This window comes from Pholis gunnellus (assembly GCF_910591455.1).
Source record: "Pholis gunnellus genome assembly, chromosome: 14".
Lineage (NCBI taxonomy): Eukaryota > Metazoa > Chordata > Actinopteri > Perciformes > Pholidae > Pholis > Pholis gunnellus.
This window is the reverse complement of record NC_136541.1, coordinates 7,450,089-7,569,400: the sequence shown is the minus strand read 5'-3', so window position 1 is coordinate 7,569,400 and position 119,312 is coordinate 7,450,089. Positions and strand designations below refer to the sequence as shown.

The window sequence follows — 119,312 nt, the reverse complement described above, 5'->3', positions numbered from 1 at the left end:
CCCACGGATGAGGCAAGGGGGTTACAAGCCACAAGACACAAAGAAACTACATCTGGTTTTGTGATAGGCGAACATATGCTGAAGATGAATCTTGCAACTGAAATGACGAGAGAAAGACGGATAATGAGAAATGTGCCTTCAGTTAAGTCCACAGACTGGTGGTGGCTGACAGGAGTAACGGGTAATGATCTCATACCACATACACATGTGGACAGATCCAATAAAAAACCTCAATAAATCAGCGGAGAAGCAGAACGATTGCAGATGCTCTACAAGTGGCTTTTTCATGGCATGTTTTGGGGAAGGTTCATTACAAATCCATACAAAGTCATTCTGATATGAGTGATCATCTTGATCCTGTGAAGAACTATATTTCACCTGCAGGGAGTGCTTTCTTCCAAGAAGACAACGTCCTCATCCTCAGGGTACAGAGCGCAGGATTCTGTGCTGAGTTGAGTTTTTGTTTTTCTTGTCTGAAATCAAAAGGAATTTGTCTGAGACGAGCACATCTTGGCAAAATGTAGTCGTCTGTTCAAACCCTCAACACAGTTAATACAGAACCAGTTTGTTCATTCAGTGCCAGCTGATAAAATAAAGGTTTTTCTTATTTTTAGTGCACCTCTAGCCCAGAACGAAAAGCATTCATGTTTACTTCCAGGTGAGCATTCATTTCTACATGCACTCTAAACTCACCTGGAGGGAAACAGGAATGCTTTTAGTCTTGTTTAGAACATGGGGTAGATTTGCATTTTTTATGTATTAAAGGATGCAAAGCCTGTTGTGTTCAAAGTAATAATAATAATAATGAATCCTAACTTACTTACATAGCAATTATTTACATTAATATAAATACGTAATAATATAGATTGATCGAAGGTTCACCCCTGACCGTAGAGCCGTTCCCTCTGCAGAACATTTGACCCATTGTTGATAAGAAAATGTTGTTGTTTACACCTGTGTTAAAGCAAAGGATATTTATTTAACATAGTTACGGTTGTTTTCATAACTTTTTGCAGTATGGTAACACATGCACAGATAAAAAAAGAATGTAGCAGATAAACATCAAATGAATTATCAATAAATACATTTGGATTCAAATATGTGAAAGAAAAATGACAGCTGCACTCACCAACAGTTTCAAAAAAATCCCGAATCATTTTTACACTTTGATTTGGATGGATGGCCTTATGACACATTTACAGCCGTTACAATTCAAAGCACGTTGTTCTTGATCATCAGCACCCGTTTCTCCAGTTACTCCGGTGTTGCTCCCTTCACATAAATGAACCAACCGTTCCACAATCAAAGCGGATCTTTCCTTCACAACACAATGTGCCACTCCTCCTCAAAACATGCTCTGCCTTCTGAAAATCCTCAGCTTAGCCACGAATGTAAAGTAGATAAAAGTCAGGCTCACCAGCACATTTTTCAAAGGGTACAACACAGGAGTCACATAACCGAACACAACAATCAGAGACACTCGCGCGACGAAGAAAGGAAGGTCCTGCAGAGCAACTCCAGCAGAAGACAATAACGGGTTGTGGGGAGTGATGACCATGCGGAGAGTGGACGTGAAGGCGAGGATGTAGACGGGGAACACCCAGGCTGAGTAGAAGACCGACGGCTCTCCTGCCACTCTCACCATCTCCGCAGTGTCGAGCCAGAACAGGAAGCTCTCCACAAACACCTGTGACCTCCCGTCCCTCCTCCACAGGAAGCCCAGAGGACCGGAGTAGGATCGCCGGCGTGAAGATGAGGAGTACAGGTAGGCAGCGGTGGGCACTCGTGAGCCGAGTGTCAAGCGGCCGGGTGAGCCGGCGAGGTCCTGCCATCTGCCTGAGGTGCCGCCATTGCTGGCCTCTGGGGGGCCTCGGGTCGAACCGTTCTGGCCTTCGTCAGCATGCAGCTGGCCCGTCACAGTGGTCACCTGTTCCAGTTGGGTGAGGACGGGGCCCGGCGTGTCAAAGTCAGAATCCAAGCTGTCAGCTGAAAATGACAAGAGCACACACACACACAACATCAGCTGTTATACTACATACTGCATAAAATGGGAGGTAATGTTATGCTCCAGCTGATGTCAAGATCATTGGTTCCTGTCTTCTTTTGGTTTTTTTCGTCATGCGTTTCTGTTATTTAGTCGACCCTCCTTGATATAAATAGGGTGGATAAAATAATAGAAACGCCTGTCTGTATAGCACAGTGCAGTTTAACAACACCATAAACTAAATGCCCAAAATGGCCATTGAGTTGACTCAACAGCTGTCTGAAACAGTTATATTCTATAATCCTTATTCTTTGGCCTGAACTCGGGCACTTCCGCATTGCGTCATTGTTTTCTAAATTCTGTTTTAGAAGGTATAGCACGATTACTTTGGTTAGCGTAGCCAGCTGTATCATCCTTTACTCTACAAAGTTATTAAGTTTGAGGCGATAAAGTAACATTTCGATTGCCAATATGTGATGAGTTTTTCCAAATAACACCTATTTGGAGTAGCTAGCTGCAGTGTGGACCTTTATTTACCTCGTCTGGCAGATCGGCTCAGTCGACACACAGCCAGCAGCTCCTCACAGCTCCAAGAACGTTGAGGTAAATTTCCAAAGAGGCATTATTTGAATAAACTGATCCCATATTGGCAATCTAAATGGTTACTTTCTCTCCTAAAAACCTATAAAAACTGAATAACAGCTTTTCGAAAAGCTTCAAAACTTATTTTGGGCGAGTAAAGGCTGATAAAACCTGTTAAGCTAAGCAAAGAAATCCAAAAACGAAAGTGAGCACACACCATGGGACAATGTAGAACAATAGTAAAAGTAGCAGGTTTTGGACAAATTGAGAATCAACAATTGAAAAGTTTAGTGTTTTAGGGTTTTTTTTGGGGCTGATTTTCAAAGTGGTTGTTTTGTAACGGTGCTGTGGGATTGTATCGGAGAGGCACATACAGGCATATCCTGGCAGATTGGACTAGCACCTGCTAACGGGCCCCATACCAAAACGTATTGGACACACGTCCTGGGGACCCCTGAGGGTCTGAGGGTCTGATGTAGACTTACTGAGTAGTGAATAATAAGAAAAGCTGCTCAGTTCAGCTCACGTGTACTTGTACATGAAGTGTACACCTTTAGTGATTCACACCTTTTTCACTGCAGACATTTTGACTCAACATACTAGAAAAATCACAGTTGTTACTGCTGTAATAACATTAATAACGTTCTACTCAAGTGACCCAGTAAGTCTTGACCATGTGACAGTGAACCAGCATGCACAATACCCGGACCCTGAAACTGAAGCAGCTAAATGGAACCCTTAGCCTTTGATCTTACATATAAAACAATCTAAAACATAAAACAGTGAAAATGCAGGGCATGTACACTTTACATTCTTTTTATAATAACAAAAACTTCAAGACTTACATTGTCCGATGAGCCTGCAGGGGCGAATTCTCTCTATGATATCCACACAGATGAGGGAGACAAGCACCAAGGAAACGGGCAACTCGGCAAAATGGTCGAGTCGGAGTCCTCTGTCCACCTGCACCTGCATTACAACCGACAACAACGTAAATAAACGGGACTTCAATAGAAAGAACCAATCTGCAACTTAGAAATCACGAGGGATGAAGCAGGAAGAAACTGAATCGAAGCTCTTTATTATGGTATTTGGCTGGACTGAGAACAAGGAGCCAAGTTTTATGAAGCTATCCGGTTTTATCGCCTCATCATTGTGGACATCATTGTGGACTGCTGAATGAACTTAAAACACGATTATGAAATAGTAGATGTAAGAATATGTCTGACGAGTCTTTGTGTGGCCGGATGTTTCTATTTATGTCCTTGCTTGTGGAGTAATAAAAGACACTTTGTCACATATCTGTTTGTTGTTTTGTTGAGTGGTGGATGGTATTAAAGTTTGGGTTAATGACCAACCAGTTATGTTCCTTATGGGTTACTGAATACCTCAGACACAGAGTAGTCATGAGACAGTGGACACGTTTCTACGCTCTTTTTCTCATAATTGCGATGGTGCCAAAGTCCCTCTCAGTACACGGTGAGAAAATATACGGATGCTTCTGGAAGCAAAATCTCAAGAGACTGAAGAAATGGTGACAAGCAATCTTCATCTTTCTCTGTGGTGTCACTCATTGAATAATAATAGTGCTCTAAACATATTCTCTCACACACGGGGGTGATAAAAACGAGCTTGTTCCACAAAGGGACTGTTTACAGCAAATGTGCCAGTTCAAGGACCCCGTCGGAGCGTGAAAGAAGAAAAACACCAACAGGTGCTTCTCTGTGACGACAACGATCAGTCACATCGGCAGAAGATGAGCCATGATGTTTCAGATATGTGCTGGCAGGGCCGTGTAAGTAAGATAGACGGAGAAACGCCAGAAGAATTACAGCACTTGATTGGATTTGCCTTTCTCTCAGTGAAATGAAGAATATCTACTAATTGGAAGGCGAGGAAACCAAATTGTTTTATATGGAAGCCCATTTCACGCCACTGTGGTGACAAGAAGTCAATATAATGAGAAACTATCTAAAACATCTCAATACTTTGACTTCGTATCTCATTATTTAAGATACTAAGTCCTTATTTTGAGATACTAGGTCAGAATATTGACAAAATGTCTTATTATTTTGAGATATTAAGTCAAAATATTGAGAAAGTTTCTCATTATTTTGATCTTTTTATCAGGACAGGATACCTGCCCTTTCAGTGTTTCTGTGTATTGTTTTTATTTATTTCATAAATCTAGAACATAAAATGCGTTACCTTGGAGCTGGCTATTAAAATAGCAAAACACGGTAATGTACACAGGATGAGATACGCCAGCGCTGTTGGTCTCCTGAAAAACAAATGAATACAATTGTTAGATACTTGAGTATTCATATTTTATGCTACTAAATAATTGTATTACACTACGTTGCACTTTTCACCCATGACATTTATCTGGTTACTTTGTGGATTAAAGGGAAACCTTTTGCTGAACAAAGGCAAAGATACAATAACGGGATGATGTAAAAAGGCTAGTGCAACTCACTCAGTGATGTCAGTTCCAACATAAAGCAATATCTAGATAAGAGCTGGCTAACATTAGCCACCATAAGCTACTGGTCATACCAGACCAAGTCATACCTGCAGCATTATGGGCACTTATTCTAAAAAAAACACTTTGACTTGTTAGTTTCATTTGTGGTTACATCCTTTATCTACATGTAGATACTTCATCACTGACATTGGTTACCGGCTCTACTCACCACTGTGTGATCTCTGAGATAAACCTCTGCCGCTTCAGGATCAGGTACTTCAGAGGAACCCACACCAGCAGGGCCACAGAGGTCACATAGGCGAGAGACGCCGCCACCACCAGCCAATAGGCCGTTAGGTCCCGTCCTCTCACGTCACGTACGAGGCCGGCGAACCTCTCCATAACCACAAAGATGGGTACAATGAGGGCCGCAAACTGTAGCACCTCATACAGGATGAGCTTGACCGTCTTCCCCGACGGCATGGTCCCTGAACACCAGCTGCTGGTCTGAAGTCGGAGCGAAATACTTTGACAATCATCTCCCACGAAACGAGCCAGAGGAGCCGATGGACTCTGCACACTGACATTGCTTACACTGCACTCACTGGAGACTGTATTCTTTTATTGCTGAGGTAATGAGGTGGTCATGCTCGCCTTTTTATGGGCTCACAAAGAAGAGCGCTCCCATCCCATAATAAATTAAGGAGAATAATCACACTCAGCCGACCGCTGAACTGTACATAAGGTCAACAATACAAACTTTCTGTAGGACTGCAACTTAACAAAAATGTAATGTGAAATTAAACGATTTTTAATAGTTCCTCTTTGATAATCACGTGATATTGATCTTTGGCTGCTAAGAAAAAACTGACCTGCCTTCCTCTGTTGAAAATGTACAGATGTGTCCCATTTCACCTGGTCGGGTCTCAAATATACACACATCTCCATCTAGTGGCAAGGCAGAGGACACTTTTATTTTTTAAATCTCCTGAAAAACTGTATTTCTTCTAAGTATTTCTTTACACCTTTCTAAAACAGTTTCAACAAAAGCTGAGCATTATAACCTTCACAAATATAGAATACAATGCAGGACTGTTGTGTTAGACTGCATTAGTTTCAGATACATGTAGCTAATATTGCAACTGAGTGTTTAAGTATATGTACTGTTATGCATGCAGGATCAGAATTTGGTGCAGCAAAGTTCAGATAGCTACTCACTAGTACTTTCTCTCCAAAAGAAGTTACCTGCATTCCGGTGCTGTGCTGGTGTGAGTGTGCAGTGGTCGGCTTCGTCTCGTTTTTCCGACTTTATCTCTACTATCGTCCTGTAATCAAAATAATTGTCAGCCTCAACATCTCATTCATTCCACAAAAAAGCAGAAAGATCAAATAGGAGACTATAACTTACTTACATAACAATGGGACTGACAGGATGGGATGGCGACAGAAACATGTTGGTCAACTTAACAACACAATCCCTCTGCTCATTCCCCTCTTTTATTCTTGTTGGTGGATTTGTCTGTCTTAGTTTGAGACCGCTAAAGAATTCTACATTTCATTTTATAGTTTTTTTTTTATGTGCCTTTCGAGGACCATTTTTCACAATGGTGAGTAGGTGATAAGACGTTTCACTGTTTATGGAACACTATGAAGATTTGGACTTAAGTGAACAATGTTTATTTAAAATGTTATATCATATGAATAGCATGTAACCCTATGTAAACATATTGACATCCTCCCCGATTTATAAGGGAATGTGTGAATGACGTGTGCAAAATGCATAAACATTTGCATTTAGGTTCAATTTGACGTTCTCAAACACTATCATTTATCTGCACTGCTGTTTACTGTACTTGAGAGAGTGCATGTGAGAGTACATGAGAGAGTACATGAGAGAGTACATGAGAGAGTGCATGAAAGAGTGCATGAGAGAGTGCATGACAGAGTACATGAGAGAGTACATGAAAGAGTGCATGAGAGAGTGCATGAGAGAGTACATGAGAAAGTACATGAGAGAGTGCATGAGAGAGCGCATGAGAGTACATGAGAGAGTGCATGAGAGAGTACATGAGAGAGTACATGAGAGAGTGCATGAGAGAGTACATGAGAGAGTACATGAAAGAGTGCATGAGAGAGTGCATGAGAGAGTACATGAGAAAGTACATGAGAGAGTGCATGAGAGAGCGCATGAGAGAGTGCACTTTTCAGTCATTCCTGTCAGAATTCCAATACGACTCAACTCTAGAAAATGAGTTAATGTTATCGGGATGACTAGATTTAGCAACAGCATTCAGACTTACAGCATTGTGGTTGTGATCAGTAATGATCACTCACTCATAGTACTTAACCAATACAATGCTGGCAATTTTAATTAAATGATAATAATAAAAGACATGCAGCTGTGATCTATTTGATGTCGCAGAGCAGGGCAACCGCACGCAAGATCCAGTGATCTGGTGGCTGTGACGGCATGGTAGGCAGCACCACTGCTGTGATGTAGTTCAGGTCTGTTCGACTTGGTTTCTTGTAGATGGGGCATTCATAAAGCTTCGGATCCATGGGGGCAGTGGAGTTGATGGCAAACATGTGGACGACAGGCAAGGGTGTGAACAGCACTTTGGGTGAGGACTCAATGAGATGGGTGTTCTTCTTGTCCCAGCCGGCGCCCTCCAGGTACAGACCATGAACATAAACTCCCTCCTGTTGAGGGGAGGCACAGTCAGTGACAGAATAATGCATGTTGCCTTAAAGAATAAACATCAACTGTTCACTCGTCTCACAATCAAAATGAGCAGATAAATACTGTCATTCTTATTGCAATGTCCCTCCAAGTTCATCATAAATGGAAGTGTAAGCTGTATTTGAGATCTAGTATTATTATTGTTTTTAGTTGGTGTATTGCCAGTATCTCCATGCTCTTTGACTCACTGTAGGTGAGGCTGTGATCTCCTCCTGTGCATGCTTCAGCACATTGTTGTGCAGAGTGACTGTGTCCAGAGCCCAGCCTTTGTTTGCCCTCGTTACTTCTTGTCTCATAGCTGTTAGGAACCCTGCAAACATGCCCCAGAGAAGCCATTAGCACAAAACTGATATCAATTCAACCCCAGCTGATGGTGTCTGTTGCTGGAGGTCTTCATTTAGCAAAGGTTAACACCGTAAACGTATTAATACAACAATTCTAGATTATGATTTTAGTGTTTTATTTAACTTATTGGCGTGAGACAACTCTAATGCCTTTCTGTACAAAAACGTGTTTCTCACCTTGAGGGTTGAAGAAGCCTGTCATCCAAAAGGTTCTGGGTCTTCCTTCAAACACCCAGTTTTTGAACTGTTTGTTTCTCTCCAGAAGCTCTGTGAACCAGAAGCCCAGTGTGGATGACTCCCAGGAGATTTTCCTAAACAGGTTTGGCACACGGGCATCGAAAATATTGTCCAGGGCATCACGGAGGTTCTAAAAGCAACAAATCAAAAGTACAAATCAGTAGTTTCACAGCATTTTACACCCTCATAATAACGAAAGATTATTTTATTATCAGGAATAAAAATTACTTTACTTCAAAATAACATGTTTCAGTATTATAACATGTTTCAGCATTACAATATGAATATATTCAGTAAATAACTATTGTGGAACTGAAGTTAGTATTTTAAGAAACAAACAGTGAAGCACTGGTGTTTTAGAGTGAGCAATGAAAAGAATTTGTGATCTGACCTCGCTCATTATGATAGTACCATCAATGGCCAGTTTCAGGTCAGTCAGACTAATGCGAACCAAACTGATGATTCTTTGCATTCGATCCACCTCCTGACGCAGGAAGATGTTCATCGGGTTCAGAGCTCCCATCTTCAACAGCTTGGCTTTGACCTTAGTCCATGAAAATTGCAGAATTTAGATTTCAGTTGGTGCAAAAAAGCGGTGACTAAAACCTTAACGATCGAACAAACTCACCTCATGTGGCACATAATTAGAGGGTAGTTTCTCCAACATGTCCTCTGCCATTTTGTAAACAATTGTCTCCCGAGTCAATCCTGATCCCCCGCCGCTTTCCTTGGGCTGGATATTCGTGATCGTGTCCAGCACCTCAGCAGAGGTGTTTGTCTCATACCTGGTCAACATTGAACACAAAGCATAAAAGCAATGTTAGCAATAACGTTACACTTTATATATACATAAAATAACAGTATCTTTGTCCTTAATAGTGTTAGGATAATGTTGTCTTACGTGATATCAGCATTGGGATGCAGCCCCAGCGCCTGGGGTGAATCCCTAATGGGCAAGCTCTGAATACATTCTATGTACTCCTCTACTGTCTTGCACACGGGAATTTTGTAGCCCGTGTAAAAGCAAAAAGATGGGTCAAACATCTTTTTACTGAACCACACCTGCCATGAAAAACACCCATTGTCATGTATAGTAATACATCAATAAAAAAACAAATTGTTGATCAAGGATAATGAACACAAATAGTAGGATTATTACACGAGCAAAACACTTGAGTAGGCGTTTGTCATAGTCATCTGTAACCCTTCCTCCATATTGCACTTCAGCCAGCATGTATCGCACGGTGACCCAGGACACATCCTGTCGGAAAGCACAAAATCACAAGTGAGGGAAGATGATCAAAATAATCTTTATAGTCAGACTGCTGTTGCCAAATTCTCACCTTCCTGGGGCCGCAATCATCCAAGTGTCTCTCAACAAATTCAACGCTTGCAGTGAAATCAGCAGAGTTGAATTCATACGGTATGTTCCAGCCCAATGGTCCAAATTTACGTCGTTCCTCAGAAAGAAAACAGTAAAACACACGATAATGCATAATATAAAGTGAATGAGCATCAATTAATACTAAAGAAAAAATGTGATTATGAAGAACATTTTCCAATGCATTATAAACATCATTGAAATGCGTTACAATCTGCTTATAGCATTGTATAATTATAGTTAAAGGCACTCGTGAATATTTATAATGCTGTATAATCATACCACATGCTTCACATTAAGTGTAAAAATAAGACAGCTTTGAATATAAAACTACACCTAATTGTTGACCAGTAATTTCATTCAGTACACATTATATTGCAACAGCATTTAGTGAGGTCACATTATTACATATAACACCATGATTTACAATGGAATAGCAATATATAAATACATACATTTCTCTTTCCAAAATAACAATGAAAAGATAAGAATGATCATATTACATAGGACTATGTGAAGATTCCCTTTAGATTTCACTTCACTACATATTTCCTTATCGGCTCCTCTGTCTAATTCCTGACGAATGCACAGTACCTGCACAGCGGTGTGGAGAAAGGCCACACTGTACAGCAGAGGCTTCCACATGGGCAGGTTACTGACTTCCAACTGGTTTTGTGAAATTCCAGCAAATGTTCGTTTCAAGCCGGCACGCACTCCCTGGGGTGGATCGTTGGTAAACTTGATCGAGGACTAGAGGTAAAGGGGTGAGAGAACAACTTGCTCTAAGTATGTACAAGTACTGCATAATGCACACAGTATTTGTAAAGGTTATCTCGGGCTATAAAGTAATACATGAGGCAAGAATTTCACAACACCGTACATAGCTTTGTGAAGTGTCACCTGTAGGAGTGTGATGGAGAATCGATCGTGTGGTTCTGTGGTGATCCACACCCTGACAGTATCATGCATGGTCTCTGCAGTTGAGATAGTTTCGAGCAACTCATCCATAAACTCCAGACCCAGGTGGCAATTTTGCAGAAGGACCCAGCCTCCCTTAACATATCCAGACACAGTGTACAGATCAGGTTAAACGGTCAGCCATCACTTTAAAAGTACTCATCCTTACAACATAATGGTTCATTAACTTTTACACACCTCTATTATTGATGTCTGAAGAAGCTTCCTTGCATGCACCTCCTGCCCTTGCCCCATGGATATAGCTCCGCATTCTATAAGACACAACCCAATGTAGTGAGATCACTACATGTAGCACAATTCATGACATGCAGCATGATTCTCAAGAGTTAAGAGGAGAAGCTTGTAAAAGTGTTAAGTGTTATAGAGCAGTAAAGCTCACCAAGATTAAGTTTCTTAGCAAGTGCTTCAATTTGGTCCGTGGGATCTGAACCCATAGAAAGGAAGCAAATTAGAGGGGTGCGAGGATCACTCTCCTCCCATGTGCCGTGGAGGCTCAAGATGACCGGCTCAGCAAACATCTCGCCCAAGGATTCTCCTACATACTTTCTGGCCTGAGACAAGGTACGGTCAGGGCACCAAGACCTATGAAGGAATTAGCCTGTAAGAATAGTGTACTAAACATCATATTGTCTATTTGAACACATAAGCAACATGACTAGCAGCAGGATCCAACCTTATAAACAAAAGTTTAAGGAAGACATCGAGGGAGTTGTATCCATCTGGGATGACACCTTCCTCTGGTGCATCAAGATTGAGCCATGCTTTCCAGAGTTTGCCATTTTCCGATACCTACAAAATATGTAATTTGCAGCTCTGTGAGGACACTTTTAGAGGGGACTCAGATGTATGATCAATGGAACTTAAGCTCACCTTGGCTAGGATGTTGGTGAACTGTGGCAATTTGCTGAGTTCCACCAAATTTAGCCACACCATATCCAGGATCCAACTGAAAGGTTTTGCGGGGCAGGTCTTTAGGTCAAGAGCAGCGCCACCTATTTGTATATTCAAAGGAGTTATAATGTCATAAGGTGCCATAACACAAAGGTGCATTCAGTTTTCCCGGCAGTGATGATTATCTTACCTCTAATAAGTATTTGAAACTTCTCATGCTCTATTTTGTTATTCTGCAAGTCAATCTTGAGAGCCAGCAAGAGTGTGAACATGAACTTGTGGTTTTCATATAAGCCTCTCACTGTGTATCTGAACACCTCATAGGTCAGAGATTGAATGATGTTTGCAATTCGCTTTTGAGTTTTAGGCGACTTCTCAGCCCTGCAAAAGAATATTCATGAGAGTAACAACAGTAAACCGGAGAGACAGAGAGTGTGCAACAAGTTGTCTCTATATGACAAAATGTTATTTTCTACACCTTGAAGTTCATTACAGCACCTACAGCCTGGCCGCTTACCACCTTTTTTAAATTGACTCTTTTTTTCTCTTGTTCGTTAGAGTAATACATGGCTGGGTTTACCGCTGAGTTATTTGCAACAGTGTGAAATATAAGGTGCATGGGGCTCAAAACAAGTGCCAAGATTGTTCAGACATACTTCTTAAAAAGGTTTTGGTGAAACCATACCTTTCCAGTGACAGGTCGAAGACTTTGAGGAACTGACCGAGGGAGGTCTGGTACATGACATTGACCATGCTCATCTCTGTGATGAGGAAGTAAAGGGTGCTGCCTCGGGAGGCAACAGGACGATATTCGGCTTGAGCTAGATTGATCTTCAACTCTGCATCTGCTGCAACACTGAGCTTCATACTAACTTCAGCTGCAGTTTGCTTAGTTGTGCTCAGGATGTCGATCATGGAGTCATCATCAACCAAGGAACCTTTAATCACACAAACAAAGACATTTTTTTATTTTTAGAAATACCAAATTACATTACCACTATGGCTTTAAAGAAACTAGCATTAACCGACACCAGTAACTGTTGTACCTTTTGTGCTGCTGAGTTTGTACAGCAGGTTGTCTTCCAACTCCTTCATTCTTCTCTTATTGGCAGTTACATCCTCAATTAGTTTCAATCTTTCTGCCTCTAGTTCCTGTTAAAAGATGGTTAATGATCACATCTTATTAGTGCAAGTAAAAATAACGAGTGAACCAACACATGATCAATATTAAATGCTCAGAAATGTAGTAACAACGCAATATAAGCTAAAACATTGATTCAGCTAGCCTTACACAACTGCCCCATCATGCCCCTAAAAAACCTTCTGCTGGATCATTGCCTGAAGTTCTTACTACTGTTTTATTAATTAGCACTAATAAAAAATACTCAAAGGAAGGAAAACATGTTTTGTACAACATAGAAAATGAATACTGACATATTTCTCTCTGAGGATGACACGACCAAGCAGCTGGTTCTCCAGGCCCTTCATGTTTACTGTGAAATCAATGATGGATGTCTTGGCACTGACTTCTGGGGTGTACGCTGGATTAGGCAGTTTGGTGGTTATATAGAGCTGGAAGCCCTCCATCACGTTTATCTCTTTGTCTCCCACTTTAACCTACACAAGACACATCCAAGATTTAGAAGAGGACACATTGTAGTTGTATTGCTAATTTCCAGTGGGAATGGCAGCTATATACATTACCTTGAAACTGGTCCCAGATTTAATAAAGTTCTTCTCAAGGACATTGTCCAGGGCAGGGTCTAGTTCCTCACATACGTCTTCAATAAGCAGTGGGCATCCCAAAGAAAGAGAGTCTTCCAAATGAGAGCGAAAGAACTTGTGGTTGAGTGATGTCACCTGAAAGAAAGATCACTGATTAGTTCCGTACCATGTACAACCAAAACAACTCATTTGTGTTGTACTGCACTTGTACTATGTACTTGGAGATCATTAGCCTTTTCTTTTTCCTTAATCCAAGCCTTTCCCTGAGTCTGGGGATCGATGAGGAGGGGATATCTTGTTGCTTTTGTGACAATGATGCCATTCTGCACAGACAAATCATCTCCTGGGAGTCCTTGAAGGTTCCACTCGCTTACCTTAAACAAAAACAGGAGTGTGTTTCATCACACGTATAACTCTTTGTGCAGCTAGTAATGATGTAAAATAAAAACAACTTTATGTTATGTTACAGTGGGAGGGTCCGCGAGGTCAGAAATGAGGTTGAGATTTTCTGTAAAAGGGATTTTATGCTTCCTGAGCTCCTTCTCCCAGATGTCCTTCAACAACATGACCCGGTAATTCTGGTTGAATGGCCCACAGTAAGACAAGAAGCCAGTAAGCTGGAGCACATCCCCCACAAGTCTGCCAAGAAGAACAGAAAAAAAACGACCTCATTTAAAGTCTCTTATGATCAATAAATAGCAAATATCACTTGAAAAAAACAGCCCTAATTGTAATAATACTACATGTCCCCCCTGTCCATTGAGAATATAATTTTTCAATATTAAATTAGGTTTTCTTTGTAACCTACCTGTTGATCTGTGATTTAAATTGTTTGCTTTGCTCTATCCAGCGAACTTTCTCTTCACTAAGTCCATCAATAAGTGCAGATGCAGCCTGCATTTTATTCCTGCACGCCTCAGCATCATTCAACAAGTCCTGAAAAAGGCAATATTTTAAGTGATCCACAATTTCAATTTTTAGCTTGAATAAATACAATATTAAAACTGTTTTATAAGGTTAAACCACACCTGTTTCTCTTTCATGGCAGCATCACATTTGGCCTTGACTTTGTCAAACTCTGCTTGCTTTTCAGCCAGCTGAGCCTCAGCTGCGCCTAGCTCATTATTAGCCCCTATTAGCCGTCTTCCCTGAATAAGCAGCTTAGCCTGCACACAGAAAAAGGACATTAAAGTTCACAAAACCAAAATCAAAGAAGTATCATTATTATAATAAGTCATTAGTCAATTACGTCAGACCTGCATTGCATAAAATGGTGAGCTGCCATGATGAAGATCAACTTTACCTTGAGTGGCAGCACTTCTTTGTTGATGCCAAAGAATGTGGCCATAGCCTGGGTCCATGCTGCCAGACCAGCAACATTACCGCATACTTTCTTGGCATTTTCAAATGTGTAATCCTCCATGTCAAAGTAAGGCTGCAGCAGTTCTACGTGTTCCTCATTAATGTTGTCTTTTTGGAACTGCTGGAGGGACGCTAAAAAACCAGTGCCACTGATGAGCTAAAGAGTAGACAAGGGAAATTAGACAAAACAGAGACATAAGTAACTTCACAATATTGATTACTTTTTGTAAGTTGTTATTTTTATCAACACTACAGAACATACTGGAACTTAAATTCCACAGTCATCTCTCTTAATGAGTTTACAGAAAGTGCTTACAATGTGCAGGTTACGAGTAACTAGAGCACCGTTAGCACTAATAAAATTAAAATAAAGAACTGAATCTGAAATAGAAATATTTTGTACTACCTTCAGAGCTTCTCCCCATGACGGCTTAATACAATTTCGTTCTGGATCCATAGAGACAGGGTCCAACCTCCTCTGGAACAACAGCAGGCAGCAGTCCATAATCCTCATAATCAGATGTGGAGGCTTGGCTAATTTCCTCACGGTGGCAATGTCAGCAGGCTTGATTGTCTGTAACATTTTGTAATTATATTATGTAGTGCACACTATTTATGGTGTAAATACATTATTATGCTCAGAAAAGTCACACAAATCTCACATTTAGTGCAGCTAAAGCGTCTTCTATAGCTGGCCTGGCAGCCTCAAGCTTTTCCTCGGCAACAGCTTTCTCTGTCTCAATTCCGTCAACAATTTTCTGGGCTTTATCCTTCACAACCTGGACCTCGTTCTTTACTATGGTAGCTGCTTCAGCAGTGACTGTCACCTCTGCCACCACCTATGGGAATGCAACAAGAAATGTATGGCATTAATAAATTTGATCCCATAAATACCAAAGGCTGTTGACCTTTCAGTCAGTTTTCAAAACCCGGGGTAGATATTCATTCTACAATGACAAATAACTGTATAACTTCCTTTGACTGATTCATTTACATAATCGATTGTGTAAATTTCCCCTCCCATGACCAATGTGTGTCATACTTGCTCCAACCTTTTATGCTTGCTTTTATGTCATTTAGTAGATTCAAGAAAAGTTACACATTACTTTCAACTTATCCATCCATCCAACTCTTGAGATGTATTATTTACTGTACCGTGTCAGCTTTGATTGATGCTATTGCAAGTTCTCTTTCTTTGATTACAAGATCTTTGGATAGTTGCGCCACAGACGTACTAGCCTCCATCAGTTTGTCCAACCCTAGAAATTGGTACGATCTTTTAAAATCCAAATTCTGAGTAGGCCTTACAAAGTTTTCCATACATGTCATCTTTATAGCATCTTTATCTGAATCTTTCTTACCAATATTCATGCGCTCTGCTAGTGTGTTGATAAAGTTGTGCTTTTCAGAGTACAGTGTTTTGTATCCATTTACAAAAGAGAGGTAGGATTTAGGGGTGACAAAGGTTCTTCTTCGAAACCTGAAAGATAAACAGCGTACAATTTTCAGTTCATGTAAAGTATGTCTCTGCACTAAAATCTTGAGAATATCTGGATATTAATCATAAAAATGTAACGGTGTGTGCCTAGATATGATTGTGTGTTTTACCTTTCGAAGTAGCTTTCACAGGTATTAGATACTTTGTCATGATATGTACCCATGGAGGTCACCACAGAAGCCTTCACTTCTGCGGTGCAAACCATTGGAAACTCCGACAGGAAATAGTTGGACACAGCCACCAGAGCCTCATTGGGCCAAGGGGTGAACCAATCCATGGTGCAGCCAGAAATTAACCCCGGAAACTTCAAGGATCTGGAACGAAACTTCTGCCCCGCCTGTCAAGGAGAGCAGATAATGTAATTCAAATGTGAATATTCACTCATGCTGGGGCAACCTAGTAAGTTCATGTTTAATGCAACAATTGGCATGCATGAAACAGAACAAATACAGAGCAATATAAAGTAAATAAAGTATCTTCAGGTTACTGCTTTTGTGTAACAGATGTACACAGTTTCAACCTACCGGTGAGAAACAAAGAACTACATGCAGATTCTTTCTGGACCGGGATATGAAGTAGTCATAAAGATTGTCAAAGGTTGGTGGAACACGAGGAAACTCCTTTTTCATTACAGCGATCAGGTTCTGGGTGATCTCTTGCATCTCCTCTTTAGCAAAAAGGTTGGACACCTGCACACAGATGATTGACAGTGAAGTAATTAGGACCAGTAAAAGCTTTCCTTTGAGAACTATTTTGTGTGATGTAGGAATGATTTACTGTATCAATGAGAATAAATAGTAAACTTTACAACTCTCTATATAGTATGACAACTGTAAAGTAAGGAATCTCTGTCTGTCTGTATGTGGGTGTATCCTTCGCATATCTCAAGAACCGTTCATCCGATCTTCTTAACATTGTCTTACATTGTATTGCTGTGTTGTCGAATTTGGTCACGCAATACGTACAATACTTATAAACTTTGAATTAAAAAGTGAGCAGCACCCTGCATGTTATCCAGCATGTTGTCAGCAGCAGGTAGACAGCAGCTCATTGAATTTACGTCACTTAACAAACCAAGTAGCAACACGACAGGCCAAGCAATGGTTCCATTCTGAACAGGCACGTTTTGAACGGGCACTGCACTAGTAATGTCTAAGGTTTCACTGTTGAAGTCCTCACCTCTCCGGAAGAAAGAACATTGTTGATGTACTCAAGAAAGGCTTCTTCTTTTATTTCATTGTCTGTAAAGATGAAGGTGATGCCTTTTCCCTCAGCGCCAGCTATCTTGTACAACAGTTTCAGGTCATCCATGAAATTACTTACGTTGTATGATCTGATGAAGAAACAAAGTATGTCCGGTATTTCCTCCTGTAGGTGTTAATGTGTAAAAACTGAAAGGTGCACAATTCTGGACACCTGGATACCAACCGGACATCGTGAGATACTTTTCTAGTGCTTTTAACAAAGAAGGTCTCGTGCCATCTTAAAATCTTCCTGTTTCTAATAAAAATGGTCTTGCCATGAACAAAAATGTAAATAACATTAGCTCTGGTCCAAAATATCACATACCAAAACAATCATGAATAATATGTGTTAAAGGGTTGCATTTATTGGACAATGTAGGCCTGAAGTGATGAATGAATGTGTTCATTGCTACCAAGTGGAATTTTCCAATTCATTCAACTTTAAAAAAAGTAATTCAAATTACAAAAGTAACAGTCATTTGGTTAATAACATGTCGCTTAGTAACATTTTACAATATATAAATAAACATGTGAAGATAGGGGTCAAGGGGAATTATGTGGTATAGTAAAAACAATGTTTTGTAGTGTAATTAAAATGGTAAGAACAATTTTCTCCAGATTAACATAAATTATCTGAATGCTTTATTTTACCAATGGAATTGTATAAATGAATTAAAATTGTTAATTATAATTGAGATATAATATTTCATTACGGGTAGCCTTTATACAAACATAGAAATATTAAAAACTACATAGAGACTTTTTACCTTATTTACCCCCTTATCCTGTTGCTTCATGGCTATCTTCTTCCAAATTGCTTAACAAATGCTGACAGTTTTCTTTCTCCCTTTTTTACCTTGTCAATGTGATCTGGAAGATGCTGTATCCAGCTATGTATGAGGCCAGGCGAGTCAAGCTCTGTTTCCCTGATCCTCCCACTCCCACAAGCAGGGCATTGCCATTGTCAGTTCGAATGATTCTTGAGATCTATACAAAGGCAAATCTCAAATAAATAATGTACGGCGTACGTTACAGGATATTCATCGGTTAGATTGGCTTCTAGTCTGACCTTGACAAGATGAGTCATGGCATCTGTGAAGAAAACCAGATCTAGAGTGGAGCCTCTTATGAACTCATTGTGCTGGGTCTGATACATTAACAGCTTTTCTGATAAGAACTCCAAATTTGGCACCTGGAGGAACATCAGTTTGCTTAGATTTTGGTGACAGTTTTTTTTACATCAATAGTACAGATATCATATAATGGTCTAAATACCAAGTTCCTACCAGTTCATAAATTTTGGGAGCATCAAAACAGGCATCATCGTCTTCTTCTCCAGTGGGCTCGGGAGCATCGCGCAGGAAGTCCACAAAGTATGGCTCAGGATGAAGTTCTGGGATGAGGCTGGGGTCAACATGCTCTTTAATCACACGGGTTACAGCCTTCTCAAACCACTCTCTGTCCTCAGAGCATACACACCTATAGATAAACATTGCTTCAGTATGCTTTTTGCTGTGCCATTTTGTTGTACTTAAAAGGGGATTCACTGTATGTAAGCACTGCACCTGTCAGCAATCACCCTTGTACATTCACTTTTGAAAAGTGCCAAGAGAGTAGGAATGTCATTACACTCGTTGGCCTTAATGTTTAACATTCCTTGCCAGATCCTCGACAAGTCTCTCAAATTGAAGATGTAGTGGAACTTGGATGGTGTAGGAAGCATTTTTATCTTTAATGAGAAATCATCAAATCAGGTCATGTCTTCATTAATAAATGAATACCTATAATCAATGTCGCATAATCTTTTAAGTGATTACCTTTGTCCACTGCCATACAATCCTCCCAGCAGACACAAGACACTTCACCATATCTGAAATATCAAGCTTGAAATTCCTGCATGCATGGAAATATCCACAGCCGATTACCCCTGCAGAGAAAGAGCATGAAAAAATTATTGAAATGTTTCGTATATCCTAAAGTAAGGCGAAAAATGAATCATTTTCGAGACAGTTACCAAAGATCTTATCAATGGATGTGTTGGCTGGCAGAGTACAGTTTAGGACTGTAAACTGTCTCTTCAGTCTTTGTGGGATGTCGTTTCTGCCACCACCAGGATGAATCATGGCAGCCAGAATCTGTACGTCCATTATTGTGCTAAAGTCTCCTGGTTTGTCCAGGTTGTACATGCCTTTCATTTCCATCATCTGGCGTACGATCTCATTCGTAATCTAGTTGGATAGTCACATACAATAGTTACTCAGACTGAACATGAATTAGTGAATATATATACATAAAAAAAACCAGCTGTATAAACACCTGATCTCCCCATTCATTGACAATGGGCATGTTGATATCATCAATGAAGACTGTCAAATTGCGTCCCCCTGGGGGTCCATAGGTGCTGCCAATCCTCTTCTCAATGTAGCTTTCCACTGTTCGCTGTAATGAAAAATTTAAAAAAAGCTTTCGGAAACCAAAAAAGATTGAGAACTGTACAAAGCCATGCAAAGAGAACATAATAAATATTCTACCTGAAACATCAGGGGTTCCGTTGCAGATGAGAAGTTTAGGGACTTCGACAGGTCCGTCTCGGGATCGTATTTTTTTGTGTAGCCTTTTATCATCACAGTCTTAGCTGTCCCTTGTTCACCAATAAGCAGTACGGCCTATACAATTGCAATATTCATCTTTCAGACATACCTTAAAGCAAAAACAGTAAATACATTTTATAAGTAAAAATACTTCTGTTAGTTTAAAAGAGACTAGATCACCTTGCGTTGTTTGGCAATAGTCTCCAGCAAGAAAGAGGTTCTTGTGTTATCCACGTTTGGCACAAGAATGGAGGCGTAGTCTGGCACAAGATCAGTAGGATAGACATACTCCCCCACATGGTTATTCCAATGACACCATTCACCTGAAACAGAAGTTGTCAAAGTCGTAGACCCAGGATAAAACAGTCCTTCAAACACTCATTGTGAGGCTAGATCAAGACAGCAAAGAGGTGGCATTTATTGTATAATATGACTGTACCGTTTGGGTTGACCATGTACTCAAATATAGTCTCTCCTGGCTGTGATTCAGGCACATCAATGCGACTCTTATGAGCTCTGATGTACTCCTGTAATTTGTCTCTATCCTCCAACTCCAAAAGGGCTCCCAGGCTCCACAACAGACAGAAGACAAAGAGGCGTTCAAGGTGTTTGCTACCGGTTAAGCCTCCTGCCTCCTTGGTTGGGATAAGGCCCTCCATCAGATTCACTGACTGAGGGTGGATCATATTCGGATAATTCAGTGTTTCATGAAACAAGGTTAGAGCCATCATCTAATTTCTGTTTGTCTTCAGCATTTTTCTGCATACATACCTGCATTATGTAGTTGCATTCCAGAAGCTCCATTTTGGGTTTAAGATTCTGCTTCATATACAAGTAAGCATCCTCAAATATCTTTTTGTATAAACCTATAATGCTTTCCGCCTCGATTGCACTGCGCTTGTGAGCCCATCCCTACAACACAAAGTCCATGTTCTACCGAAGCACTTCATTGTGAAGTTTATTTTCTGCAAAAACTGAATTCTTTGATTATTTCATAAAACTGTACCTGAAGTATGGGTTGCCAGCTAAGAGCCGAGGAGCTCATGAAGACCATACCCACCCGAGACACAGTAGCAGGGGAGGCATTATCCATGTTGTGCACCTCAAACACCAGCTTGCAGGTTGGAGACATGGTGATGCGGTCACCATTAGCCAGGGTCAGTGTTTTGTTATCATCAAGCACAGAGTTGAGGTTCTCAATCCATATGGCGTCCACAGGGCCATCAAGCACAATCCATATGAACTCCCCTGAAATGGAAAAACTCTTAAAACCATCATAATTCAAACCTTAAATTCTCAAACTATCTCTTCCACATTTTCATTTACTCATTCTGTAGTTCTGTCTCAAGGACAGACCATGTTTAGGTGGTGTGACCAACATTTTCATGTGTGCTGCTAAAGCAAAACCACTAAATTGTATTAATCTTACTTTGTGATCTTCTACAATATTGTGTTTTGTGTGGTGCAATATTCTTTTTTTATATAAGGGCAATTTGTGACATACATTGAGAAGTATCAGTTTGAATGTGCACTTAACTTTGTGTTACAAACCTTTCTTGGCTTTAAGTGTCCTCCTCCACAGAGTGGAGAAGATCCCATCAGTCCAATCATTGGTGGCTGCATCAAGACGACCGAACATCTGTGGTGCAGTGATTGCTTTGGGGTTCATTCGCATCTCCCTGTGTGGGGCTCCACATTCACTCATAGCTCGCATGAGCAGGTTGATGACTGTGGTCTTCCCAGCTCCACTCGGGCCCAAAGTCATCAGGCCATGGCGCACTCTTGAAGTCTCATAAAGCTGATAGTGAAAGTAACATTATCATATCAGCGACGTATAATCCAAACAATAACTTTATAACACACAAAACACAAAAGGAGTTTAAAGTTATTGTGAGGAACTTTTAACGTGTTTTAAATCAGTCTCAATTAAATACCGATGCCTCTATATGGACAACATAAGTAAACGGGATATTTAGCGAGAAGACTGTCTTCTATACAGTTATTCTCAATACTTGTCATCAGTGCCACCGAGTCAGATTCCGTGATAAATCAGACGAAATCATGCAGGTTCACCAGAAACTCAGTTCAGACTCCAGCTTTACCCCGCTGGGAGAACCAGAACAAAGGTCTGCGCCTAGCAGACTGTCAGACGCCTGCTGCAATAAAATGAGAAGTTTTCTAAATCTGGTTCTCGGAAACTCGACCATTTTCGTCCACTGGGACCGCCAAAACCAAATCAAAAGGAAAGTTCCTTGTAGTGACATTAACATCCAGACAAGGAGGTTTTGAGGTACCTGAACCAGTTTGAGGTTCCATGGTGGGTGGTTGACAATACCAGCTAGCTCAACTTGATTGGCCACAGCAGCTTGAAGTTCAACATATGTGCTCCCATCCAGCTGGATACCAGGGAATAGGTCATTGATTAGGCTGAGGAATAGGGGCTCATCCTCATCCACCTGAAAGACACAGAAAGATTCACATATACAGTCACTACTGACACAGTACTATGCCTCCAAAATATATTAAATTATGCATGGTAGAGAACATACTAATTTAGAAAGATTCATGTCTCGCAGCACTCTCATGACAGTGCTCGACTCTGAGTCATCAGGCCGTGCTCTCTTATTGGCCCCAAGTGTTCTTAACACGGACAGAATGTTCCTCAGGCCAAAGTCATAGTGAACCTGACAAAAAGCAGAGGCTTTGTGTCAGTAGGTCAATACAATAATCATACAAAAATAGTAATTAAGCACAGGCCAAATGCTTCTCACCTGTTTTGTAAGTTGTTCTTCACACAATTTATAGAGGACGAAGAATTTCTGGGCTAACATGACATTGTCATTGAATCCACAACTGGCTAGTTTGACTCTCATGATGATCTGCCAAAGAAAACACCGGAGAAGTGAACGTGTGTCAAGACTAGGAAAAATATTGCTTTCTAGCTTAAGTAGCCGTTACCCACCTGCCGGTCAGGCACCATCATTGAAACTGTCCTGAATTGCACTTTTAGGTTCTCAGGAAGTTCCTGACGACCTGCATATCCAGGGTTCTAAACATGGAAAGACGACAAGTTACTGATTGTCAGCATTTGTGCATATACAGTGTATATTTACTGTTTCTTATGAGCTTTCTGTGCATTTGTGTATCCTACCATAGTGATAAATATGCCGAACTCTGGATTCAGATTCACACAGTCTCCATCAGTAAAGATAAAAGAGCTTTTGTGTTTTTTGCGTGCAATCAGAACAATGGAGATCTGCTGAGCAGCAACAGAAAGCACTGGCAGGTCGATTCTGTTGAACTCATCAAAGCAGCCCCAGGACCCTGACTGAGCAAGGCCTGAAAACGAATGCATCATGAGAAAACTGAAGTTATACATCACACTGCTTGATGTTTTGCCCTGAATACCTTTGTATATCCTGCCAAGTCCTCTGAAGTCCATCTGATCCGAGCAGTTGAACACCACCACATACTTGCCGAGGCAACGACCCATGTCTTTAGTGGTTTCAGTCTTCCCAGTGCCGGCTGGCCCTGCAGGGGCTCCTCCCATGCTCATACCCAGAGCCTGGGCCAGTGTGATGTAACACCTGTTGATAAAACGCAGTTCTCCGATTTAACTTTGAAACAAAACACGATTTGAAAAGTTAATTCGATGATTAAATAACCCAATCAAATTCATCTTCTCTTGCCTGTCAGTGAGAGGAGTGATGACCAGGCGGTCGGTGCAGCCTAGGAACTCATTCTGATAAATGAAGTTCACATTAGTAATTGACACAATGACCTTATCCAGGTCATCTTTGTAGTAAAATCTGCTCTGCTTCAGCCATTCAAAGTCACTGATAGATTTGATACGCTTTTTTACCTGAGGACAAAGAAAGATATTAATCTAAATGTGTTACATAAATGACAATAACAGCCAGTTAATAATATAATAGGATCCATGACAAGTACGATTTTTTAGAGAACCTACTAGGTCATTAAATATATCACTCTGGTGCACATGGATTGTGACGAGCGTCTCATATTTGACTCTGTCAAATTTACTCAGGTCATGGGTGGTTTGTTTAATGAGTGCCTTGAGGAGATTCAGGAATTTCTTTTTGACAAGAGGCATGATCTCCCGGTCATCTTCAGCATTTCTTAGTGCCTCTTCTGCATCTCTTGTCCAAAGCATCTGGATCCCCAGCAAGCCAATCTAAAAGATTAAAAGCAAAGGACGCAGGAAAAAATATATACATTAGATGCGGTGCCATCCTGTACTTGAAAACAACTAAATAACTACCGATGTCGCCAGTCTTTCTTTATACCTCTCAACACCACATGAGTATTCATGTTTGTTATTTTTACAAACTTTTCACACAAAGTAAATCCAAGAATACAAAAAAATGGACCCTTGCTATCATTTGTTAGGCTAAGATTTTAGGTGATCACCATGTAGTAGTTACGAAGAATACGAATGAGCTTTTCCTAAAATGTGTATTGAGGATTTTCTAGTCACACCTTAGTGAGTACAGTGTTTAAATCTTCTGTTGTGGAAGCATCTACGAGAAGCTACGGTCAGAAGGTAAAGAGTTCTTGTCATGATTCTAATTTGTTGTGTTGACCTGTTATCTAATACAAAGGTATTTGTGTGCCACTAGCATGACAACTGTAATGTATTCAACATTTCCACAGCTGCCTTCTGACCTGTGCTTGGAACTTGTCGAGGAAAAGGAGAAGATCGAACTCTTCATCGTTGATCTCCAGATCTGAAGCTTTGATAACAGAGTGCAATGAAGCCTGCTGTTGTGACAACAGCTTCCCGAGCCAGAGCTCCACTGCTCCCTGTGCCATGACAGGACTGTCCAGCTGAAACCACAAACACACAACAAAGTGCATTTACTCAAGTACAATTTTAAGGTACTTTAGTCCCCCCCCCCCCCCCCCCCCATATTTTCTCTCCTACACTGCATTACAAGTTATTTTATAGCTTCATATTTCACAAACAAAACACATGACACATGTACACACGATGCTATATGACACAACAAAGTGCTTTACATTAAGAGTAACATTACATACCAGTAGTTTCTCTCCCTCTTGTGAAATAACAGCCAACATCTTGTCGTAGTCAGTTGCATGAAACTCCACCTCGTTAATATTGTCAAACACTCCGAGAAGATGTGACTGAAAAAATGATTGCAGCTCAAATTAGTCTTACCATATTTTTTACCACACAAGTTTGAGAAATCATGAGTATATGAGTGGGACCAAAAACACAACCTCCTTGGCAGAGGTATTTTTCCACATATTTTTTAAAGTGACAATCAATGTTCTAACCTGAATTGTGTGAGAATCACTGGCTTGTCCAAGGATTTCCAAAAGGGCCGGATCAGACACAAAGAAAAGCCGTGGGAAGAGGAGCCTCTTTTTCTCAAGGTACCTGTCAGATCACATCATCTCCAGTTAACACATCGCCTCTATCAACTGTAGCAAAGCATTTGCAAGACTTGAGGATAACCAACAAGTTAGCAATACATAGAAGGGTTTTCAGTCAAATGTTTTTAACCCCGCTGATGTTTCTAACAAAAAGTAAGGAACTCCAAAAAGTTTTACCCTGCAAGAGATTTTTGACAAAATTCCAGCTGTTTCTGAAGATCTGGTAGGAGCTGTGTCAGAGTTGAATCGCCCACACAACACTCCACCACGTTTGGGACTTTTTGGGCTCGCTGCATGATCGTAATCCAGGACATGTCAATGTTCTGAAAACGCTTTGATTCCTACATTGGGAAATATTAAGTATTTTACAAAGGAAGAGCTCACCTTTGTAATTTTCGATCTATATAGATACGACATATTTACTATACCTGTGGCAGGTCTTTTGCTATGTCACCCCCAACAAACACAGCCTCCAAATAGATCCACAGGTTTTGCACAACAATCCACTGTTCAATGACATCAGATGATGTTGAAAGGTTTGACAACCAGTCCTGGATCTCTGCTTTGTAGAAGGCACTGTACCTATAAAAGACAGACACGGACAGGAGTTTCTTACAACAGCACAAGACATTGTATAGACACTATAACTGAAAGGATACCTTGAATAAATAGAACCAAATGTATATGCATCAATTCTTTATTTCCCTTTCTGAATCATCAGTTTTAGTCTTTTCTTTTCATGGCCTCAATCTTTTTCCTACTTGGTGTTAAATACTGATTTTGGTCAAGATGTTGAAATCTTATTTCGAGTCAGAGTTTGCTCTGTTGTACCTGTTGCTGAACAGTGATCCCAGCACCATCAGACTATCCTCCAGGATGGTTAGGATCTCTGTTGTGTCTGCCCCTTTCAGCATCAGTTCACCTCTGTCCTTGAATGTCATCAAGCTCAGGTTCTGGCTGGACCACACTTCTTTCACTTGTGACAACTTGGCCTCAATATCCTTCTCCTTCACAGCTGAAATGCAGATGTCCTACAAATGCAAAAAGCCAATCTTAGGAGGGTGAAGAACATAATAAACTACAAATATTGCAATTTGAGATTAGGGCAGGTTGCAACCACAGTATCCAAACTGCCAACAAACCTCGATATCGTCCTTGTACTTCAACAGAGGTGCTTCCATGACATTCTGCAGTTTAAAGTTATTGGACTCCACTTCAAATGGGTGCCCAGTCAGGTCTGTGACCCTGTCCCAGTGTCTCTTCATCACAGACTTGTTTGCCATCAACTCCATCAGAGGGCATGACTCACTGAAATCATCAATCGTCTTCTTCAGGTCTTCGAAGGCCTGCCAGTTCTTCAGTCCTTTGGGTAGCTTTCGGCACCTAGACATAGGGATAATCATTGATGTACATGTCTGAAGAAATAAACAAACAAAGCTTTCGTTTCCACTACGTATATTTAAACACTTTCATCTATTTACAGCAATTAAAGATACACTACTTGTATTATTCTGGGCAAGATGATTGTATTATGTACTATGAAGTTTTCATAATGGCACATGCCTACCTAAAAGAAAAGATGTTCTCCAACATATAAAAAATAAAGAAATGACAGTGCATTGTAAATTGGTTGTATATTTCAGGTTTAACATAAATACTTGGATTACCTGTTCTGAAATTCCAAAAGTTCTCCATTGATTTTCTCAATATCCACATCTGTCCATAGAATGCCATAGTACCCACTGATCTTACTCATAACTGCATCATATAGGCTGTAGAGTTTCAGTAGCAGGTCGAGCTCTTTTCTAAGGTAATCAGAGGAAATTGTATATCTATTAGTCTAAATACATTATAAAATACCACAAAGATTATCACTACAACCAAGAATTGTCATTGTTCTGGTAATGTAGGGTAAGCCTTTGTAGAGTGGTAACCCACTTTTTCTTGTGTAGACAGTCATAATCTGTGATTGGCAAGCCAAGAAGCTGCTCCCCAATAGTATATGTGGTGAAATTTCTCCACAGTTCTTCAAATTGAACCTGAAAAAGATTTCAAAAATAGTTGAATACAATTTTAATCTTGGAAAACCAGGATGCTGATATAGTTTTGTATTTTATTTAGCAGAATAAACCCTTAAAACAAACAATACAATTAACCAAAATGAATGCATTGTAATGCCCTTCTCACTTATCACCTCTGATACTTTAGCATTGAAGTCCTTGGTTTGGGGTCTTATGAGTTGATACACTGAACTTCATAAAGTTCAAAGACAACACTTCATCCACTGTATCAGACAAGCTAAGTTATAAATACTCTTTCAAAGTGGCTGCCCTTGGAGGTGGGGTACAGCACGTAGCTGGTAGAAAGAGTAAGTAAGTAGTCTTTGGTACAAAAGACTGCTATTTGTAGCCCTTATGGGTGCTTTCTCTATCTCACTTGTTAAATCTCTCTATCTCATGTTAAATTAGACATTTGTCTTTTTCACATCTAAGTGACTTGGTCTTAAACATTGAAGTCTGTTTTAAAGTGGAGGATCTAAAGACATTACACAGATTTTACTATTTCAATCAATCTTAACCTCGATTGAAAAGTCTTTTCCATTTGTTTAAATGCTTTTCATGCATCATTGACCAGTATATAGAATGGTATAAAACAATTTGATGGTGTTACTTGACAGGTCTGGAGTCTGAGGCTGGCTTCTTGGGGAGCTATTCCATCAGCCATGGGGCCTTCCTAAAAACAAGACCGTATAAACTGAGTAATTGAAATTAATCGATAAAAAACGTACTAATACTGACAAGACTTAAAGTTTCACAGATTACTTACTGAATCATATTGTTCCATAAAAGTGCCAACATCATTTTGGAAAATGGCAACACACTTCAGAAGGTTTCCTTTGAACTCGGGCTGCATACGAACAAGCTCATCTTGCACTGATTTCTGGGAAAGTCAGGAATAAAAAACAAAATCTTTAAAGTTAGAGAAGAACACATTCTAAAATACCAAAGTATGAATGAAGTGATTATACTTACAGCTTTAGACTGAAGCTTTGTGAAGAAATGTCTCAGATTGTGTCTCTCCTCTGCTTCTTTTTTGGTCACCGTTGCTTCATATCTATTCAAAATGTCATACGCTTCCTGTAAAATATAACATCAACACATGAATCCAAACTGCAAGGCTAACCTATGAAGGAAAAATTATGTATGACTTAAAATAGATAATGACAGATAGTATGACCACACAAATTCAAGATTGAGCACGAGAACCATACATTTGATGGTGATGGAAATCACAATCTCCACAAATAGTCTCTGATACTTTTCACTGATAATGCCTCATAGATGTACTCAGTTCATTGTGTATTTCTTGTCTTACAGAGTGCCAGTTACCCTTGTCATTACCTTTCTTTCTTTCTTAACACAAGTTTTCACCAAGTTTTGCCTGTAATCCAAGTCTGGAAACTTTACAAAAGTTAAATTTCTTTCTGTGGATGCCATTTAGTTAAAAAAAAAGTACGAAAACAAAGTGCCGTTTGGCAAAAGAACTTTCCAGAGTTGTATCAGAAACTGCTGTGTGGAGTTTTGGTGTCTGGTAAGTCTTAAAAATAATAGTTCTTTTACTTGACTTCCTGGATCACATTTCATCCTCTCACAAGTACCTGTAGCCAGACAACCTAAACAATGCAGCCCTTAATTAAGCGTTTGTTTTGGGCTTTTTGGAGCAGTTCTATTTTTGTCTGTCAAAGGTCATATAAGCATTGAAGTAATGTAATGTAATGTATATCCCTAAAAAAAAATATTGCTATTTATACCTCAATGGAAATCAATGTCATGTCAGTTTGTATTTCAGTATCCCGAAGTTTGGACAGGGCTGCCATGGCGCGACGCACATCTTCCAGATTAGCCACAGGATGAGATAGTTGTGCAAAATATTTGCGAGTATTTATGCTGGTGTCGATCATTTTCTTCCTGTACTTCTCCCTCAGGTATTTGCACAACAGTTTCTTCCAGGCTTTGGTCTCATCTTTCAAGGACGTCTTTAATGGCTCTGTATACAGGAAACACAATTTACAGCGCATTATTTGCATTCCTCCCCTGTAACACACACAATTCTAAAAAAGTGATGACATAACCAATTAAAAGGTTTTGCTATAAAATCAAATGTTTCCTATAACAAAGAGGGTGCTGCTTCTTGGGTCAGAAAGTTTCTTGTTGGTCATTTTTTTTGTGGCAGTGTTGGTCAGTTGGTCCACCACTTTCATTCAGAAAGAAATATCATGACAAAAAATTGGATAGATAGCCCTGAAATATAGAATGGACATTTCTGGTTCCCAAAGGGTCCATTCTGTCACTTTTGTCCCTCCTAGTGCGACCACTAGATACACTTTTTTGGTTTTGAGGGACATGTCTAATTATTGGATTGGATGACATTTAGTGACAGCTTCAGCTCCTTTTTCTGTCTGTGTGCTGTAAAGCTTTAACTATCTCTCTCCATTCTGTAGTGGAATTTGACCCAGCAGCACACTTTGTAAAAAATGTAGTGTAGAGGCCAGAAAAATGTGAGTTCATCTGGTTGCTGTCTAGAACATATTACTGTTACCTTACCTGTTGACAATTCAATAGAGCCCAAAACAATGATGGGTTTGACATCATCAATTTCTTGTTCAATTGAGTCATAGTGCTGGATTTCAGATTTGATCTGGATCAAGGATGGATTGCTGTCCATGAATTCCTTTTAAAAAATATGATACACATGATGGTATTATTAGCATTATGGTATTATTGTCGGAAAACATACACTATATTTTCTGTCAAAGGTGAAAACAAGAATGTTATGTTCTAAGAAAAACAAACCTCGACTTTGCGGTTCCTCTCTTGATCCCAGACCACACTGAATTTTTCGAACTGATTTAGAGCTATAGATGCTTGTTCTTTCTGGGAGCTGATTGCTAATTTCAGAACGATCGCAATCTTTTTGATGTCCTTTTGTTCAACAACTCTGTGATAGAAATTCTCTTTTTCCGCGCCTGTGAGATCACAAACATCAAATTCAAAAGGGTTGTACACAACAATGTTAATTTTGTTAAGGAATACTTCGACAAAATATGTTCGTTAACAACCTTTTTTTATTATGACTAAGAGGAGACGCTGACGATGTCATTAAACACTGAGGTGACATTATCAGACATGCAATATCTTTGATGAAAAAAGATCAGACTAAATCGTAGTTTAAAAAATAAAAACATTATTTTATATTTTCATCACCTTTCACCTTCTTCCCTCTCTCTGTCTTAAACACAAACACACACATATAAACACACACACACACATTGTGCTGCATCATCGCGCTCAGTCTATCTCTGTCCTTCTTATCTTAGCCCTCAGACAATTGTGCTACAATAATGCATAAAGTTGCAATTTGCAGGTCGGGTTTGTGTGGTTGAATGGCATATTTTCTAATTGCTGGGCAGTTTGATTGGCTCTCATAATGGGCCGAGTGGGTGCGACAGAACCGAGCATCACAAAAGAGCAGAGTCAGAACAGTTCAGAGTAACTGCAAAGCTGCATTCTTAATCACGAATCATCATCTGTGTTTTTCATCACATAATGATAAAGATAAACTCTTTTATGAAATAAGTTTGACTAAAATGACAAAATGATTGGTTTGATTGGACTAGATAAACTGAAATATTCTGATGACTTAAAAAAAAAGGAAATTTGGACAGGACACAGGTCTAAGACTAAATCTAAAATAGCTGCCACAATGAACACTGGTACACAACTTTGATTGATAATGGCCCTGTCAGAAAACTGATCTATTATTCACTGAACTGTCAGATTTAAAAAAAGATTCAATTATATATTTTACCTATTTATAAAACAAAGAAATCTACAAATTAAAAATGTATTTCCCTTAAACTACCTTCATAGACGTTGTCTTACATTTGAGAGGTTGATTTGTTATTTATTTAAGATCCACATATTTTCATTATATTTCTGATTTAACAGTTTGTCATTTCTGCCTACTTGTCTTTCATCTATGTGCATGCTGATAACGGCTTACCTTTGTTCTTTGCATCATCGGGACTGAAGTCCTGCTGCCATGTGATGCCCTTGCTGATTTCCAACACCAAGTCAATTAGTCGATTTATGGCCTGTTGGATCTCATCTACAGTGGGAATCATGACCTGATGACAACAAATATCAGACAGAGAAACAATATTTTCTGTTTAACAATATTGGCAAGGGATTGTAGATTATCTATCGCTCTTAAAAGATAACTAGTATGAAGTGGAATCAGTAACCAGTAGAAACTCACCACTTTGGGTATAACCAGGTGGACTCCGCATGTTACTAGCGAGACCATGTTATTGTCAGACATTGAGTTCTGGTAAGTACTAAATGTCCCACTTATTGATGACGATCTGAAAAGGGATAATATAGTTTATCTTCGATATTGGCCTATTTTTACATACTGAATAACGCGGACATACTTACATAGTGCCACAAATTCTCCTTTTCAGGGTCTCCAGAGATAGCTTTGTTGTTTTCACCAGTGCGTCTAATAACCTTTCACTGATGTATTCATAAAGCTTCTTAAACTCCTAAAATTAAAATTTTTAGTTGAAGTATTAACATATTTGTTGGTATACTGTATAAAAGAGCAATATTCAAAAATGAAATGTGAAAGAAATACCTTCTCAAATTTGATAGATTTATCTCTGTCTGGACCTTCTGAAGTCATTCCCTCATCCTCATTCGGGGGCTTCTGGCTCTCTCCTGGGAATGTCCTCCATCCTAAAATGTTCAAAGGGAGGAATACAAAATATACACGTATGCACATATATTTGAATTTGAAGCTACTGTATGACTGTTACTTAAAAATACGTGTATATTATATCCACTTGTGTGCAACACTTAAAACTGAGTTAAGAGCACCTGAAAATAGTTTCTCTGCAGCCTTCTTGGTGCCGTCTGATTCATGAATGGGATTTAACACGTCATACAGCTCCTTTACTGCTTCTTTTACATGACTACATTTGGAGTCCAATGTCGTTGCCCACTTCTTACATTGGTCCTAAAAAAAAGATGTAATGAGTTGGTGATTGGTGAACCAGACATATTTTATCATTTCTATGAAAAAACAACTACTCCTTCCTTTTACACCACTTGGGGGCAGCAGAAATAACACAACATCAATATATCATCACCTTCTAAAATAATATGGCTAACTTGATAGCAAACACATTTCCTATTTACACATACAGTAGTTACATAGCACCATTGACATTCATTTGGAGTTGTATTCCTAGCACTCTGATGAAGGTAAGAACATTATTCACTCTCCTGTTTTGGTCTGCATCAACGTCTGAGGGAAATATCTGGATCTTTTTTTATTGGTTAATGCTCCACTATGTTCCCAAGCTAGTTGCTAACTGTGTCTACATTGTTAGAGCTTATTCAGCTGAACACTGATGGTGGGAGTAAAGCAAAACAGAGAAGTTGAACATCTTTGAGTTGTGGACAGAACAAGACACTGAACTCCATTCTTCATTTCATAGACCAAACAACTCATCGATCGATCGAGAAGATGATCGCGAGAATATGAAAATAATTGTAGTTCGAGCCCTCGTACATACCTCATTGCAATCAATCAATTGCTGCACTGAAGACGCATGACTTTCAGGGAGCTCCATCAGCACAGTCTGTGAGATGTCTGTCAGGACATCGTCAATGTGTATCTCACAGATATCCTGCACCTGAAAATAAATACAGAAAAAAGTATCTTTATATGTATGGATGTTAGTGTGTGTGATTATATATACATACACACATTGCATTATAAAACAGCAATATCCATATCAGAAAAGGAGAGAATATTTCTATTCAGTAACATACCTTCTTTACAAGATGTTTAAGCTCAGACAAAGCTGTGTCAACATTTTGGAAGAACGTGTCCAGGAGGAAGGATGACCATGTGAGCAGCACTGCCCCGGGGCGAAGCACAGATTCCACCTTTTAATTGACCAAAAACATAAGATCAAAACAGGACAATACAGAAACTCTGAAAGCATTGATAAATTAAGCAATAGTAACTCCTTAGGACACAAAAGCCATAGCAATACAATTGTGAAAAAGCTAGTTCCACACCTAGTATTCACCCTTTATGTAGCAAGCTTCATGTTTGTGGGTTTATACCTTTTCCCACAGAAAGCGCAAGTGTTTTTGTGGGTTAACAAACGTAAAAGGTTTGTTTACTCATATCATGAGTTGATTCATTTGTTTGTATTCATGAGAACATGATATAAGCTACATTTCATCAATGTGGTCTTTTTTTATATAATTAAATGTTCTAATTTTAAAAGGACTGTGTTTACAAACTGCTTACATTTTTTATCTTTGAAGCCATCAGGCCGGTGAAGTCCGCTGGAATGTTCTCACACGTAGACTCATAATCTGCCAAAATGGTCTACAAAAACAAAAAAGGCATAAAAGTCGTTTTATATTAAGGTAACCATCCATCTGTGAAAAGGTGTTATAGTTTACCTGTAGTCGAAAGTGGTTGGCTTTTATTTCGCTTTCCAACTTGACGAGACGCAAAGCCTGCTTTGGGACCTCCAGGCCCATCTTCAACAAACACTTAGCGTCCCGAATGACCTCAGTTACTTTAGGATCAAAGTTGACCACTAGTTTACCGGTCCTAGGGTGGCGAACCAGCAGCGTAATATGCAAGACTGTTAGGAAGCAGAATGGTAGAGAAAGCAATTTAAATGAATATTACTAATGAGGAGCATTGTGTGCATCTACGGTGCAAACATATTAAGTCAGAGCTAGAGAACCAACCATATTCAAGTTTTGACACTTCAGCCATCCATGCGCTGTGGTAAACAAACTCATACTCTACAAACGCAGCTGCAGTTTTGTTGTACATTTTGACCACAACCTGTCCTTCAGGGCTGCACAGGGCATCAGAGTTTTTCTGTGAATGAGAACAGATACATTCAACGTGAAAACATTTCAGTTCATAATAATAAAAGTACTTGAAGTTGTTTTGGTGGGAGACATGTAGCCTTACTTTGATGTGTGTGATGGGTTCCTCTATTTTCCTGTGGAGAATCCTGACCCAACCAATCCTTCCGGCCACTAGAGGCATGTTTCTCACTAACGGGGGGTCGTCTTTCTGTTTATCAAAGAGCTGCAGAGAAAATGTACAAAAGCAGATCAGCTCATTTCATCAAAAACATCAAAGTCCATATTTGACAATACATTTTGTAATATTTTATTATCAATATCTACTTAAACATGAAAATAGGATACCTTTTTCACAAACTCTACTTCTGAGGCATAATGCTGAACAATAAGACTCAGAAGGTTGGGAATTTCTGTGTCAAGACAAGTTAAATTCAGCCTCTGAAAACTGCAAGAAAGGAACTCATGAGACTTGTGTTAGATTGTTTTTGTTGTATTGCCAAATCATCCACAACTTAAATAATGACAGGACAATGTTATACTATATTATACTGACCGCTGTATTAGGAACAGAGATTGCTGAGATGAGATGATATTTGAGAAGCAAGAACTCATAAATGCCTGCAGCTGTTTCTGTAGATAAGAACAGCCAAAATGTTAATATGACCATCGATATTTGAAACTATGCTGATTGTATAAGAGACAGGGACAGAATAGAAGCTACCTACACCACAGATTATAAACAGAAGAAAACGGTACATACCTCAATGTTGCCGATTTGACTCATAAACTTGGTAAAATCGGTTTCAAATTCTGTCCTTGGAGCCAACATATCATACTGCGACCTTTTTATTTTCATGGAGACAGTACGGAATTGTCTGGCCAGACTCTCAATGCCCTCAATATTTGATTTTTCAAGAGGTTTCATTCTCTTGAACACTGTAAGTATTTGTGTGATCTACAATAGATATTGCATATTGTTACTCGGCAAGGCCTTATGGTAAAACTGCAATTCAAATAGAAATTGAAAAATAGTGTGGGGCTGCACCTTTTCAAGTTGCTTGCAGAAGTTCTCAAACTTGGAGAAAATCTGAATCTCTGAAACCTCAAAGGACCTCGTTCCAGGTTTTTCCATTATTTGTTTCTTTGCCTTCTGGAAGCAAGACTGATATTCCTCATATAAGCAGAGACAGTCCTGCCAAAGACAAAAGATGAATGCATTTGAAAACAGTTACATGCTGATGTCATTATGTGTTTTAATGAGCGTCATCATCACCTGCATTTTCTTGACGATTTCTTCAGCATCTTGGTCCCATATTAGACATGTGCCATTGTCAGTAATATGTGATCTGCATGCTGTAACCATCTGATTTGTGACCTGGAGTTGTTTTTCAGGAACACAATTAGACTTTCTGAACAACAACATGTGTTATTCTGAGACTGAACACAGTACACTTACTTTTATGAACAGTGCGGATATCTTTTCACTGGTGTGGTAGTATAGTGAAACACTGTAAATCATTCGAATAGCATTGATGATGTTCTGCACGCTTTTCATCATGGTGACCTGAAATCACACATCCATGTTTATTGCTAATGTTCTCATGAACAATTACTTTACAAAATGTAACAAACTGGCATTAATACATGATGTTCTTAAAGTCCCATCTTGCAAAATGTTTCACATTACCGATACATTTCTTGACTCTTAGTAATGTGGAGGGGTCACTAGTAATATATCCTAATAGGATAAAAAACATGCAATTTTTTGGTAACTTTTTTTTCTGTTTTTTGGTGAGGAAATTCTCTAGTTTCATTATAATTGAATACCTCCTTCTGCTACAACAAAAAAACTCTGGATGCTTTTCTTTTATATTGCACAAAAATAATGAACAAAAAATAAATAAATATGTGCCGTTAATGTCATAAAAAAACCAGAAACATCCAGTTTGTCATACTGCTGTAGACACATTGGTGACCGTGCATTAAATACATTTTATACAGCTTTATGTAATTATTTAAGTCTATTATATGTTTGTTTTTTATCTTTACTGTAGAAAGTCAACATCACTTTAAAATAACACACATTTCTAAAATTTGATGGAAAATGCATTTACACACTAGGCCCTCAACAACATTTAGGGCATTCTCTTTTTTTATCATTATTATTATTATCTTTTTTTAGCACACATTTACAGTAATTATTATCCAACATATTAGTGTATAAATCCATCATATCAAATGATTGACTATACATACCGGGTCACTGGTGTAGAGAGGTTGACAGACTTTCTCCAGTGTTTCGAGGAATTTGACATTGTCTTTTGCCTCATTGGCCCGATCTGTTATCCTGTCATCCAGCACCCGCCACTTCTACATGGGTACATGGTACATAGTACATGAGTTACAAATTTGGAAAATAAAATTGCATTCTCCATCCACCTGGAACGATCATCTTTACACTGTGGACTACTGGATTCTTGATAATTACTATAGCTCATGCAACGATAACATTTTACCACAGAATTTGCACAGAAATGTATCTTGTGATTTTACACAGCATCAATGCTTCATATACACACATCAAACCATAGTCAGATCAGATCAATCAAAAACCTGGTAAAACTGCTGTATAACTTCTTTAGGGTATTACTGTGTAGAAGTTTGACACTCAAGCCTCCGTACCTTCATAATCTTCGAACGGCTGATATGGAGCACCATCACCACTGCCTTAAACTCTGGGCCTTTGATGTGATTGATGATGGAGTTGAATCTTAAATAATTTTTTTTCCAGTGTTCTAACTCACTCAGTGGCCCTGCAGAATCAACCTCTTTCCTCACCAGATCACTTTCTATCAGCACCTGGTGATTACGGACACAGAGAATACTTACAAGTTCCCTTTCCAGGGCAGCAATTCAATCAACGCATCTACAGTAAGATTCATTTAGGAAGTGATATGCTTTAACACTTCAACATATAGATTGATTCACTATGGAAAATGTTCCATGTCCAACGTTATTAACGGTTTACATTTATATTTTGTACTTATGGTTGATACTGGGAGAAACCGGGTTTCTGTCCACATAAATGTGACCGTCTGTTAGTGTAATAACAATAAAATCATAATTTTACCAACCTTCTCAATTTGCTTATACCATTGCATCAGAATTTCTTCCAGTCGATGCACCATGTCCATATTAGCAGCGGCAACTTTCATGTCGTCAAGGGAGGCCAACGTAGAGAAGTCAATATCTGTGACTATGTTCAGATGAACAACACTCTCATTGCTCTTCTGGATGTCTGGGGCACAAACAACCAAGATAAAGATCATGTCATTTACTTAAATGCCACCATTTGTTCACAACAATATCATTGTTAACAGTTAACAATTGACAATTTCAAAGCAATAAAGTGTGACTTGCCAAACAAAATGGTTCAGACATGGTACTGCTTTAATGTCTTCTAAACATCAAAACAACAAAAGACAACTTACTGACAACAATAAAAGAATGACTTACCATCTAAGGAGCTAATACAACGTTTTATGGTGTACTTGAAATTATTTTTTACATTTTCTCCATGTCTGGATTTATTTAAGACACCCCAGTTTTGAGCTGCGTCAAGAACTGGTAGCACAAAGTTGAAGGAATTCCTTATTCCTTTCAGGAGGCCATCTCTGGCATCGACCATTGAGAAGAAGATTTCCTACAAAGCATCAAGACAATATCATCCATCGAGTCACCAAATCAAAAGGCAAAAAAGCTAAATCTAGCTTAGTACTAGTTACATGGCCTTCAGCAGTAATCATCTACCTAACTAATGCAAGTTAGTTGCAATAGTTGCCAATGTTTCAAAATGAATACAGGAAATGCAGATTAGCTTAATGAGTGGAGTTAGCTCCATCGTTAAATAGGATTAAAAGCTGTTGCCTCCTCAGACATGATAGCATCAACTTCAGCAATCTTACAAGCACTCCGGCAACATGATGCATTTAAATGGCCTTAACTCAGTTGTCATGGGACTGATGGACTTGACATGTTTCACAATGTATCCTTCCATAAAGCCCCAATATTCCCAAGATTTGAATTTGCATGATCTCGATCAATCAATGATCTATAAAGGTGTTTTTTCAAAGTGTAGATCCATATTTATGATAAAAACTTCAACACTTTTTCTATTAGGAAGATTAATATAGAGTTGTTTAGCCTTGGCAGATTTATGTGCTCTCAGGTAGCCTTCTGTTTTAAAAATATTTTTTAAAGGCATGACAACATACTGTAAATTCATGTTTAACTGTTAGATATGACTCATTTAGCACACAAAGATCAAATATGATTAGATAATCCTCTAAAAAGGGAGAGGTGCATTCGACTTATGTAATAGTCACAGCACTGGGGGTGCTAAACTCACTAAATAATGAATGTATCTTTTACAGGCAAGCAACAACATTTTAGCACATAAATAATAATTCTGTCATGCCCATTCAACAGTGATTTTGTTTGGCTATTAAAATACAATAATTCAATGTTAAAATGTGTCCATCACACAAAGCAATGAACATATTACGATTACAAAGACACACTACTATATACAGACATGACTGTCTTACCTCATGTATGTTTTCTGGATTCACAGGAGCGTCCACTCTACTTCGTCTGAAAGTGCAGCAAATGCCTGTAAGGCATGTCTGAGACAGATCGGCTAAAAACAGCCTCAGTATTTTTTCCCCGTTGGTGGTCCCACGACATGAGCGTCCACACTCTGAAATGATATTAAATACAAATTGTTTTTAATGAGATGATGCGGATTCTGTGTACTTAAGATTGAATATTCACCATTACGGGGACAAATACAATCAATCATGTAATGCAATTACGCCTACCTATTCCTGGGATTTCAGCCTCTTGATACACAAAGGAAATTGTTTTACAACCTCCTTTGGCGAAGAATTTATCAAAAGCATCCAGCTATTGAGCAAGAAAACAGAAAATAAATGTTTTTTTACTGTTTTTAACAGTAATGGGTTACTTAGTCGTACGAGTAACTAAAAGACCCACTAGCAGACTGAAATGCACCAATATGATGTGTTGATGTGTATTGGTTGAAATGTTGCTGCTTTTAGTATAATAATACCCACAGCCATGTGTAGGCAATTTGCAACAATGCTAGAATCATAAACCATTCAACCGACCATGCTATCATATGATGTTCTGACAGAAGCCAAAACATGTGGACTTGATCTAGCCGATCTATCTGGAAAGTAAAATGAGAAGGTACAACTGAACCAGATTTCTGCCAGATGAAAAAATTATCCCTTATCAACGTTGGGTCTTGGCTTTCTCATTTATTTTGTTCAGACCAGATTGTGACTGCTGGGATGATTAATTACCTCTCTTATACCCTTTTCCCACCAGATTTAGTGTCTATATGCAAGTATTGAACACATGGGAAAACACACTCAAATGAAAATGTTACAGTCGTTACTTCTTTTGTTTTATTCTGTTACTTATTCAGTCCCTCTTTTAATCTCTCACCAGAGTTGGGATTGTTGGAACACTGAAGAGAATAACAAGACATTTTTTACGAGTCTTATTTTGTTTCTGTCGAGTTTGAATAAAGTGCGTTTTACGATGATCAGAGAGGGACAATGACTGTTCTCTGACTGACGTCTGATGGCTTTGAGGAGAGAGTATTAATTGAATGTTTTGTACATGAATAAATTATAATAACAGTCCAAACCTCTGTTGATTTGATCTATTAATCACTTCAACAAGCGACACATAGCAGTAACTAATGTGTCCACCAGGGTGTCATGTTTCCATCACTGCCAATCAGAGCTGGAGCCGATAAACACCTATGACTACGGCAGAGTAATTTGTCTCAGGAATAAATGCCGATTGTAACCTTTCCCACTGGAGAAAAGGCCCCGTTAGTGGGTTTCTTGTCCAGTGGGAAAGGGGCTTTATAGGATACTCATGGGAAAACTCACAGATGAAGAATCCAAAATAAATTCCTCTGCTTCTGTTGGCGTCAAGAACAGCTTGGCAGCCAGGATGTCAATCATGTACTGGTGTGCAGGGGTGAGGAGCATCTTCCGCTCTTCTCTTGCCTGCTTGTATTTGGCCTGAGGAAGACAAGGGTTGTAAACAATATAAATGGTACTGCTGTACCATACTTCATACGTTAAAGGGATTTGTTTACTTGTATTCTGAAAACCAATTATCCAATAAATGTGTTAAATCAACTTACCTGACCACGCTTGTTTGCTTTTAGATCATCCATCATGAAGCGCTCAGGCAATGTCATCCCGTCGGCTGTTGAAAAACTCAGTTATTCTGCTTATTCTTTCTAGATTACATTTATAAAAATAAAGTAATTAGTCGCTCACTAGTGCTGGAACCTCATGAAATTGTTTCATATAGCCTAGTTAGCCTATGATGAAGCCACAAAGAGATGTTACATTAGTGTATTTTCACTAAAATTGGGTAAGTTTTACATCAAGCTGACATTTATGATGTTGGAGGGGTTTACTTACATTAAACGGACTAACAGTTACCGTTTATTAACGTACATATTCGTGGATATGAGGCACCCCACCCACAAGCCAAACACAGTAGAGTACTTGCTGGTGTTTCTTGTTTTTTGACCGCTGACAATCATCATTCATCCAAATCCAACTGTTATCAGCTGAACTAACGTTAGCGTTATTACCCTTGCGTTAACCGTGGAGATGCCTCGCGCTCTAGCCGTTAGCGCCAGAGAATAAGCGGTGAAATATACCAGTAGTTTAACGTTAACTAATGAAAGCATAACCTGCTCTAAGCTGAATAACATTAAAGCTAACATTAGTTACTTTAGTGTCGTGTAATGTAACGTTAACGTTAGTTGTTAAATTAGTTTCGGTTACTAGATGACCGTTAACTAACATTAGTTGGATTAACCTGATGCTAGTGATAGCTTAACTACATTAGAGCTAGCGTTACCGTTAGCAAACGTGAACATTACAATTACCGTTACAAAAATAACGGTTTCTCGGAGTGAGACAGTTTGCCGTTAGCTAGTAGCTAATAGTTAATATTTTAAGTAAAGTTTTTTTTACTTTTGCTAACATTATTGTAACATATTTTCTGCCCTTACCAAAACTCAGTTGACCACATTTTCTCGAAGTGCTGTTTTCCCAAAACTCGCTGGTGTTTCTTGTTTTTTGATCGCTGACAATCAAGTTGTCATCCACATCCAACCCTTATCAGCTGAACTAACGTTGTGACCGTTGGCGTTACCGTTTGAGATGCCACGCGCTCTAGCCGTTAGCGCCATAGACGAGGCGTGACATAGCTATACCAGTTTAACTCAACGTTCCTCGCCATATTTCAGTTTGCTTGTGGCCTCAGTTTTTGAGTGCTTGTCAGATATTAGATTATTCTCATTGTCCATACATTTCTCTCAGTTGTAGCCCTATTCATTTAGTTGACTCTGTTACGTTAAGTCGTCTAACTCAGCTTAACGTCACAATTGTTAGAGACACATCATCAGGTGACTAGCGTTAGTTAGTGGATTTTAATAGAATTAGTTTGTCTTTATTTTTGGTCATATTACCTTATCACAAGTTAAGTTCCATTTCCTCTAAAGTATTTTCCAATTCAAAATTAGGATTTCATAACTGTGACAAAAGTGGAGAGATCGCCATCGAGATTTGTTACACTCCAAACTCCATTTAAAAAGGTTTTCACATGTCATGTTGACCCAAACAACATACATTGCTATGTGACAAATCTGGAATAGTAACTGATGGTAACTTGATATAGTTAATTTTGCAGACGGAATACCGAAACCCCTGATAAAGTGCTATGTCTGTCCAATAGTATAGTTAAGCTTATAAGTGTAAACAATTAGGAAATAGTACCACTTCTGAAATATAATGGTTTCTTTGCTGTTTCTCTGGGCCGGACTTCTCCTCTAAGGGGCCCTGGAGCAAAATGTAGATGTGACCCACATATTCCTCGACCTGTATATGTGTTGTGTTGCCTCAAAGCAAACAGCAGATGGCAAGTATATCATATTTTGCCAAGAGCCACAGAAACCAACCAGTACTCCTGCTGCTGAAACACTCCCAACTCCAGGTTTACCACATGAGTTTATTTGTGGAAATGTGATTAAACACAACTCAACAGAATAATATATTACAATATCACAATTTGAATTGGACACATGGACTCTGGACAAGGCAGGGCCTCACTATTTGGTAAATTTGCTGTTTGTATTATGATACAGGGGTGCATATTCCTACACAAAATTGCAATATTAGTCACCACACACAGTGGACCGTAGGCTGTATATATCCTCTTTGTTCAATACAAAACAAAAACCTGTTATGAAAGGCCAAGGCATTATGGGATGGGCGATAGAAGTGTACTACCTTTAAATCTATCTTTTCAACTTTGTTTGGTCACATGGTGTGTTTTTTCCACCCGGGCTGTGAGTTTATGAAAGGGACGATCTGCTGTATTTAACACAGTAAATCTGCTTCATCAGGCTGGCAACTGGGCCTGTTATTGGCCAATTAAATTCTTAGTCAACGAACACCCATACGATTATGTGTTGACGAATCAATTAGTTGTTTTAACTGACAGATCTGTGAGATTCTCCACGAAGAATCACAAAGGCACCACTTTAAATATTGTATTTTCCAAAGATGTGCTCATAAGTCTCTTGGTAATAAATCAGTGAGGATTAAAAATAACATTAAAAAAAGACTTACGGACTCAAGAAATCGTACTACTACTTTAAACCGGTGAGAGAAGCAGACAAAAACAAACTAGGAAATCTCTCACGTGAAATAATCAAAGCTGTTCTGACTTCAAAAGAAAAAGAGTGCTCATGTCGGACCCGCTCACTCACGGGGAAAGCATGTTGAGAAAATGTTTTCAGGGTCTTTGAAATCTCCTGAAAAAGCCTCTCCTCAGTGAAACTCTTTGCAGTTAAATATAACGAAACCAAACCACTAAATGTATTTCATGTACCCACAGAGAGCTCTAAAAACAAGAAAAACAAGGCCTTTCATATTATTATGTACATTTGGCCTGGTTTTATTGTGAATACCAATTAATAAGTATGGTTAAAAGAATACATACAAACAGCAGGATACAAGCTTAGACAGAACCTTTACAATAATGATGTTTAAAACATAAAAACAGGCAGCATCTCAATCCTGTGCAATAAAGTTACATCGGGGCTGCAGTCCAGCGCTGTGGTGCAACATTTGGATGATGTGTGACGATTAAGTGGCTCGAGGTCCAAGAATAGCTGCTACTTTTTATACATTTGATATTTTCAGCCCTCATTGATCAAACAAATTAACACTACTTCACTCTTGCATTTAGTTGAAGGCAGCAAAACAAAGATTTCTCGTCTTTGAAATCAACTATATTAATGCTAAAAAATCAAGTTCTGGGAGAAAAAAAGAAATGGCCTCTTGTTTGCAAAGTCCCACGTTCCAAAGCTTTAAACGGAGTTGTTTTAAATGGTTACGGTGGCAAGGAGCAGCACAACTAGTATCTCAAGTATCAGATCAATACACCAATGAGTTCATCGTATTTAAGACTGCTTCATAATTCCTTCATGTAGCATCATTCAATATCAAACAACAGATAAATAATGTTTCTAGTTTTGCAATCCAGTCAGTATTCATAGACACCAACTCTTTCCCAAAGATGTTGAACACGTAGAAGCCATAGAAGAGTATGGGAAGTTATGGTATGAGCGGCAGATTTATACAATATTTGATATTAAAGTGACTTTGTAACGGATAGCTTATGGAAACCTAGAAAAAGAGCTGCTTATAAATACTGACTGTGCTTTCCAGAATCATAACACCTCCTTTCAGTCCTGCTTCAGGTAGAATTTGTTTTAGTGTAAGACAGCTCTGAGAAAGGACAGGATTGAAATGCTTCGGGAGGATCGATCAGTTTTTCACATTACCATTTGACCCTACAGTACAACAAGCAAGTATAAAACACTGAGTAATGTCCATGTCCTCATGTGAGCAATTTAAATATACAACTAAGTCAGGCAGAATATCACATATTCTGCTTTTCTCTGAATACATACATCCTGCACTGCTTCTCCATTTAAAATATCATAACAATAATCATAACATAAATTAAAATGCACTACAAAAACAAAACGTCAACACTGACTAAAGAGATGCTTTTAAAGACACTGAGGCGGTTCAGAGTTCGCCCCTCAGTAGCCGAGTCTGTCGTGTGTTAGTACAGCCCCTGAATGGAGACCGAGCAAACACTGAATCCACCAACGAGGATCTAGAGCTGCTCGTTTTGAAAAGGAAAACTCTGCAGCATGAAGTTCAGAGTCAACCATGTTAAGAAAAGAATAAAAAAGGAAAAGAAATCTTCTTTTCTGGCGTGTTTTTTTTCCCGCTTTCTTCTCTTTGGCTTTTACACCTTTAGTTCAGCAGGGACATCATGACTGCAGAGTTCACCTTCGAGGCTGAGAGAAACACCCGGAGCTGTGCTAACATCCACCCATGAGGTCGCCACGTGGCTTCACTACTAGTTCAGTACAGTATATACAGGAGTCATGTGCATGCTTAAATTCTTCTGGTTTCTTTTTTTCCCCCTCACGAAAAAACAAACAAAGTGGCTTCAGTTTTCAGTACTTCTAAAAGTTGCCGACATATACAGAATGTAGTAATCTAAAGTTTTTAGCATCGCTAAAAGTCCTTTTTCTGAATAATAATAATAATAATAATAATAATAAAAAAAGTATGTTGCCACTTTTCAGTGACTCGATTAGCAATGCAGTTGCTTTAAGTGTGTGAGAAGGCTGCGGCGTATAAGTGTGTGAGTGAAGGTAAAGTATTAAACACTGATGAGGATGTGTGTCCGCTACTGTACACCTGTAGTGTGTTGTGTGTAGCTCCAGTGTGCATGTTGAGGGGTGGTGAGAAGGAATGTGTTTCACACTTGATCAAATAGTAATTGCACACATATATATATATATATATATATGTGTGTATATATATATGTGTGTGTGTGTATATATATATATATATATACACACACACACACACACACACACACACACACACACACACACACACACACACACACACATTGTGGCAAGATCGAAGTGGCTATAGTTACTCTGTTTTTTTTGTTTTTTTAAAAGCAATTTTGTTTGTTTTATTTTACAGGTCCATAGTTTTTTTTTGGAATTTCCTAGTTAGTTTTACAGGAAAGAACTATCAAATTTGATACTAATTGTAGGTGAACTACTGCAGATTAACAGTTTAAGTCACTTCCAATAACTTATTTCAAATGAATTGATAGTATAACCTAAAAAGTCTCAAGTCAGCACACAGTAGGTCAGCTCAGCATTCAAAAATATACATAGTATGAAGAATAAAATATCAAATAATAAATGACGAATAAATTAATATTCGCTTCGAACTGAAAGAACTTGGTCTCATTTCCTCTATAATTGGTACCACTTGATGTAGCTAGGACTCATAAAATAAAACATAAACCTAATTTCTCAATAGTCCTATGATAACTTAAGAAGCAATAAATGTCAGGTCCCGTACATAAAACTGGACAATGCATATATTTCTATTAGACTTAGATTTGGAAGTGATCAGGCTTGAATAATGACCAAAACTTAACTGAAGCAATTGAAGATAAAAGTGAACTGAAAGCTCCTCTGTGTCTTCACTTCTGATTCAAAGGAATTTGAGAAGAAGAGTGAAAATGCAGAAACACAATTCATTGAAAGAACACTGAGTGTTTCTGTTTTCTTGGTGTGAGCTCTTCAAATCAAAGCCTCATGATCACTTCTAAACCTGGAGTGAGAAATGCAACTGTGTATTTATCTGACAGATAAAACGACACAAAGCATGCCACATGTCAAGTTTAGTCTACTCTATTTGAATGTTTTCACCCATCTGGTGTCCCACACAAATCAAAACGCATAATAAAAGAAATGATGTACCACCACTGTTTGATCAGGTCTGGTGCATGTGTATGCGTGAGGATAACAGTGAGCCCCTATAGCAAGGCTTTCTCTGAGTAGGGGGCCTGCGAGGCGTCTGATGAAGGTGCTATGCTCGGGCCAGAGGGGGCGCTGTAGTTTGGCATCTGCGTCAGGCCCGGCCCGCTGGCTGGGTTCTGGTAGGACTGCAAGTCTGCTGGGCCCATGCTGCCTGGAGCTGCGGTGTAGACTGGAGGCTGGCCCATGTACATATGGACGTCACTACGAAAAAGAATGAAGCAACATTAATAACACCACAAACAGCAAGGTGGAATCATTAAATAGCAGGGGAAAGGTAGAATTCATACTTTGGCTTTTGCTTTTTTTGATGCACTCTGGCACATAATTCACATTAAAAAGGACAATATCCACCAACCAGTCATGTTACAGCTTACTGTACATCCATGGGTGTCCAAAATATCACGCCTTCATCATTCTAACTTGTTAGACCTTTGTGTGAAATTATCATATTTAGCATATCAATTCTTGGATTATGGACAAAAATGTCTTTTGTGAGATCGCAGTGACCTTTGACCACCAAATTCTAGTCAGTTGAACATTGACGAGAGGACGTTTGTGACAAATTTGAATGAATTTGCTTAAGATGTTCTTGACAGCACTCATAAATAGTGAATGGACAGAATAAACAGCGTTTCAGTCAGCAGAGTGTTGAGTACGACATGACTCCGTTGGTGTAGTAAGAAATAAGGACTTAGTGTTTAGGTACCACTGACTTTATCTCAACAACAGGTAAACATGGAAGAAGCTTTTAGATTGCATTCACAGCAGAAAGCAGAAGCAGATCAGAAAACATGGCGGCTTCATTCTGAAATATAATTCTATAACAGGTGCAGTTAGGAAGGAAAGGCCACCTCTTATGGTTCTACTGGTTCTACTACTTGAGAATTCACAGTAAAAATTAAAAATAAACAAGCCACTCTAGATGAGAGGTATTATGTTGCTGTTTTTCTTCCTTGATAAGATGGTACATTAAAGCGAGAGATAGTAAATAATGGAAACGATTAACACTATTGTACTCTTTACACTGGAGAAATGGGGATGAGGTGCAGCAAAGTTTGTTATTTGTGACTAACTTGTAATGTGCGTAGTGAACCAGAAGAAGAAGCCGCTGGGGTTTGTGAAACTCACCTGGGAGCTGGCTGACCAGGTATGGGGGTTCCAGCTGGAAGCTGCTCCATGGGGACGGTGTAACCCTGCACCGCGGCATACGGACCTGATGCAGGCTGACCAGGGTAGACCTGAGGTCACAATCACGAACAGTGAGTGTTACTGACGGAGGAAAGTCTACGATCGAAAAGCAATTAGATTTGGGAATCGAGAAGCAGTTCCAGTTAAGGACTGGTTTCCAAATGGCCCAATCAATCGGAATCTTATGCTTCCGAAGGTTCGTGATTTCTTTTATCGATGTCGACAAATCTTCATGACAGTAAACGTATGCGTCATGACGTCTAACTCTGCGCTGCTAGAAACTTGTTACAAGGAGGAGTCATAGCGGATAAGAAGAAACATTCCAAAGCGTAGAATCATTTCACAAAAAAAGAATACATAAAATGTTACTTAAAATATAAAATATTAAAAAAAATTGTTTTCTTCATCTGGAGTACAACTGGATTCAATCGAGATATATCTGGTATAATTTATGAGGTTTGGAGATACCGACTGAGGGACCAATTCAAAGACCTCGTTTGCAAAGCAAAGGAAAACTTGTAACTGCCCCTTTAAGACTTCCAGAATTTTGCTCATGCTCAAAACCCCGTTGGGATGGTAGACAGTTTAGACTGTTATGCCTTTAAATATTTCCGAAGTGTACGTGACTGTACCTGTTGTGCTGCGTTGGCAGGTTGCTGCATGTAGTACTGTTGGCTCTGTAGCTTGGCGTACATGGCGTAAACTGGATCTTCATTCATTATCTTGGCATACAAAGACAGAGCTTCCATCACCTTCACATTCAGCTCCGACAGCTCCGAGTGCTTCCTGATGATACAAACCAGAAGACTACATTTAGATTTTCTTAACTTAATATTTACTTAAATTATGTAGGTTGAAATACTTAAAACATTCTGCGGGCAAAACGTGTCACGTCAGCACAATGTACCTGTCTATATCCTCCAACTTCTGGTCAATGAGCGGCCCCATTTGATTACAGGCACCTGATGTAAATACAACAAATAGTTATCGAATATATCTGTAGTCAACAATAATCCACCTTTTCAAAATAAAATATCGGATTAGCTTCTGCATACTGACATTAACTTTGATCTCACTTCATACATACATCACACAGTCACTTCATACAGCATCAACCCGGAGTTCTGTTTACCTTCCAACTGTAGCAACTCGACGCTGTCCGACTGGTTGTCTGTGGGATCTGCACTCTGGATCATCTGCAGCAGCTGGTCCATTTTGTCCTGAAGGATTTCAATAATCATGTGATGACACTTTCCAGATACTTGTGATCTTCTAGATACATACTCGATAGATACATCGAGATCTCAATGAGGCAGGAAAAAGCATCGTGAACACGAGGGAACTTACTTCGTCTATATATACAGGCTCTTGTTCGGGCTCTATTGTCTCCACCTGGATGTCCTCACTGAACTGTACCGTCTTCTTCTCCGTCTTCACTGTAGATTTCCAAGTAACAGCGAATGCGGCAGCAGCAAAACAACGTAACAGTATAAATCAGTAACACAGATTTAGGTCGGATACTGGCGCAAAAGACTGATTCAAAAGTTACAATCTGATACGAGCTATTGACAAAATGTTTTGACGTTCATGGTTGTATGTTGGAACACACAACCCAATAACGCTCATGAGATGTCCTCATCATGTTTGATTATTGGAGGTGTTTTTACATGAACGGAGGAAAGAAAGCAAAGATAGCAGAACGCACACGTGCAGTACGAGTGTTCTGAGGGATGACACACCTGCAGAAGCATCGTGCCAAAGAATATGATGAATAAGCAACGAGCGATAAAATGAAAAATGTGGCAAAGCAATACACATGTAGAGGACCTACCCAATTCTGTGGGGTTTTGAAAATTCATATGTTAATACAATATAACAACACAACAGACCTACATTTAAACTGTTGACACTTGTGTGTACCACCAAGTACGTGAATTGTGAACAAGTGAAGGAGATGTTAGATGCATGGTGTATTAAAAAGAGCATGAGGAACACTACGAGACTTAGATGTAGCATATGAATGTCTTACAAAAGAAAAGAAGATTCTTTATAAATACAGCAGACACTGACAATTGTTAAAAGCAGTGTAAGAAATGGAAAGAGTTTTATAAAGAAGAGGAAATGTGTCCAAAATGCAATCGGAGAATTTCTCCTATGCCTTCCCAGAAGTACCGGCATTGTTGCAGTTCACTGCATATGATAACCCGCTGATCACTTTCTGTTGATGTCTTGTTGTTCTTTGCATTGTTTGACCAGCTGTGTGCAAATGATGAAGCATTTCCCACTCTAGGATCAATAAAGCAATATTGCTAATGGTCTGAATGGCCTATCAAAGAACTGAAGATGAAATGTACTCACTCATCTCAGGCTCTGCAGTGAGGTCAGCTGTGACAAAGTTGGAGGGGAACAACCCCACTCCCTGGTATGTTTCCCCTTTCCACCAGTTGGGGTCACTGAAATAAAAAAGTAAACCCACAGAAATGATCAAACAACAGATTTACACTGTTGTCTTCTCAGTGCTGCATTAAGATCTCATTGGCTTAGTTTGCGGCTTCAAGATTATTTTAAACATCAGGATATTTTCACAGAGCTCAGAATATCACCTCAAGCTCAATCCGCTCAAGTCCTGTGACAAATCCTTGCATGACATTTTTTCCCTACTCACAATTTGTGTGTGTAAAAATTCACCTATCGTCCAGGATGGTGATGATTTCCCCCGACTTGAAGGTGAGCTCGTTGTCCTCAGCGGCCTCAAAGTCGTAGATGGCGCGGACTTTCCTGCCGTCGGACTTGTGCGAGGAGAGCAGGCCGGAGGTATTCGGGTAAAGGCCCGACAGGGAGGTCTGCGGCTGCTGACGTTGCTCTTTCAGAGACAGCTCGATAGCTGCACACAAAAGAGACGCACACATTTCTCCATTGACGTCCGAGCATTGAGGAACCTTTTCTCCCAGTGTCCAGAACTAGGCTGAAAACCCTAAATAACCATTTCAGTGTGCAGTCTAATTGTGTGATCATCTGCTAGTGTCCTCACCTTTGGCCAAATCGTCTTGTTCTTTCTTGTTTGTTGAGGTGGAGGGATCCTTTGCCACTAAAGCAGGGCTTGCTTTTGCTTGCTCTGCAGCCTGTGAAAAGAAAAAACGATAATCACATGCTCATGTGAATCAACTAGAAGAATAAAAAGATAAGTGTGGGTCTCAATGTTTAAGCAAAACAACCTCAAATGATCCAATTAAATAAAACCCTTTTTTGTTAGATCCTTTTCTGGCATTTTGCCTGTATTAGGCAATGAAATATGGGAAGCAAGAGAGGAGTACGACATGCAACACAAAGACGGAATTTAAATGAGGGTGTTGCAGTTGTATGGCCTGGATCTGACTCACCACTAGTCGGCCATAAATAAAGCAATCTAAAAATGTACCTTTCACATAGAGTATGCTAAAATTCCACTCGACACACCTACCTGGGACCCAACAGCTGGGAAAGTAACACCCTGCTCGCGTAGATTCTTGATCATTGCTGAGATCAGACTGAGTTGGGGATCGTTGCGGAAGTCCTCTGCCCACTCCACCATCAGGGCTTTCAGCTTCTCACACACCTTGGGGTGGCCCTGGGGAGAAATCATACAAAGGCACATCATAAGAACAAGAGACATGGATGCAGCATGATCTAATTTAAAGTAATCAAACATAATTAATGTGGACAACACACTGAAATCAAAAGTTACATCACAAACCTTGTTTAGGACGTTACTGACTTCACTGGCAAACTCTCTGGAGCACACCTCCAAGTGGAATATCTTCCCACAGTTTGAGACACAAGCACCAAGGAGCTGTGAGGACATTGGTGCAAACAGTTCATCAGACTCATTATTCAATCCATGGCGACAAACATGTAGCACTTATTAGGATATCATTTATCACAGAGGAAAGGCGGTTACTCCACCAGCTCACATCTCAGTGAAACGTTAATTATAGATGAGAAGAAGACTACATGATGCCCCCAAGAACCAAACAATTACTGTACACTTATACCAAACATTGGTTGTTAACAATCTGCTTACAGTCAATGCCTGCATGGCCACATGAGGATCCTTATGGTTCACTCTTCTCATTATAGAGCGAAGACATTCTTTAGGCCTGCAACACAAGTGTAGAAATCAAAAGGTTGTGGAGATTAACTGCTTGGTAAGGACCAAAAAAACAATCCAGCTAGGTTGAATAGATACGTCACTATATATGTTTTTTATAGACATGAAGGTATCAATATTTATCTTAAATTTCTCCATGTGCACCTGGACCCTGAGCTCTATCTCCAACCCTGTGTGTTTTACGACTGAAAAACCTTAAAGGAAACTTAATGCAATGTCTGATAAATGTGTGTGTGTGTGTCAGGTTTATATATATATATATAAATAAGACAGTTAACTTACCCAGTGCGTGACTGCCCTATCTTATCACAAATATCCAGAATGAGGCCCCAGTCCTCTGCTGTGTTCATCTCACTGGTTGCTTTCTCTGCAGGAAAGAAGCAAAACAACCAACATAAGCGGAAAAGATCAAGATTGCAAAAGCACTTTTCATGATTTATTATATTTAGAGGCAGAGAGGAGACGATCCTCCTAGGATCAGAAATAATAAAGCTTCTTGAACCAAAAATTGTAGTTGCAAGCTGTGTGTGCGTGTGTGTGTGTGTGTGTGAGTGAGTGAGTGAGTGAGTGAGTGAGTAAGTGAGTGAGTGAGAGAGAGAGAGAGAGAGATCCTTTCCTTTTGTGTTAATCATACAAATGAGCATAAACAGACAAAATAACAGAAGGCCCTAACAATACAACAGCTCTGCAGTAAATACCAATCTGAAGCTCATGTTTAGTTTTTGTGATGAAACTATCGGCCGTATCGATTTCAAGTTTATTTGAGACTGTAGCTTGTGCTATTAGGAATATACCGTATGCCATTCAGTGGTGGTGAGCATTTCTCTTCTCTACTGCACTCCTCCGGTCTTTGGCATAAGTCATCACCATTTTTTGGGACTTCTACTCATGCCAAATTACACAATTGTGTCCTTGACTTATCTTGCAAGTTACCTCATGTTTTCATAGAAATTCACAAATAAAAGTGGTGAAAGTAAGACCTCATATAAATCTGACACATATTGTTATCCAGCCATATGTCCTATTTGTCCAGCTATTTTTAATCATGGAGTACATTTATGCTAAACACTGAAAAAATGCACTGGCAAACAGAAAACGTAGTCACAAGTAGGGGTGGGCGAGATGATATTATATACCATGTGAAGATAGTAAGATGCTATACCATTTATACTGTTCCATTGGATATTTATATAATTCTAACAATGTGATGAAGTCAATTGATTTTTAAGGTATTTCATTTGCTGAATAAGACCCCCCCCCCAAAAAAAACTGGATTTGTGTCAGGTTATTTATTCATTAACAGGTTCTCAATTGTTTTACAGAAAACATACCATATTAAGATTATTTGTTATAGGTTGTCTCTCTATCCTGTTGCATCACAACCCAGTGCAGAGATCTGGGTATTATCTTTTGAAACAAACTGCAACTTCTTTTGTTATCTGCTAAGAATCTAGTAACGGTCATGGTCCATGTTTTCATTATATCCTCTTGGATTCCTGTCGTACTTGAACTAGTTAAAAATGCAGCAGCCTCGCAAGTTATTATTGTTGTTATATATACACATACTGCAATATTGGATAACAAATATCATAATAGGATGATTTTATTTACATCCTCAACCCCTGCTTGCAAGTAGAGGATCACCAACACAGAGATATTAACAGCTAATTTATACACAAACAGAACAAAGAGCCTGAAAATAACCAGTCGAGCTGAAATAACACCCGAGAGTCCAAACAAACCCATCATAAGCTTTACTAAGTTGGCATGTACTGCTAGTTTAGAGGGCCATAGTTTAGTACATAGACTGTCTACTGTTTTATACGGCGCTGCATAATTAGTTGGGCGTGTGTGTACTTCGTCCACCCCCTGCACACTGTAACGTGCTACTGACGTGTTGAAGAGACGAAGAGATGTGAGAGTCATCATATTGGGTCGCTAACATACGATGGGATACAGTGAGATGATGAGGAGGCAGATGGCTAGCTAGACAACATCTCTGTCCCATGTCTATTAACAATTAACCTGACCAAAGAAAATATCATGTTTACAAATAATATAACTTGAAACAAACAAACACATATTGCAAGTAAAATTAACTCTTCAAATAAACTCTGTGAATGTTACCAAACTGTAAGTTGCTGCTAGCTAACAGCTAAATCTCCACATATAATATAAGGGTGCAAGCTAGTTAGCCTTAACTGGGCTCCTTTGGCTAACAGAGCGAATCACAACAAACAAAACAGACATTAATAAACATGGACTACAGCGTGTCAGTGAATGTAGATTGTAATATGTACTACGAGACAGCAGTATAGCATTAGTACCAAAGCTCTTGAGGGTATTATTTAAAGTGCATACAGCTGAAGAACACATACAAAGATGTATTATCGAAGCTACTTCAGCTAGCCTGCTACAAAAAGCCTCCAGTTGTGATTACTCACCAACATCTTGGTCAAATGGGTTTGTCGCGAAGAGAGGCATTGCTGGTGTGTTGACAACAGATTTCGCCTTCCTCCTGTTATTCGCGTTCCCTTTATTATGTTATTTCATACAATAAACACGCATAGTAACGACAACTTCATGAATGTCAAATGCAGCTGACTGGTTCTATTCTACACAGTCACTCCTTCGCCAGACGGCAACAAGCGAGGCATTCTGGGTAATGGAAGCCGACAGTCCGTGTTAAATCGACTGCTTTCGCCAACTGTAATTCATAAAAACACTCACACAGCTGTTAACGTGTCTGAACTGACTGCACACTCGAGGAAATCAACCATAAGCTACAAATTGCCCTAAAAAACCAAACATGTCATCGTCAGGTGATGGTGGTCATGTGACGTTAGCTCATCGCGTTGACCCTGCGCTGACCACGAAATCTTCTTAACCAAATGTACTCTTCAAGTCAGTTTAATCTTTTCCCTAACAGTTACGTTACAACTAATACATGTGTGTGAGTATATGCATTCCACCTGGAATTCATTTAAAAATAATTTGTTTATCAGTCAGTAGTTAATGAAATACCCATAGCATTATAATAATTAACAGGTATAACAAGTCACTGATTGAAAGAAAATAAAGAAAAATATTACAGAGCAGTTCCACTCAGAATGTATTTTACTGTACATTTATTTTGGGTTTGTTCTAAAATATAAATACCCCGAATACTGTATATAGACATCTAAACGTGGATATACTGTACATAACCCCACTACATCCCTTTAATGTTTATTTCTATCTGTATGTTGTTGGGAATTTTTGCTCATATATTTATTTATACACATATATTATTTAACATATATATGTATATACTGCATATATACATATATATGCATGTGCATATTTGTCCAAGTGTAAATCACACACTCCTTCTCCCCCCGTTTGTGTGTTTGTAACTAAGCACATTTACTTTACTTTACTTGAATGTACAATTCAGAAGAACAACTAAATTATTCTATTTAGGTGAAACTCTCTTGATCCCAGAAGGAAATTGACAAGCTACCCACTACATAAAGTCTAATAAAAATGTATTCTGTTTTTTAAATAAAGTGCTCTTTATACGTAATTCCAATTTTACGTATATTAGTTTATTTTAAGTAAAAGTACTTATTCCATCACTGATTAAGAGCTTTATGTTTATGTACTGCTATTTCACAACTTTCACAAATCTAAAGATTTAATCTTGTAAAGTTAATTATATTAGCAAATTACTATTTACATATAAATTTACATTTAATCTAAAAGATCTCATCCTAAAGTTAAGGCAGTAACAATGACTATATATATACTGTATCTTGGTGTTTGAAATATATGGAAGCTGTACTGCCATTTTTAATCTTGTTCTGACATAATTCCCCTCCGTCTGATTGTTGTACATTGGTTTTGCTAAACAAAAGACATATTATAAAAAGCTACAAATAAATAAAAGGATGCAGATATGCATGAGTCTGATAGAAGTGATGTATCAATTAGGAGTTGACTTTCTTCTTTAGTTTTTATAAACATTTATTAAACAAATAAATGGCATTTATTACCATATTTAATCGGACAAAAAGCACTGAGTCCACACAGTTTCTTTACCATTTTATTGTGATCCATAGGAACTTGGTAATTTCATTAAGGCATAATGGGCCTTGAGCAGATTACAAAATGCTACTCAGTCCTTAAGCATTATATGAATTGGAAAAGGTCGATCATACAACAATAACAACTGATTATGCAAATTATAAACATGTAACATATTTCACATATTGTATTTGGCATAATGACTATATCAGCATATGATGGCTACATTACAAAAAAAATGTACATATTGTTAATGTGTGTATACAAATCATACTGGCAGTCTAAAGTCTAAGAAATACTGTCCTTCATAAAACAGCAGCACTGCTCACACTGAGCATCTATTCTCAAAAAGAAAATTAAGACATTTGTAGAAAGGTGAAATTAATTTCTCTATTTCTATTTATTATCTGAGTTTGCAGTCATTTGCTGATAGTGAGTAATTCCTCATCATTTTCCACGGAGCTTATTTCTAATCACAGTTGTGAGGTTTTTGACAGTATAAAAATAGTTCCACTTTATTAACAACATAATCCTCTGATATGGATTTTTTGAAAGAGTAAAGAATGAGAAGGCAGCCAAGAAATACAACGATATGAAATTCAATCCCAACCAACAATGTATCTTTTGTGAAATATTATTTACAGATACACCTGTACAACGGCGGTTGACTTAGTAGAGCCTAAATAAATGTATCCTTCAGTACAAATACCAAATCAATACAATAGTGGGCTGGGTCTGCGCATGTCTTTTGCAGCATACTTGTAAAGTGCCTTTAAGACAAAGACCAGTCCAAGTCTGAGTGATGCTTGACAGAGTCCTCTAGTCATCTAGAGCTCCTCCTCATGTCCTTCATTATCCTCGCATCTTCAACCTCAACTTCCGCCTCTTCACCATTCTCCCAGAGACAGCTCACACTGCCTTCGATGGATGCTATAAAACGGGAACTTCCACTGTGAAGAGAACACATAAGGTACATTTTAACATCTTTATGATGTGCTTACAGGCTAATATATTAAAACTAAATATGGTAATCTGCAAACTCATTATAATGATGAAGTACACGCAGATGAAAATGTTGCACCATAGATTGATGCAGACAAACTTCAGGCCTAAGAGGCTCCGAATCATGGAAAGTTTCATCCTTTACATTTCCAGGGCAACTGAGTAAACTCCACTGATGAGGACCATGCAATGCGGTCAAAAGCTCCAGACCTTTAGCTAGATTGTTTTGTCACTGGGCTCTGAGGTTTGTTTAGAGTAAATCCCATTTACACCATCCTGGTGATCAATACCTACACTCACTATTAATGCAGTGTTTCTCAATTGGGGGTACTTGTACCCCTGGAGGTACTTTAGAGTACCACAGTTTCAGTAACATTTGCTAAGAACTACAGCGCTCAGCTGGTTTCAGGAGATTCCAATTATTATATTCAGAGTACTGAGAATCAAACTTTGTTGAGTGTTGTCTTTAAATGGGATTTGTCGGCGGTAGGAACAATTTAGAATATTGCCACCGCTATACTTTAACGCACAAATACACAGAAGAAGAATCATTTAAAAAGGTCTCATATACAGAAGGTACTGACAGTCAGAGGCACGTTCACAGATGAAACCGATGCGGTCTGTGCAGTAGAAATCATTCCAGTTGGCATTATGGACAAGGCCAGCACAGTCCTCGCCATCTTCGTGGCCATGGGTCCAGTTATCCGGCTGGCCAGGTCTCCACTTCCTAAGCGCAACAACATGAACATTATGTATTAAAGCTGAAGCATCATACAAGGTGTTTGTTAGTTGGCCTGTTGTTTTGGAACAGAATGAAGCCAGGAATCAAGTCAGAAATCACTCAAACATAGTAATTATATCTGCTTGATTACAGATTCATAATTATTTGTTAAACCAATTTTGCAGGTTTACTCACTTGAAAACTGGTAAAGTTCCATCCACCCATCTCCAGACATTTTCCTCCTGCCTGTCAGTAAGACCCAGCCAGAAATAGCCTTTTCCTGCAATTGCATCTTTCACAAATTGCTGTGGATAGAGGAGCAAAAGATGTTTGAGAGGAAAATCAGTTCAGAAAGTCATTGAATGTTTTAAAGTAACTATCAGGCTCATATCTCGCTTATACCTGTTCCTCAACGTCGTTGATAATGACCATTAGAGATGACATGTTAGTACAAAACTGGTTGGACTCGTCAAAGTTGAGCCTCTGAGGACCAGAGGAGAAGTAATAGCAGCTGTCTCCAAACCTTCTGAACTCAGCTGGGCAACCTGGAATTAATTATTTACCGAATATTACAAATTAAAAGTAAAATCATACGTCAAATGTTATTAGAATTTGTAAAAATGTACTTAGAATGGGCCACCTTAATTTAAACATTTAACTCACCAGGTGCTGGAGCAGTGGTGACAGGGGGTTGGATCTGATGGGACACGGAGTCTTGTGGTTCCTCTGCTGGTTTGGAGGGTTGAGGTGGTTTGGAGGGTTGAGGCGGTTTGGAGGGTTGGGGCGGTTTTGGGGCTTGAGGTGGTTTGGGGGTTTCAGGGAGCATAGCAGGCCTCGTTGGTTGAGGCGGCTTTAAAAATGGAGATGCAGGCGCAGGTATCCCTGGTAGCCCTGGAGGACCAGGAGGGCCGATGGGTCCAACAGGCCCACGAGTCCCATCGTGCCCTGCAGATCCTGCTGCTCCTCTGGGCCCTGGAGGCCCCATTAGTCCTATCAACCCTGACAGTCCATCCCTACCAGGAATCCCCGGAGCCCCAGGGTCACCTTTTTCACCAGAGTTTCCAGGTCGACCTCCAGACCCTCTCGATCCTTTAGCCGCTGGAAGACCCCGAGCCCCGATTGGACCCTTTGGACCTGTCGCACCTGGTGGTCCAGCAGCACCTTTCTCTCCTTTAGATCCCATCAACCCAGGCATCCCTTTGTCTCCCTTATCGCCCTTTTGTCCTGGCTGGCCCACTGTTCCCTGTGGACCCTTATCCCCCCTGAGGCCCCTTGGACCTGGTGGACCTGAAACATAGTAACAGCAGATGTTTCAAAAAGATCTACTTTGGTATTTTTACTTTAGTTTACATTATTTTGCTGATAGTATTAGTGTACTAGAGACCGGACATAGGTGTTATCCAGAACTTATTGTGGTTCTTCAAGATCTAAATCCTTTCATTGCGTAGAGCCAACACTTGGAGCAGTTTACCAAATGAGGGGAGATACTCTGAATTTAATAGTTTTTAAAAACAGCTGTAAAACATTTTTATTAAAGGAAATGGAAGGACTAGATATTTGTAAATGTATTTGTTATTTTAGTACATTTGGAGAATACATAATAAATACAAATAAAACATACTATCATTTGAAACATCTTTCACTATTTCCATGATGCATCATGTGTGTCTTGTGTTCTTACCCTGCAGGATGGTGAAGTTGGTGATGAGCTGTGAGTGCTTGCTGTCCACCAGCTTCATCTCCTCCATCACCACAGAGAGGTTGCTGACCTCTTTGTCCACCCTGGCTGCCAACTCATCTTGCTCTGCGCGCTGCTCTTTGCTATCTGTCATGACCTCCGTCACACTAACATTCAGCCCCAGTAACAGGTCTGAATGTCGCATCACCGTCTCGGCGCACGACCTCAGGCCATTCAGGTCGGAGCTGATCGCACCTAGGAGCTGTGAGGCGAAGCTCATGTTTCCAGTAACACGGTCCATGTCATACTCATGTCTGTCTAGTCGTGATTCCATCTCATCAAACTTAGATGAGGTGGCGTTATCGTGGTCTCTCTGGTGGTCCAGCAGCTCATGCACGCTCTGGCCATGCTCCTCATTGAGAACGGAGGTGTTCTGGATCTGGCTGGCTAGCGTGCTGAGCTGAGCCCCCAAGTCATCCAGAGCTTCTCCATTGGAACGGGCCAGGGCTGAGTTATTGGCTGCCAAAACCTGGAGGTTCTGGACCTTTTCCTTAAGCCACTCTGTGTCAGCCCGGGTCTGTCTGGCCGTCTGCTGCAGACCCTGATAGTCATTTTTCAGTTTCTGCACCGCCTGGCCTGCGCCTTCGACTGTCTTCTGCAGCGTGCCAAGCAGATTCCGCTGCTGGGATTGGGTGATGTTAAGTGCACTGATACTAACCTGGCTCTGGCTCTGCACTTTGACCTGGCCCTGTATCTCTGACTGGAGCCGTGCAGTGTCTGTCTGGAGGTCGTCAATCATGCCACTGTAGGAGGCCAAGGTCTGGTTGACCCCACGCAATGAGGCCTCGCTGCCTTGCATGAAACTCTGCAGGGAGACGTGACCGTTCTGCATGTCATCTCCTGTGATCTGAAGCCCGTCCAGCAAATCCCTGTTCCTGGTTGCCCTGAGGGCGATATCGTTCAGTTGGTTCTGTAAGGCCTCCAGATCTGACTTGAAGGTCTTGATGTTACTTGTGGCATTTCCTGACTTCTCTCCTGTCTGATCATCTGAAAAGGTGACACAAACAAAAATATGTTACTGTAAAGAAAACAAAAATATGGTAAAATGTCAAAGTCAAAAAGCACCTCCTTGCATTTCAAATGTTGTTCCCAGCTATCGTTGGTTAAAAAAAAAGAATGCATATTTGATCTCCAATCTTATATGTTTATGAGACTTACCTAGTTTCTTTAAGTCTGTCTCCACAGCATTGATCTTGCCTCCATAATTTTGCATGCCCTCTGTGACATTGTCCATTCTCTGGACCACTGACAAAAGAGAAGGTATAAATAGATATTTAGACAGACAGACAGATAGATAGATAGTGACAATCCAATACATTATGAATTGACACTGCTTAATTTTTAAATTTTAATGAGTACTTTTACTTCTAGAAGAATGATTTTATATGGTATTGCTACCTTTAGTTTGGCAATTTGAATACTTCTTCCTCCACTTTTACATAAATATCACACCTAACATGAAAAAGCAGAATTTCCATAGCTAAACTGATTGTGAACAGCAGAGGGTGCTGCTGTATTCATTTCTCTCCAGTAAATAACTGGAAACTCAAACAGCAATTTTGAAAGCAGGATGTTGAACCGCGTGGAGTTTCCTAAGTTTTTTGTAACCGGGCAATCTGTTGATCAATCCAAACAAAGATTACATTCACAAATCAATGTCAAACACATGATTAATGCCACGCTAGTATACTCTGACTCTGGTTCCACTTTCTCTGTCCACCGCACATCTGCAACAAGAGTCCAGCTCCTCTCCTCCAACGTTTGTTTTTCTCTCAGTATGTGGTCGCCTAAAAACTGCACTGGAAAACATCCCTGGCTTTCACTGTTATCATTCCAGAAGTGACAAAAACACGAAACAATAACATGCACTTGGGACAAAAAACAACAAAAACAAAGTCAGTTTTAAAGAGTTGTTGGTCTCTTCCTCTAAAATGCTCATTTCTTTATCTTTTTCAGTAGTGACAAATACCGTATTTGTTGCCCATACATTCACTACTTACAACCGGCCCCTAAAAAAAATGACGTATGTCTACCGCGCAGTCCTGTATTGGAAAAGCATTATCGAGTTATATAAGGTTGCTAATTTGAGCAAGGCTTATTGGCTGCCTATTGTGAGGTTATGAGCCATAATTAGGCAGTTACCCAACATGAGGCCCATGCAGATTAATGCTGATCAATGCTGCAGGAGCACAAACTCAGTGACGCAGCAGTGAAGATGTTGATCAGTGCAGAAAGCTATATTTATGTTTGCTGGTAAACTACTGCATGTGCTGTTTAAAGAGTGCAGACGGGAAACAACACAACACACAGAAAACAGCCTTCACTGGTTTTCTTGCAAAACGATTTTGGACACTTGTTGCCATTTGTGAGTCAACCTGTGGTTCATGAGACAACAAATTGCAACCAAGCCATAAAATCTCCTCTGGGTTGTTAAGCCAGGGCAGTCGCTGCATGGTCATCTGGTAGACATTAGAGCCAAACCACCAAAATCACATGGGCTTCACGCAAACACAGACCCAACGCTGGAAACCCCAAACAATCCTGACAGCACTCACGGGGCACGATTCAGATTTAGATCTTAATTTGTCGACCATAGTTTGATGAAAATCCTTCCTCGCTGGATGAATACCTCGTGTTGTCTGTCCAGGTCAGGGCGCCTGTGGAACAGGTAGAACTCAAGGATATTTTGAGGTTTTCTATGATAGATTGGGGCCACAAGTGTGTGAGACTGAATAATACACAAAGTGCATTCCATATTGATGGCGCCTGAGATATGTGGAATTCATTTCTGTTTCTATTCAACATCAATGCCCTGCTTCAAACAGGGAGAAATGGCAAAAAAGGGTTGCAGTCAGGACAACGTTGCAAAACAACTGTGTTTCCAATCTGGAGCTCTCCAAAAGATATCAATTCAGGTGAAAGTAAACCATGTGTTCTGTCTCTTCAAGCGGTAAATCTTAGGCTGGACGCTGGATTCAGTTTTACATTCTGTTGCAGAGATACAACCCTTTGACAAAGATAGAGAAATAATGCACACGGGGGGTGGGGTGGGGTGGGGGGGGGGGGGGGGGGGGGGGGGGTAAAGGAGAAGTATATATATTTACATTGTGAGAATTCATTTTCCCAATATTGGTATAAAATAAGATATCTTATCCCTCATTGATGTCTTAATTGTCCACAATTTAAGACTTTTTTACTTTTATTAAAGAACTTTTGGACATGAGTAGATTTTAAAGAAATGGAATTGTGAAGATGAATCGACTGTGACTCATTTATTGTCTTATTTTTCTGTGTTGAACGTCAAATTATTGAATTGTTATTAAGTCAAGTGTTGTAGCAGAAACATGAAAAACACAGTTCCGTTTAGTTTAGACTTACCTTTGTATCCGAGGACGGCCACTGCTATGGTGAGCAGCGCACAGAGCACATAGAGCAGTGCAATAGCCGCCCTCAGCGCCCAGTCATTTTTGCACTTGGTGCACTCCGTTCCCTCCTGAATTCCTGCAACATACAACAGAATTTGAGTCACAAACTGGTGTATAGTATTCAGTAGGCCTGAGCAGTAGTAACTCAAATGTTGTGTTAATAAAAATAAGGTTTTCATTCAAAAATGGGATATTGTTTTTCATTTCATAACTAAGTTTAGTTCTGCGTGTCTAAAGTGGGACACGCTGTGCCTTTCTTCAGCCAAGTCTCAATTGAAAACATTTGCCCTCACGAATAAATGACTCAATAAGAAACTCTAAAAAACGCTGCACATGTGTTCGCCATACGACCCAGAAACCGAGACAAAACAGTACCATTACACTTTCTGTGTCATTCCTCGTTGCCATCCAACCTAAAATCACAGTGCAGTGAAATCTTTGGGCATTCATGTCACAGATGTTCACTAGTCTTAACCCTTTGTCCTGAAAACAACCAACACCATGTGATACAATGCTAAACATTATACTATAGGCAGGATGTTTACTTGACTTCATTAGAACTGACCATGTAGCCTCTGGCGAGCAGAGCGAGAGGGCAGCCGGTGCTTCACAACGGGCAACAAAGATCTTTGTGCAGATGGAACAAAACTTAAATCAGATTATAGAGGAAGAGAGAATTTCTGGAAACATGTCACACTTTATCAGACAGGAAGGTTGTGAAACAAATAGACTGAGCAAAAACAACGGTTTATCGTACACTTTTAATGTTGTATGGACAAACTTGTCTAAAAGGGACAGTGTGTAGGATTTGGTGGCATCCTGCGGTGTGGGTGCAGATTGCAACCAACTGAATACTCCTCCGCTCACCCCTCCCTTTTCCAAATCTGCGTAACGTGAGCCGCCGAGTGCAAAACCATGGTAACGCTGTTCACCTCGCTCCGAGGCCATCCTTACCAAAATTATTTCGGTAAGGATGGCCTTGGAGCGAAATAACACTACCTTAGGCGCAGCGGATGTTGTTGTTTTTCGGCTAATCTGGCGGTTTGATTACAACCTGTGTGATCACTTGACTGCTTGTGCACCATGTTGCATTGATTTCAAATACAAAACATGGCCCTTGGCAGTTTGGGTAAGTCAATTGTTGACATCTTCACATGACTTCAGAGTATCAGAGGCCTGTCTCTGTCCCTTTAAGTCATGTCACCCGTGATGGGACTGAATGTGTAGCCACAAGAGGCTCCATCCTTCCCAGCAGTGGGCCCGGACCACCAGAGGGGTACTGGACCCACACATCTGTGCAAACATCACATCTGACCACCTCAAAGGGGCCCAGCTTTGGACCCAGACATAGATATGCAGGCCGCTGTTGTCCTTATGTATGCCGAGCACCTCATGATGGGAGCCAGTGTGGCGAGCTCCATCAGAGAACCCCCCCCCCCCCCACTAGTCCTGACCACACGCTGGTTAAAGGACAACATCACACCATGTAAACAAGCAGCCGACCTTTCGCAGGTTCTGGGTCAAGAGCAAAGCGGGGGGGGTGGTATTTCTGTGTTCATTAGAGTTTGAACATGGCGGCAGTATCATATGTGTGTATCTCGTGCTTTCAGGTTCACTGACTTTCAAATACTTTCTCACAGTCAAAACTCTTTCACCAAGACTTATTGCCCTTCTACATGCTTCAATAATTAACTTTTCTACAAACCCCCCACTATTAACATAAAACAACAGATTCTTCTCGGTACAATGCCCTCACATACCTTTATTATTACATGTCAGATTGTGTCATAAAACACAGAGCATGAATCGTAAAAAGCATCACCGTGACATTTCTGTCATCATTCTGTCGTCTCAAATTATGTTGATGACTGGACTCATTTTGATGTTCATGTTTTTCAAGAAAAAAATCAGAATCCGTGGTGAGGAGGCAGCAATGGAAAATGCTCCATCATCTTTGGATTCCGACTTGGAACATATGAAGGTTCAAGCTATTTGGTCATCATGGGAAAAGTTTGTGTACGATAATAAAATCATAACCAAAGATGAAAGAGCCTTAACTGTCAGGACTTCAACTTTAAAGTTTCTCGAGTAAACAACATCACATACTGTGCTGTAGAACCTGGCAGGGACAGGTTTCTCACAGCAATGATGCTTCCACTAACTCATTCTGGGCAGAGCAGCCAGTGGCTCCATCCAGGGTTGCAACATTTTCCCACTGGAGTGTTTTCTGTTCCCCTAATAGGGATTTTGCTTAAGCAACAGAGATGCGGCACACAGTAATGATGTAAGTAAGTAGCTGCACTATTCTGTTAAACGGAATCCAGAGAGAAAACAAAACTACTGGGGTTCTTTATTCATACTAGATGTGGGCCAAGTAGTTCTTTGATGGCTTGCTTTGTCATAATTACATCCACAGAGGATGATAAAGGTATGTTAATGTAATAATCATGGTAAATTACAGTAAACATTTCTGAGACTGAACTCCTGTCTATCCTGATGATGATAACACAGCACGCTACATAACAGTTTTGGACAATCAAAATCATCATATGCAATCTTTTCAAAGCAAATTCCATGGGTCATGAACATTTAGATAGAAGAAAATGTTCTTTGCGTGTGCTGCCTACTCAGCTTTGTGTTACAAACCCCCATGATGTACCTCACTAGCGTGCCATGTTTCATATCCAAAGGGCCATTGAGACTTCGTGCTGTCTGCGCATAAACTACCAGAGTACATAAACATGCTGACACATACATGTCATGAGCTGACTGAAAACACATTGTTTAGCTAAATGGCCCGGTGCAGAACGAGGGGGGGGGGACAGGCTTAGCCTGTCGAGAGTTAAGGAGCTGGACGGAAGCCAGGACGTCCCAATCAGCAAACTGGAATCCAGCCAGATTATCCCCAAGACGTACATAAAAATGCTATAAAAGCGTAGAAAGAGTAAAGAATACTGTACCTAACATATCATCGCTGTCAAGTGAGAACCATGTAGCTCCAGCTTTGGCCTGTTTTTTAGTATCTACATAATCATTTATGGGCTGAGTTTATGGACCAAGACAAAATAAATATCCATGAGCATTTATTTTATAACTGCTTTTCAGCCATGCTTTCAATAAAGGGATGCCATTGTCCATTGGACATTTCTCAACAACCGAAAAGATTACCATTTAATTAGCTAAAGACATTCATAATGTCCGAAGGATTAACCCTAATGACTGTGGTGTTCCCTGACTTTTACTCTAGCGCCACCAGCAGGACAGAATTTTCACTTATCCAATAAAACATCTAAACTTCTATGAGATGGATTATCATGACATTTGGTACCGACATTCATGTCCAACAGCGCCATCATCAGGTCAAGGTTAATTTATCAAATACTTTGCTTTATGACCTGCTACCTGCAAACTAATGACACCCATCAGCTGTACTTCATAATTAGTGAAAGCAAATATTTGCATGCTAACAGGCTAAACTAAGATGTGAACATGGTAAACATAATACCTAAACATACGAAAATGTGCATGTGAGCATGTTATCATGCTGATATAAGTATTTAACTCAAAGGACCATTGTGGTGAAGTACAGACACACAGTAGTCTTGATAACATATAACAAAGACACTGTTTTGAAGCAACAGCACCAACATAGATATCCCTGGAGCATCTCCTGCAATGTATCTGACCAGCGGGAGAGTTGCACAAATAACTCATACTAAGCAGAAGTTACGGTCAGTTGTGGTTCAGCTTTGTCGATGTTAATTAGCTCACAGCTGAGAAACTGAAGAATAAAAGCAGAGAAACAGCGACAACGAGAAAAGAGGCAGAGAGAGGAAAGATGGGGGCAGTCCAGAGTGCTGTCTGTAAAACAGCTGTATCTCATTTGGACTCTGAGTCAGTCAAAGAAAAAAAATTCCTGACACTTATTCCCTTATTCCATGTACCTGCCATGAGACTTGCCTGCATGCCCAGTCTCACTCCTGGCTGGCAGTGGAAACTTCCATGGCAACACAAAGAAGGCCTGTACAGACTAGAGCCTTTTTGTGTGAAGACCCTTTGTGCGGAGTGTTAATACTATGTTATATACAGTAACTGGGTGGCTACCACAGCCGGATGTGGTCATACAGACAGGCCATGCCTCTCCACTCCACCTGGATCAAGTCTGACGGATTACAATGCTGCCAAATGCTGAACTTTCGACTCACATTTCCAAAGGGAACACACATATTTTTCTTTTAAGTAGTTACTTACTACTATGTGGTATTTTTCTCCAAATGTACAAACTGTCAAAAGTACACTTACATCTAATTGTGGCTCAAGTTACAGTTTGTAATTTCTATAATCAGCCTTTCTGAAACAATTTGGTTTAAAAAAACTGGCCTCAACAAACCAAACAGACACAAGTAGACATAAAAATATATATTCCACAAACCACAGTGGATCACTGAGGATGAAATGCAATTTTCAGACACACAATAATAATAATGTTTTGTTTTTTACATTCCTGACTTAATTTGCCTCATTACTCCAACCCACTTGAATGAAGACTTTCAATACATTTGTAATTCAGACATATAATACTGCTGTCTTGGCTAGGCATAAGCTTTTCCAAGGAGGCGCCCATTCAAAAATATCTCATGTATAGTTGAAGGTATTCAATATTTCATATTTCATGAAAAAAAGCAAGAATGAGGGGAAGAGTAAACAAGACAGAGTTTACAGCCATGCAAGCGGTTCTGTCGGGCCGTTCTTAGGCCCGGTGGTGCCTTGAGCTAAATGCTGATGTGTTATGTTTAGCATGTTCCCAGTCTGAGTTTGGTGGGTTAGCATGCTAACATTTGATAGTTAACAGTCAGCAGTGCTCAGCACAAAGTACAACTGGGGCTGATGTATGTAACTCCAGTTTAGTTTTGTTACTTCGTGTTGACAGATGTGTCCATGTTCTAAACTTGAATTTAGGTAAATAAAGTGACTTACTGGATTGATGGCCTTCTCTTTTGCAATACAATGCAATTTAGACAGATAAGATTGATGTAATTATACTTATTAATCTTCCCCAGTGCAGCTTGAGCTTGAAGAACTTGTACTTCCAGCTTCTTTCTTGAGACAATGTTGAACCTTTAATTGAGCTAACAATGTGCACTGTGGTCGTGGTGTCCCCCTCTGGCCCTTATAGCTACCCCAGTAATAACAGTCGCCAACTGGAATGTTAACAAGTAAACACTCTCAAACAGGGGAAGTTACCACTAAGACAAATTACTCAGACATTAGGGTCCCTGAATTGCTGAGCTTGCCTGGGCCATGTTTCTTTTCACTCGCTGCTAACAGGTTTATGACACTTTAAATCGGGCCCTGGTCGTCTAGAACATCTGGACCGCGTTACAGTAGAGCCAAATCAAAGGACGCATGCAAACAGTTGATACATAATCCCCTCATGCCAAGCATCATGAGAATAAAGGGCTGCGTTTCTTTTTAAACTTTATCTTCTGTGGGCTATTTCGGTTGTTTTTATAAGAAACCTTCTCCGTGGTACTCACAATGAGTAAGGAGATCAGTGGTTTACAGCCGCCAGAGATCTGTATGTTGGGTTGTTAAAGAAATATAACATGACTGAATGTCTGAACAGGATGATATGTCCTCATTACACATACTCACAGATGCACACAAAACACATATTGCCTAAAGCTGACAAGGCTGAACAGTGTCCTTTGAAGGCCTTGGCCACAGACTTTAACATAAACACCATACTGGGATATGCAGCCCAATATGGGCCAGCGTCTCTGGAAAACATCCTCTCAGCATGCTATTATCCCTCAAGTCTTATACTATATGGCCTACTAGAAAACATACTTAGAGACTGTACACAAATTATTAGGACAGGGGTCATTTGCCAAAGGGACAGAACGCAGGACTCCGGTGTTATGAGAGGAGGTGGACTCTGTGTTTACATCGATGATGCTTGGTGCTCAAAATGGTCAAAATTGATGTTTGCTTCTGTTTATATTCCTACTGATGCAAATATAGAACGAAATGCACTAAAGTAATGCAGAACTGTTCTTTGTATTGTGCCTTTTTTTATTGTTGCAAATGGGCTACATTTGCATTTTGTTGTGTATCCCTGGGTTGCATAATGAATATAAATGATCCATGAAACTGAACTTTTTGGGAGAGCAGGGGAGGATCTTTGAACTTTTTCTCATCCCAGATTCATTCTTTTTTTGATAATCAAATGTTGCTTTCATTTTTATGTTTAATGCTGTGCTTTTGGAAAGCGCTGTCTGGAAGAAATGTCTCCCAACATGGCCGGCTACGTCATTCAGGCATCGTGTTGATTTGAGGAAAAGTCATATATCTGATCTCATACATATCAGTCTGTAACATTATCTGATACAATTCATATACAGTATTTTCATGAAGTGGAATCCAGGGTGTTACACTCATTCTGCAGCTGTAATAACCATCAACTTAGCAGCTCTATATTCAACAATAGAGAGGCTGGTATGAGGTGTAAAAGAAATGCTAAGGGAGGGTCTTAAACTTAAACATATAAATTAATGAATAAGATTCAACCACCCTTCCCACCCCAATCCTTTTCATACTCTCCATTAATTTGTATATTTTGTACATATTTTGTATAATTTGTATACTTTAAAAATATTTGACGTTTTTTACTTGATGAAAAATCTTTTGACACAAAATCTCTTTAACAAGTTTATATACTACCGAGCCACTGCAATCTTGCCTATCGCCACCTGCTCTTTATTCCATCTATAAACTTTCAAAGATTACATTTTCCCTGCAAAGTTTATATAATTGCAAGTCCCACAAGTACCCTGGCATGCTTATAGACAGTTGGAAGTTTCATGGAAGTTGTGCAACAACAACAGTGAAACATTTGGAAATAATAAGTGGTGGTATATCCGTTGACAGAAGCGTGCAAAAGGAGAAAAATGGCATCCTTCAGTGTAACACACTGTTGAGGGAAAACTTTATGGTGCATTTCTTGTTCGCTGAGCCTTCTGCTGTTTTTTTAAAGTGCTAAAAGGCACAAACAGCCTTATTGGTAGAGAATATAGTTAGATGGCCTGTAAAACAGGGATTCAGATCCAATGAAGCAGTGGACATGGAGCTGATTAGATCAGGTTTTGTCATCCCATCTGTGCTTGGTTAGAAGAAGACAGACTATGACAAATTGGTCCTATATCATAATCTCAAGAGACAGACTTTTAAGCATGCAAGTGTGCCCCATAAACAAAGCTGCATGGGCCACTGTATTAGGGATACTTTGTAAGGCAGGATTGGATATCAAAAAGCTCTTTGTGTCCGAGTCAGCAGTTTCCATCGAAGACTAAAATCTAGGTTCACTGTGTGTTTCTGGTCTCACTGTGGATGGTGATATTTGGAGATAAATAGTTGGAGTCCTGTCTTTTATAAAGTTTCAGGGATGTGACGTTGGTCCACCGAAGAGACCACTGGACATAGATATGCCGTGGTTCTATGGTCTAGGTTAGTCAGTTCAGCCTGATAATCAGTTGTTACACACGTAAATACAAACCAACACTGTTTTAAAATCATCAAGTTTCTTTCTCTGAAGGGCCGACGGTTTGAAAAATGTACACAAAAAAAAGCATGATATGGTAATTTTATAGTATCTTCAGCATTCAACATTACAAAGCTTTCACTCCCATCTAGAGCATTACATTTCCAACTAAAATGAAGGAAATTTACAGAAACAAAATGCGCTCCTTTAAAACACACGTTTAAATTACCATCATTCACATGAATTTAGAAAAACATGGAAACCATAAACTAACTTTATTGGCCTGAGAGGAGAACTAGAGACCCCCTGGCTCCTCCTGCTCATGTTCCAGTGTTGGCATGTCGAAATGAGGTAATTTCAAGTAAAACCGGACCATGTGAACCTCAGAGAGAGAGAGAGAGAGCGAGAGAGAGAAAGAGAGAGAGAGAGGGAGGGAGGGAGAGAGAGAGGGAGACAGAGAGAGAGAGAGAAAGAGAGACAGAGAGAGAGAGAAAGAGAGGGGGGGAGGGTTGATCCTCACTTTCACCATGTCAGTAACACCACATGAGCATCTATTCTCTAGTCTTTGACTTATGACTTGTTAGAAGGTGCCATACATGTTTTTCTGCCCCCACTATGCATCTATGTAAACAGTTGTGCAGTGAGCTAAACTCGCCTCCATTAAAGGTTGCTACCATAAACAAGAGATGATAATAAATTCGCTGTTCACTCACTGCGAGGTTGTAGGGTACAGATTATAGTGCAGACACTTGCAGAGGCTAAGCACAGCGCTGGTATACACCATCAAAGTGGCTACGTCACGTAAAGCTGTTATCTCCTTTGTTGCGCTTTGAAAGGTCAGCGGCAACTAAGTTCAAAGTTGTTATAATTTGAAAAGTAAAACGATTACAGTATATAACTTACATAATAACATAAAAAATTAGCCCAACAGTAATCAACAGTTAGCTATAGTTACTTAGAATGTGGTATTAGCATAACATTAGCTCCAGAGAGCTAGTATATGGCTAGTTAGCTTGGCTAGCAGTAATGTGATCACAGAAAAACTACATTAAAAACTGAAAGAGTACCTAGAGATAATGCTCCAACACGGACATTCGACATGTCCGTATTTGCTTGGTCACACTAAAAATGTCAGTTAGCTTAAACTACAATAATATGAAACTGTGCCAGTGGGGGTTACTATAGCAAGTGAAAGTAACTGCTGGTGGCAGAATACTCATATATCTTGTTTTTGGTTTAGAAAACAAGCTTATCAATGTCAAAATGTCCCCAAATTACTAATTATCTTGGATGCAGCCTGCCATGTCAACCAACGGCTGATCAGGTTTGTCTCAAGAAACCTATCTCAATCCTAAAAAGCACCTCTCTAATGTGAGCTACTTAGCTAATATTTGGTTCCAAAGGCACAGTGAGGAATATAGTCTGCCAACACGTGAAACAGGATTATAATAAAATAACGCACATGGGACAAGCACTGGCCACTTCAATGACAAAACCCACTTCAAACATAAAACAGTGTCTGTCACTGTTTTAAATAATTCACAGGGTTAGGAAAAGTGCACAAGAGGGTCCAGTAAAGCAAGAACTTACAGGAAGTTGTATTTCTGGACTAAAACCTCCATGTGGCAATGTGCTGAGCCTCTGATCTCATCATTTCTCAAGAACTAATCTTTTCCCACTGCCAGGAAAAAAGTGTTGCACTCTGTTTGTGCACTGTGGATTATATAAGTGTGATCAATGTCAAACAAATCTATAATTGTAACCATGTTTGTATTTTATTTATAATGGCTCCCACAGCGAAGCCTCACAGAGAACTATCTGGGACTTGGAAGACATTTAAAAATCATACGCAGTGAGATCAATCAAAAAGCCTGACACCGCCTAATCTCTACCTCACCACAATAACATGAACACAAATAAACTGAGACATATTTTGTCACACGGGTCCAGAATATATCATTACACATTCATGCCAACCCAAAACCGCTGCTCAGGGAGCCAAGTTGAACACTGGAGTTAACGCCATAGACCATCTGTGCAGTTGGGTTTTTGTGTGGTCACGCCTGCTGGGTGGCCCACCGTGGAAGCACTTAAGATACTGAATCAGCAACAATGATCACCCAGCCTGATGATCGTCCGCCGGAGTCTGTGCTGTACTCCATCCTATCACCACACACCACCTTCAAGCTTCATTGCTCAGTAGAGCCAATAAAACCACAGAGCGTGGACCCAGCCAGCCGTCCAGCCAAGACTGACTTTACTATTTGGGGTAAGACGCTGACCACAGAGAGGGTGGTCTAACTGCCAGCTCAGGCCAGTGTAAAATGCACTGTGTCGAAAGTTATGTAATGCATTATTAAAGGGAGAAGTTTCATGTAGGAAATATTTTCTTTCAACCATAGTTCCTGCATGCAGCATAGAATTTTTATTTCAGCGCTTTGAGCACCACAAGCCGAGTGGTATGTAGTCCCATAATATTGGAGAGGAGGCAAACATCTCTACGGCCGATACACTCTAGATTAATAAATAGCACTACAGGTAAGAGGAAACATATGTATTTTTGATTTGGGATGAACTGTCCCTTAAAATAAACATTTTACCAATAGATGCCATATTACAATTGTCCAACGAAGACAAATTATATTTTCTTACTTATTGTTGGTGCAGTCTAGTCATGAAGACGGCTTTAATTGCATCTCCGAGGTTCCTGAGATCTTTCTCTTGTTGTTGTCACCCAGTACAAAACATTGTATTCTCAAAGCATTGAAAGGCTCAAGGCCTCTGAATTCCAGCCCTATCTCCAATCATTAAGTTAATCAAATAGGTCTGTTGCTGTGCTCATTGACAGCTGTTTCCACAGTTGCAAAAACAACTCACACATCAGAATCTTAGGACTGGGGATGTCATCTTCTTGTGCTAGAGCCAGAAAGATACTGACAGAAAAATGGCCACAACAATTGCAACAAGCTTTGATGTTACTGACACCATATGCAGCTTGTTCAGAATCAATGCACATAAATAACACCTCTTGAATCAGCAGATTGGCCAATATGACAAAACATTTGAAAAACCTTGAAGATTCAACAGCAGCATCCCGTTCCAGGAACATTACCTCCATTAACCTGGTCAATCCACAGATCGTGCTCAACAATTTTCAGATGTAGTGCCAACAGGTAACAATTTAAACATCTTGCACACATGTACACACTTGTATACACAATGTAATTTGTAAAAAATAAATAAATTGTGTAATGCTTTAAGCTCTACAAATTAAATTTCATCCCCCTCAATTTAACTGGAGTAGTGTGAGAAATCTCAAAACAAGTGAGAAAATCTGTTTTGACACAATGCGGGTGAACCAAAACTAAACTATTGTGCTGAATTACTTAATATGGTAAAGTTGATGCTGGAATCATAAAAGCTGCTCCAAGTATGTTCAGTCAGGCGGTTCTGACATTTTTCCTTTGCAGCAGATGTACAGATGTGAATACACAAACACATGCCTGACTTTAAACAGCCATCTGAAACACTTGAGAGCAGAGTCAACGGGAAGAGCAAAAAACTCCACAAGGCTGGCTCCTTTGCACAACACTCAGACATTTTTCAGTACCTCCAAAAAAACAAGTACTACAGTGTAAACAAGAAAAAAACAGTGAGTGGTGTGCTAGTGTGTTGCCAACGTAATCACAGCCAGAGCAACAAATACAGCACAGGCTGGTCTGAGAGTTGAACGGTGAGCTGCGCTGACTCGCAGCACAAAGACAAATACACATTCTTCATTCTAGCTTTCTGCTGTTTTTCGAAGAGAGGAAGCAGCGAGGTTGATGTTGGCCCTCTCTGGAGCCAAGAAAACCTCCATCAAGAGTAACACTGAAGCTGAGCCATTATGCAGAACTTCTTCAGCATATCTGAGGCTAGTTGACAGAAAATGGAGTCAGACACGTCCAATACTTGTGTGTATTATTCTTGTGATTGAGCCAAAGACCTGCAGGGAAAGGAGAGCTCGACAAACATCCATTATGGGAAAGAAGACGCAAGATCAGATGACAGTTGGTTGCAGGCGTGTTGTTACCATTGGCCGACGTATCCCTCAGAGACACGTCGCACGAAATGGTGTGAAGAAGTTTGATGAGGTGGTGAGGCCGACTTCGGTCAAAACAGCTACGGCTATATATAACCCGGCTTACTGACAAAAGCTCAGCTGGAACTCCAGAACTGTCAAGTTTTAGATGTGAAATCCTTTTTCATTGACATATTGAGTTAACGGGGGTCTTTCTCTAACATCTGCATTGTGATGTCTGTAAAGTATGCGTTTAATAGGTGCCTGCTAAGATAAGATGGAAGTCAAGGCAGCTGAAAAGCGGCAACGTGAGAAACTAACTGTCCATTCGTTGTGAGTGAAAGTAAATTGTGTACATGCTCGTGAGAAAGCACCATTACTGTCTGTCTTAGTGCATTAAGGGAAAATGAAAAAACAAACAATTGTTATTCTGCTCTTTAACAGCTAAGAATGGAAAAAAAGACAGAAAAACAAAAGTTGATGCCATTTTCCTTCTGAAATATTTCTTTTGCAATTTTTCCAATATTTTTTTTCCTCTACTGGCTGATGAGATACGTTGCAGCAGATTTATTCGTATCACCGTCTGCATTTGAGTCATTATCATCTGAGTGTTAAACAGAGGGGCTGCTCTTGAGAGCAGGGGTTTGTTCAGCTGACCTGCAGCTGACCTACGCCTGTCCCCCCTCTCACGCTAACGAACGCTCTCAGCAGAAATCCTCGTGGCATGCTTTAGGCTGGCTCCTGCCAGGACGTAGTGATTTGTGTCGTGTCTGGGATGCATTCCCGCCTGCCTGTCATTGGTCAATCCAGGATTGACCCACCATCCTTTTGACCAGTCACAGACCGCTCTTGCAGATCTGCAGATAAGCTCAACGACGTCGACCCAGCAGGACTCTGTGTTGTTTAATCTGCCTCTCTTTTAGTTTCCCTGTTGTTAACGTCTACTTCTCTGTAATCCTTTAATGTTTTCTCTATCTTTCTTCCTCCTCTGACTCACTACGCTCTTTATTGAAAACATGAGCGGGTAATCTTTCATTAGAAACACAGAACACAAACTGCATGCATGCATGCCCTGGAGGGAGCTGTAAGTAACAGGCAGGCATTCTTTTCTGGTAATAAAGTCCCCATAAATTAAAACCACTCGCTGTTTTGCTCCCAAAAATAAGTCGAGCATGGAATGCACCTCCTCGGACAAAAATAAAACTATTGACTAATGTTTCCCCCTTGAATTTGAAAAAAATGAAGCATATTAAATAAGGCAGAAGTAACTGCTGAGCACCGAGGAACACTAAGATCAAGAAGGCAGTTGTAAAATATTGAGAAAAATACATATTTGTGAAATGATCTCCAGTTGAGGTTGTATTTTTTGTCTTTTTCCATCCCCCTCTTCCCTCGACACATTGCTGACACAGCACAGCCCAAGCATAGACCCTGAAGGCCCACAATGCCTTCTCCCTCTCCACCTCTCACTCAGGGTATATAGGTTTGGACTGAATAAACTTCCAGTGTGGATACAGGAAGTGGCTCAGCAACTTCTCAGGTTTGGACATACTCTCTGTGGGATAATAGACCTCTTGTGGAAAGCAGATGTCAAAATGAGTCAAGGACTTCATTCCTCTCCTTACTGAGGACACGCGAGAAGCATAGAACATTTTCTCTGCCAGCAAACAAGTATGTGTGGAAGCCACAGACAGATAGTATGTGAGAGGAATAGTTAAAGGTTTTAGAAAATACTATTACTAATATAACTCTATTTTTTTCAATTGCTGAACGTGATGTCACGGCGCTAAATTTGGAGCTGGGGCAAGGAGGTGATTAGCTTAGCTTAGCATTAAGACCAGAAGCAGGGGAAAACAGTTAGCATGGCTCCGTCCAACGTTCAAAGGTTTTTCCAGCCTAGGGTTACACAACAAGCAGGCCTAGTGACTTATGAGTGTCTTGTTGTCACTGCGGTGGAGATGTTGCATAGAAGTGGTAGATTGTTAAGACATAGTTACACCAGGCTATCTGTATCTCCCTGTTTCCAGGCTTTATGCTAAGCTAGGCTAATTACCTCCTAGCTCTAGCTCCATACTTAACGCACAGACAAAAGAGTGGTATACATTTTCTCATCCAAGCCAAGAAGCATAATTCCTAAAATATCAAACTATTGCTTTTAAAAGAAACCCTGAATACAAGGGGAGAAACAACAAATGATGCTTCAGAACAGAAGGAGTAATTATGTGGTTCACCAGTTACAGTTTGTTGTTGTTGTGTTAATGGAGACGTCTCTGTGAACGTTTTAACATGTTTCAAGCAGTGAGTATTTGATACTCAACAGCTACATTTTTGGTTGAGTGTCCCTTTAACCTTTGCTCCCGTGCAGCTGCTTAGTAGCCAGAGGTCAAGTAGCGAGAGTAAAAAGTACAGATGTTTTGAATAAATATGTGTTCATTAATTCTTGTCTAAATCACGCAGAATATTTAAAAAACGTTTTGTAAGCCAACAATCTTAACTCTCTTCTTCTTGTAAAGATAGTTGAATAAACACACACAAACACATACAAAATGTGTGCACATGTGTAAATGTATCGTGATGACACACAATGTGGACTCCTTCTGCACCCACTCTTCCTGACAAACGACTGCTGAGTGTCTGGATAAAACACGTCTTAAATCAGAGCGACCACTGTGACCGTTTCACCTCAAAGTGTTGAAACTTGATCTCTGTTCTGGGACAGAAGCAGGAGAAAGTTACCGAGAGACACAAATACATCACACTGAAATGATTGTTCTTCACAAGCCATGCTATCAAAGAGAGAAAAGCTACAGCTGTGAGCAGCAAATAACAGGAACAGCATCTATGAACAGTGGGACACAGTGAATTTAAGAAAATGTTTATGGTAGATTGGTGGTGTATACTACAGAAACTAGAAAAAAAGTATATGGTAAGATTTTCTATGATTTCTATAATGAACTTTAAATATACTTATAATGTCATTTTAGTTATAAGCATCAATTCCTAAATATAAATAATATTTTATAACACTATTTACCTTTTATATGAATACATAACTTTTTTTCCGCAGGGATCATAGTGTGTTATAATGCCCATAGTTTTATACATTATAATATTTTTATAATGCCTCATAATGTGATTATTCCATCGATTTAATAAAGTTTTTTCACTTTACTTAAAGCACCCAATGACCACTTTGAGTAAGTTATTGTCACATTAATAATAATGCATATATAAGTCAACGACACACCTGTAAAGTTTCGTGCATCTTGCACAGTTGTGATGCAATCGAAGTGACAAAATCTGTCGACAGACGGACGGACACATAAACACCTGTCTGACTCACACAGAATCACAAGGTGAAAATACCTGCCGCTGTGGTGGCTGGTAACATTACTCTGACCTACCTACATGGGCCAGAGGCTATTGATGCGGAAATGTAATGTCTTTTAAAACCCAGTCTAATATCTCAGTGCTAGTTTTCAGAAGAAGTTTTACATATTTTTGCTAAAACCTCTCCTGGTGGAAATGACCGTGGCTTGTGTCAGGAGACGTGCTCACACTCAAGGAATTTGTTAATGTAACATTTTAGAAAGTGCTACACACAGCTGCAGAAGGTACCAACATCTGGTCAATGGGTATAATTTGTATTGCCTGATAAGTGAGTGAGATTAAGAACCTGTCTGGAAAAGATTTGGATCTGAGAACCAGATACACTTGAAGAAAAGGAAATCAGCATTGACCCATTTCTAAACAGATTTTTGTTGGTTTTAGACCAAGTTATTATGTGTAGTTTTGTGCCGAGTGAAGCAAAAGCACACTAAGATGCTGATAAGTTTGCAAAGTCAGGCAACTGGTCGGGAACACCCATGATGCTGCGGTTCCCTTTCCATCAGCTGTAACGGTGAACTGAAAATGAAAGCAGCAGCCAAAAATAAGTTTGTTTCTGGGAAATGAGGTGTGGCCTTCTTTTAACCTTGTGAATTACTACCGCCAAGATAAATATTGAATTATATCAGAATATATTCTTTATGCAACCATTTAGAGACTTGACATCACTGATGTGCCATAAGGGATACGGACCAGTGAAGGATCACAGCTGGAATTCAAGAAGTCACTTGATACTCACCAAACCTCTTATAACCGAAGGACTGCACCTCCTCCTCATCAGCAAAATCGTCTGGAGGGAGAACACAGAAATAAAGGAATTAATGATCAAATAAAGATATGATGAGTTATGAAACTACGAACACATAATGCATCCAAACAATAAAAACAGAGAAACTGGCACACTACTTCATATTATCACATCAACACCGTCTACTGTAAATAATGAAAACTTGTACTTCGGGTCAATCTTTTCTTATGATGCATTTGAAATAATATTGTTTTCTTTGTTAAGGATATATGTGTTCATGCTGGGACAACAGTACAAGAACATTTTTGTTGTTCAATTTGACCATATGTGTATATTACTCTCTGAATATGTTCTGTTTTGTTGTTTTAAAAATAAAAAAGAAAGTAGGATTTTTTTTGTTTTGATGAGCCTCAGTTGTCCTTACTTAAATACATGTTTATTACAACATAAGTCCCATCGGAGAAGCTCTTGGCACGGCTTGTGTACATGGAGAGAGACATACAAAAGAACTCCCAGTAACATTACATTTACTCAGCCTTAAGCAGTGTATCCCACGTCACACAGAATCACATGTAATCACGCCACCTTGGAGGAGGATAAACAATCCTGTGTGACTCTTTACCTCCAGACACTCAGAGAAAAGCCCCCCAACAGAGAGCATGCCAAGGGTGAAGGACTTTCAACTCCACTCCACAACACTTACACACAAAAAAAAATGCAGTCAATGTCTTTTTTTCAGTAGAGTTTGCTCAGTTTTCTGCAAACGTTTTCTACTGATGAAGACAGTGAAATGCTGTTGAAAGCTCCAGTAAAGTGTTAAGTGGCACATGGGCTATTTTTTCTCAAACTACTGTTTCCAAGGTCAAGGATGAACTTACTCAATCAATTTCAATCCTTTTAGTCTTAATTAGTCCTTTTTAAATATAAATGTTCCAACTTGCTTCACCTGTGTTGACGTCCACTGAAGCCATTCTCTGTGCAGTGCTTAATGTTAAAGGTGAGAGATCTGAGATTGAGAGCATTTTCGATTGCCTCTCAACGGCCCTGAACATGTTGATGGCGAGTCGGCGACTGAAAGCTAACAGTGCTAACAGCACTTACAGTGAAAACTACGGCGAAAGTGCTAACAGAGCTAACCGTGTTTATCTGACCCAGAGTTTGGACACTACTCTTCCACGACAATCAGCTGTAACCGCCATATGAGAGCATTGCAGAGCAACGTCTGTGAGCTACCCAGTGAGGCACGCTCAATATGCATTAAAGGCACTTGTGGCCGACCCTTTGTCAACAACACACAGGGGGAGAGCGACTTCATTCTCTGCTCAGGTAGACTCTATTCCACATAGATAATTGATGTTTGCTGCTATATTAAAATAGAAATACACTCCATCTTGCTCTGATTAGCTCAGCTCTTTTAAGTAAACTCTCTTTTTTCTTTACTTGGTGGGATTACTCCCATGACCTGACGGGCCCTGAGCGTCCACTCCTTTCAAGCAGCTCTTACTTCTGTGGGAAAGTACTTTGCCGATTCAAAGCTTTTTTTTCCCGCGTCATCATCCATGGCCAGGAAAAAAAAAAAGATACGTCCTAAACACAAGAAAAATCTGTTCATCTGTTCTAAAATGCCATAAGCAGTAGGTGTGGCAACATAAGAAGTGTAGAATGGTTCCTTATAGTGAAAACATGCGGATGGGACATTGTCTTCTTCGTGGTGTACTGCATGTCTCCTCCTGAGGTTAATAGGTAGGACTGTTCTTGATTTTAAATCACATCTTACTTGAGGAATCTGTCTTTCCCAACAACCCCAATACTCAGTTTCCTGTTTTTGTTTCCAAGCAACTTGACTGTGTCATTACAATGGTGATGTTACCGTAAGTTTGCTTGGCTTTTCAAGAGCCATTCGGGGAAATGGAGTTCATTGCATTTTGCCAAAAGGGTTGAAAACAGAGTGGATTTCAAAATAGATTAAAGAGTCAAACTCTGTGTCATTTCGGTTGAATATTGCTGCTGTGGGGCCATAACTCTTAAGAGGTATTGCTCAACACTGGAATGGATCCCAGCGAGCACTGATTTGGTCATTTTGCAGGTCAAAAGATGTCTAGGCATCGTTGTTAAAACCGGGCTAAATTTAGTTAATAAGTGAACAGTATTTATCCGTCTTAATTACACGTAACTATCGGTTAGACAGCATTTTAATTACTAATTTTCCATATATCGTTAGCAGCTGCTTCACATTGGAGTACAGTCTTTAAAATGCTGTTGAAACTATTGTTATAATAACCAGAACTGTAACATTCTGACCAAATATAGCTTTAACGTAGACATCTTGTCAGTGAGTGCTCACTGGGACTGATGATTTACTGCAATATGTCAATATCTTTTATGAATATTACTACTGACTATTATGCTTTCTTGTCTCCGTATAGTGACTATTAGTCAATAATCGAAATCAAACAAGTTTAACATCAGAGGGCCACTGATGCACCACAGGAATAAACGTTATGCAGTCAAAAGAAGTCTGTTGTTCATACATTAAGTGTTTGCAGTGTGACAAACAATCATTATAACAATGTCCTGAGCTTTTTCCAAAGCTTTTAACCACATATCATGGCCTTCATCAGTGGACATTTTGTCCATGGAGGAATGCCTGAAGTTTTTTTTTTTAAACAAGTTAAGAGGACTTTCTGATAACACGCTCAATCAGATTTTCTGTTTTTTTTCTTGTGGTGTATCTATAATTAGCAATGAAGCGAATACATAATAAAGCAACAGGAAGTGGCTAACAGTCACATTAAAGATGGACTGTGAGAGCTGAGAGTTGTTCATATTCATCTCCACAATGCAAAGCTTTGTGTTAGTCTTCTAAAATGGACCACTAGGTGGCAGGAGTCATGTAATGCTCATTCAATGTAATACTGGACCAAGAGCCTTTGTGAGTGGGTGAGAGTGCCATGCACGATGTTAATTTAGCAACATCCAAAACATCTGGCATCTGAGAATCACATCTGGCAAACCTAAAATAAACCTTTATTTAAATTCATGAGTTGTTAACCAATGGCCACCATGACTCGCACACTTTGGGGTCTGTTGTATTCACTAATGGGTTGAAAGGGAGCAAATCATTGGATTAAGGGTCCGGTTGGCGGGTGAGCGTGCGCGCGCGCGCAGTTATAGTCCACCACAACAAAGCCGTTCACGCACGAGAGTTCAAGTGAATCAATGTTTCCTTTAGTTGCTTCTGAAAGTGTTAAATACAGAAAAGCACTTTAAAGGCACAAATAACGTTGCATTTGACTAGTAAACACATTAAGAGTTGTCTTGATGAAGTTATGTCACGTGTATTTTTGTTTTGCTCTGTTGTGAATAGTTCTGTGAGTGTAGGTTAGTGTTTGATGTGCAGCAGCAGCCAGATGCAAAACAATCCCAAGCAGAGTCCCCTAATTGAAACCAGATGTCAGACGAGAGATGAAGCCCACGCATTCCTCTGGTCTCAGACTGAGAGAAAGAGGCAGAAAAGTGACAAAAGAAAAGTGCGACAGGAATAAAGCACGAGCAGAAAATAGATCCAATAATGATCAATGAAAACTGTGGCGTGTGCTTCAGTTAATTTCTGTCTTTTCTGCCTCCTCTGAGGGAGCCTACCTTTCATTGTGGTTTACAGGACTCTACCGTTGTGAAGCTGTTGTTGTTTAAAGTCACATCCACAGCATCGCAATGGCATTTGCCCAAAAGCTCCCTTTGAGCGCACAGCACCTTGTTTTTGCGAGTATCCAAAAATCCACAGTTTGTTGGAGTATAGGCTAGAGAGAAATCAAAGCTCCATCCGTGAGTTCTCACACCGGGGACGATCTCCTGAAGTGCAGCAGGTAACTAAGGAATGGACTAGTAGGCAATGCAAGCAGGAGTTCCCAGAGCAAGAGAGAAAACTGTCTTGTTATTTATCTGGTAGTCTGGAGGGATGCTGGGGTGAGGGTGTATCCTAGTCCGCCTCGGCACTCTGGTGGTACCCGCAGCAGTAACCGGAGAAACTCAAAAAGTGAAGGAATCCAAACGTGAGAGGAAGTGGTGCTGCTCGGAGAAACCACGTGTTCCCTCATCTGTGCGCACCGTCTGCACCCCTGATTGTGTGTGTGTGTGTGTGTGTGTGTGTGTGTGTGTGTGTGTGTGTGTGTGTGTGTGCCTGTGCGCGCGCATTTGCCTGCGTATGTTTCAATTGTTGATGGTTGAAGTTGGAGCACAGCCTTGAGGTATACAACTTAAAACAGGTTCCTGCTACTTGCGCAGCATTTGTGGTTGTAGATGCCAAAATAAAAGCAGCCCTGTTGTGCTTTGATATATTCTTGTAAAACAAAAGCAAAACATTCCCATTACATACTTAGGTTTTCTGAATCACTGTCTCGTCAATGAAGAATTAATTGTGATTACCTGAATTTCATTGGAGAGGGAACAGATGTTGCCTTAAGGGAACTATGCCCATGCTAACTTCTGTAGAAACTAAACCAATTTACAGCAATTCACGGTCTTACTGAGCTGAGGTTTTGCAGTCCTGACTAAAAGCACATTTCAATAACATACTTGTTGTCACAGTGTAGCAAAGAACGTTGTTCCGCCTTTTTTCTGTAACGTGGAATTAGCTATAGCTAGCTAGCTAGCTGTGTTACGTCCACCATGCTTCAATGTTACACTTGCTACTGAAAATGAGTTGAATTTAAGGAACAACAATCGCTATTTTCTATTGGTTCAGCAGCCCCAGACTTTATACTTTTAGCAGGTTTGAGACTTACTTCTCTGGTTTCTTATTCAGGTTTGCATTTAGAATACATGATCATCTAAAAATAACTTAAACTCCCACTACAACATGTTGGACTGTTTAAATCCAATAGCGGAGACCCTCTTTGAGCCTGCACTACGGATCTACATACAGTACATTCATTATTTTGCAACGTGGAGGCAGCAACAAGCTGTAAAGTTGACTTGAGGAATGTGTTCATTATCTATTTACACTTCCAGCAGACAAGGAGCAACGTCATTATTCATTTGGAGTTGTGCTTCTGGCCACCTGATCAATAGAAGTCCAATATTCCTTCTCTTTTACCTCTGATTTTTCTGTTTGGTCTCTACCGACTCCTGAGAAAAATATCTGGCTCTTTAGCTGCTGGGTGCTCCAAGTTATTCACCAGGTTGTTGACAACTGTGACCACTGAAAACAGCTGCCTGCTTCAGCTGAAAACACTGATAAGAGCGATGAGATTGAACCAAAACACATTGGCACACTAAGTTTGAGGCAATTAAACCAAAATGAGCTATAAAATTCTGCAGCCTGGGGCGTTAATGCTCTGTAGGTTTGTCACAATGAGCGACACCTTTCTCATTACACATAGTCCTGTGATGTTTTGCAAATATATTAATAATAGCAGCTTTAAATTGGTGACAGAGCGATCACTCCGTGTCCACAGAAGACAATTACACAAAATCCAAAGTATATTTATTCCTCACATCTGCTGTTTGTTAACCATGAATTTGGCTGAAAGGCAAAATATCCCTCGTGCAATAACTGTTACTCTTTTTAATTGGAGTTTCCATGCCTCGCTCACTTGTTGCATGCTCATTAGTTTTGTTTTATAATATTTGCTCTAAATTCCGCTTTGAGCTTTTCTGTTGAATGAGTTACAACTCAACACAGCTCTCAGACGTTAACTGTTTCATCCATTACTTCATGTCTCTCTAAAGCAGTTCATCCCCTGCACCTTTTTATCTCTTCAGTTCAGGACGGGACGCTTTGATCAGTAACACAAAACTTAACACGAGGCCACATCGTGAGCCGGTTATATGGACCTGCTGCTGCACCTTGAAGATAATAAATCTCCTCAGAACTCAACTGTGTATCATCAGATCAACAAAAACTTTCATTGTAAGTTTTTTTTGGTGATTTACATTCGTTCAGATTGCGTGCATAGCCTGAGGGCTTTTTTTTGTTGTTGTCAACTGTTTTACGTTTAAATAAACCGCGGGAGAACATTTCTCCCTGCAGTGTTATGGGAACCAGGTGTTGAAGGTGTCAGCGAGGCTGCGGACTGGGCTGAACGATGGCTGGTTTTGATTATTATCCAGTGCGGACCCTATTTTCTGGGTCACAGAATGCAAAGAGGGCACATTTTTGAGGGCGATGGGGCACCAGTGAAGAGATGGGGACAGAGGAACCCTTTCACCCCATGTAGTCCCTCACATTCCAGGAGTGGAGATGCTAAACAGCTACGTACTGGGGGGAATGTTTCCTTTGACTAAAAGATACAGATCTAAGAATAGCGGGTGTTAATTTATACATGACAGACTGAAGTTACCAATCACCTAAAAATAATGGCTCAGCTATTAAGGGTTGGTTGCTTAAATACAGTAGCTTATGTGTCAAAAGGATGCAGCTCTGCTCTCATGAGGTCAACAGGTTCACCATAATAATCCCACTCTGACTAATTCCCTCATCAATCAAATGCCAGAAACACTCTGCTGTAAAGTGCTGTGATGTGACTACTTCTCTGCATGTAAGGATTAAAGGGGCAGATATCCCCAAAATCAGAAATAGATATTTGTCCATATGATGACGTGTATCAAAGACATGTTTCCTCAGTGTAAACATGTCTGACATGACTAAGCACCCTCTTGTGCAAAACAAACCTCTCTGGATTAACAGACATCGAAGACTGTAATAGGATGAAGCTGGAGTGGAAGGAGCACAAATAGATCTTGCTCAGGTCAACACAAACTTCCCGCCGACTGTCCACGCAGAGCTCTTTGTTTATTGCTGCCAGTGGAGAAGCACCTTCAGTCATCTGCTGGTGAGTTCCTCTGTTGTGATGGTCACTTTGGGCCTTTTCTGCTCCGTTTGTGATTAGTCATCAGAACCGTGTGCTTTGTATTTAACTTGAGTTGATTATTTTATTAGTATCATTAGTATCATGTTTTTTTTTTTATTAATAAGATGTTATTATAATGAATGTTAGTTTGATAAATGAATGTTATCATCGTTTGAAATGCTCATCGTGTTTTCTTGCTAATTCAAAGACATGTTTAATATTGTCATGGTTACTGCAACATCAGTCTCATCAATTTGTGCCTCATTACATTTATTTATAATTTATAATTATACATTCATGATTAGATTATATGACTCTTGTCCGTTAGAAACAACAGCTTGATTTGTTGAGAGCAGGATAAAATAGAGCTGATTGTACCAGCAGCTTAAACCCTTAACGACATAAGAGAGTACATCCCCATTTACTGTAAATCCCTGCTGGATGCCAACTTGTGTAACTCCTCGTGTGGCCGAACTGGGGCTGGTGAGTTGGGCTTGTTTACTGGTTACTCAATTAACATGTGAACACGACACAATATCAGCTTTTGTGACTTGATGGAGCCTGACGGTGCAGATAGTCCAGATAGAAACACAGTCTGTCAAGTGTTCAAGCAATACAAACAATAAAATAAGAACAAACTAGACGCTCTAGTCTAAATATTCTCTCATATTACGCCACAGAAGTCAAAATCAGATGAAATAATAACTTGTATGTAACACTGGTGTTACTGCAGGATTACTAAATGTATCATTGTGACACATTGTTGTAGTCCAACCAACTAAAATGAAGTCATTATGTGACATGCACTGTAGTTTCTTATGTCTAAACAGATGTGTAGCACCACCAAGTGGCAAACCTACCTAAGACCATGTACAGTATGGATGTCTATTTACACTCAAGCTCAAATCCTATTAGCTTTCTGGAGCAGACTAGAAAGCACCTGTTGCTTTTGTTTCCTCGGTTTGTGTGCGTGTCATCATCACCATCACTTCTCGTTTCTTTTAACCTTCCTAAAGCTCTGAGCTCAAGAATGAAGCTGTTGCTCGGTTTGGTTGTTCTGGTGGCGACGCTGGGGGTCCTTTATTCTGCCCCAGAGGACCAACCCACTGGCATCTCAGAGGACACCTTAACACGTGAGTCAGCACAGAGGAACCTAAATGTGTCTTTGCTTATCTTTGAGGGAATGTGTGATGTTATGCATGAGTTTAAAGTCACTTTTTTTTATCAGCAGTCCCTCAGCAAATGTCTCTTGAAGTTTGTGTCTTCTGATACAAACAGTAAATACAGATGTTCTGCAGCTGTTTTGATAGTTTTTGTCAACATTTATTAAAACATCTCACCCAGGTTTTTCTTTCGCCCTCCATCTCTCAGAGTTGTCCCTGAATGGGGAGAAACTGGTGGATGAGGAGGTGAGCAGAGCTCTGTATGGGGTGAAGCAGATGAGGGAGGTGATGTGGAGGAACGAGCAGAAGCATGAACACCTCATGAAGTCCCTCCGACACAGCAGTGACAAGAAGAAGGCAAGACCAACACGAAACTTTCCCTGAAGAAAGAAAGGCAGGCAGAAAGCAAATCAAGTTCATGAAACATGTTTCCCTTTCTGCCACCAGGGGGCAGACCAACTGGCTCAGGAGGTGACTGAGAGGCTGGAGGAGGCGGAGGAGCAGTGCAAAGACTCCCTGCAGTCTGAGTGGGTGGAGTGCAGACCCTGTCTGGAGGACGCCTGTAAGACCTTCTACACCTCCACCTGCCGCAGAGGATTTGGCATTTTCCAAGCCAAGGTATGAAAACTACAGCTCGGACCTTTGTGCTCTTACCTCCAAACTCTTTGCAGCCACAAATAATAAAATTGTGTGGTTGTCAACTGAAAGTTCACCTTTGAGCGTTCCTTCATCTTACATGTTGATGTATTTGCAGTGTTTGAAATAAACAGAGAGACGATGGCTCCAAATAAAGCAATAGTTAACTAAAAGCACCTGTACGCATTTGTGATGAACGACAGCAGCACAATTCATGATTCATCACGGCTGCACTTATCCAAGTGTAAATGTGCCACAAAACATGTATTTTTGGTGGTTCCACAACCTCTTTTTTTTATCCTGTGGTCCCTTTAAATGTCTTATTTGACCCCTGGTCAGGTCTTTGAGTTGTGACTAGACACAGACTGTGTCCTTTGACTCATGGTATATTTCATGTGAATAGTTTTTGGAGAAGAAAGTTTTGGCAAAAAAAGGTAACATCACTTTGTGTTGCAGAGTTCTTTCCTTAGCGTGAACCCCTGTAATCATCTTGTGACCCCCAGGTTGTCAACCACACGCCCTACACAATATTAAAATAAACTCATCTCGTATACTTCTCATACTGCAGGTGGATAACTTTTTCCGCAGAGTGTCCAGGCGCTTTGGCCCACGGGAGCCTCGCACAGATGCGGGGGACATCCTGGTGAATCAGGGCCCCAACGACACAGACACAGAGGTTGACCGCATCAAGGACTCCTTCAACCGCCTGACCGGCAGGGTCGGCCTGCTGGTGAGCCACAGCGTGTCCCTGGTCTCCAGGATGCGCAGCAGGCTGGACGAAGTCCTCCAGAAAGCCTTCCTGAACGACAGCGACGTCCTGACGGAGGAGGCCGCCGTCGATCTCTACGACGCCGGCCGGGACTCGGGCTTCCTGCAGGGTGTGGGACTGGAGGAGGTGCTGGACTCCTTCTTTGACTTCGGCAAGAGCGTGGTGGAGGAGTTTGGAGCTGTGGTGACCCAGGTGTTTGATGACGTCCACGTGGCAGTGGAGGAAAAGAAGAAGAAAGGTAGTGGGAAGCGGCGGCGAGTTGACGCCAGTGAGGCCCAAAAATGTCTAATCGACCAATCGATTGTCGACTAATCGGTAGTTTTGGTCTCAGTTGACTAAGATTTATAATTCCAGCTGCTGCCATTATTGGGGATGAATTTGGGGAAGTATTTGGCTTCAGTGGCACATGGTGGACTGGGTTAGAGTTTCGATGTGCTAACTTTTCGTATTTCAAAAGCAGTATACTACAAAGATGCGATTCAGTGCTCGTCACTAATATTTAGATTTAACAACAAACCTCTTCACACAATGCAAATCAATAAAGACCACAAATCTAACTGCTGAACGTCTTTCTGTTTGGTGTAGTGAGGGAAAGTTTCCCGCGTTTCCTGCAGAACAGGAAGTTGTGCAGAGACCTTCGCAAGCAGACGTCAGAGTGCTGGCAGCTGCAGAGCCAGTGTGAGGCCTGCCAGGGGCCTCTGCTCACAGGTGAAGCACCACCTCCATCACAGCTGTGTTTGACCTCAGCACCTCCTCTGACCGCTCCTCCTCCTCCTCCTCCTCTTGTCTCCAGAGTGCCCCAGTGTTCGGGAGCTGCACGTGGAGCTGGACGAGGTTTTCCAGCTGCTGGATGTGTCCAAGGAGCAGTACGACGAGATCCTGTCTATTGTCCGGCGCCACACCGACGAGACAGTCAACTGGCTGAGCAACATGGCGGCTGAATTCAGCTGGGTGGCTCAGACTGTGATCAACAGCAGCACTCCTGAAAACATCTTCCGTATCACCACGGTGAGAAGGAAATGAATTAAAGGCAGATCAGCAGTGTGCATGATTTAGACGGTGAGATAAAGTCTTCAGGGAGCCATCAGTTACATATGATAACTTATTAAAGGATATGTCCACATCTCTGATTAAAGAATCGAATATGGGAACATTTACACATAATAAACAGTCATGGCGGAGAGAAACATCTTTTAGATAAGTGTGGAAGCATCCAACATTGGAGACTGGTGTTAGGTTGGTGTAACAGGTGACCTCTTCCACTCTCCAGGTGGCGCCAAAGAGCCACGACGGACAGAATGCATCCGAGACTGAGACCAGAGTGGAGGTCAACATCCTGAACTCTCCTCCACTTCTCCTCTCTGTTCCTGGGGAGCTCAAGCTGTGGGACCCGGCCTTCATCCAGTATGTGGCCCAGGAGGCTCTGAACAAGTACAAGGAGATGGTCAGGTGAGAACATTAATGAGCTTCACTGTAACACAGCCGCCATCCATCAGCTCTCTCCAATCTCGTGTCCTTCTACTGTAGATTGTCTTTAGAAAAAGGCTCAAGTTGTCATTAGATCCTGAGCTTCATGCTAAAGTGCTACATTTCTCTGGGTTTTGGTTGCTATGTTCGAATATTTACTGTTCCTCTTTCTTTACAGGGACGAGGATGAATAAACCCACCGTCCTCTTTCCTAAACTTCTACCAGCACTTCCTTTGTGTAAAAAAAAACTAGCTCGTCGTCCTGTATAGTCGGCATAATCTTGTTGAGATGTAAATACACAACAATTGAATGACAGCAATCAGTGCTATTTATTAAATGTAAAAAATAAGAATGTACGTCATACCCGTTTTCAAATAGTACATCAATAAAAACAAATAAAAGACGGCTGAAATGCAGAGTCTTGAGTGAATTATAAATGTCTTTCTCGGCTTCTTGGTGGTCGAGTTTTGTCCACGAAACGTCAACGTCAGTCGCTTCTCAAGAACAAGAGAGCTCAAGGAAACCTTTTGAGTAAAACTTTTATTTTTTCTGTACAAAAATCATATTAGTTACCATTCTCAATTATTTCATTATCATCTCCCCACTAGTTCAAGTCCCATCTTTAGGAACAATCACATATTAGGTTCTTGTGAGTGACGCACAGAGAAAGAAAGAAAAAAAAGTTCACATCTTTGTCCGATCTTTAAGCTCACTTATTGAATGACAATAAGAAGATGCCTTTACATCTCCTCGGATTTCTCATCTCATACTGCTGGACAGACAGTGAAAGTACCTCTAAGAACTTGTTATTGGACTCGTAAATTCTCAACACCTAGAAAAGCTCTAAATCCCTGACGTGACCACAGTGTGCGCAACGTGTTTGTTTTGTCTGGTTCTACTTCCATCAGCTCTACAACTGGGAATCGAGGTAAGAAAACCACAAAAGGGGAACTCGTCACAGGCAAATACCACTTCACACTTTTCGTTCTATAAAAAGATCACTGGTTGATTTTGCATAGTTGCATTTACAAATTAAAATATTTTGTAGTTTGCTTTGGAATAAACAATGACGGTGCATTAAGTCATAGTTGGGTGGGATTTTACTGAGAAGAACAGAAAAAAAAAATACAACAGCTGTGTCTATGATTTACACGATGATGTGAATTTAATAGATCCGACAGAGTTCTAGACCATCCATCAGGCTCCGCTACGTTAAACTGTGTGGATGTGTGCGACAGAAGGACAAACATGTTACAGCAATCGGAAATGTGCAACAAACAAAAAGACAAGATGCTAATTCCTTTTTCACAGCTGAAATGTCAAAACATTTATAAAATGTTAAACAGGAAAAAATGTTTCCGCACGTGTATATTATCAAAATACCTCTTTATGATTTCAAGTCCCTGTTTAAAGTAGTAAAGTATATCAAATCGACGTGATTTGCCATTCAAGTGACCGTATTAAATATAATCTGTGGGGTGTTTAACACGGTCTTCTCATGTTCTCATTCATCCACCTGATCACACGTGCTAAAAATACATCTTTCTGCTCATACTTTATGTACATCGATCTCTCAGTACATTCGTTCATCCATAAAGTAGCCATTTACTTCACTTCACACCTTCTCCATCCAAGCTTTACAGACGCAGCGGCGCATACTTGACGATTCAACCCCAGTCGTTGGTCGCTCTCCAAAAACATAACCGATCAACCTACATATTCAAACCAAACTCGCACGTACAAAAGATCTTGACTCCAATATCAAAGAACTGTGTGTGAAATAAAACAAAAAGGGAGAAATTGGAAGAGAAAGGGGAAATGTATCATCTAAAAAAAAAGTTACAAAAAAATCTGTAAGAAGCCATTGATTTTAAATTAGAAGACAAACCCTCTTATTTTCATCACAGTGTTGTGGCCAGTTCATATGAATTATTCTGATTAGCAGGGTTCCCAGAGTTTAACACACCAGCACCAATCTGCACAGTTGGACACTCCCCCACATGTTTGTCCCCGGGGTACAAAGGGGACAACCCTCTACTTCAGAAGACACTTTCTTCCCGCTCTAGCATACATTCCAGTGTGGTCGTGGACTAGTTTGTATCATTAAAACCTCTTTCTCTGTAGCCTCATCAAGCCCTTTCCCCATGTTAAAGTTCTCTGTTGTCCCCAAGCATTGTTCTCCACTGATGTTTCCTCCGTATGATGTCAGAGCACCACCCCCCCCTCTCCCCCCAAATCCCCCAGACTAGAGGTTGTCTCCTGGCTGGTACAGTGGCTCCGTGGCTGTGAAGTAGTCTTCCAAAAACGACTGGATGTATTCGAAGGTCGGCCTTTCGTCTGGCTCCTTCTTCCAGCAGTGCCTCATCATCTCATGGAGGGACTCGGGGCACCCCTGGGGGCAGGGCATGCGGTAACCTCGTTCTACCTGCTCAAGTACCTCTCGATTCACCATACCTGGAAGAAACACAGAGAAATATGGTTTAATATGGCATTTTAATCCAAAATAATACACAATTTGAGTCATTCATCCATAGGGTTCACCGTCTTGCTCAAGTACACCTCCACATGTGGACAGGAAGAGTTGAGCCACAGACGTTCCCTATAATGCAGGTCATTAAACCTCCATACAGGCTTGGTTTCATAACTAATACATGTATGGTTTGTTTTTAAGTCTGTTTTGTAGCTCTTATTTTGTCATTCTCTTTATAAACAAAAGTACCTTATTTTGAAAGAACCGTAGTTGCAGGTAACTAACGGATGAAAAATAGTGAGGCAACGACTTGATTTCTTGGGTGCGAGTTGCCTCGTCCCAGAGAAAAGCAAATCAAAAGTTTTCTGGTCAAAACAATGGTGCAAGTTCTGATTAGGAGGCAGCCCAGTTTGAAGCCTGCAGCCAATGCTGGCGTCATGCTGCTGACAGGAGGTGCAAATTCCCCCACAAACCACTGTGTTAAAGAAATACGACGGCGAAAAAAACCCTCATGCAACAACACTTACAAGGCACAAACATCGTTAGTAGTTTGAAGAAATAAAATGTAATTATAAATGTAAGTTGAGCCAGTGTACTACTCTAGAGATCACATAAGATTTGGAAAAAAAACAGTGCTGCTTCATCTTCTGCCCTCCTCCTTCCCGACTAGAGCACCAGAGTCGTGGATTCCTTCCCAAGACAGGAAGACAGCGGTCCTGAACCCTGTGACACGGCGCTGAAACAGCTCCATGGGGAGCTCGGCTGCAGCTAAAAGAGGTTATGACACAGAGTCGGTGGTATGGTCTCACACCCCCGCACCCCCCCCCACCCAATCTCCACCGCTCTGTGGGAGAGTGGGGATCAGATTATCACACACACACACACACGGGGAGAGGAAAGACCCAGAGCAACTGCTGGGACCAGGATATGGTGGCAGTGGTATGTCGGATGCTGAGGTGTTAGTGCGATTTATGTCTGGGATCCGAAACCCTCAGCTCTAATAACATGCCGGTCATATCTGTACACATATACAAACAGACTGAAATAGAAGTAAAGATGATGTGTTCACGTGGTCTTGGTATACCTGCATCACACTGCGTCTACGTTTTAAAAGAAGACAATAGAAATAAAGCTACCCAAAAAGACTGCAGCACAGCAGGACAAGAGCCACAAATTACTGGTGAGTCATACTACAGTTTTAGGAAGGGGAAAAAGGCTCTGGGGTGAATAATTAGACCGAAAGGTTTGCACTGAAACCCAAAAAAGCCCCGGGAGCCAGATGGCCCTCTACAAGAGATGGTGGTTAAGTCTGCCATATGGCACGCTCTGTAATCAGTGCCAGGCAAACGCCGTCATCAGCAGACACGCTGCAGTACTGCTCTCAACCAGCAGGGGGCAGAGATGATGAGGCAGACAGCATGGTGTGTGAGAGAGTAAGAGGTTCTTTCCCATGCAGGGACATCTGAGTTGACTCATATCAAAGCTATATATAGTTATGTATTCTGATCTATAAGTGTGAGAACAAGGACTATTAGAAGCTTCAGATGATGATGATGATGGTGGTGAGCAGCATGTTGGAATTATGCCGAGACAAAACTGAATGAATTCTTCCTGTTTTCCATGAAGGGAAATATGAAACGTATTCAAGATAATGCGGAACTTTAAAACCAGACATTTTCGAAAACCGCAGGAAAAGGCAGCTTCTCATTTACACTGAAAAGGAACAAATGAAGAGACACTTCTGATAAGCCCACATCTGTGCTGTCTCAATGTTACCTGGGTACGGTACTCGGCCCTTGGTCACCAGTTCAGTCAGTAGTATACCAAACGACCAGCCGTCAGATTTGATAGTGAAGCGGCCGTACAGAGCAGCTTCAGGGGCCGTCCACTTGATGGGAAATTTAGCACCTGAAGAAAAGAAGTAAAACAAAGTCAGGCAGGAGGAATAACCAATATGTTTAGGGTGGCAACTTACCATTCATTTCATCAGATTGATCTGCAACTAATTCATTAATTAATAGTTTAGTCTTTGAAATAGAGAAAAAAACAACCCGATCTCATGAGAAGGCGTAGAAATTGAAAGGAACCCATTTAAAGGACATTCTGCGTGTCATAATAGCACATTTTAGGCTTTTCTTGTGTCATTCGTTACCATGAAACGGCCACAGTTAGGTTTAGGCAAAAAGTTGGGTTTAAAAAAACCATCATGGTCGGGCATGAAATAGGAACGTAAACGAAGTGAAACCCAAACAATGAAACATAAGTACGAAAAACACGTCTACCATTTATAGCCAATGCAAGTCCTCACCAATGCGGACACACACCCCCCCCCACCCCCACCCACCCACACACACACACACACACACACACACACACACACACACACACACACACACACACCTTGTCTGGCGGTGTACTCGTTGTCCTCGATGAGTCGAGCCAGGCCAAAGTCGGCGATCTTGCACACCAAGTTATCAGCCACCAGGATGTTGGCAGCTCTCAGGTCCCTGTGGATGTAGTTCATCCTCTCGATGAAGGCCATGCCGTCTGCGATCTGAGACGGGATTGGACCGGACAGACAGTAAGGGAGGGAGGGGGGAGGAAGGGGAGACGAAGGGTTGGCGTAGAGAAAATAGCATCAGGACGCAACAAAAGCAAACAGTCAAGGACAAAAAAATGTGCAAATTTTCCAAATGAAAAGATTGAGATCAAATATTACTTTGCAAGAATAAGAATTAAAAGGGGTTAGAGTGAGTTGCCATCTTAGGAAATACACATTTCATTGTTTGAGACCCAGATGTGCAGGCAGAAATAACAGATTTACAACATCAATCGGACAAATCTTTAACACAACTATCTCCTCACTCTGGCTGTCAACTCCCTCAGAGGCGTCTCGAGGTTTCAACTCGCCTCCGTCTAATCCTCAAGCATTTTCCACTCTGACGAGTGAGGAGAAGAGGGAGCCTGGGAGCATGGAGAGGCGAATTAAGAGCAGATCAGGGTAGGTGACTGAACCAGCGCGCTTAAGTGGCCTCTGATGAGCTGCGTTTAAGTGCTACAGCGGCAGCTAAGTGTTGGAGAACGAGGGGAGTCATCTACAGGAGGAGGAGGGTTGAGATGTCTAGTAGGGTATTAAATAAATATGACAGCCAGAAGGAGAGCAAACCGTTACACACTCTGGCTGGGAAGTTGCCAACATAGAGCTCTCTTTGTTTATTGCTGATCCACGTGAATCCTTCTGTCACACAGATATGAAAACAGCTGCTGGGCAGGTCAGGGGCAACGGGAGTTTGTGTGCTTGTGTTTGAATTCAGACTCTGTGTTTTGATCCTACCTGTGCAGCCATGTCCACCAGCTGGGGCAGCTTCAGATATTTACCATCTCCCTCCTTCAGGAAGTCCAGTAAACTACCTGTCAAGAGTTCAGAGGGGTGGAGCAGAATCAATACATCTGTCTGAGCGTTGCACACAGAAATAAATAAAAGGATCAGTTGAGACAAGAGTTCAGCGTCAGAAAACGCTCAAATAACCAAAAACACTCGAAGGCAACACACAACGGCAAAGGTCTTCTTCAGTAAGTTCAGTTCAGTTTGATGTTCGCCTTTGACGTTACTTATAAACAGACTCATAATCAGAGTTACAATCAATTAAATACTTATGGAGATTAGAGTTTCTTTGTACATTAATGCCCCCAACTACAGAATGATCCTGTTATTGAGTACATAGATGATTAAAGAGGACAGTTGATCATGTTTGAGTGGTTACGTTTATGTGAGGCTCCACCAAGTGAAGTAACAATTCCTCCTCACGTCCGTGGGCAAAGCATCACCGAGGCATTTTTTTTTTTGTGTAACGGACGCAAATTTCACACTACGAATAGAATAGTGTTCCAGTCCACAGAGCTAGAACTATGAAGCACTTCAAACATGTTTCAGTTTCCATCATTCTTTTTATAAACCTATCAACTTGTTCGCATGCAATCTCTTCAAGTGTGTCTGTTATGACTCGTGCTTATTCTTCTCTTCTGGTTGGCGAGTTTGACCTCTCCTTACCTTTGCCCATGAATTCAGTTACAATGTAGATGGGCTCCTCCGACACCACGGCGTAGAGAGGCACCAGTTTGTCGTGTCGCAGTTTCTTCATGATCTGGGCCTCCTGCAGGAAGGCCTCAGGAGACATGGTGCCTGGCTTCAGGGTCTTGATAGCCACCTTGGTAGTGCCATTCCATGTGCCTTAAAAAAAAAAACACACACACACACACACATCAGGAAAACAAAATGATAACTCGTGTTTGAAACAAACACAAACCAATGTTGCATTTGTGCATCCTGCAAAGTATAATTAACCTAATATGCTTTTCCAATTTATTAAGTGACACACACTGTACTACTAAAACCCTGAAGGTACATTAAAGACTTTTTGACCCCTTTTAAGTGATTGAAAAGTCAATCCTAAAAATCACGCCAGTGATCTGTGGCAGTGTTCCCATGTGTGAAGAGCAGCTCAGGAGAGAAAGAACACGACAGCTAAAATAATCAGGCACTTCCTGGTGGAGAGCCACTTACTCACGCCCTGCTTGCATACAATGAGCTGAGGCATGAGATCTACTGTTTCCGTCATAAGGCTGACCTTCATGAATGAGTCACACTGAACAAACAACACACACGCAAGCTGGAGGACAAAGTAGAGCAGCGATATTATCTGATAGCAATAGTAATAATATGAGGTGGTGAGAACACAATGGAGGTCAACCAGCACAAGCAAACGTAACGCATTTAACAAAAACGTAACGTTGAACAAACACGTGAGCCAGGACGGGATTTTCAGTAAGAAGTTGCAGCCGAGTAGAAAAACCATCAAGAACAAAAAAAACGGAGCAGGGAGAGACGGAGAGGGATTCCTGGGATCGCACAGCGGAGACTTGCAGGTCGAGGCTTGCTGCAGGCCGGGAGTAATGAAAGACCGAGTGATGAAAGAAGAGAGCCGTGTTCACTGAAAGGCTCCCGTCTCACATGCAGGCCGGAGAACTGAAGCGTAGGAGGTGACCTGTGATTACTGAGCTCTGTGTGTGTGTGTGTGTGTGTGTGTGTGTGTGTGTAAACATTCAGCAACTTCAGCATGTGGGCCAGGGAGTGAACTTCAAGCTAGAATGAATCATTCGATAAACTAACTTTACATTCGCTGCTTTTGTTTTACATTAAATTTACACCAGTTATGAATAATGTACAGCGGATGCTTTGTCTCCGCATGTAAGCCCTAATGGCCGTGTGAGTATATGTGCATGCAGTTGTTTGTATTCTTTACTAATTCATGATGTATGGGGTCAGATCAGTTTCAATATTGATGAAGGCACTCAGAAAAGTATTTTATGATCTCTATATAAAACGCCTCTTTCCACAAAAGTATTTTCACTGCACACAAAAAATAAGATTCCCAAATTGTTCTTGCGTTTATATACAAACCTGCATTTACAAAGTGCTCGTCGTGTGTGAACTTCACTGCATTTGTGTGTGTGTGTGTGTGGGTTTTTTATCTGTAGCCAATCAGATGTCTCCTCAGGTAGGGGACGGGATGGAAAGTGGGACGAATGAAACTGGTTCTGTGTGCCATTTTGTTTGTATGTATTGAAAAAGTGAAGACGATTGATAGAAACATGGGTTCGGAGCGGGTTCAGTGGCCTCATTCGTCATTCACAAACCACTTCAACAAGACAATATGGACGCGTGTTCGAAACACATGCCGCGTGTGCTTTAGTACAGTGAACGTCACGGTCTCTTACCCATCCAGACTTCTCCGAAGCAGCCCTGGCCAAGTTTGATTTCCAGTCGAAGTGAATCTCGCGGGATTTCCCAGGCATCCTTAGCTAGTCCCTGAGTCTGAGGCTTCACCGTGGGGCACACGGCCGTCAGCTTGTAGCACAGACCGTCCGCATGTTCTGGGCAGGAACAGAGGAGTGAAGACACACAGGAGGGAAGAAACAGAAAGATCTTTGAGTTGTAGCTTGTTCGGGATCAGCCTGTTTCAACTAAAACAAAATCATTGCCGACTACATACACACAGCTGGAGCAGTAAGCACAGCCACGCTAAATCTGATCAGAGTGAGCGGTAAATATCTTTTAGCAGCACGGGATGTTTTTCTGCCTTTGTTTTTAATAAGTGAGGCTTTTGGCGCGGCCATTTTGTGTTGATGAGCGGCACGTTTTTGCAGGAGCTCTATGACTTCATCATTACCTGGAGGCAAATTAGTGCGGAACTTGAGATTTGGGGTAAATTATTTTCATTCGTTTAAACTGTAGCCTACTATTACGTATCAGGTAGTGTACAGCTCATGGTTTGTGCTAAGCTAACGTCAGCTCTCATTCGGTGGCTACCCAACAACAATTGTAAAAATGTTTTCACATTGCCACATGACAACACCAACAAACTACAATCAAACCACAATGAAGCGAACACACAGAAGTCTTGGCCCGTCATCTCACAGAATCCTGAATAAATAATCAAATCTTATGGTAATTTCACCATAACAACAAAAAGATCAAGAGGTTGTTGAGCGCTTGATGCAGCTGACAGCAGCAGCACTAACTATCTTGTAAAAATGTAGCATTGGTATTCTGGGCACAGAAAATGGAGACACAACGAGAAACCAAACCAGTCTTCTGATATTTAAACCACTGAAGAGGTATGACTTCTCAGTTATTGTTGACTGGAGTCAAAGGGCTACACTTAGAGCAATACAAAGGAGTCAGAGTTATAAAGAGCACTGCAGTTAGTGTCTTACATGAATTATATGGGAGCGTGCAGGGCAGGGTCAACAACACAAAACCTAAAATCCAGTGTTCTGCTTCTGGGAGTTTAAATGTGTTCTTTGTAAAGTCCTTGTAAAATCACCCAGATGCTTTCTTGTGACAGTTTTTTTTCAAGTCACAGCTGCCTCCCTGTCAACATTCAGGAGATTACAGCAGGCTTAAGACATTTTGTATTCATGCCTCTTTCGCCTTAAGTCTCACATGGTTTTGCTTTTTTAGGACATTGTGGTGATTGAGCTGAGACCGTGTCAGTGAACGGCCTCAGAATCTCCACAGAAAAACAGATTCAACACATATCCCAGCTGATCTGCAGCTGAATTATGCATTTTATACCGAGAGCACTGAATTCATGGGCTTAAATACAAAATGACTACAATAGACATTGTTTGTCCAGAAAACAGACTCCATGAGTCTAGAAAGAAAAAAGAACAGCTGTCCAGTTGTAAACAACAATTTGTCTAAATGCTAAGTGACGGGCTGCATACCTGTGTAGTGTTTCACCAGCTTCTGCAGCACCTCAAACTGGGCCCGAGTGGTGATGTAATAACCACCGTTGTCCAGCTTTCGGATCTTGTAGTGTTTGACGTTGTCTCCCTTCACCTCGTCCCAGTCCCGGATAGACAGAGAGTAGGCACCTTTAAGAGCCACGGAGAGCAAGTTAGATTGTGCTTCTTAGGAGCAGAAAGTCTCAAGTCTGCGATACACATCAGGCTTTTATTATACACAACAACAACAACAACAACAACAACAACAACAACAACAACAACAACAACAACAACAGGTGAATATAAAACACATTTTACTTCTAAAAAAGTTCATTTTTCTCCTTATAAATTAACATACAGCTGCAATAAAAGCTTAGACAAGCATAAATAGGGGACGCTTTCATCACTTGCCTAATACATCCAAACTGCAGCATTTTAATTACAGTATTGCTTTCAAGAATTAAATCCTCTTACCTTTGGTCGTCTCACTCTCTCTTGCCAAGAAAGTGCCCCGCTGGTTCCCTGGAAGCAATAACAGCCGCTCAGCGTCTTTGCGGCCCATTTTACCAAAGTACCATCTGCACAAAGAGAGACAGTCAGATAGTGAGACAGTCAGATAGTGAGACAGTCAGATAGTGAGACAGTCAGATAGAGAGACAGTCAGATAGTGAGACAGTCAGGAAGTGAGACAGTCAGATAGAGAGACAGTCAGATAGAGAGACAGTCAGATAGTGAGACAGTCAGATAGTGAGACAGTCAGATAGTGAGACAGTCAAATAGAGAGACAGTCAAATAGTGAGACAGTCAGATAGAGAGACAGTCAGATAGTGAGACAGTCAGATAGAGAGACAGTCAGATAGTGAGACAGTCAGATAGAGAGACAGTCAGATAGAGAGACAGTCAGATAGAGAGACAGTCAGATAGAGACAGTCAGATAGAGAGACAGTCAGATAGAGAGACAGTCAGATAGAGAGACAGTCAAATAGTGACAGTCAGATAGAGAGACAGTCAGATAGAGAGACAGTCAGATAGAGACAGTCAGATAGAGACAGTCAGATAGAGAGACAGTCAGATAGTGAGACAGTCAAATAGAGAGACAGTCAAATAGTGAGACAGTCAGATAGAGAGACAGTCAGATAGAGAGACAGTCAGATAGTGAGACAGTCAGATAGTGACAGTCAGATAGTGAGACAGTCAGATAGTGACAGTCAGATAGAGAGAGTCAGATAGAGACAGTCAGATAGTGAGACAGTCAGATAGTGAGACAGTCAGATAGAGACAGTCAGATAGAGAGACAGTCAGATAGTGAGACAGTCAGATAGAGACAGTCAGATAGTGACGCACATGAGGAGCTTTCAAAGTGATCTACTGCTAGGATTTTCTTATTCATGTAATATGAATATGGCACAAGATGTTTTAAATGAATCGTATAAATCCGGTCTGTAAAATCGTCACGTTCGACATCAAAAACAGATGAACAGGAAAACAAAATGTGTTTGATGTTAAATCAGTTAACATTAAACGTCATCTTTACATGGTTCATTTGTGGTTACCTTCAAAGTCTGACAGAGGCTTAAATTAAATAGCTTAAAATCTAATTTAAGTCGAAATTATTTAGACCATGAAACTATAATTATAGCTTATTATCAACTTTGCTCCAAGCAATATGTCTTTAGCTGGTTCCATTACATATAAGGGCTACTATTATTGAATAAATAAATAAAACATGAGCTGTAAAACTTAAATCTAGCTTTTCCTCTTCTTCTTTTAAAGAGTGGTAAGAGTCTATTTCAAGACATCATCACCCCCCCCCCCCCCCACAGACTAAGTTAAGAGGGAATCAAAAATCCTGAACTCTGTTGATCACTTGCATTCACTCTTTTAGACTAAAGGAAAAGTTAGCTGGCTGGTTTACACAGGTTTTTTTTTTTTAATGAGTCAGCTCATGAGAAACCAAACCAAAACTGCCTAAAAGCAGTGCCTTAAAGTTTCTGTCACACCGGATGAACAACAATGGGAACGTCCTCGACTCTCAGCGATACAGAGATCCATTGTTTACACTGTGTGCGTGTTGGTGCATGATGGGCTAGTCACGAAGCCTGACCGCCCAGCCGCATCAGGTCCTCTCAATCAGAGGAGAACTAACCGAGCCGGGTGATTAACGCGAGAGGAATGTGAAGGAGAAAAATAAAAGTGAAAGAAAACAACGTTGGAGGATGACGGAGATAGAGAGAGAGTTAGAAAAAGGTAACGGCGCTCTCACTCTTCAGCCTGTATGGAGTCGGCTGGAGCCACGTAGTTACTGGGGATGTAACCTTTGTGTCCGGTGTTGATGGAGCGAGCCTCCCACCAGTCGCCTTCCCTGAACAGAGAAGAAAATTTGAAATCAGAAACTCACAAAAGCATTGGTTGAAGAACACACCGACTCATAAGACTGCAGGTAAGAGAGAAAAGGAGCAAGGTCACAACACGCGTCATTCAACCACGTCACATCACATTGTGGGTTTTTAAACCACGTCGAGCTGTGGAGGAGGAGATGTTCAGATCCTTCAAGGAAAAAGTACCAATATCATATATATATATATATATATATATATATATATATATATATATATATATATATATATATATATATATATATATATCTCAATATTGAACTGTATAATCATATTTATAAGCACTAATAAATATTCATTATGCTTTATTACAGTTATAACACATTTTGTAATGACTTATAAGGTCTAGTATCATATACTTTATAATAGCTGGTCACTCAATGACATTTTCTGCATCATAGTGTAATATAATACGTTATAATCTTTTTACCAGCAATTATGAAGTTTTATGGTACTTGACCGTATGAGTCATTATAGAATGCTTATTAATGGGTTATGATTATTGTTATAAAGCATTGTGGATATTTATGAGTGACTATAAATATACAGTGTTATAAGCAGATTATAACACATTATGAGTATGTTTATAATACACTGGCACCATAGAAAGTGTTAAATGATGAGAAGAAATTGTGAATTAATTGAAATAACAATGTTGTTCAATGCCTTAAGATGCATGGTACAGTGTAAAAAATAAAATGGCTGACTTTTAAATGTGCTTAATGTTCTGTGATATCTGCTCTATTTCCACACTTTCAGAAACACAAGGCGGAAAGAAAAAAAGCTAAACCATATCGAAGGCTATAGCAACAAAATACTGCATTCATAAGATCAGCACATCTGGCCACAGTTTCTGGTATTTCTAACAGCAGAAGCTTGAATTCAAGGAGGAACTGAGGTGTAGGGAAAATCTGTCTGCTGGCATTTTTTGTAAAAACCGAGCAAATGTGTCCTCCTGCCACCTCTTCTGTGAAAGCAGATGGTATTTTCATCACCGCAAACTCAACATGCTCATGGACAGCGGCTGAAGACGTGATTTGAGGAGAATTTGGAGCTCTGCCCATTTTCCCACCTGGGAGCAAGACGATGCTGCTGCAGTAAGTCGTAGGAGTAGAGACCAATTTCCCTTTTCATTAGAACTTATTGTTATTAAATGTATTCTGTTCTAGAAATAAAGTGCACAATATACTTATTATATTGTATATTAGGGATAAAGTTCCCACAAGTAACGATCAGAAAATGAGCAATGAAAATAAAAACCATAATAACCCTGTGAGTTAGAACTTCAGGCATATAATCAATGCATTGTTGGCGTCTTTGAATACAAATTCTGTAAATGTTGATACTACATTCATCTATTTTATGTGCTTTGCTTGTATTCTAATAAATGAGGGTAGAGCGGTATGTTTTACACTGTAACCCTAAACTAGAGGAATGATCTACGGCGGGAGGAAAGCGATGGCGACTTTAACAGATGGCCCATTAGAGGAACCCATTAACCCAGAAATCTGCCCCGATATCAGACCTGAATACAATGAGGGATTACACACACACACACACACACACACACACACACACACACACACACACACACACACACACACACACACACACACACACACACACACACACACACACACACACACACACACACACACACACACACACACCTTGTAAATAGACTCACGTGTTGTTGATAATCTGGAAGCGGTCCCCTTTTTTGAACGACAGATCATCCGACGTCCTCGCTTCGTAGTCGTACAGCGCCACGAAAAATGTTACACCACCTGAAAGCACGAGAAACTGAGCGTTGGCGGTGTGCACACGTACGATAGTTAATCCCACAGAGACCAAAAGAAAATGTCCCGATTCCTTTAATCCCGTCTCGTTTGATCTTGAAATGTTGCACTACAAATGAAAACACAGCCAATGACATTTGACCGTCAAATAAAGACTGCAACATTTTAATTAGCTTCCTTTCTTCCTTTTATAATATTTCTTACTTGAGCTAAGCAAACAAACTGATGAACAATGCTGCTAATAACTAACCATTTTTTACTTTAATGTCGCACATCCTGCAACTCGGAGCCTGGACTAAAAATACAACCATCTCTCTTAACTTTAATATATTCAAAGAACACATGAGGGGAAAAGAGGATATCCCTTTCATATTTGCCAAACTCTGTGGCATCCCTTCAAGTCAGTGAACCAAACGGACTAATCGCTCATATATAATGGAAAGAGTCGATTTGTTTGTAGTCTGAAGTGACAGAGTACAGCGAGACAACAGGACTCTGAAATGTTTATCTTGAGGAGGAATTAGATCTACAGCAGCACTTCAGGCCAGATTATCCTCCTTGAGAGAGCGAGACAGGGACTGAGGGATGTGTGTGTGTGTGTGTGTGTGTGTGTGTGTGTGTGTGTGTGTGCGCACTTTAGGAGGAAACATTATTCTTTGTTGTGTACATTTACTGCATAATTTAACCATCCAATCTATGCTGCATTAAGCACCTGAAATCGCACGAGATAATGTTTGATGCCACCAAGAGTCATTTAATTTACCAACAAATCCATAATACAAAAAAAAAAGTCCTTCTGATTACGAGTATTGCTGCAAATGAAAATGTGTGTGTGACTTTAATCCACTGCATGCCAATTGTTTTCTTTGGCTCCGGAGACGCCACGCCCGCTGCACTGCTTCCCATATAAGAGACCTATTTGGGGTTTCTCGTTGGCCGACTCGTCTCAAATGTCTAATTTGCATAACATCTGCTGCTCATAACGTCCCGCGCATAACAAATGTTCAGCAGAGTTTATTCTAAAGTTGTACACTGATTTACACGTAATGAAAACAGAATGAAAAATGCTCTGAGGATTGCAAATTAGTGTACTTTCATTTTGTCTTCTGTTATAAAGCAGCTTTTACATCCGTTTCTTGGGCTTGGGGACCCAAAGCTATTTGAATAATTAAGGATATTTAATTCAAGTTGAGAAACTTTCAAAGCCTTTTTTTTTTTTAAATCACATATGCATGTTTCCTTTGTTCCTGGTCCCATGCGTCTCCCACTGAAACCTTAAATCCTCTCCACAGACTGACCTGGGATGACGCCGGGGAAGGGACTGCTCACAGCCACCGAGGTGAAGGAGGTGGACGCTCCGCCGAACGGCGTCATGATTGAAGACGCCCCGCCAAAGGGCGTGAGGGAGGCGGCGTGACTGTTGTAGCTGTTGTTGTGTGTCTTCATAGCGGGCGAGTGACCCATCAGGGTGGGGTCCGGCCCGTAGTGGCCCAGGTGGGCGTTGATCGGCGTGGCGTTCGAGTTGTCGGGGCGGTACTTTAGCGCCGGGCCCTTGTCCTCTTTACTCCTGACGCAACCCATCGTCAAGCCTGCAGGGAGGAGAAGGAAAAGAAGGAGATTTGAGTTACAGTTTGAGTTTAATCTTAATTTATACATCGATGAAGCCATCTTAGACTCCTGCAACACAAGTTCTGGGTTATGGATTGTGATGAACTCGTACAAAACTGTAAATGAAAGCTAAGATACTTCTAAAACGTCTCTGGACGCGGTTAGATACACATTTAAGACACTAACTACAAACTATGAATGGCTTATTAACTCTATTTAATGTTTGAATTAATCCAAAAATCTGCCAGAAAAACTCAATATAAGTTTACATGAGATGGTGGATCGAGATCCATTAAAGATCATTAAAGGGGGAATTAACTTGACTGTGTAAGTGTTTAACGTGTCTAAAATGTGCCAAATCATGTTTATTGTTTCATTTCTAATGATTGTTAGACACCACACGTGTATGATTTTATGGCCCAGAGAGGGACAGACCCGGTTCAGCCTCAGTGTACTTGTCCCAAATTGAAGGTATCCACAACTGAACACAGTGTTTCGGTGTATGAATCACCGTCAGAACCTTAAAGTCATGAGTTCCTGCTTTACCATGGAAGGCTGAGCTCGTGTCACAATGTGCAGAGAAATAATTATGCTATTGTACATACTAGTCTGGGGCTGCTTATGGGTGGTTTTAGCATAACTCTCCCATGCAGAAAACAAAGACTGCATGCAAAACGGATGACTTCACATGACTTCACATGACTTCACAAGTCCGAACAAAAGCCCGCCAAGCTAGCAGAGCTAGAAACTAGATCCCGTTAGAGCCTGTGGCCATTTCAGCTCTGCCCTGTGATCACACAATCACTGACACGGATCTGTGAGGGGCAAAAAGCCCTTTGGTGGTAAGAGTTAGTGCTCACTATACACGAGTCCCTGTGTGTTTTCTGTACATCAACCAAAGACCAAATGACTGCACACAAACACAAAGACACAAAACTAGAATTACCGCCTCACGGTTGTATTCCTCCGCCAACAAGTCAGATCCACCGTCAGTGACTCATATCCTGGCATTTGTAAAAATGTTACGACATAGTTTAAAAAGCCCGTCAGTGACGGGTCACGTATTGGTGTAACAGGAGCAGAGGGGTGTGTGCTGCTGTCACTCGTAGATGGGAAACAAAGCAGAGACAGAAAACAAAAAAGGCAAGAGAAGCAGAACACAGCTCTCACAGCTCAGTGGCTTTGCTTAACAAAGGCTTTAACGCATCTACTGATGTTAATGTGTATTCTTGTGAAGAACTGCGACTTTGTTAAAGCTTTCAAAGTTGTTTCCTGCGAGTTTGCCTTCTGGACTCGCCATTTTCCCGCCATTAGGCGTTTGAGTTAACGATAGCTGCTCAGACTGATGGAGAAAGTTACTTCACATCTAGAAGAGGTGAGATGTCCAAAGCAGGCCGCTCTCCCTCTGTCAATAATTGTAAATCGTGTATTGATCAGCCAGTTCTTTGTTCTATCAAACTGGAACTAAATCCCCCGGTGAAGAAAACAATGAATCTCTACTGAAACAATGGCGGCAGCTTGTAAAGGTCAGCGCTACAACTAAACCTCATTAGGGTCAACAGTCAATGTATGGATATACTTATTTGAGATGGATAGTGTATTGACTTTCTCCCACCAACAAACGGTACGGACTGAAAGCAAATGCTGAGGCAGCGGAACAGTCATTGTTTAAAAAGCAAATGAGGAATTGTCTCAATAGCTGGCGCGCTTTTTATTCTTTGTGTAGTTGTTTGCACAGTGAATCACTAATCGTATTCTTATTTAACTCACGCTGCGTCTACATGCCAGATACAAACAAATCAGTCGGTCAGTATAACTCGCCAGCTAATCAGTCCAATTCAAATGACGTCGCTTTCGGAAACCAGACGCTCTTCACCGGCGTGTTACCGCGGACAGAATAACAGCCGGTGACGACAAACTGGCAGTACTGCTTGTGCTGGCAGTTTGTTAGTGTTGTTTAAAATGCAACGCAACATGAAACATGTCGGCTCTTTCCAGCAGTCAGAGTGTCTCCGTCTTACCAAAATTGCAATGTAGTGGGTGTAAAATGACAAGAATGTATAGTTTGGTGTCTCTGGCTTCTTTAAAGCTTCACCGCCAAAACACACGAGGTACAGTTGAGATTTTGTGGGCGTTCTTTCTTATTTTAGTACAAGAAAACATATCAGGAAAGAGGCTGAACAGCGAAGACTCTTTTTTTCCCCATCAAGGTAGTTCACCGACTTTTCAAAAATGTGGACATGCTAGTTTTTGTCAGGGGGATTCTCAATACAGCTTCCCACAAAAAAGCAATACTCTCTCAAGCAGAGCTGCAATGATACGTCGTTTGATCCATTGTCAGAAAATGATTCAGCAACTACTTTTTTTCAAAGTCATTTATCAAGAGCAAATTTCTTTGTTCCAACTGTTCAATTGTTGGGGTTTGCTGCTTTTACATTTGATGAACTCAATATTTTGAGGGTTTTGAAATGTTGGTCAGACAAAATGAAGAAGTCACTTACAGCTTACAGGAAATCGTAACGCCATTTTTCCACTATTAGACATTTTACAGACCCAACTGATGAACTCATACTGAAAATAATCGTTAGTCGCGTTCTAGGTCAAGTGCTCTGAACCTCCAGGTCTTAATTCTTTGTGCAGCAGAACAAACTAAACAAACGTCACAGTAGAAGCCACCGACATCAGAGCAGAAGACAACATAAACATGGCCGCCACCTTTGACCTCATCCTGTCGCACATGTCAACCACTACGTTTCCAAATGTCCTAAACACTTAGTGTCTGACCCTGGAGTTAATGCTGCAGCAAAGCTGAAAGAAAACAAGGTGTGAGAGAGTCAGTGTGGTTTAAAGAGCGTACCGATGATTCAAATCCTCGGCTGTGTCCCTGAAACAAACACTCCAGACCGATGGCTAATCCTGATGATCATGGGTTCAGTCTCAACTAGCAGCTCAACTTAATACTATGTGCAATATCTGCTTTAAAATGTAGCAAACTGTCCGGATCATCGGGGATGAGGAGGATCAAAGCATTTCAAAACTCTTCCCGTGTGTCCTTTAAAACCTTTTCTCAGGTATCAGCAGTTTCACTTTCCGTTTGGGAGACTCTAATGATTAATGTTCCCAAATGCTGTCATGTAATTATAGGCTGAATAGTGTATTAAAAAAAAACGTCCCTTTACGAAACGATTTGCAAACCTTTTCCCATTTACACCGCTATGCACCCAGAGGATTCACTCTTAAAATGGCTACGAGTAGACAGCAAGCCTGAGCGAGTCCACAGGGACGGCGCATGATCTGGCGTGTCAGAATAGTTCAACGCCCACAAGTTCTACTTTGGATCAAGATATACAAGACATGTCTTACAGCGAAATCCAGACTTGAACTAGGGCCGTCCTAGTGGTTTATTGAAGAAAAATCTAAATGACCGCCACCAATAGAAAGCAACAAGCTGCCACAGACACCAAACTGTTTATTATTTTAGGACAACTAGCAAGCATAAACACATTTAAACGTTTTGACGATGTCCCGATCCAGAATTTGGGTCAATACCAGATTCCAAAATCACTAAATTTGGAAAGTCATCTACATTACGTCACTACCAGCAAACTTCCCGGAGAACAATGAGGACAAAACATCATCACCAGCCCTGTTTTAACTGAATATTCTTTGGTCGAGCTCAGCTAAAAACTACCAATAGACCAACAGATACTCAACTTTCCTGCAGTTAATACAGACATGTGAACTAACCACAGACAGTTTCTTCATTCATGGACTCACAGCGGTGCGCCGCTGCAGAATGAATATAGGCTAAACACTGGAATGTATATTTGAAGGTTTTTTTTGCAATACATTTTTTTTTGGGCCTGGCCCAAACAATTCTAGGGGGAAACACCGAAAGTAGTTTTTGAAAAACAACAACAACAAAAAGGCATTTAATTTAACAAATGTATTACCCAGCCTTTGAACCACCCATGAAGAACTGTTATCAGAGAAGAACAGAAAAGGCCTCCTCTCCAGGGAAAGCCTTTGGATTCATTCTTTTGTGCGTCTCATCTACCTTTTGTTATGGACGAAGAGAAAGTAGTGTGTGGTGCTCCCCCACAGAGCTCAGCACACTCACAATCCCCTGAGCTATACAATCCCATACACATGCTAACACGGAGGAGCACGAATGCTAAGAAGGGCACGGACACACTGTCCTTAGGGTGGTGGAGCCAAGAAGCCCCAAACGTCAATCAAGAGTGCTACAATTCAATTTTAAACACAAGCAGCAGCCTCTTTAGACAGGAACACATTTACAACCACGGCTCCTTTAAAAAAGGGACAATTTCATTATTGCAGCAGACTTAACAAAATCATTGTAGTGTTTGTGGATAACCTTATGCAAACCACTTTACAGAATGTCCCCCCACAGTCCTGGTCTATCCTCTGAGGAGGATTTCATTCAGATTTAACGGCCCTCAAATGACACGTTTGAGTCCTGGGAGGGAAAAAGCAGTTAATGTAACACTGAGAAATAAAGAGCGAGGATATCTGTGGGGAAGAGAGTGATCGTTCTTGAGTGACGAATTTACCAAAACTAATGACGGCTCGAATCAAGCTCCCATTAAATCAAATTACAGGCAGATTATTGTATGGTCTCTCGGGTGGTTTCCCTAAATGAGGCACACACACACACACACACAATAGGAGATGAGCTGGAAGAAATGTGTCATTCTTTTGGTGGCTCAAAGGGAACACAGTAAATACCGCCTCAAGCTCGCACAGAGATGTGGGTTATGGATTTAATGGACAAATTTAAATGAGCTTTTTAAGCATTCATTTAAACTTTGAGCTCAAATATATTGTAAGAAACCGTTTGGTATTTTGCATATTTATAAGTTCAGACGTACTCACATTTACCCTACCACACGAGAGATATTTGGGAATCTTAAACGAGCTGCATTGAGCACGACGTGAAACAGAAGGGAAATGTATTCGCACACTCCCACACATTGGTGAATAACTTTACTTCCAGGCATACTGTCCAAGCGCACACAAAAGGCAGCGGTATGTGCTCGAAACAAACGCTGGAGCCAGACCTCCTCCAAGGACGCGAGACATGTGAGGCCGTGTGCCAGACTGCCAGCGATGCCGTGTCAGATTGAGGAGACACAGGCTGCTGCTTCCCACAGGGCCGGAGGCAACGAGGCCGGAGAGCTGCAGGAGGTGAAGCTTTTGCCGCTGCTTGCATGCGGGCAAGATTCAGGAGAAAACAATCCCAGCACGACACGGAGGCAGGCCAAACTGTTGACATTAAATCTGGGACAGGCTCAAAATCATGTTGGCATCAGAAGGCAAAGAAAATTACTTTTAACATATACAGGAATTCAAGGGGTACCCCAAGGGTTGGCAGTTTTCTGGTAAAGGCATAAAAATAAAAGAAATCTGCAGAATCTCCTCTCTCACCAGACGAACACCGTAATGTGCTTCATCGTCCTTCATACAGCAACTCATTCACTTCAAACAACAAAGCTACAACATTGGCAAAGCGTTGGCAGAGACGGAGAGAAAATGTTGAAAGTTGTTTAGACGTCTGCTAACAGTAGCCGGGAGCAGATGACTGAACTACCAGCACTGTATTCCCTCCGTCTCCGTAACGCTTCACAGACATTGTGCCCTTTGATAAGTTGTGTTGCTCTGCAGTGCAGGCAGATGTTGCCACGGCTTGAATAACAACTTTTCCTGCAGGGTATCCCGACGTTAAAATCAGACTTTTTAACCGAAGAGATGTGGTCGCACATCTGTATTAGTAGAACGGCCAACACCCTCTCTCTCTCTCTCTCTCTCTCTCTCTGAAATGACCTGTGATTGGCTCCCGTCCACGGGCTGGATTGTTGTAGAGGAGGTGCAGAAGTCCACTTGAATTACAATATGCTCGAAGGTTAATATGGAATTTTTACCCAAAGACACTAAAAAGGGGAAAGTGTACTCAGAACTGATACTTTCAAAACGGACAGTCTGACATTCATACCCTCTTCACTCTGTGATTGGCCAGCTGTTTGGAGGTCAGAGAGGAGCCTGGACTTCCCATTAAAAGCTCTGTGTAAACGGGATAACTTTGACTCCCGTGACGTTTGTGTAATTCATTCACTGAGCGTGACACAGCTCTGAACTCTGGTGAACCATTCTGACTCATCAGATAAGATGCAACTCCGGAGCGCACTGGGAGAGGCCCTTCCACCTTTGAGCCACCGCCTTGAGTAACCTTTGCAGTCACTTGGAACAAAACGGCACACTCCTGAAAAAAGGTGTATATTCAGAAACTGCAGGTTTTTTTATGTATAGTTAAGACTTTAGCGCATAGGAATGGATGTGAAACTTCAATACTAACCTGAACCTGGCAGTGAAGGCCTTCTTTACTTAATCTTTGATCAGATAGCTCTTGTTTTAAATCAAATCTTTGTCCGTTTTTGACTATTACATATAGGCAACGTTCTTCTACGGTTGTATAGCTGCACTGGCCTCTTGGGGGAGTGTTGGCATCAACGAGACAAGAAATATGATCCAGAAAGTCCAGTTGGAGCAAAAGATGAACGTGTTTAAAAGGCATGTCCGATTCAAAAACACTACACTAGTGGTTTCTCATACTCGCAGGACTTTACAATTCTGGGAAGTTACCATAGAAGCAACGGTTTCATCTTTCATTGCATTGCCGGGTTTGACTTTGACGGATGACGCCGTAGAGAGGGAGTCCGGCAAAACAACACAGCATCCATAAACAAACAACAACCTGGCTCTGCCTTCGTTCAAGCGCAATGAGACGCCATCCTGCAAGGAGCCAATCAGATATGTGGAAGCACACCACCCGTGTACCTCTCAGTCTGAAGATGAAGCAGTCAACATCGTGACATCTTCTCAGACAGAGTTGTAAAAAACGTGTGTCGGGCTATTTTCGGTCTCAGTGTCCGACCAGTCTGTTGAACCTCTGACCACATTCAAAGATCACCGCTGGGTTTGGTCGGTTTTACTGTGACCACACCCGGCTGTGACGTAGCGTGGTACCGTGGTGTCACGCTACATCACAGCTGCACTCCAAATTCGACGATATGAAACACAGAAAAGCAGCAAGTCTCACATTTAGGAAGGAGAAACCAGTGAATGTTGGCATCACAAATGACTTAAAGGATTCATTGATCTCTATAATGTTTTACATTGATCCTTTCAGCGCTACAACTAAGGTACTTAGGAGGCTGTAACTCGACTGCTGAGAGTTTTTCTCTCGTGCCTTTGCACAAACAGCAGCACGTGAAGTCCACAAGCCGAACTTGCTCGTGCTACGAAAGACCGATCGAGTGCATTAAGCTAAGTTGACAGTCTCGCTCCGCAAACACCGGCCACAATCACAGAGAGACCAGGAGGTACCAGGGGCCGCAGAACCGCTACTGAAGCGTAACTCCGTAATTGCCCTGGCACGCTCTCTGAGGCGCAGCTCGGCCTTATCTTCAGGGCAGCCTGCCATCTCTGCCAATCACAGTGAGTGGAGAGGGCCAGCGGGGGTGGTGGGGGAGGAGAGGAACTTCCTTCCGAATCCATTCATGCCATTGAGGCCACCTGCTGTGCCTGTCAATGGCTAGAGTGACGCTGGGGGAGAGAGGGAGAGAGAGAGAGAGAGAGAGGGCCATCTTCAAGCAGTAAAACAGAAGAGCTCTTCTTGTTTCTCTGTGGCCACATCGTTGACCGACGATGTCTGAAATCTGACGATTCTCCTTTTGTCAAAAAGGAAGAAACACAAACGCGAGAGCGTGGGGGCGTTATGACTTTGACCTTTTTCGCTGTCTCACAACAGACGGGAAGCTTTTAATCAGCAGACTAACGATTCTGCAGAGACACGTTCGTTCCATGAAGACACTTGAGGAGAATGCGAGGATCTTTAAAGCCTCCAGTTAAACTCAAGTCCCTGAACCCCGGCCAGCACCACCTGTTAGCGCTCCTCACTCCTCTCCTTTCCAGCTGTGTGTGTGTGTGAGGGAGACATGACCATCCTGCCAACTGGGTCTGTACCAACAGAGGGATTATCGTGGAGGAGGATTACTGTGGCACGGGAGTATATAAGCAGCCACAATCAGGGACAGTGACTGTATGAACACACACGTTACAACAGCACTCATGCACTTTATACCTCCTTACACACATGCATTTTACGGAATATGCTCATCTGGGAAGTATAGTTGCACCACCACAATAAAAGCATGCAAGAACAGATTTGGTAACTCCTGAAAAAGGGGCTTTGATTACAGAAATGTTGTCATTTTGGAAGGTTGGTTGTGACACAGTATGTCTTACAGTAAAGGCCTTTAAACAGCTGAGGCCTGCAGCAGCTGATAGTGAGAGAAGAGATAGAGATTTGGGTGAGGCAGAAAGAAAAGTGTAGGTGGTTACATGTTATGGGGGAAAACAAAAACTCAACAAACACATTTGAAATGACACAACTTACATGAAGTTGATTTGATTAATGTGTTAATTTCAAGACTAAAACCTTTTAAATGCAGCAATCTAGCATTGTCTTTACTCATTGTTTTCTACCCTCATCGAAGGATTTACGTAAACAATCCTATAAATCGAGTCCTGGTTCAGGATCAACAATGAAACTGACTTTTACAACAATGCAGCGCAGCGAGGAAACTCTCCTGCTCTCTTTTCTCAACTTTCTCCAAGTGTCACAGCACCAGCGAGGCCCTGCTCGCTCACTTCCAGGACGAAATAGCACTTTTAGTTCACGGGCACTTCTCACCTTAAAATGCGACGTTTGGCAGCGTTTCACTGCGGCTACATGTGATCTCTTTTCTTTACTCCCACGTTTTTATTTCACGTCGACAATCCAAAAGGAGCGCAAACGGCCGAAAGAAGCGGTTCCTAACGTGGAATCTCAGTCTTCCGTCTGTCCCATAACCGATTAAAACTACTTCACCCGCACAAAGTCCTCCGCGGTGCTGCTTTATATTCCTTGAAAACACGAGGACACGCCGCCAGCTGACAAAGGCTGCTTAATATGGCGGAGTGAGAGCCAAGCAGACCAGTTATAATATCCACAAATCACCGCCCGCTGATGGGTCAGGGTTGCCCCGAAAGACGCACAACAATGGCCCGACTAGAGCCGAGGAGCCGACGAGGCCAGAGAAGGAATAATGCTGCGTTCAGGTACTCAGATTCGACTCGTACATCCGGGTTTTTTTGGTTAAAATATATTTTTTTGAAACGTTTATCCTTTCTTGTGATTCACAAAAAGCAAATATTATTATTAAGAAAGTCTGAAAACATACCATATTTAAAGTCCTAGGGTTTCTTATCTTGTTAATATAATTTAATTTAACTTTGAACCCTGTCTAAATAACACATATTGGCCTATCTCCATAAATAATAGCATGCCTTTTATGGTTCATGTTGTCCTTTATAAATAAGAGCTGCAATTTAAGATTATTCTAATTATCAATTCAGCAAATTGTACTTTTTTCAATTACTGGTTTTGTTTTATAAAATGTCTTCAAATAGAGAAAGATTACTGTCAATTGCTTGTTTTTTTCAGTCCGAAATGAAAAGATATTCAATTTAATAATTGCTTATAAAACAGTAAACAGTAAATTATCTCAATGAAATGTACAGAAGAAGTTCATGATGATTTTTTTATACTTGATTAATGATTATCAAAATAGTTTTCATATCAATAGACTGATAATTTCAGCCCTAGCCTAAATTATTAACATGTAATAAAGCGCATAGTGAACAGAAACACATTGTAATTAATGTTTTGAGAGGGAAAATATTTGCCCAAAACAATTCAAAGCAATAACACTTCACCAATAACTTTTTTTTCCTCTGTAGTTTCGTTCATTTAGCCGGCATGTTCTCTTATTTTCGATGACACTTGAACGTCACGTCCCCTCCTATTGAATGGTTTTCCCTGATGACCAATATGGCCGACATCACTGGCTCAGAATGAGGAGAAAATCCTCAATCTGGCTTTGTACCAAATATATAAAACGATTCTCAGTTTTATCACCCAACCGAACTAAGTAGAACATTAGACATAAATAGCGATGTTGTATCGTTCCGTTTAACAGTTTAACCGTATTTGCAATGTGCAGGCAACCTCTAGAGTGAATGCATGGATGAATGGGACTAGCCTACTTATTATACTTATATTTATATTTAACATTATATATAGGCCAGGCTTGCAGCACGTAATGCATGATAACTTTCTGTCAGTCACATGACATTTCCAAAGGGAAATAGAGTGGGCCTGGTTACATGTATTGCTATGGACAGTTATATGATTATAAAAAAAGCTAGGATAAAGCTGTGAGAGGGGGCAGCCGTGTTAAATTTACATCTTAAACATCTTGTACGAGTAAAAACTATGACTACAATACTTGAACACTGCAGGTTCAATAAGTATGAGATCTTTTTTTAGGCTTAGTTTGAAGTGATTTGCTGACCCCTACTGACTCGGACTGCACTGTGCGCAGGCGGCTCTGTCCCCCTGGGAGACGTCTCTAAAGCGGCCCCTGCGGGTAACAAGATGTACTAAACACACACACACACTCACACACACGCACACACATACACAGTCAGGCCTAAAACACAGTTTTTTACTGCATTTCTGGAACTCGCTCGGGTGTCAGGTTATATTATTTCCTCACAGATATGTATTTCTATAAAAATAAAGATTCGTGCTCAGATAAAACGTGATGTGTGCCTGAAGTACATTGTGTCTAATTGGTGGGATAATTAGATTATTTGAGATTCTTTGACAGGTAATAATGGACAGTGTGAGCAAGTGGAGTTGTAGTCTCGGCGTTTCCCAATCTAAGGGTCCAAGGGGTCACAATATAGAGGAAGATTTAAAATGCCACAATAAAGACAAATCGAAGACATCACAGGAAAAACAATACACACTGTATGTTTTTTCAAGCTATAGGCCTCTATGCATTTGGTATGTCATAATTGAGCCTTCGCTAAGCCCCGCCCCCTGCCCCTAAACTGTCAGAGCTACCATAGAGTCACTAACTGCACTTCCTAAAGAAATATTTAGGAAGTCATTTTAGACAGAAGTGTTGATGGCTGTATCAGGATGTCAAACTGATTCAGGAGCTAAAAACAGGTTTATAAAAATGACAATAGAAGCTAAAGACTTCGGATCAGAGAGTAAAAGTGAACCACTACACCTGGCCATCGAGGCATAAAACGGAATTAAGCTCCAGGTGTGGCTCCTCCAGGTCGTTATTTATTCACTGTTACAATCAGTATAAAGCAAAAGCAGCACGTGTAGACATTCAGTATAGGACGCTGGTAGAGGCTGGCTGATGCTATGTTATGATTGGCCATTCTGCGTTCAAGGGGCGGGGCTTAGCGAATGGTCATCTGAATGAAAAACACATATAACCATGGGCCCACATAAAACAAAGTCTTAATAAAAGATAATATAATAACAGAGGATTCTACATATAATGCCTGATCTCAACGAAAAACCTGATTAAATAAAGGTTATAATAGAATTCAAATATTTAGTAAATTAATTCCAATTAAAATATATTGTTGGGAGAGTGGGGGTGAAGCTTTAATTTGTTCTGCTGAGCAAACAACAGATCTTGGTTATTGTCGTTAACCTCACGAGGACCACACGTGAGAGTATTGACTCATCTTTTCTCACTGTGTTCATGACGACCGAACCTCGCGCGCGTCTCTTCTCGTCCTCATGATGGCGCCGTTTGCTCAGGCTACCGAGCTGCATCTTACTCCTGCAGTGACAGGCCGACCGTTAGTCTGCTCCATTTAAAACAGGTAGGGTCTAAGTTGAGCTCTTCAGTCGAAGAAGAAAATTGTGGATAGCCCTCCCCCCTCTCTCCTCCGGCAGTGGCTGCCTCTGTTCGTCATATTGCGTCAGAGTAAACAAAACGCTGACGTGAATCTCTCTCCTCTTTGGCAAACTCTTCAATTGGCTATATGTCTGATTCAGTGTTGAACAGAGCTCAATCAAAAGGCGCAGTAACCTGAGTTGGTGATTAAAACGAGGCCCCAGTCAGGACTGCCAAATTAGTGCCCTTCAAATTAAAAGCCTCATAAATTGCATCCATCACATCTCTGAGGTAAACCATCAATTTTATACTGTATGTCAGGAATATTAATGCCAAGTTTATACTTAAGACAAAAATGTGCCAAACAAGGCTTCATCAGCGTGGACAGAATCAGGCCCTACTGCTTCTTGGTTAATTGCCACATATATAACAGTAGCTACAGCTACACGTCTTTTTATGGAGGTTATTTTTTCGTTTAAAAGTATCATTCAGTGCATAATAACGATACAGACAATTTCAGAAACAATGTTGGGGAAATGAGTGGACCGTTTTTTAAAGCTTACGTAGGCTGAAACTCTCTGAACCGGCATCCTGCGTCACCAGCTTCGAATCAGATTACGTGCCTCGTTTATTTCAACAATCTAACGCATAAGGCGAGGCCTCAGCGCAGTCACTGCTCCGCCATTAAAGCAAGCCCGTCGATATCCAGCGAACAATTATTGGAAATGATTAGAATAAGTGACTTTAAATACAGAAAGCCGCAATCTGAGACGATTGGTTTCAGCACTGGACAGCTCCTGACTCCCCAGAGGCCTCTTGGGCTTGCTCAGCGGAAGTCTGCCCCCCCCCCCCCCCTCCATCCAGTCACACGAAACCACGACCACCAGCCAAGAAGATCGTTTCCCAACTCTGTCATAATCATAAAAAGCCTAATTGGACTTATTGATGACGCGTGGGAAATAACCCGTCGCGGTGGCGGTGAGGGACAAATTGATTTGTATTGACCGTCCCATCATCTCGCGTACAGTTCATGCATTCACAAACATTTCAGTTTCTTTTTTAAAAATATATATTTAAAAGGAAAAAAGTTTGGAAGCAAACTTCCATCTCAGGATGGAGGTGGTGGTGGTGGTGAGAGGGGGGGGGGGGGGGGGGGGGGGGGGGGGGGGGTGACGACGGATGCATCGATGAGGAAGGAACTGTACTTTTTTATTCCGGGAGGCAAACTTGATGACGTCTATAGCATCCTTAATGTGACATACTGGAGGGAGGAGGGGGGAGGGGGAGGGGGGCCAGGCTTACGATACATAGATAAAAAACCAAGGCAATCACAGCACAGGACAAAAGTTTAGAGCAGCGACATGCAGACGAACGGACAGCGCACTTTCCCACCGAGTTTTTGTTCACCTGTGCGCCGGGCTGAGTCCTCCTAACTGTGTCTTGAAAGTGAGATACAGGCTGCACTGAGGGGAACATAAGGAGACGACGGAGGCGCTTCAGCCAGGAAAGAAGAAGTGCCGTGAGAAAGAAAGCGTCTCTCTCTTTCTCTCTCTCTCTCACACACACACACAACCACAGCCGCGCCCGGATCGCATCCTACAGCACAGCGCTCTCCCTGCTCTCCTGCTATAGGTATGTGCTTTATCTGCGGATTGTCTTAACACTCGGAGAAATGCATTGATGGAGAGCGAGATAAAGTAATGGAAATTATTATTTTTGTTCTGCATTGCAAGTAGATCTGATGTTTTTTTTTAAATTATTACTTTGGCACTTCATGCAAAGGTTTCGGTGTCAGTTAACACAGTTTAACTTTTAAGGAAAGGGATGAATAAAACAAACAGCAATCTTTGTTTTTTTGCGGGGGGGGGGGGGGTTGAGCAAACGGACCCTGTTGTCTCCAGTATTCAGTTAGCATTAAACCGGCTTATGTTCGATCCAGCTTTTGTAGTTTGTGATAAGAGAAGTAGCGCAGCATGATAATTTGGCAGAACAAAGAGCGGGCATGTTATTTCTATAGGAGTGACTAACCTGTTTAATGTTACGTCTGTTTTTCATCTTCTAACAGCATGGCCAGTTCGAGTAAAGCGACTTTAATCTTGCTCGTCTACGGAATCTTAATGCACTACAGCGTCTTCTGCACACCTATCGGACTAAGTTACCCTAAGATTAGGTAGGTGGACGTGCTTTTGTGGGTCTTTATAACCTGATTATAGTCATTATTTTAACTGATCCATGTTGCTGCTAAACACCAGTTTGTCCAATGATGGTATTTGCATTGTTATTAATGATTTTCTTCCTCATTTGAAGATTTGGATTTTGGCACTTTTATTTCAAAAAAGTGTGCGTCATTTTATGATTGAACACAAGGAAATACAGTCATTTTAACTTACGCAAATGCAAGTCCTGTGTGGACAGTGATAATGGAAATTGCGTAGAGGTATCTGTCCGGTGGGACGGTTCACAGAACTCCCCTTATTAAAAATGAGAGTGCAGTCAATGCAATTGATAGCCCTTGGGATGACGGTGGACTGG

General features: G+C 40.7%; 7 protein-coding genes across 8 annotated transcripts in view; 2 read left to right on the top strand and 5 right to left on the bottom strand.

The window, feature by feature from the left end:
- Positions 1-1,345: 1,345 nt before the first annotated feature.
- tmem236 (transmembrane protein 236) lies at positions 1,346-5,513 on the bottom strand (the record flags this gene model as incomplete). Its single annotated transcript, XM_079172491.1, has 4 exons — positions 1,346-1,986; positions 3,412-3,535; positions 4,775-4,847; positions 5,260-5,513. The coding sequence occupies 4 exons, from the start codon at positions 5,511-5,513 to the stop codon at positions 1,346-1,348; spliced, it is 1,092 nt and encodes a 363-aa protein (XP_079028617.1).
- A 1,923-nt stretch (positions 5,514-7,436) lies between these two features.
- Positions 7,437-40,715, bottom strand: LOC306706034 (dynein axonemal heavy chain 8-like; the record flags this gene model as incomplete). Its single annotated transcript, XM_079172945.1, has 88 exons — positions 7,437-7,730; positions 7,959-8,080; positions 8,292-8,481; positions 8,743-8,895; positions 8,980-9,136; positions 9,253-9,413; positions 9,511-9,612; positions 9,695-9,811; positions 10,327-10,482; positions 10,633-10,785; positions 10,888-10,961; positions 11,090-11,292; positions 11,384-11,499; positions 11,581-11,702; positions 11,792-11,982; positions 12,287-12,539; positions 12,648-12,753; positions 13,036-13,218; positions 13,306-13,461; positions 13,545-13,700; positions 13,794-13,965; positions 14,135-14,262; positions 14,355-14,492; positions 14,630-14,845; positions 15,095-15,262; positions 15,351-15,527; positions 15,844-15,947; positions 16,050-16,168; positions 16,297-16,523; positions 16,711-16,875; positions 17,366-17,519; positions 18,287-18,417; positions 18,500-18,622; positions 18,717-18,909; positions 18,996-19,159; positions 19,248-19,357; positions 19,445-19,658; positions 19,747-19,869; positions 19,962-20,096; positions 20,202-20,344; positions 20,461-20,692; positions 20,793-20,933; positions 21,028-21,269; positions 21,573-21,819; positions 22,316-22,477; positions 22,571-22,705; positions 22,793-22,900; positions 22,984-23,070; positions 23,173-23,360; positions 23,430-23,608; positions 23,711-23,883; positions 23,992-24,216; positions 24,708-24,869; positions 25,083-25,187; positions 25,341-25,443; positions 25,617-25,780; positions 25,868-26,021; positions 26,271-26,470; positions 26,582-26,822; positions 27,107-27,244; positions 27,378-27,478; positions 28,110-28,172; positions 28,266-28,379; positions 28,472-28,576; positions 29,251-29,486; positions 30,044-30,170; positions 30,293-30,465; positions 31,503-31,626; positions 31,758-31,863; positions 31,937-32,043; positions 33,079-33,198; positions 33,338-33,454; positions 33,828-33,908; positions 33,986-34,173; positions 34,283-34,418; positions 34,515-34,634; positions 35,172-35,366; positions 35,457-35,603; positions 35,685-35,786; positions 35,868-35,975; positions 36,668-36,781; positions 37,094-37,270; positions 37,546-37,709; positions 37,928-38,114; positions 39,019-39,170; positions 39,292-39,376; positions 40,399-40,533; positions 40,659-40,715. 88 exons carry the CDS (start codon positions 40,713-40,715, stop codon positions 7,437-7,439), a joined length of 13,296 nt encoding a protein of 4,431 aa, XP_079029071.1.
- A 2,781-nt stretch (positions 40,716-43,496) lies between these two features.
- On the bottom strand, positions 43,497-54,426 carry stam (signal transducing adaptor molecule (SH3 domain and ITAM motif) 1). Its single transcript, XM_079172683.1, has 14 exons — positions 54,255-54,426; positions 52,093-52,177; positions 51,724-51,799; positions 51,397-51,492; positions 51,124-51,270; positions 50,695-50,785; positions 50,352-50,547; positions 50,022-50,116; positions 49,011-49,099; positions 48,796-48,883; positions 48,571-48,625; positions 48,296-48,449; positions 47,604-47,713; positions 43,497-46,676 (listed from the first exon to the last, which is right to left on the bottom strand). The coding sequence occupies exons 1-14, from the start codon at positions 54,292-54,294 to the stop codon at positions 46,472-46,474; spliced, it is 1,527 nt and encodes a 508-aa protein (XP_079028809.1). The 5' UTR covers positions 54,295-54,426; the 3' UTR covers positions 43,497-46,471.
- A 1,462-nt stretch (positions 54,427-55,888) lies between these two features.
- Positions 55,889-82,278, bottom strand: colec12 (collectin sub-family member 12). The gene is made up of 10 exons (XM_079172464.1): positions 82,139-82,278; positions 78,488-78,538; positions 62,715-62,837; positions 60,495-60,581; positions 59,280-60,323; positions 58,262-58,885; positions 58,001-58,143; positions 57,794-57,903; positions 57,462-57,604; positions 55,889-56,825 (listed from the first exon to the last, which is right to left on the bottom strand). The coding sequence occupies exons 1-10, from the start codon at positions 82,143-82,145 to the stop codon at positions 56,806-56,808; spliced, it is 2,352 nt and encodes a 783-aa protein (XP_079028590.1). The 5' UTR covers positions 82,146-82,278; the 3' UTR covers positions 55,889-56,805.
- Positions 82,279-86,371: 4,093 nt separating this feature from the next.
- On the top strand, positions 86,372-89,657 carry clul1 (clusterin-like 1 (retinal)). Its single transcript, XM_079174008.1, has 8 exons — positions 86,372-86,480; positions 86,719-86,867; positions 86,958-87,128; positions 87,715-88,153; positions 88,501-88,623; positions 88,709-88,923; positions 89,186-89,364; positions 89,561-89,657. The coding sequence occupies exons 1-8, from the start codon at positions 86,378-86,380 to the stop codon at positions 89,574-89,576; spliced, it is 1,395 nt and encodes a 464-aa protein (XP_079030134.1). The 5' UTR covers positions 86,372-86,377; the 3' UTR covers positions 89,577-89,657.
- Positions 89,658-89,904: 247 nt separating this feature from the next.
- On the bottom strand, positions 89,905-114,048 carry yes1 (YES proto-oncogene 1, Src family tyrosine kinase). Its single transcript, XM_079173325.1, has 12 exons — positions 113,720-114,048; positions 104,637-104,927; positions 103,227-103,326; positions 101,407-101,505; positions 99,618-99,721; positions 99,144-99,293; positions 97,632-97,787; positions 95,905-96,084; positions 95,188-95,264; positions 94,254-94,407; positions 93,630-93,761; positions 89,905-91,837 (listed from the first exon to the last, which is right to left on the bottom strand). Exons 2-12 carry the CDS (start codon positions 104,917-104,919, stop codon positions 91,629-91,631), a joined length of 1,644 nt encoding a protein of 547 aa, XP_079029451.1. The 5' UTR covers positions 104,920-104,927; positions 113,720-114,048; the 3' UTR covers positions 89,905-91,628.
- A 4,201-nt stretch (positions 114,049-118,249) lies between these two features.
- The window catches only part of adcyap1b (adenylate cyclase activating polypeptide 1b), a 3,201-nt gene continuing 2,138 nt past the window's right edge, over positions 118,250-119,312 (top strand). For both annotated transcript variants that reach the window (XM_079173347.1, XM_079173346.1), the window contains exons 1-2: positions 118,250-118,412; positions 118,846-118,950. In XM_079173347.1, the coding sequence (XP_079029473.1) occupies positions 118,847-118,950 (104 nt within the window). In that variant the 5' untranslated portion in view covers positions 118,250-118,412; position 118,846. The remainder of the gene's footprint in view (positions 118,413-118,845; positions 118,951-119,312) is intronic.

Bases quoted from the DNA above. Each gene is read 5' to 3' on its own strand.
- stam (XM_079172683.1), bottom strand. From the start codon at position 54,294: ATGCCTCTCTTCGCGACAAACCCATTTGACCAAGATGTTG. The intron at 50,117-50,351 runs GTGAATTTTTAC...TTTTTATTTCAG, and splicing joins ATCACCATCCTGGACGATAG to TGACCCCAACTGGTGGAAAG. The intron at 46,677-47,603 runs GTGAGTTTCACA...TCTTTTTCGTAG, and splicing joins CCTGGTCAGCCAGCTCCCAG to TGACGTCCATATGTACATGG.
- colec12 (XM_079172464.1), bottom strand. The intron at 62,838-78,487 runs GTGAGTATCAAG...TGTATGTTGCAG, and splicing joins CTTCGGTTATAAGAGGTTTG to GAATTCAGGAGGGAACGGAG. The intron at 57,605-57,793 runs GTGAGTAAACCT...TGTTGCGCTTAG, and splicing joins GGAACTTTACCAGTTTTCAA to GAAGTGGAGACCTGGCCAGC.
- clul1 (XM_079174008.1), top strand. From the start codon at position 86,378: ATGAAGCTGTTGCTCGGTTTGGTTGTTCTGGTGGCGACGCTGGGGGTC. The intron at 86,481-86,718 runs GTGAGTCAGCAC...TCCATCTCTCAG, and splicing joins CTCAGAGGACACCTTAACAC to AGTTGTCCCTGAATGGGGAG. The intron at 88,624-88,708 runs GTGAAGCACCAC...TCTTGTCTCCAG, and splicing joins CCAGGGGCCTCTGCTCACAG to AGTGCCCCAGTGTTCGGGAG.
- yes1 (XM_079173325.1), bottom strand. From the start codon at position 104,919: ATGGGTTGCGTCAGGAGTAAAGAGGACAAGGGCCCGGCGCTAAAGTAC. The intron at 103,327-104,636 runs GTCAGTCTGTGG...TCGTGCTTTCAG, and splicing joins CTTCCCCGGCGTCATCCCAG to GTGGTGTAACATTTTTCGTG. The intron at 101,506-103,226 runs GTGAGTCTATTT...TTCTCTGTTCAG, and splicing joins TTCCAGATTATCAACAACAC to GGAAGGCGACTGGTGGGAGG.